Here is a 129,117-nt window from a genome sequence, read left to right as displayed (position 1 = left end):
ACTTCGGTCTTTACTATGTGCCCATCCCCATTTTTAAAAAAAAACCTGAAACTTTTTCTGTCATCCTTTCAGGTAAAAATTCATGAGATTAAAAAATATTCTCCTCTCTCTTGTCCCTGGCTTTTGTGTCACTCATTTTAAGTCTATATTCTCTGGTAAGCGACCCCTCTGCCTTTGTAAGTTTTTCCTCTACCTCACCACACAACTGAAGTATTGACTGAAAAGCTGCTACTCTTCCAGCTCCTCTTTCCTGTCACCACGAGTTGCAAAATCACTGTCAATTGTGGAAGTAGAATGACTCCAAGTGACTTCCGCAAACCTATTACTGGAAGAGGCAAAACCCTGACGTTCCCTGTAACATTAACCATGGAGGTGGACCCAGCTCTCAAGAGCCGGCTGTTGTATGGAAGGCAGAGGCCTGTGGATGCTCCCTGGTGGGGTTAGGTGTACGGGTGGGACCAGGGGTTGGTGAGGTGTGTGGCTAAAGCGAGGGATTAGGTACGCGGCTGGAGCCAGGCACCAGCGTGATAGGTGTCGGACAGAGCCCAGTATGTGGCAGAGCCTGGAGCTGGTGACTGGAGCGTAGTTGGGAATGTGGGTGAGGAGTGCAGGGAAAGAAAGTGTACATGGGCCTCCTGAGTCTCTGAGCGAGTGTGCACAGACCAGGCAGCATCTGTACCCACTTTATGTGTGAGCATTAATACCCCTGCAGCAGAGCCTGGTGTCCGGTTGCCTTGACCCCCTTGCCACTGGATTAAGACCCTGCTCTGTGAAGCCTGTGTAGTAGCTGGTGAGCAACAGCTACCCTTGTTAATGGAAAGCGCACTCGCGTGCGCGCGCACACACACACACATGCACGCACGCACGCACGCACGCACACACTTCCACTCCACACCCTGAAGTTCAGGACCCGAACATCATGGACAATCGCAAACGATAGATCCTGATGCTGTTCTGACATCATATCTCAGGGACTCAGGCACTTTGGTATCAACGTCATTGCACTGAGACACATTGGGCAGGGGGTGGCTGGTTTAAAGATCAAGATATTGGGCACCTTCTTGATGGGAAAAGTGGAAGAGGGACACTGTCATCACGGAGTGAACTTCGCCACCAAGAATGGGCTAGTCTGGCATCTCAATGACTCCCCCTGTGAAACTGGTGAACACTTTATGACCATTCAATTCACTCCAACACTATGGTCACTTGTGCAGATGCCCCAATCTTCGAAGCTTCAAACGAGGCCAAAGAGGGCTTCTAATCTGACCTTGAAAAGACCCTGGACCGCATCCCAAGGGGAGATCCTCCTGGACTTCAATGCCAGGATGGCAAGGGATGTAAACTGTCTGGGAGGGAGTGATCAGCAAGAATAGAGAAGGGTAGACTAACTCCATCGCAGTCCCTCTTTTGACAAAATGCTTGGAGCGAGGCTTTGTCACAATAAGAACTCTATTTCATCAAACAAACAAGCACACTATGTCATGTTTATCTTTATGAACGTACAAGAGTTTATTCTCTAAAAGCACTACAAAATGACAGCCAGTGTCAAAACTACAGCAACTGACGCAAGAAAGAAAAAACTACGCAGATTCTAACTACATAACTACAGCAAACAACGCTAACTAATGACCACAAAACATACTCGCACTACTTCGGATAAGAATCGCGTTCACACCGTCCACGACACACGTGATCCCCTGAGGGGCCCACCGATCGCGGAATTCACGCAAGGTGCCCACGTGCTCCCTCTCCAAAGACACTCGGCGCGGACGTAAACCCACACACGATGTCACGATAACACGCGCAGTCAAAGCACAGGCAGTTGCTAGATTATATCTTCATTGGAGCAAAGGACCATGAAGATGTCTACAGCACCCACACCATGAAAGGCACTGATGACTGATTGGCACAGTGGTGCAATGGTTAGGGTTGCTGCCTCACCTTGTGACCCCATGGATTTCCTCCCACACCTCAAAGGACACTGAGAGTGTGGGAGCACCAGAAGGACTGCGGCGACCCAAGAGGTTTGCTCAGCACCTCTTACTGACAGGCAACTGGGGACGGGCAGTAAATCCTGGTGTCGTCAGTAATGCCCAAGTCCTGAAAATGAATAGACAGAAGAAAAGGAAAAAAATTCTCTCTAATAAAACACTAAGACTGCCGTCCTCCAGCCTCTGCACTAGGCTAATTCCCATCCTCTGTAATCTTAGTCTCCCATCTCAATTCACCTTTCTCACTGTCCTCCAAGTCCTCAGACTTTCCCTCTGTTGAACCTCCCCAACCCCTACTGACGTCCCCCCATTGACCTTGCCATCTCCCACGGTCCCAATCACTGATCACTTTTCCCCTCCCAACCCCGTTCGCTTGTACGTTCCACCCTAGAAACAGATCTCTCCCAATTCATTTACATCTGTGTTTTCAAAACCTACGACTGTCTAACCTTTGACGCAATATTTCTGCTGCTACCAATCTGCCCAGTGGCCACTTTTGATGCCCTTGTTCCTCAGAACTATTATTCTTTCTCACCCTAGATTCCCCCCTGGTGTAGCCCTCACTTCCACTCCCTTAAGCTGTGGACTTGAACGGATAAGGTGGACAGCAGAGTTAGTCACTCGCCATCAGATTGGGAAGGACCACAAAAACATGATCGGGCCCTGCTCACCCTTCTGGACGCAAAGATAACCTTCAGGTTCTTCTCTGTAATACCAACCACATTCTTAAACCCCTTTCCCCTTTCTTCTCCACCTCAATGGACGTTGTCATTAAGATTGAAGCCATCAGTCTGGTCCCCGCCCTCCTTTCCCTGACCAACACCCTGGCCCCAAACCTGCTTCTTTCTTCACTCTCTCTCCTATCTCCTCTCATGTACTCTGCAAGCTCATCTTGTCCATTTTCCTTAATCATTACTGCCAGGGCATGTCTTCTGTCTCCTCTCAAACTTCCTTTCACAAATTGAAACAGAATATGCTGGTAATGCTCAGCAGATCAGACAGCACCTGCAGGGATAGAAACGGAAGTAAAATTTCAGGTCAATGGCCTTTTGTCCGTACAATCTTGCTTTCCATCTCCATCTTTCATGAGTGCCTTGTATCTTGGAATACTTGGGACCCAAATCCAACCCTGGTTTAAGACAGGCCTCTGTTACTGCCGCAACATATTTCCTTGCAATTTAGAGACCATTTGGCCCATTGAGTCCATGTCAGCTCCCATGCATTACCATCAGCCCTATTTGCCCATTTATTTTCCAATAACTTGTTCTCTTTCACATGCCCATCAACTCCACCCCTTGATTCCCCTGCGACCCATCTACACACTTGGGTCAATTTACAGCGACCAATTAACCTACCAGCAGTTTTTGGGATGTGGGAGGAAACTGGAGCACCCGGGGAAAACCCATAAGATCACAGGGAGAACATGCAAACTTCACATACACATCACCTGAGGTCAGAATTGAACCCGGTTCACTGGAGCTGTGAGGTAGCAGAACCACCTGCTGCACCACTCTGCCGAGCATAATCCCATGTGACTGGCTTGAGGCATGCTTGCCTTATTAGTCCAGGCATTGAGATCAAGGGTCAGGAAGTTACGTTGCAGCTTTATAAAACTGTGGTTAGGCTGCATCTGGAGTACTGCATTCAGTTCTGGTCACCCCATTATAGGAAGGATGTAGAGGCTTTGGAGACGTTGCAGAACAGGTTCACCAGGATGCTGCCTCGATTAGAGGGCATGTTGCTAGAAGGAGAGGTTGGACAAACTTGGGTTGCCTTCTCTGGAGCGGCAGAGGCCGAGGGGAGACCTGATAGAAGTTTATAAGATTATGAGAGGCATTGATAGAGTAGACAGCCAGTATCTTTTTCCCAGGGTTGAAATATCTAATATGAGAGGGCATGCATCTAAAGTGAGCGAGGCTAGGTTCAAAGAAGATTTATGGAGCAAGTTTTTTACACAGTGGTGGGTGCCCGGAATGTGCTGCCAGGGGTGGTGGTGGAGGTAAATACGATAGAAGTGTTTAAGAGGCTCTTAGATAGGCACATGAATGTGCAGAGAATGGAGGGATGTGGACATTGTGTAGGCAGAAGGGATTAGTTTAGTTAGGCATTTAATTACTAGTTTAATTAGTTCAGCACAACCTCGTGGGCTGAAGGGCCCCTTCCTGTGCTGTACTGTTCTATGTTGAAAACTGCAACATTCATCAACCTGTTATCTGCTGAGGCCTCGAGTATTTATTCTTCCGAATCTGATTCCATTTCCTATCAGGCCCCTTCTTCCCGTTACCCTTCCTCCCACTAGTGGGAGGATAACCAGCAATGTGCCCTGTGAAAGTGGGAGTCTCACCGCTGACACTCTCATTGAAAGAGGAAGTCTTGCCATCAAGATCCCCTTTTAAAGAGGGAAGTCCACTATCAAGATCCGCTATTGAAAAGGGAAGTCTCATCTTTGAAATACCCGTAAAAGAGGGAGTCAGATTAGGACTCACTATTGAAGGGAGTGTCACATTATCATTATCCTTATTTATGAAGGCCTGCCACGTGGATGTTTCGGCCAAGAAAGCTCACCAGGGCCTCTACCTCCTCGGAAAGCTAAGGAAATTCAGCATGTCCTCAGTGGCCCTCACCAATTTTTACCGATGCACCATAGAAAGCATCCTATCCAGATGCATCACGGCTTGGTACGACAATTGCTCTGCCCAAGACGACAAGAAACTGCAGAGGGTTGTGGACATAGCCCAGCCCATCACAAAAACCAGCCTCCCCTCCATGGACTCTGTCGACACTTCCTGCTGCCTTGGGAAAGCAGCCAGCGTAATCAAGGGGCTCTCCCAGCCCAGACGTTCTCTCTTCTCCACCACTCCCATAAGGCAGAAGATACAAAAGCTTGAGAACACATACCACCTGGCTCAAGGACAGCTTCTATCCTACTGTTATAAGACTCTTGAACAGTCTTTTTATATGATAAAGATGAACTCTTAATCTTTTAATCTACCTCATCGTGAGCCTTGTACTTTATTTGTCTACCTGCACTGCACCTTCTCTGTAACTGTAACACTGTATTCTGCATTCTGTTTTCTTTCCCTTTTGTACCATCTTGATTTACATACGTATGGAATGATCTGTCTGATGGCAAGCAAACAAAAGCCTTTCACTGTATCTTGGTACACATGACAATAATAAACCAATTACCCATTACAGTGCAGATTGTCTATAGAAGAAGTCTCATGTGTGGCACAGTTGACATTCTGGACACTTGTGTTCGGAAATATTGGATGATGTTCCAGGTTAGTGAGGGAGTGCTGCTCTGTTGGAAGTACTTCCTTCATTTAAACCTCTGGATGTAAAAGGTTCCATAGTATTATTTTGAAGAAGAGCAAACGATCTTCCTAAGAGAGCCATTTCCAATCCTTAGCTCACAAAGACTAACTGATTATTTGTTCATTATCAAATTGCCGTTTGTGGGAGCTTGCTGTGTGCAAATTGACTGCTGCATTCACTACATTACAAAGTGACCACATTTCAAGAGTGCATTATTGGCTGTAAAGCACTTTGGGATATCCTGAAGTCAGGAAAGGCACCACACAAAGTTGTTCTTATTCGAGAGCATCATATCATCCATGTTTGTAACTCATTAATGACATCTCCTATTCCAGAGTCTCACCATCAAGATCTTCCATTACAGAGTGAGTGTTTCAGAGGTCAGACTGTGGAACTCCTCTCTCCCCAGCCTGCTGTTCCTTCCACAGATGATCTGGGCCTTCAATCACTTTTGTCATGTAATCTTGTTTAAATATCTCCTCTCCACAAATCGGTCAGGGCATTGACTACAGCTTGGGATGTCATGTTACAACTGTACAAGTCATTGTACACTTGGAGTATGGTGTACAGTTCTGGTTGCCCAGCTATTAAGCTGGAAAGGGTGCAGTAAAGATTCACGAGGATGTTACCGGGACTGGAGGGTTTGAGTTATAAGGAGAGACTGGACTTTTTTTTCCTGGAAAAAAGGAGACTGAGGATTGACCTTATGGAGGTTTATGAAATCATGAGGGGCATAGGTAAGATGAATGGTCACAGTCTTTTCCCCAGGGTAGGAGAGTCTAAAACTAGAGGGCATAGGCTCAAGGTGAGAGGGGAAAGATTTAAAGGGGACCTGAGGGACAAGTTTTTCACGCAGAGGGTGGTGGGTATGTGGAACAAGCTACCAGAGGAAGCTGTTGAGGCGGGTACAATTACAATGTTTAAAAGGCATTTGGACAGGTACATGGATAGGGAAGGTTTCGAGGGATATCGGCCAAACACAGGCAAATGGGACTGGCTGTGGTTGACACCTTGGTTTAGGTTTAGGTTTAGGGCATGGACAAGTTGGGCCAAAGGATTGTTTCCATGCTACTTACTGTATGACTCCCTTAAAATTGGATAAACCAAAGTTCAGGGAAACAGTGAAGTCGTTACTGAAAAGGAAGATTCTGACTATTCAGGTTTATCAAATTCAGGAGTATTCAGGATGATTTTAATTTGCCCCGTGCCTTCTCTCTGTGGAGGATGGAGGCAGTTAGGAAGCTTCTTCAAGCAGCCAGCAACTGCTGCATGGAAACATACCCGCAACTTGGTAAAAATACTCTGGGTGCAGCAAAATTGGGCAGGTAGGTTCTGGATGGTTTTACTTTGCCCCGTGCCTTCTTTCTGCCTGTTCTCTGGATGTCGGGCTGCTGAAACAGTCGTGGAATCCCTGAATTGTGGAGTCCATTTTCCATTAGTGCTTCATGCCAGTGGCTACCCATTCAATCACCCGTGCCCAGACATAAACTAGTGATGCCTAGGGGCCATGGAAACACCTACTAACCATGTTGGATTTTGTCACTGGAAGCTAGCAGAAAGGCACAGAACTTCTTGTGCTTCCTGATATTTTATCTGGATGGGGTGATGACAAATCGCTTCCCCAGTCCTATCTCCTCACTTTCAATGGCACCCCTACCACTCTGTTATTAGATTGCTGCCTATCATCAAACAATGGATGTAATAAAACTTGTTATAACTGAAAATGAGAACACAAGGCACCTTATTCTTACACTAAAAATAAAAAAAACCCTCAGAGCCTGTAAATCTAAAAGAAAAACATGAAATACTAAGAGCTCTCATCTCTCAGTTGCTGCCTGACCTGCTGAGTGTTTCCAGTATTTTCTGTTTCCATTCTGTTCTCCCTGTGAAGCCCACACCCTGGTCCCTATTCCATCCTCCTCCCGGTTCAGGCTGAACCAGACCTAATTTGATCCAGAACTTAACTTCAAAGGTTGTGAGTTGTCTGGGCATAGAGGTCAGATCGGATTAGATACAGATCAAAGCTCCCCAATAGCACTGAGCTGAGAAATTGGTGGGAGGTACCAACAACAATATGTACCTCCCACCAATAGGTTGGGCTGCTGCAGCTCATGGAGGTTGGAGGTTGGAGGTTGGAGTTTGGAATTGGAGTTGGAGCCTTTCTGCAGAATTCTGTGGGAGGGGAAGAAGAGGATGCAAAAAACTGGGCTGCACTGGAACAGTCTTGCAGGTGGTGAGTGAATTGAAGGGAAGAAGTGAGGCGACCAGAACTGTACACAAGTGTACAATGACTTATACAGTTGTAACATGGTGTCCCAACTCCTGCCGTCAATGCACAGATCAAGGTGTGGCAGGAGAGGAGATATTCAAACAACTAATGCTATAGCCATTTAACCCTTCGGGCCTGTAATACAATCATGGCTGATCTATCTCAATACCATTTTCCTGCACCAGCCCGATATCCCTTTATATCCAGAAATCTATCAAGAAATGAACTCAATGTCTTAGTATCCGCAGTCCTCCTGACTAGAGAAATCCAAAGATTCGTCATTGCCTGACTGAAGAAATCATTCCTTATCAGCCTTAAACAGCCTGCCCCTCACTCTGAGACTGTGCCCCCGGTCCTAGGGTCCTCAGCCAGGGGAAACACCCTGGCTGCATCCAGTCTGTATCCCTGTGGGAAGTTTGTAAGTTTCACTGAGATCTCCTCTAATTCTTCTAAACTCTAGAGAATACGGGCCTCGTCTGCTCAATCTCTCCTCATGAGGCAAGCTTGCCATCCCTGGAACCAATCTAGTGAGTCTTTGCTGGACTCCTTCTATGCCAAGTACACCCTTTTAAGATAAGGAGACCAAAACTTTACACAATACTCCAGATGTGTGATCTCACCAACCCCTTTGTGTACATTAGACCATAAAGACTGAGTGCATCTCTCCCTTGCAAAAAAGGTTTTGCACAAATTCTAACAATCATTAAATGTCAACCTCGCATAATGAGAAGAGCTTTGACTCACCTTATTCTTGATATTTGGAGAGATAATTTTAATTGTTGCAAGAGAGAATCTTAAACATACTACATACTTCTGCACTGTTTACACACACCACACTCCCAACTAGATTCAAAATGTGCTGATTCATTTTGAGTTTGGCCTTTTACCACAGTCCATTAGGCTGGGAGAAATAAAAATAGAGAACGCTGGGGTTCCTCAGCAGGTCAGGCAGCGCCTATGGAGGGAGAAACAGACATAACATCTCAGGTTAACAACCTTTCAGCGGAATGGAGATAGGCGGGGACAAGTGGGGTTTAAGTCATGGAGAGGAGGGGTGCCTAGGATAAAGGCAAAAGCAAGAAGGGAAAGAGTGGTCATTGAGATTGGGCAGGGTAAAGGAGACAGGCAGAAGGGCAGTTGCAGAGAGGAACAGAGCTTCTTCAAGACAGGCAGTCCTGGAGAAGTGGTAATGTGATCACTGTCAAAAGGCTGGAATAAACATGCTGTAGATCCATGTACCCCGACTAAATTACATGGTCTGAATAATTTAAATGTGGAATGATAAGTGGTAGCAGTGAGCCAGGGCAAGACAATGAATTGGTCTAATAATCAGATCTTCCATATTCTATATTTTCTATATTTCCTTATGACATAGAAGGAGGCCATTTGGCCCTTTGAGTCCATGCTGATTCACAGAGCAATCCCAATCTTCCACTAATTTTCCTGGTAACCTATTCTCCCCCCTTTCCTATCAGTTCCACTACCCACACACTAGGAGCAATTTGCAGTGACCAATTAACCTACCAAGCAGCACGTCTTTGAGTTGTGGGAGGAAATCGGAGCACCCGGAGGAAACCCACGTGGTCACGGGGGGAACGTGCCGGACGACACCGGAGGTCAGGAGTGAACCCAGGTTGGTGGAGTGTGAGGCAACTGCTGTACCAGCTGTGCCATTGTGCCACCTACAAAATACCAGCTGGCCAAACACAGAAAAGCCTGATAATGGATTTTTACGGCAAGGGAAGGTATGTGAAAATAATTTCCTATGGACCATCTATTAATTTTGTAGTGCACAGTGGTCATCAAAATAGGGAAATGATAATCTCTCGGAAATATTGTCGATTAAAAGATATCTTGCGATCTGATCATCAAACAGTTTCTCCACATGTACGAGGTAATTTATCCTGCAGATAGTTAATGAAACCAATGCCTTTCCTGGTTGATGTGGAAAATGGGGTTCTTGTGTTGGAATTAGGGATTCACTGCAACAGAGATCAGCCAAAGGCAGGTACTGAATAATTATTGTGCTTCTCTGGGGCTACAGAGAATCTGGGTTACAGCTACCCTGGCACTCCACTGACCATGTATGACACAATCCCATCACAGTCCAACTTAACCTTCTCTGATCTCGAGCCCAGGAACAAGCCCCTGGTCTATGCCTGACGCCCTTGTAGCCCGGCTGCCAAACTAAATTAGATCAAGGACCCAAAACAGAGTGACTGATGTCTCTACCTCCAGAATGATTAACCTACCAGTGCCGTCCCTCACTTGACTGCCCGAGAATGAAGAGGGAATCTGCTCTTGATGAAGCTTCAGCTCCAATGTTCTGGGCTGTTGCTTTAAGTGAGATGAACAAACACAGGGGGGAGTCTGCCAGAATCAGGAAAGGTACAAAGTATTAAGAATTTATTCACCATTTCCCTTCAGAAATGTTACAGCAAATTTCTCAATTTAACTTATATTCTGCCAGTGCATAGATCCAATGTAGTGCTAATATTAACAAACAAAAATCACAATCCCCCATTGCAGGGAAAACTTCACATTAGTACCATTTGAGAGAGAAAAGAAGAGTTTATTTGGAGCTGGTGTAGCCATGATTGACAGGTGTCCATCAGGAGTGGCAGGAACTGGTTGGGTTCCGGGTTCTGCAGAGTGCCTTCTTCATTTCATTGTCATGGTGACAGTTCAAATGTGTCCTCTTTGAAATCTGCTCCATCCTGCTCCTGCATTTCCAGTTGCTCCAACTTGTCGGGCTTATGGATGATTTCCTCCGGAGTCTTCAGGAACCTTTTTAAAAGGTACAAAGGCCAGATCTGGTTAGGCACCACGGGTGTGGTATTTTAAAAAAGTGGTTCCTTCTACAATGAGAACGGAGACGCATGGGCTCCCAGGCATTCGCGTGATCGAGGGGAAAGGTTACTGTAGAAGCAGCTCTCCAACGTCAGATGCTTCAAGAGCGTAGCAAGGTCAACAGTCAGATACCTGATCAGTCCATCTCCTTCCACACCCAGTGCTCTACCCTCCCAGGGATTCTACCCTCCCAAGTAATCTTATATATCGATGTAGCAAGATACAGTTTTTTTCCCTGAACAGGTGGTATTGTGTTTGTTGGTTCCAGGAGAGACTTTTCTAAGTCTACTATTGTGTTTTCCCCTTAGAAATGCTGTATTGCCAGGTTGAACAGGATGTTCCTTGCGCTACTTGCTGCTAGGAAAGCTGCCAGTCAAAGCCAACAACGTTCTATTGTTCCCTCTGTCCCACCAAATTTTGGGCTGCTTCTTGGTTTAAGAGTGAAGTCGGGCTCCAGTGATCTGCCTGCTGTCTTAGGAGAGAGAAAGTAGGTGAACTGGCCAGTCTCATGCTGATTTTTATAGATCAAGAGGGCCTTAATTCAGTGCCCGGTTGGGATGAAGTGAGAGGTCTCAGCATCAAGGCTCAGGGTGCCCTGTGCAGTTGGTCACTTTCAAGTGCTCTTTGTTGAGCTGATAAGTGAGGTGCTGCTGGTTAGAAGGGCTTTCATGGCACGGCGCAACACACAAAGCACTGGAGGAACTCAGTGGGTCAGGCAGCATCTATAGTGGGAATGGACAGTCAACGTTTTGGGTCGAGACCCTTCATCGGGACTGGAAAGAAAGAGGGGAGGTGGCCAGTATAAAAAGATGTGGGGGGAGGGGGTGGAGCAAGAGCTGGCGGGTGATAGGTGGATCCAGGTGAGGGGCATGATGGGCAGGTGAGGGAGGGGAGGATGGGAATGATGTCGGTAGCTGGGAGGTGATAGGTGGAAGGGACAAAGGTGATGGAGTCTGATGGGGGAGGACGGGGGAGCACTTTGTGTGTTACTCCAGATTCCAACAGTCCCCTTGTGCCTCCATTTCATGACACAGTGTTTGTGTGTGACCCTGAACCCCCTCTGCAAAGATGCCCAGAGACGGAGGACACAAGCGCACCCACCTGAACAGCAGCTTCTGGCCGGGTTCCTTCTTGATAATGTTTAGTTTATAGTAGTGGCGCAAAGCTCTTGACATCTTCTCGTAAGTCATATTTGCTCGATTCTGTACGGGACAGAAAAGAAAACCACCTTCAAAAAGAGGACCTGTGACCCACTGTTCCCCACCCCCCCCCCCCCGAGCATAAACGTACAGCTCCAGTGACCGGGGTTCAATCCAGACCACTGCTGCTGTCTGTGCGGAGTTTGCACGTCCTCCCTGTGACCGCGTAGGTTTCCTCTGGATGCTCCGGTTTCCTCCAACATCCCACAGGTTAACTGCCCGCTGTGTGTAGGTGACTTGGGAGCTGATTGGCATTTGAGAGAGAAGGGGTCACAGGGAAATAAATGAGGGAGTGGGACAGATGGCATTGCTCTGAAAGCTGACATACGCTCAACGGGCTGAATGGCATCCTTCTACGTCATAGGCAAATATGAAATGAGGAACTCATCCTGTGAAAATAACAGCGGTCTTTCCAAGTGATGTTGTTAATATGGTGTCAAGCTGTGGCCAGTGTAGGAACATGTAAAATAGAACAGATAAGGTTGACATGGTTACAACTGTACAAGTCGTTGGTGAGACTGCACTTGGAGTATCGTGTGCAGTTCTGGATGCCCAGCTATAGGGAGGATGTCATTAAGCTGGAAAAGACTCACAAGGACATTACCAGGACTGGAGGGCTTGAGTTGTAAGGAGAGACTGGATAGGCTGAGGCTTTTTTCCCCTGGAGGGGTGACCCTTTAGAGGTTTATAAATTCATGAGGGGCATACATAAGGTGGATGGTCACAGCCTTCTTCCCAGGGTAAGGGGAGTCTAAAACGAGAGGGCACAGGTTGAAGGAGGGAAAGATTTAAAAGGGACCTGAGGGGCAACTTGTTCCACACAGAAGGTGTTGGGTAAATGGAACAAGCTGCCAGAGGAAGTGGTAGAGGTGGGTATAAAGAACATTTAACAGGTACATGGATAGGAAAGGTTTAGAGGGATATGGGCCAAACACAGGCAAATGGGACCAACTCAGGTCGACAACTTGATCGACATGGACGAGTTGGGCTGAAGGGCTGTATAACTCTATGGCTCCATGGTCTATATGGAAGGCGTTCAATAAGTTTCTACACAGGAGGTTGGTCAACAAGGTTAGAGCACATGGAATTGGGGGTAATATACTAACAAGGATTGAGAATTGTTATCAGACAGTAAGTGAAAAGTGGTAATAAGTAAGTAAGTAAAAGTAAGTAAGTAAAAGTAAAAAGGGCATGCATTTAAGGTGAGGGGGGTAGGTTCAGAATGGATGTGGGGGGTACGTTTTTTACACAGAGAGTGGTGGATGCCTGGAATGTGTTGCCTGATAGGGTGCTGGAGGCAAATTCATTGGGGGCTTTCAAGTGGGGCTTGGATGGGCACTATGTAGGCAGGAGGGAATAGTTATGTCGGCACAACATTCTGGGCCGAAGGGCCTGTTCTGTGCTGTACTGTTCTATGTTCTATGTTCTATGTTCCAAGATCTAATAAATGGATTGTTCTGAACTTGGCAGGCTCTGACTAGTAGGATACTGCAGGGATGGATGCTTGGGCCCCAGTTTTTTACCAACTGTGTCAACGAATTGGCTGAGAGGATCAAATGCCATATTTTCAAGTTTGCTCACAACACTAAACTAGGCACAATTTTGAGTACAGAGGAGGATGTAAGGAGGCTTCAGGGGATGTGGACAAGCTGACTGAGCGGGTGAAAACAACGTAGATGGAATATAATGTGGGAAAATGTGAGGTCATCCACTTTGGTGTATGTAACAGAAAAGCAGAGTATTTGTTAAATGGTGAGAGATTGAGCAGTGCTAAAGTTCAAAGGGGCCTGAGTGTGCTTGTAGACAAGTTACTGAAGGCCAATGTACAGGTGCAGCAAGAGATTAACAGGGCAAATGGTTTGTTGTCCTTCATTACAGGAGAATATGAATATAGGAGTAAGGAAGTCTTATTGCAATTGTACACAGCCTTGGTGCGACCACATCTGGAGTGTTCTGCACAGTTTTGGTCTCCTTACATATGAAGGAATGTTCCTGCCACAGAGGGCATGCGGTGAAGCTTCACTAGACTGGTTGTGGGGATGGTGGGTTTGCTGTATATGGAGAGATTATGTAGACTGGGAATGTACCCTCTAGAGTTCAGAAGAATGAAAGGAGGTCTCATCAAAATTCGGTACCTCAGACGGTTGTGGAAGTTCAGTCATCGAGTTCATTCAAGATCTAAATCAATAGATTTGAAAGCATTTTCAATGCTTGAGAGCAGGCACGGTAGTGTAGCGATTAGCGTAATGCTTTACAGCACTGGTAACCTGGGTTCAATTCCGGCCACTGCCTGTAAGGAGTTTGTACGTTCTCCCTGTGTCTGCATGGGTTTCCTCCGGGTGCTCCGGTTTCCTCCCACGTTCCAAAGAAGTACGGGTTAGGAAGTTGTGGGCATGTTACGTTGGTGCCGGCAGCGTGGCGACACTTGCAGGCTGCCCCCAGAATATTCCATGCAAAAATGAAGTATTTCACTGTGTGTTTCGATGTACATGTGACTAATAAAGATATCTTATCTTAATCGTCATCTTAATCATTATGGAAATCAAGGGATATGTGGATATTGTTGGAAAATAGATCAGCCCTGATCTTGATGACTGGCAGAGCAGGCTTAAAGGGTGGAGCCCACTCCTGTTTCTGTTTCTTCCTCATGTGTAGAGTCACTTTTGGAATGTGATTGAAATCAATCCCCTCTTCAAAGAGTTATTCACATGTGACATGTTACTACCATCAGGGAGGAAGTACAGGAGCCTGAAGACCCACACTCAACTTTTCAGGAACAGCTTCTTCCCCTCCGCCATCAGATTTCTGAACGGTCCATGAACCCATGAACACTACCTCATTATTCCTCTTTTGCACTATTTATTTATTTTTGTAACTTGTAGTAATTTTTATGTCTTGATGCCTTGCACTGTACTGCTGCCGCAAAACAACAAATTTCATGACATATATCAGTGATAATAAACCTGATTCTGATTCTGAATAAGAGTGGGCTTTTTAGACCTGTGAGACTGAGGATCAAAGGGTCATGAGTGATGTGAATTTTAACTCCACTTGGGCTGCCTCAGTTCTACATCCCTTGACGCCTTTGCTTCAAAAAGACCTGTCATTCTCAGCACTTGTATTGAACACCCTACTGTAGACTTTACCTTACAGATTAATTTTTCATCAGCTCCCTCAGCATTTTTACCTTACCCAAAAGTTCACTCAGTTGAAACATCCTAATCTGAAATTGATGGATTTTTGTTCTGTGAGGATATTAGAGTCTACAAAACCAAGGTGGATAGTTGGAGCTAAGACGCAGATCAGCTACGATATAATTGAATCGTAGAGCAGGTTCCATGAACTGGCAAAGTGCTTCCCAGGCCATTCAACTGACATACTGGCTCCAGTTCTACTGGACAACTTTGGTATTTGGTATTGGTATTGGTTTATTATTGTCACTTGTACCGAGGTACAGTGAAAAACTTGTCTTGCATACCGATTGTACAGGTCAATTCATTACACAGTGCAGTTACACTGGGTTAGTACAGAGTACATTGATGTAGTACAGGTAAACACAATAACAGTGCAGAGTAAAGTGTCACAGCTACAGAGAAAGTGCAGTGCAATAGGGTGCAAGGTCACAACAAGGTAGATCGTGATGTCATAGTCCATCTTTAACTAATTAAATGGCTGATTGGGGAATATATTCGTTGAAGGTGACAGAAGTGAGGTTTAACGTAAAAAAGTTGTAATTTTAAATTAAAACCAGTTTGAAAGCCCCTTTAATATGGAAGCCATGATCTTCTTGGAGATGGAACTGCCAATCAGAAATGTCAATCTGCTCACCTTGTGATTCCCCCAAAGACTTGCCAGTCCATTGGGATCCACCACACGGAAAACCTTGGATTCCTTATCTTCCCACCTGATGTATGTTTGGTATCGACTGTCGGAGAGCAGTTGATAAACATAATCCCAGAGCAGCCTGCAGTCTGCAAAAGAAACGTGGTCATTAGGAATTAGCACCAGCTGCAGGCAATCCTTCCAATAGGTTCCCTCCTTCCTCAAGCCTATTTGTTATTCCAACTCATTCTGATGGACATCTGAAGACAGGAATCTCTCTCTCTCTCTCTCTCTCTCTCACACACACACACACACACACACACACACACACACACACACACACACACACACACACACACAAAGGGTGAGTTAACATTAGTGCACTTTTATCTCTCTCTCTCACACACACACACACACACACAAACACACACACACACAAACACACACACACACACGTGTGTGCACACAAACTCACGCAGGTGAAGGTTCACATCGAGACACTGCAACACATTCAGAGTGAGGCAGGGAGTTTTTTCCCAGATCTGTTATGGGCACATTAGCCCACGATTATTTCGTATTTCCCAGGAGATGGGTGGGTGTAAGGACTTCACATTTGTGCTTCCATGGGACTGGTTGGATGGATGTAAGGGGTTTTACCTGTTCCTCATTGTTTGGAAATGTTGTGGTTTAAGAAGACATATTTGCATTTATATAGCACCTGTAATGCAGAAAGATGTCCCAAGGCACTCTGAAGAAACAAGGTTTGACACTGAGCCACGTGAGAAGATCTGAGGGCAGATAAGCAAGGTTTGGTCGACAAGCTAATAAATGTAATTGCACGAATGAAGTAGTCAGAAGATCATCTTGGGGTTCAATAAATTCAGCCTCAGGCAGTTGCCAAGGAGAGGCTTGGAGTCAGTGGCAATAATGGCATTAGTCATTAATATTTGATTGTCGTCACTGCCTTATCTCACATACAAAGTGGGCCAGTTCATATCTGTGTCCCTGACACAGGAGAAATGTGTGTTCTCATTATACAAGAGAAAAAGACTGAAAACATAAACTTAAATGTGAAAAACACAGAGAGGGACTGAGGGAAGAAAGATGAGGAAATGAAAGAGAAACAAAGGACTGCAGATGCTGGAATCTAGATGAAAACCACGACGATGCTGGAGGAGCTCAGCAGGACAGGCAGCATCCGTGGAGAAAAGCAGGCGGTCAACGTTTCGGGTCCGGACCCTTCCTCAGGACTGAAGATTGGAAAAGGGGAAGCCCGATACATAGGAGGGAAAAGCAGAGCAGTGATAGGTGGACAAAAGAGGGGAGGCGGGGTGGGCACAAGGTGGTGATAGGCAGACGCAGGTAAGAGACAGTGATGGGCAGGTGCGGGGGAGGAGGGGAGAGCAGATCCACCGGGGGATGGGTCAAAGGCAAGGAGAGAAAAAAAAGGTGGTAGAAAAAAGAGAGATAGGCTAGAAAAGGGAAGAAAAGAGGCATGGTGGGGGGGAGGTGTTGTGGGGTGGGAAGAAAGGGGTGTGGGGATTACTTAAAGTGGGAGAATTCAATGTTCATGCTGTTGGGCTGCAAGATTCCAAGACGGAAAATGAGGTGCTGTTCCTCCAGTTTGCGCTTGGAATTCTCCCGGCAGCAGAAGAGGCCGAGGACTGACATATCTGTGAGAGTGTGGGAGGGAGAGTTGAAGTGACTGGCAACGGGGAGATGCAGATCGTGGTCATGGACAGAGCGCAGGTGTTCTGCAAAATGGTCACCTAGTCTGCATTTGGTCTCACCAATGTAGAGGCCGCCACACTTGGAGCACCGAATGCAGTAGGTGGTATTAAAGGAGGTGCAGGTGAATCTCTGTCTCACCCGAAAGAACTGTTTGGGTCAAATGAAATGAAAGTTAGCTTGAGTAACATAAAGAAAACAAAAACTTGGCCTGTAACAACTCTGGTTACGGTGCTCCAGTGACACTAAAACAATAATCTTGCATTATACGTTGCTGTTCATGGTCTCAGGATGTCCCAAGATCAATGAAGGATCCCAAAGTGATTTCTGAAGTGTGGGAAGTGTGACAACCAATTTTTACACAACACAGTGCCGCACACAGTAATGTGATAAGGAAGCAATTGAACCATGTTATTGATGCGATTCGAAGATACGCCGGGAGAAGTCGCCTGCCTTTCTTCAAAGACTGCCAATGAAATTGAGGATTTGGTTTAATGGACAACATCTCCGACAGTGCAGCACTCCCTCAGCACTGCACGGAAGTGTCTGTCTAGATTATGTCTACATGGTAGACACATGAACCCTGGTCTTCGGACACAGAGATGAGAGGTTATCCATGGAGACACAGTTGACCCAGGAAAGGATGCCAGTCCCCAGTTACTGTACTGGCAAGCGGCTGAACAAGAAACACAGTTAATCACTTGAGTGGACCTTTCTCGGGGTGGAGTTGCTTTGGATGTCCTGAGAAAACCTGAGTCCAACTGCCAACTTCATGCTCCGTCCTGATTAATGTCAGATAACAAAGAAAGGTAGAGATTGAACCTGGGGCTTTCCTGCTCCTAACGGGCTGGTTTTTATGCTTTTTTTAAAATGGAAAGCCAAACTCTCTTGCAAACAGGATAAACAAGATTAGCAGAAGCATCAAACAATCCGCTGGACAAACTCAGTGGGTCGAGCAGTTTCGTGAGAGAGGAATTGTTGACATTTTGGGCCAAAACCCTGCATCAGGACTGACAGATGCTGCTCGACTCACTGACCTCCTCCAGCAGACCATTTGTTGCTCCAAGTTCCAGCATCTTGTGCCTCCGTTAACAGGACCCTGTTGGGCACTCTACTGATTTTGCCAACTTCAAGTCGCCCCCCCACCCCCCCACCGTTGTTAAAGCCCTCACCTGCAATTCTCCCGTTGGCGGACGCTTCTTGTGCAGGAGGTAATGAGCAAGCCACGGAATTCCTTGTGACCTCTGACCTGCTTGAGAGGTTCAGTGGCTCTTCCCAGTGGCTGCCCCTGCTCGGGTCGGCGTTGTTCAGCTTGCTGGGGGAGACCTGTGCCGGCGAGTACACCGCACTCAGTGGGTTCCGGCTCACCCCAGTGTTCACAGTTCGAGGCACCCTCCAGTCTAGAAGGAGAAGGAGAATGAATGAGAGTTCCTTACAGAGGCGGCGAGGCAGTACAGCCCTCACGAACCTTCCCAAACCTCCTACTCCATACTTCAGATGGCGGAGACGGGAATAAAGCAGGAGACCGACTGTTGTCACATCAGGTCATCCGGGTTCAGTGCAGTCCCTCATGGACGGGTAGTGATCACACTGGCCTGCTAATCCAGATCACATTCACATCACCAGTCCACTGTTGGATTTGACTGTTTCAGGTAGTTTTTTTAACACGTACAGTGTTTAACACACCTCAAGTGGCTGTACAAGGAATGGCCGCTTCCTAGCTTATTGGTTCGTCCATCAGGTGAATATGTGTTTTCTCATTGGTTGGTTTTGCCACAGGTATCTAATAGGTTTTCTGATTGGACTATTGTTAGCTAAGGAGGACCTCTAATCTCAGGTGTAAAAGGTGTCATTTTTTGTTAATCTCTCTCTTGCCTCTATCCCTCTCTTGCTCTCTTCCCCACCACCCCAGCTCATCTTTAGTTCCTTTGTCTCGGCTCATCTCCCAGTAGTAAAGCTAGTGCCATGTGCTCTGTCACTATTTCTTTGTTTTAAACTTTTCTAATAAAACTTTGTGAAGCACCAAGTTGTTTTCGACTCATTCTTGGACTCCTGAAAGAACCTGCAGATTCGGAAATAACTGGATCCGACACCACCCACAGCAAGTGTAAGGACCAGCTGAACAAGTGGTGCAATGGAAGTAAAGTGATCATTCAAAGCCTTGGTATTAGCAGCCTTCCTACACGAATATATCATAGTAATATATTTAATAAATATGTAATTAATGTCTTTTATATATATAAATATACAAATATATTGAAATATATCATAGAATCCCTTTCATCACTATATTAAATTGTGTGAAAAACTTGCCCCTCTGGTCCCCTTTGAATCTTTCCCCTCTCCCCTTAAACCCGTCCCCTCTAATTTTAGACTTCCCTATCCTGGGAAAAAAAACTGTGACCATCCACCCTACCTGTGCCCCTCACGATTTTATAAAAATCATGATGGGTCACCGTTCCCTGCGCACATTAGCTTTGTCCCACCAAGGGGGGATCATTCTTTTGACTGGTTGGGGGAAGCCACAGTCAGATTTGGACTGGAGGTGAAGAGAGAGGGAGAGGTGGTCATTAACAGGGATTTTCCTTTGCAGAGGGGTTTCAGCAGGTTGCTACAATTGCGCCTTGTTGTTCGCAGCCTCACCCCCGGCAGTCCCAAGGGCTGCTGTGTATCCTCCCTGTGGGCAGTGGCAGTGTGGAATCTACATTTGCCATTGGAGCAGATGGCAACGAGCCTCATTGCCCTGTTGTCTTCATCTTCAGCTGTCATAGAACATAGAACACTACAGCACAGTACAGACCCTTCGGCCCACAATGTTGTGCCGACATTTTATCCTGCTCTAAGATCTATCTAACCCTTCCCTCCCACATAGCCCCCTATTTCTCTATCATTCATATGTGAAAGAGTCTCTTAAGTGTCCCTAATGTATCTGCCCCCACAACCTCTGCAGGCAGTGTGTTCCACGCACCCACCACTCTCTGTGTAAAAAAAACTTACTCCTTATATCTTCTTCCAATCACCTTAAGATTATGCCCCCTCGTGTTAGCCATTGTCACCATGGGAAAAAGTCTCTGACTGTCCACTCGATCTATGCCTCTTATCATCTTGTACACCTCTATCAAGTCACCTCTCATCCTCCCTCTCTCCGAAGAGAAAAGCCCTAGCTCGCTCAACCTATCCTGATTTTGTCTGACATGAAGGGGGAACCTCACACTCAGGGCACGAGAAGGGAAACAAATTGATGATGCAGCACTGGTGGATCTTCTGCCATTGGAAAGGAGTGTTGCAGTGCAGACAGAGAGTGGAAGAGCTCTGCAGCTTGTAGCAAGGATTGGCAACGAGTGGTCCCAGTTCCGGCAAAATATCAACTGGATCCAGTTCTAAACTCCTCCTCTCTAATAATATTTCTCAGACTACCTGAACAACTTAACAAATCTTCACCATAACAATGGGTTTCATTTAACATAATTTGTCCCAAGTCAAAGATTTAATTTGCTACAATAACACTTGAACACATTCGGACTCTCTTTCAAACATTGGTCCACAAAAACGGTAAATGTAACAGTCTGTCGATGTTTCAGCTCAAGACCCTTCACCTGGACCTGAAACGTCGACTGTCCATTTCCCTCCACAGATGCTGCTCGACCCGCTGAGTTCCTCCAGCAGATTGTTTGCTGCTCCAGATTCCAACATCTGCGTTCTCCAAATGTAACAGTCTTTTTATTTGGGTTAATCAAAGGAGTCAGGTGAAATAAATCATTTATTTAAAATGGTGGATTAAACCTGACAAGAATCATTGGATGAAGAACCCGTGGGTTTCAGCTTCTCAAAGCAAGTGACTTTCGATTTACTGCATCCTCACCAGGAGAAGATTGACCAGCTTCTTAACAAAGTCAAAGTCAAAGTCCAATTTATTGTCATGTGTACAAGTACATGTATGAACAGGAGCAATGAAAAACTTACTTGCAGCAGCATCACAGGCACACAGCATCAGATACACAGCATTCACAAGAAAAACACAAATTAACAGCATAAGTCATACAAGAAAGAACACATGACAACTGGTATCCCCTGCAAAAGGTAATGATTCACTGTACTTCCTGCTGTACAAATTTTCACACAACAAAGGGTTCTTTAGGAACCTAACCCTCTCATTAACCAAGGGAAGAGCTGTGCAGAGTAACATGATGATTGCAGTAACTATAGGTTGTAGCATGAATCACAGTGAGGCCTACAGTTAGTTTCAGTTGTCTCAGTGTTTAGGTGATTGTTGACACAGCTCAGCACATCACAAAAAACCAGCCTTCCCTCCACAGACTCTGTCTACACATCTCGCTGCCTCAGTAAAGTGGCCAACATAATCAAAGACCCCTCACGCCCCAGACATTCTCTCTTCTCCCCATTCCTATCAGGTAGAAGATACAAAAGCCTAAAAGGACGTACCACCAAGCTCAAGGACAGCTTCTATCCCACTGTTATGACTATTGAATGGACCTCTTGTACGATAAGATGGACTCTTGACCTCACAATTTACCTCGTCATGGCCCTTGCACCTTATTGTCCGCCTCCACTGCACTTTCTCTGTAACTGTAACACTTTATTCTGCATTCTGTTATTGTTTCCCTTGTACTATCTCGATGTACTAATGTGATGAAAAGATCTGTATGGATGGCATGCAAAACAAAGTTTTTCACTGTACCTCGGTACGTGACAATAATAAACCAATTTACCAATTACCTTCGAGACATACCTGTGTGGAACTGGAACCTCTGAATTGGCGCTGTGTTGTTCTTCTCTCTGTCGTCCATGAAGAGGTTACTTGTGATTCCAACAGATGGCTGGACCGTTGAGGAGAGACAGTGGAATACACTGGAGCTACTGGATACATATCTGGATGATGGGGTCATTGGTGCAAGTTCTTGGATACCTAACGTAGCAAGTCCAGGGAATGGGACAGAGTTACAAATACAACAAAAAAGAAATGGGACTCACCTACAAGATCTTACTCTGCTAACATTAATCCTTCATTGAAGTGTTAAATAGAACCCCATGAACGACCAGTATAAGATATCTTTATTAGTCACAGGTACATTGAAACACACAGTGAAACGCATCTCTTGCGTAGAATGTTTTGGGGGCAGCCCGCAAGTGTCGCCACACTTCCGGCGCCAACATAGCACGCCCACAACTTCCAAACCTGCATGTTTTTGGAATGTGGGAGGAAACCGGAGCACCCGGAGGAAAACCACGCAGACACGGGGAGAACGTACAAACTCCTTACAGACAGCGGCGGGAATTGAACCTGGGTCGCTGACGCTGTAATAGTGTTATGCTAACTGCTACACTACCGTGCCTGTAATTGCTCTAACCCTAATCCTAACCCTAACTCTACGCATAACAATGTTGAAAGTTTGCAGCTAGGATCACTGAACTAAACCAAGGAGGCAGATTAAATTAGCAGAGCAATCAGTAAAATCAGACAGGATAAATAGTCCCTCTCTAAAACTATCAGGAGAGTGCCATCGGCATCAGAGAAAACATCCAGCCACCTTCTCAAGGCACAAGGGTACACAGGATAAATCACTCCTGCCAAAGTCATCCGCATTGTAAGAAAAAGCACTTTTAAAATTACAAGCATATTCTTGCTAAATAAATTTGTGGTTTTATTACATATTTTAGGATATAGTGACAGTGGTGCCACTTTACTGGATTAGTAATCTAAAGCACATGACTAATAGTCTGGAGATGTGCATTAAAATCCCACTGTGGTAGCTGGAGAAGTTAAATTCAGTTAATTAAATAAATCTGGAATAAGTAGTTATTGTCAATAATGGTGACGAGAAAGCTTGTGGATTATCATAAGAGCCCACCTGGTTTTATGAATGGTCTTTAGCGGAATAAAACAGACCCTCTCCAAATGCAAGTGCTTTCCTTAACCTTTTTGTTTGTTTAGCACGGCTGTTCCTGGAGATAAAAGAGATCGGAAGGACTATGTTCCTTTTACTAATTTTATTTACTCAGACTGAGGAAAGGTATCCCAGGTGATGAGGCTGTTTTTCTCAATAGTGACCCACTTTTCATTTTACCACATGGTCTAATGCAGCAGTAAGCACTTCCTCCGTTAGATTACTGATTATGACATAAAAGTAGGCCATCAGGTTCATGTTAACTCTGTAGGTCAATCCCATGAGTACCATACCCCTCTTATTTTCCTGTAACCCAGTAACTTATTCTCTCCCACATACTCATTAAGTCCCCTTTAGTTCTTTTGTCACTTACCTTCACTCAGGAATAATCCCGGGGCAAACCCACAGAGACAAAAAGAGAACATGCAATCTCCACACAGACAGTACCCGAGGCCAGAATTGAACCCAGGTTGCTAGAACGTTGAAGTAGCAGCACTAAATGCTGCACTATTGTGCGTGCAATTAAAGTGAACAATTTAGCCAGTGGAAATTCTTCTTTCACTTGGCAAAATGTGACTCGAGAAACAAAATTGCAAATGGGGCGGTAAAAATCTATGCGTGTGATGGGAGAAGATTTAGAAACTAGATTTTTCACTTGGGCTATAGTTTACACACAAGTAACTTGAAATGTTCTGCCTAACTGATCTAAAGTCTGTTTTCATGCATTTTTTCACCGAGGGGTTATTGGTGTAATTAATCGGAGCATCTGGTGGGGATTTGGAAATTGTGGATTTGGGTACAAGCTATGTCTATTTTAACAAGGGTTGCTGGTACCTCAAATAAAAACAGAAAGTGATGGAAATACTCAGCAGGTCAGACCATAGCTCTCTTCAACCTGAAATATTAACTCTGTTTCTCTTCCCACAGATGTGGCCTGACCTGTTGAGTTTTTCCAGCATTTTATTTTAGACTTCCAACATCCGCATTTTTTTTAGACTTTCATTTGCTGGTATCTCTTAGTTTGCAGTGCTAAGTGAGGCAGTCCCCTTGGCAGAGAAGAGAACATTTAGAAAGCCAGAACCGAAGAAAACATAGTCAACAGATTTTCGGAGACACGAGAGAGACTGCAGATGCGTTGCTCAACAAAGTTTCTGCTTCCAGGGTTGTTCCTCTGATCCAAAATCTGATCGCAAGTTAGATCTTCCGATGCTTAGTGTAAGGTGAGGCATTAACGCTCAAAGTTGCCCAGTCTAGATTGCTGAAGGAAGTGAGAATGGAAAAATACAATCTTCCTGTCCTCCTTAGATAGGGGACTGATGCCAGAGAACTGAGGGTCTCCTATGGTACACAACTGTTCAGGAAAGAGGCATGATCAAGTACAGTGCAGTCAGCAAGGAAACTGTTACAGCTAGTAATCTAGGACAAAAATTAATGCCACTTAGAAAAAATAGAGGCCAATATATGAAAGCAGCACAGTTTGTTGAAGGCAAATTATGTTTGACTAACCTGATCAAATTATTAGAATGAAGTACTAAGGATGGTTGACAAGCATAATGAATTTTCAAAAGGCATTTGATAAAAGTAATACATATTAGACTTGTTTCCAAAACTATAGCAGCAGAGATACCCCTACCCTGGGTATTAAGGCTGTGGTAATCCATTTTATCTATGCCCTTTATGATTTTCTAAATCTCTATAAGGTCTTCTTTTTGTATTCATTCATGTTTCAGGATCTGGGCATCACCAGCAAGTCAGTACTTACTGACCGTCCCCTAATTGCCTTTGAGAAGATGGTGTGAGTCACTTTCTGGAATCACGGCAGTCAATCTGAAGGTATTCCCAACGTACTGTTGCGTATAGGGAATTCCAGGAATCGGACCCAGCAATGATGAACAAACTGGGATATATTTCCAGGCAAGGACAGTGTGTGACTTAGAGGGGAACCTGCAGATAGTGGTGTTCACATCCACCAAAGCACATCAATCTTGGTGGTGGAAGTTTGGGGGTAAAGTGTGCAGATCCATAGCAAGATCAAACGTGCAGGTTTATGGAGAAGACTTCAGAATTCTCTGCTCCCAAGGGTGGTGGAGGCCAGATCGCTAGATGTATTTAAGGTGAAGATAGATAAATATTTGAATGATTGAAGAATTAAGGGTTATAGGGAACTGGCACAACAGTTGAGATCAGCATAGATCAACCACAGTCATATTGAACCAAAGGTCAGGCTCAAGGGAGCATGGTGGCTTACTGCTAATCATAATTCTGGTTTACGCCCTCTTCCCTTCCAGTACTGATGAAGGGTCTCGACCTGAAACGTCGACTGTTTATTTCCCTCTATAGATGCTGCCTGACCTGCTGAGTTCCTCCTGCATTTTGTGCATGTTGGCCTAATCCCCTGCCTATTTTCCTGTGAATGAGGTGCTAAAACATCCTCATTGGTCTCGACAGACTCCTGAGATCTTTCAGTTAATGAGCATGCAGGCTCAGAACAGGTTCTGCAAAAGGACAGGATGAAACTTACTCCATTCCCTTCCTGCATCTTTGTTTACTGAATGAGTCACCTTGACAACAATCTCGATTTCCTGGTAAGGGTGGAACTGTCAGTGTCACTGACAAATGCAGGGAAGGGCAGAACTGGTTGGGTCAGGAGTGGGGAGTTTGGATGGGGTGGGGGTATGAGGGGGGGGGGGAGAAGTCACTGTCAGGGAAATGCACTGGCTCATATAGTGAAGCAACATGAGATGCGGCGGCTCATTTATTTTCAGCTGGTTAAAAGGTCAGATAACTGCGCAGGAATTGTTAAAAAGCTACTGCCAAATAGCAGCAGTTTTCACCATTTGCTTCTCAGAAGTCCTTGTAAAGATTTCTGATACATTCCTGGGCTTGTGGTTTTTGCAAAACACGATAAGCAGTGCTGTATATCCTTCAGACCTGGCTGGCTACAACACTGTGTGCAGAAATGATAGAGACAGTGTTGGCTGCTAGCCTGGGGTGTGTTCCATTAACTGCTCCAGGTGGTAACCAGGGTTAGAGTCCATTTAGTATAATGACACAGGAAACTTTATAAAACTCCCTAATATCACACAGCCCCAGCTACATATTAGAGCATTGTTCCAACTGCTGCAGGCCGCACGTTTTCACATTTGTCCTGCTAAAGGCATCTGCTTACTCCCCTGAGGCCTGGCACGGTGCCTCTACATCCACGATCTGCGTACTGTCTGCTGGAGGAACTCGGTGGGTTGAGCGGCAACTATGGGGGGGAGAGGAATTGTTGACGTTTCAGGTTGAGACCCTCTTGATAGAACATAGAACATTACAGCACAGTAAAAGCCCTTCGGCCCACAATGTTGTGCCGACATTTTATCCTGCTCTATCTAATCCTTCCCTCCCACAGAGTCCCCCCATTTCTCTATCGTTCATGTGTCAATCTAAGAGTCTCTTAAATGTCCCTAATGTACCTGCCCCCCACAACGTCTGCAGGCAGTGCGTTCCACACACCCACCACTCTCTGTGTAAAAAAACTTACCCCTGACATCCCCCTTATACCTTCCTCCGATCACCTTAAAATTATATCCCCCTTGTGTTAGCCATTGTCACCCTGGGAAAAAGTCTCTGACTGTCCATTCAATCTATGCCTCTTATCATCTTGTACACCTCTATCAAGTCAATGCATAGAGGTGTAGGATCTTAGATGTAGGATCATAGATGTAAGACCTTAACCTGAAATGTCAACAATTCTTCCCCCCCCACCCCACCCACAGATGCTGCTCAACCCGCTTTGTTCCTCCAGCAGCTTGTTTGATGCTTCTGCTAATCTTGCTTATCCGGTTTACAAGAGAGTTTGGCTTTCCATTGAGAGAAAAATAACCTAAAAACCAGGCCATTAAGAGCCGGAAGGTACCAGGTTCAATCTCTACCTCGCTTTGTTGTCTGACTGTTTCTTGCTCCAGATTCCAACGTCTGCAGACTTTTATGTCTTCAGATGAACCACCCCAACAACATAACCCAGCCTAACATGTACCAAGACGTTATTGAAAAGCATCTGGGAATTAGATAGAGTCGTAGGGTCACCTGGCATGGAAACAGACCATTCGGCCCACCATGCCCACACCAACCCAGTGGGCACCATATGTATTGATCCCATTTTCCGGCACTTGGCCTGTTGCCTGGGTGATTCAAGTGCTCGTCTAGACACTTCCTAAACACTCCAATAGTTAACAAGCGGTAGGGCATGTGCCCCTGGTAGGATATTTCTTAAATGATCTGGTAGGCAAATAACTTTAGTTGGAATTCCCAACCTCCTGTGTATTTTGAAAAGGTATAGACACTGCAATCTGCTTTTGATCGGGCAATGAGACGATCTGCCAGAGCAGCATCATATTTCATAGTTCCTCATGACACAGAAGGTTATTTGGCCTTTCAAGTCTGTACTGGCACTCAGGGCAATCCCATCACCCCCCCTATTTCCCTGTAGCCTACTCTCTTACAAATGCCCATTGCCACCCCCCCCCACCCCCGCCCGATTCTGTTGGCACCCACGGGTGCAACTTACTGTAACCAATTAATCTACCCAAACCAGCGTGCCTAATGGACGTGAGAGGAAACCAGAAAACCCACATAGTCACGGAGAAAACATGCCAACAGGTCCCTGGAGCTGTGAGGTCGTCTGCCACTGTGTTATTTTATATTGAGAACATGTCGGATTAGAAACTACTGCAAGAGGTGGAGTCACTGGGCTGAATTTTGCATTGAGAGCTTCGCCGGAGGTTGCAGGACTCACGGCTTCCACACTCAGGAGGGGCAGGGACACGGTGAATGCGCACTGTCTTTTTCCCAGGGAGAGGGAATCAAAAACTACAGGGCATAGGTTTAAGGTGAGAGGGAAGAGATTTACAAGGGACCCGAGGGGCAACTTCTTCACGCAGAGAGCGGTGCATATCTGGAATGAGCTGCCAGAGGAAGTGGTTGAGGCAGGCACAATAACTACACTTAAAAGACATCAGGATGGGTACACGGATAGGAAAAGTTTTGAAGGATATGGGCCAAATGATACTAGCTTTAGACAGGTATTTTGGCAGCATGGACGAGTTGGGCCGAAGGGCCTGTTTCCATGCTGTATCACTCTATGACTTCAGTGCACTGCACAGGGTGTGAAGGGATGTGTGCAGGGGGCCATCAATGGCACCCATTGCTCTCAGCCCTATAAGCACCACCGGCTCAGGTTGTCCACACCTCATTGACTCTAACATATATGGAACGAGCTGCCAGCGGAAATGGTAGAGCAGGTACAATAACATTCAAGAGACATTTAGACAGGTAGATGGATAGGAAATGCAGGCAAATGGGACTGGCTCGGATTGGTTGGCATGGATGAGTTGGGCCGAAGGGCCTGTTTATGTGCTGTTTGGCTCAGCCACACACATTCTGGCAGGGCCATCGTCACAGATCATGAACAAACAGGAGCAGATGGTGAGAGAGGCAGGTGGCAGCAGTGCAGGACGGGAGAGGATGCGCAACTGGATGTGGATGTTGGATCCTAGGGGCTGTCGATGAGCAAGATATCTCTGCAGCAGAAGTGGCGCATGCTCTGGTCGCATTGTGGACTGGAGCAGCCTGCCTATTAAACACAAGGGGCACAAGGTTGCAGACCTTTGTGATGATGTCAAGGCCCATGAAAGTGTGGCCTGTGACATCCAAAGTGTGCACACACTTCCCTGCGGACAACGGAGTGCTTTACCCAGAGCTCCTACATTAGGAACGGCACTGTGATCAGGAGACAGATGACAGAAACCTGGGGCAACGCACAAAACGCTGGAGGAACTCAGCCGGTCAGGCAGCGTCTATGGAGGGAAATGGACAGTCGACGTTTCGGGGCGAGACCCTTCATCAGGACACAGGATGTACAAAAGGGCCACTTGGTTGTTCATCAGCTCACTTCTCGGGCAGGGCAGTACGGGGCGGCTGTGGGAGGGATAATAGAGAGAGGACATGGAAGTGAGAGCTCTGACCGGAGTGAGGTTCGATAGCACTGGCTGCCAGCTTGGGGCTTGCTCCATCCGCTGTCCTCCACTGCAACCATCTGTCCCGATCGTCGACTCTCCCCTTGCACAAGTACTGTGCAGCAGCCTTTGCCGTGACCCTCATGAGCTCAAATCCTGAAGACTTTTGCCAGAAACATCTCAGCTGTCTGAGTGCGTAGCTGGGCAGCAGCATCTGCCTCTGCTGAAGCCACTCTGCTTGTCGACAGAGGAGGACACTGCTCTCTGTACACCCTTGGTTACTGCCTGGCAAGTGGCCTTGTAACTCTGTGGCACTGCAAAAACTGAACTGACCCTGGGGAAGAGGCTGGTGGGGGAATCAAGGAAATGGGACGGCAGGGGGTGTCTGCGAGCAGGTCTGCCTGTTTGCTTTGGAGAAAGCAGTGGAGGGAGTGGGTTGGGCATCTAGCAGACTAACGGAGCCAAAGTGAAGCCTGCAATGATGACAGGAGATCAGCCAACAGTGCACACCTCTCCTGTTGCATCAGCTTCTCTACCCTCCTCAGTCGGCAGAGCTTCCTGTGCCCTGCACCTTCTGGAGGTCCGGCTTTTTGTGGTGCACGTTTGAAAGCACCTCCAGATCTGTCAAAGCACCTGAACTGCATCTTCAACGTGCTTTGTGAAGCTTCGGGTTAGCGGATGGCTTCGGCTCCATTGCTTCCGTGTCTCATCAGTTGTGTCCGTCGCTAGTGTCACCGGTCGCACGTTAAAGGGCAAGAAATAAATGGCTGGAAGAACTCAACAGGTCGGGTAGCGTCTGAGGGGGCAAAAGGATGGCTGATGTTTTGGGTCAAGATCCTGCAACTGGATTGGATGCTGATGCAGTCCTGGTGCAGGGTTTCGACGCGATACGTCGGCCATTCCTTTATCTCCTCAGATGCTGTTTGACCCACTGAGTTCTTCCAGCAGTTAATGCTTTGCTCCAGGTTCCAGCATCTGTAGTGTCTCGTGTCTGCACCTTAAGGGGCTATCCCTTGCCCCCGAACAGCCAGACATTAACCTGCTACCTGGTCAGGGGGCGTGGACCACACCAGAACAAAGGCACGGCATCTGCCCGTGAACTTGCACACATCTGTCCGTGAACCTTTCACACATCTGTCTGTGAACTTGCACACATCTGGCGTGAACTTGCACACATCTGTCCGTGAACTTGCACACATCTGTCAATGAACCCCTGTACACATCTGTCAATGAACCCCTGTATACATCTGTCAATGAACCCCTGTACACATCTGTCCATGAACCCTGCACATATCTGTCTGTGAACCTGCACACATCTGCCCGTGTGCACCTTCTCACACTGACTGATGTCACTGGTGGGAATGTTGACACTACTGCCACCTGCCAAATTGCCTCTGGGTGTCCCTGACTGCGAGATCCTCCACATGCCTCGGAAATCCCCCAAGGCAACAAAACTGAGGATGCCGGTGGCTTTGACACCCCCTGATAAAGAGTGGCCATCAGATCTCGCAGGCTCCATTATCAGTCACCATCTCCTGAGGCACTGCACTGTTGTTCGGAAGAAGCTCATCCTCTGCATCCCTGTACGGCTCCCTGCACCTCTCCAATTACTTCTCTGCCCTGCGCTCCTGGAGGTACCAGATCGCTGATGTTCGTTGTGTTCCACTGTGGGACAACACAAGTGGTATCCCTGCCGTACAACCCGAATATTTGCAACATCAATTCCCAAGTAAGCCCACACCAGCTGTGAAAGGAAATAAAAACAGACTGAAGGGTCTGAAACTTTCATTCTGTTTCTCTTTCCATAGATGCCGCCTGATCTGCTGTTTATTTTCAGTCATTTCTGTTTCTATTTCAGGTTTCCAGTGTCTGCAATTAATTATTTTGATTTTCATGTTCAGAGAAAGGAGACGTTCATCGTCACTCACGAAGAGCTGGGCCTCTGTTAGCTATTGAAAAATTTGCCTGTCAGATCGCCGGTTTCCTTCAGTGTTGTTGTCCCTTTATCTTGTTTTCACTGGAAGCACTTCCATGGAGCTTCGGAAAAGTGAGTGCTCTCAGTTCAAAGTTCTGGTGGGGATGGGTCTCTCACTCTATATCACTGGGATACAGTACAGATCAAAACGCCTGTTAATATTGTGCATCCTGAATAATAACCATTCTCACACTAGGAACCTGCCCCTGCTGAGGATATTGTTTTGCACAGAGCTTTGGTCATGCAAGTTAAGTGCAGGGGCCTGTGGTTGAAGGCAGGTCATTTACCCTCAAACCTTTTGCCAATCACAGGCTCCCAGGCATTAACGTTCAGCCCAATGTAGAAATGCAGAAGACAGTATCTTCTCTTAGACTTCAGACTGCCTCCATATTACAAACTGCGACAAAATGACCAAAATAAATTACAGGAAATGATCTAAAACTCAATGATCAGAATTTCTGAAAACAACCTGCTTGACATATGCTTTTCAAAGTCTTGCAGTAAGTGTGGCCAATATTGAGCTTGGAATATCAATAAGGGGCAAGGTCGAACAGTCAGTGGGGGCCAATAACCAGGTTGGACAGTCAATAGGGACCAATATCCAGGTCGGACGGTCAGTAGGGACCAATATCCAAGTCAGACGGTCAATGGGGGCCAATATCCAAGTCAGACAATCAGTGGGGACCAATATCCAGGTTGGACAGTCAGTGGGAGCCAATATCCAGGTTAGACAGTTGATAGGGGCCAATATCCAGGTCAGACAGTCAGTGGGGACCGATATCCAGGTCAGACGGTCAACGGGGACCAATATCCAGGTCGGACGGTCAGTAAGGCTAATATCAAAGCCTGACATTTATTCCAATTGGAAATATGATTTCTCTGTCAAGCACCTGGCTGAAGTAACTGTTGCCTTACAGCAGTGAATAATTATGAAAATTGGAAAAAGTCTCATGAGGTGAGTGTTGGGGGAGGATGGTTTTGCTAAAATTGTGCAGCAAATTTACTATGGGAGAAGAGGTACTGAGAGAGGGAAGTTCCTTAATGGAAATACAAACAAAATGTACCAAAACCTGCTCTGCATTTCTGGGACATACCAATGAAGACAATGTCTGTTCATTTCTGGCAGCATCAAATATTTGATGTTTTGAATTTCCACAGAAATTCCCTGAATGCAGATGGTTGAGTGAAACAGAAACTGGGTGTTCACCAGCAAAACAAAGTAAATAAAACATTGTAAATTGGCTGTGGGAAAGAAGAAGACTATATTATAATATAAAACTAAAATTAGGAAATTACCACATGCATAGTAAATAATTCAAGGGATTAAAAAAATGAAGCGAAATGCAAAGGACAGAATATCAACTTGATCATTATCAAATGGTAAAAGGAATGAGAAACAGAGGTGTGAGAGTAGAAGCAGCAGAAGAAAAGGTTGGTGCAATAGAAACTGGACAACATGGGAGTAAATCAATTATCTTGAATTTGTTATGTGAAGAGAGATTGAGGGAGGGAGGATGGGGTAACGTTATAGGGACGGACAATCCTTATGGCAACTGTGAAGGATAATCCTACCTGTAGATGCACCAGACAACTCTGGGTATCTGCACGTGTACAGGTCAGTAGGTCTGTGGATGTGCAGGTCAGTAGGTCTGTGGATATGCAGAGTGGTAGGACTGCGGATGCGCAGGTCAGTAGGTCTGCGGATGCGCAGGTCGGTAGGTCTGCGGATGCGCAGGTTGGTAGGTCTGTGGATGTGCAGGATAACTTCCAGTTTCTGCAAATATGCAGGTTAATGTGAGTTCTCACACGGGATAACATGGATCAGAAGGAAACTTGAAACAATATCTTGAAGGAAAGGAAGAGAAGCTGAAACAGTTTGGCTCTAGCAAAGTCAGACAGAGAACCAGGTGACACTAGGACCTCCCAGGACCACAGCAGCCTTGGTGAAAGTCCGTTCCGTAGCTCAGAGGATGCCCACTTCTCTGCTCTAGGCTTGGACTTTGCTGAACTGAGGAAGAGGTTTGAATCTTTGGCAGTGAGCATCATGAGAAAGAGGTACAAAGACAACTGTGAGGAAATGGAAAATACAGCAAATGTCTGTGTGCGGTGTAAATGGAAGTGCAACGTGGTTCAATCAGTCCAGGAAAGAAAATGTCATTGAGTAATCCAGTGCAGCATTGCCACAGCACTTGTACCAAGCTGGCACTTCATTCACATACTAACCTGTCATCACATTTTCAAACAGATAGCATCAGGAAGTAAACTACTTTAAAGTGGTGAATCAAAGCAAGTTCAGAATGTTGGTTGCCGTGGCATACCCTAGCCACTGAATATTTTTTCAATCTTGCACTGTTTGCAAGATTGAAAGAATATTCTGTCACCGTTCAGGAATCAACTAAGATCTTTAAGCGACGCCTTTAAAGTGGTGACATGGAACTGCACAGAAGTGTAATCAGCCAGGGTTTGACATCAGGCCAAAGGGGGAGACATGAGGATATGTGAGGAAAAGCTCAGCTAGAGAAGTAAGAGGCTTTTAGAGGAACAGAAGAAAACAGGAGCAGGAGGAGGCCACTCGACCCCTCAAGTCTGCCCCACCATTCAGTATGATCATGGCTGATCGATGTTGGCCTCAACTCCTCTTCTGTGCCGGCTCCCCATCACCCTCAATTCCTCGATCTTTCAAATATTTATCTATCTCCACCTTGAATACATCCAATGACCTGGTCTCCACAAGAGGTGGAGAAGGAACACCAGAGCTCGGGGCTAATGCAGGGGGGAGTTAAAGAAACTCACTTCTGGAAGAGAAGACAGAAATGGCCAGAGTCCTCTGAGTGACGTGAGGCTGGGGGAGATCGCAGAGAAATGGAGGGGGCAAGCCAGGGAAGGATTTGAACACAGGGGTGAGAACTTTGGTCATTGTTCATCGAGCGGCTATCGTGAGAGTGGACCAGTGTTTGAGTGGTAAGTAGAGAGGCTCTGGCTCACGAGGCTTCAGCAAGCAGAGGTGCAGGTAAGGTTCTTTGAATTACCTTTTTAGTTATAGAGCATTCAGGATAACAGTTGCATGCTCCTCCTGCAGGGAGTGGGAGATCAGGGAGACTTCCAGTGTCCCTGAGGACTACACCTGTGGGAAGCTCCTGACTGACTGTGTGAAGGAACCGGAGGCTCTCAGGATCATCCGAGATGCTGAGAGTTTCATAGATGGGAGTGTTAGCGAGATGGTCACATCCAAAAGTACAGGAAGAAAGTAGTTGGGTGACCACCAGGAAAGGAAAGGAAAAGGGAGAAGACAGAGAGTGCAGGATCCCCCTGTGGCCATTCCCCTGGAAGACAAGTATACCGTTTTGGATACCGTTGGGGGGATGACCATTCCGGAGAAGGCAGCAAAAGCCAGGTCTGTGGCACCAGGACTGGCTCTGAGGCTCAGCAGGGAAGAGTGAAGGCAGACAGAACTCTGGTGATAGGGGACTCACAATAGTTAGGGGGGTGGACGGAAGATTCTGTGGCTGAGGAAGGGACTCTGGAGTGGTGTGTTGCCTCCCTGGTGCCAGGGTCCAGGATGTCATGGAGCAGCTACAGAACATTCTCAAGGGGGAGGGTGAGCAACTAGAAGTCTTTGTGCACATTGGCACAAATGACGTAGGTAGAGAAAGGCATGAGGTCTTGCGGGGTGAATATAGGGAAGAAATTAAAAAGCAGGAACCTCGAGGGTGGTGATCTCTGGATTACATCCAGTGCTATGCGCTTGTGAGAGTAAGAACAGGAGGATCGGGCAAGCGAATTTCTGGCTGAAAAATAGGTGCAGGGGGCAGGGATTCAGATTTTGGGACCATTGGGATCTCTTCTGGGGCAGAGGAAACCTGTACAAGACGTATGGGTTATACCTGAACTGGAGGGGTCCAATATCCTGGCAGGCAGATTTGCTGGTGCTACTAGGGTGGGTTTAAACTAGATTGGCAGGAGGGGGGTGGGATCCCAAGCATCAGGGAGGCAAATGAGAGGCTGGAACGTGATGCAGAAGTCAGTGAATAGGTATGACGGGCAGCAGAGTGGCAGAGAGTGAGGAAGTCCTATTGGATTGAATTGCATTTATTTCAATGCAAGAGGTCTGACAGGTAAGGCGGATGAACTTGGATACTACGTGGGACTGGGGCATTATAGCCATTACAGAAACATGGCTAAGGGACGGACAGGACTGGCAGCTTAATGTTCCAGGGTACAGGTGCTTTAGGTGGGATAGAGGTAGAGGAAGGAGAGGAGGGGAGTTGCATTTTTTGATTAAAGGGAATGTCAGAGGTGAAATTACCGAAGGGTCATCCAGTGAGGCTTTATGAGTCGTGCTCAGAAATAAGGAGGGGGTGATCACATTGTTCGGATTGTATTATAGGCCCCCAAATAGTCAACGGGGATTAGAAGAATAAATATGCAGGGAGATTATGCAGAGTTGTAAGAATAGGGTTGTCATAGTAGGGGATTTTAACTTTCCTAACTCGACTAGGACCACCATACTGTTAAGGTTTTAGATGGGGTGGAATTTGTTAAGTGCGTGAGGAAACTTTCCTTGGGCAATAAATAGAGGGCCCTACTAGGGCGAGGGCAAAGTTCAACATAGTCTTGGGTAATAGGGCGGAGCAGGTAACTGAGGTGACAGTGGGGGAGCACTTTGGGACCAGTGACCATAGTTCTATTAGTTTTACAATAGTTGTGGAGAGGGACAGAACTGATCCACAGGTTCAAGTTCTAAATTGGGGCAAGGCAAATTTTGTAAGTATGAGACAGGAGCTTGCAAAGGTTGATTGGAGTAGGCTGTTGTAGGCCAAGAGACCACAGGCAAGTGGGAGGTGAGATGGTCAGAGCTCAAGGTCTGCATGCTCCTGTTAGAGTGAAGGGCAAGGCTGGTAGGAGTAGGGAACCCTGGATGATGAGGGATATTGAGGGTCTGGCCAGGAAAAAGGAGGCATGGGTCAGGTACAGGCAGCTGGAATCAAGCGAATCCCTGGAGGAGTCCAAGGGATTCAGGAGTGTACTCAAGAAGGAAATCAGGAGGGCAAAAAGGAGGCATGAATTAACTTTAACAGAGAAGATTGATGAAAATCCAAAGAAATTGTATGTATATTAAAGGAAAAAGAATAAGAACATACAAGGCATGGTTAGTAAGTTTGCAGATGACACTAAAATAGGTGGTATAGTGATCAATGAAGAAGTTTATCAAAAACTACAAGGGGATCTTGATCAGCTGGGTAAGTGGGCCAAGGAATGGCAAATGGAGTTTAATTCAGATAAGTGCGAGGTGTTGCATTTTGGAAAGTCAAATTGGAAAGTCTAAACGGTGAATGGCAGGGCCCTGGGGAGTGTTGTGGAACAGAGACACCTTGGAATACAAGTACATGGTTCATTGAAAGTAGAGACACAGGTAGGCAGGGTGGTGAAGAAGGCTTTTGGCACACTGGCCTTCATAAGTCAGGGCACTGAGTATAAAAGCTGGGAGGTCATGGTACGATTGTACAGGACACTGGTGAGGCCACGCTTGGAGCATTGTGTTCAGTTTTGGTTGCCCTGCTATAGAAAAGATGTTATTAACTGGAAAGAGTGCAGAAGAGATTTACGAGGATGTTGCCAGAACCTGAGGGACTGAGTTATAGGGAGAGGTTGGACAGGCTAGGACTTTATTCCTTCGAGTGTAGGAGACTAAGAGGTGATCTTATGGAGGTGTATAAAATCATGAGAGGCATAGACAGGGTGAATGCACTCAGTCTTTTTCCCAGGGTTGGGGAATCAAGAACTAGAGGGCAAAGCTTTAAGGTGAGAGGGGAAAGATTTAATAGGAACTTGAGGGGCAACTTTTTTTTACACAAAGGCTAGAATGAGCTGACAGAAGAAGTGGTTGAGGCAGGTACGATGACAACTCTTAAAATACATTTGGACAGGCTTAGAAGGTTATGGGCCAAGCACAGGCAAATGGGACTAGCTTGGACTAGCCAGCATGGACCAGTTGGGCTGAAGGGCCTGTTTCTGTGCTGTATAAACTCTGTGAACTCAGTGACTAATCCAGTAGCCAACGAAGCAAACATTAAAAGTGATGAGGGAATAAGGCTGCCTTTGCAGTGTCTCTCTTTCAATTTATTCATGGGACATGAGAATCACTAGCAAAGGCAATGCTTACTGCCCGTCCCTGATTGCTGTTGGGAAGGTGTGATGAGCTGCTTTCTTGAGGCGCAGCAGTCCTCGTGGTGGAGGTACTCCCACAGTGCTGTTTGGAAGGGAGTACCAGGATTTCAATGCAGCAGCAATGAAGGATCAGTGATATATCTTCAAGACAGCATGATATGTGACTTGGAGAGGAAATTAGAAGTGGTTTTATGCCAATCCTCTGCCGTCCTTATCCTTTGAAGTTTGTTGGTTTGGGAGGTGTGCTGGTTAGACATCTTACTCGGATAGAGGCAGAAGGGACCACAGGTGCTGGAATCTGGAGCAACAAACAATCTGCTGGAGGAGCTCAGAGGGTCAGGCAGCATCTATGGAGGGAAATGGACAGCTGACGGTTTGGGTCGAGACCCTTCACCTGGACTGAAGGGTAGAGGGGAGACGGCCGGTATGAAAAGCTGGAGTGAAGGGGTGGAGCAAGAGCTGGCAGGTGAAAGGTGGATCCTGGTTGGGGGGGGGGGGGGGGGGTGGGGGGGGTTATAGGCAGATGGGGGAGCGGAGACTGGGAATGGCATCAGAAGCTGGGAGGTGATAGGTGGAAGTGACCAAAGAGCTGAAGATGATGGAATCTGACAGGAGAGGAAGGTAGAGCATTGGGAGTAAGGGAGGGAGCTGGGGAGGGCAGTAATGGAGGGGGGGGAGGAATCAGTGGGAGGATTGTGGGGGTGATGATACTGATGATTCAGTCTGATAGTGCAGAACTTACTTGTAGTATCAGACTGAAGTATCACCTTGGATTATGTCCTTAAATCTTGGGAATGAAGCCTGAAGAAGCTTCTGATTTGGAAGTGAGAGGCTTTAGGTATTGATAAGAATAATACATATGGGATCAATTTCTTCAAGCTATCTTCCTCCTGTAGCAGCTATACCCCTTCAAAGTGAAAGCCATAGTTACTACGTTCCCTTGGGTGTGGGCATAATGTTATCCACATCAATTATCTGGTTTGGACTTTGATAATTAAAAGTGAAAGTCCCATCATTGTTTATGTTTTTAAAAGCCTCCAATTAAGTAATTTAATTAGCATCACTAGTGAGGAAAATGCATGAAGGAAGTGGAGTGAGAGAACTTGGAAGTAATGGTAGGACTGGACAGAGTCAACGTGGATGTATGAAAAGGAAATCATGTTCAAGTGATCTGTTAGAGGTGTTTGAGGTAGCAACCTGCAGAATAGATAAGAAGGAACCAGTTGATGTTGTGTCTTTGGATTTGCACAAAACCTTCAAAAAGATGAGATTTTTAAACAAAATTACAATGCATAGTATAGGGGGTAATATACTGGTATGGACCGAGTACCAGGTAATAGACAGAAAATAGAGTATGGAAAAGCACTAACTGTTGCAACAATTTCAAAGTCTATACATACTACATCAACCTTGTTTCCCTCATTGACCCTCTCTGTTCATATTACTAAATGATGAGAGGTTACAGAGGGATCAGGGTGTCCTTGTGCATGATTCACACAAGGTTAATACGCAGTTATAGTGGGTTGCTTTATGAGGAAGGGTTAGACAGGTTAGGGTTGTATCCACTGGAGCTTAGAAATATGAGAGGCAACTTGATTGAAACTTGTTAGATACTGAGGGATCTTGATAGAGTGGATGCCTCTCTTGTGGGAGAACTAGAGACCACTGTTTATAAATAGGAGGTTGCTCATATAAAACAGAGATGAGGTGATTTTTGTTTTATCTGAGGATTGCAAGTCTTTAGAACTCTCTTCCTCAAAGGGCAAAAGTCTTTGAATTTGTTCAGGCAGAAGCAGATAGATTTTTGATAAGCAAGGAAGTGAAAAGTTACTATGAGTATTTCTCATGTTTTCTCTTAATGTAGAGAGAGGCCATTTGGCCCATTAATTTAATGCCAGATCACAGAGCATTCCCATTATCCCACTTATTTGTCTGCAACCAAATCTCTCTCTCACTCCCAACAATCGCCCCGATCCTCCTGCTTCCCACCTATACTAGGGGTAGCTACAGTGGTCAATCAACCCATCAGCACGTCTTTTGGACGTGGGAGGAAACCGGAGCACTCAGGGGAAACCCACACGGTCACAGAGAGAATGTTTAAACTGCAGGCGGACAGCACCCGAGGTCAGAATCGAACTCTGGTCACTGGAGCTGTGCAGCAGCAGCACTGCTCTGGTCTAGCAGGGTAGATGGGAGTATGGAGGTGAAGTTATGATCAGCTCTGAAGGTTCCTCAGCAATACTGTGACAGCGGTACCATCAGAAGGACTGCAGTGCTCAGGAAAGTGGCTCATGGATTATGAGGGATGGGAAGTAAATCATTGCCCTGCCAGTAACATTCACATTGTGCAAATGAATAAAAAGTCCAACCTATTTTTAAACAAGTAGAAGCCAACCCTCCAAATTCTAAGTTCAGTTTCCTACAGTCCAACCAGTATTTGTCCCTAACCCTATCCCATTTCCCTGTGTAGTCCCCTGCATTGTACCTCATCACAGGCTTTCTGAAGTCATATTCATAACATCCACTGCATTTCCCATCAAATATGTCGTTGAATTTGTTCAGCATTAATCTTTCTTTCTAAAATCCTACTTATTTTTCCTTCATCGTATTTAATCATTTTCCCTGCACTATGTTTTGTTTGTAACTAAAGACTCAAAAATATCCTGGCTGTTGGATTTGAACTAAAGGGCCAGTGATTTACCTTTTTGGAACATGGTTATAATACTGGTCATTCTCCTACCCTCCAGCACACATCCCCTTTCATGGAACAGATCCAAGCCCTCCACTTTTCCTATCCTTTGGATTTGTGGAAGTATATTGTTAGATGCCTCTTTTCCCATCTGTAATAGGGACAGTGAACCGTGCACTAGGCTGACACAGATCGAAAAGATTCTGTGCATTTTCATTTTCTCCATGCTGCAATGATATTTGGAATGATGACATTGACCATACCTTCGAAGGTGCTGTGTAGGGTCATGTGAGGGGTGCGCATCGCCTGTCCTGCAGGCGGATTCATGAAGGGATTCCTCTGTGCAAAGCTCCTTTTGTGATTAAACTGCTGAAGTATTTCATATAGCACATCTCCTAAAGATAGAAAAGAAACCAACGCTTTTTATTTAACAATTTTTGGAATTTTTCCCAATTTTATAAGTACAAATTGCATTTTTGTTGCAGCTTGACAATGGAAATATAAAAGAAAACAGTCCATTCTTGTGAACCCACAAATTAAAAGTTGAGCCAAGCATAGAAGGTGCATATTAATCAAAGACCCCACCCTCCCAGGACATCCTCTCTTCTCTCCTCTTCCATCGGGTAGAAGATACAGGAGCCTGAGGGCACGTACCACCAGGCTCAAGGACAGCTTCTACCCCACTGTGATAAGACACTTGAACGGTTCCCTTATACAATGAGATGGACTATGACCTCACGATCTACCTTGTTGTGACCTTACACCTTATTGCACTGCACTTTCTCTGTAGCTGTGACACTTTACTCTGCACTGTTATTGTTTTTACCTGTACTACCTCAATGCGCTCTGTACTAACTAGATGTATCTGCACTGTGTAATGAATTGACCTGTACGATCGGTATGCAAGACAAGTTTTTCACTGTACCTCGGTACAAGTGACAATAATAAACCAATACCAATATCAATACGTTATATCCTCTTAACTTACTTTCTGAGCCAGCACTGCATATTGGCACATCAATCCTCATGTAAAGATTGGACAAAACATCACAGACACCAAAGAACACCAGGAGTAGCAGGTATTTATCTCCTTCCACTGACACACTTCCAGGTGTTTGGGCAATAACAGCATGGTTAATTCTGGCATGATGTAAAGAAGCTGTCCTTTCTTCCTCCTCCGCTTCTCCCTCCCCTCCCCTGTTACCGGGGTAACCGAACAGACAGGGCTGCTCCTGCATGTCTCCCAAAACTGCTCTCCACCCATCCCTGGGAATAATCAGAGCAAACCCTGCAGGTCACTGGCATTGGACGTTCAGGGCTCATCTTATCGAAAGACTGAAGCTAGCTCCCCGCGTGATGTGGCGCTGCAGGTAGTGCAGCTGCCTCACAGCTCCGACATCCCCGGTTCGATTCTGACCTCTGGTGCCACACAACGCCGAGATCCACGTGCGGAGTTTGCAAATTCTCCATGTGGCCACGTGGCGGTCCGCTTTCCTTCCACATCCCAAAGATGTGCTGATTGTTTATTGGCTGCTGTCAATTGTGTAGGTGAGTGGTAGGGGAACCATGCGCATGTGAGAAAGAATAGTTTACCGAGAAGTAGTTGGGGGAGTGGGGTTGGTTGGGTTGCACTGAGAGCCAGCATTAAGTTGATAGGACAAATGTTCCCGCGCTATGTGGGGACCCATAATTCCACCTGACCCCAATTGGGTTAACAGTGCTTAGTTTTATTTATTAACAGTCAGTGTACTCTGGATTCAAGTGAAAGTAACTAATAACGAACCAAATATCAGGCTAAATTCAATACCAGGGCAGGCACAGTAGTGTAGCGGTTAGCATAATGCTTTACAGTGCCAGAGACCCAGGTTCAATTCTGGCCACCGTCTGTAAGGAGCTTGTACGTTCTCCCTGTGTCTGCATGGGTTTCCTCTGGGTGCTCCGGTTTCCTCCCATATTCCAAAGATGTACAGGTTAGGAAGTTGTGGGCATGCTATGTTGGCATCAGAAGCGTGGCGACACTTGCAGGCTGCCCCCAGAACACTCTACGCAAAAGATGCATTTCATTGTGTGTTTCGATGTACGCGTGACGAATAAAGAAATCTTGTCTTATCTTAATCAGGATTGACCTTGGCAAAGGTGCCTTGACTAAATCCAGCCAAAACTTGCCTCTCTTCAGAGCTCCAGCCAACACTTATTCCCCCTCTTGAAGGCCCCAGATTGTAACTTGATTCCCAACAACCAAATTTATATTTCTATTGTAAATTTAAACTCAATTTCATCCTGAGTATTGGTGGCACGGTAGTGTAGTGGTTAGTGTGACCTTATTACATTGCCAGCGACCTGGGTTCAATTCCCGCCGCTGTCTGTAAGGAGTTTGTACGTTCTCCCCGTGTGTTTGCGTGGGTTTCCTCCGGGTGCTCCAGTTTCCTCCCACATTCCAAAGACGTACAGGTTAGGAGTTGTGGGCATGCTATGTTGGTGCCAGAAGAATGGCGACACTTGCAGGCTGCCCCTAGCACATTCTCAGTAACACAAAAAGATTCATTTCATTGTGTGTTTTGATGTACATGTGACTAATAAATAAATATCTTATCTTATCCAATAAGCAAAAAGCCTGTTGTTTATTCCCCTCAGGCTGATCAGATGGATCTGCCTGCACCATTAATAATCTCAGCCTTTTTCTATAAAGTTATGTGCTTTGAAATGCAAACATATATGGCAGTGATGCTTCACTCCGTGATGAGCTCAATGCTTTTTATAAACGCTTTGAAAGGGAGAATAACCCTACACCTGTGCAAATCCCCACAGCATCTGGAACCCTGTGATCTCTGTCTCGGAGGCTGACGTCAGAACATCCTTCAAGAGGGTGAACCCTCGCAAGGCGTCAGGCCCCGCCGGTGTACTTGGCAGGGTACTGAAAATCTGTGCTGACCAACTGGCTGGAGTGTTCAAGGACATCTTCAACCTCTCACTGCTGCAGACAGAGGTTCCCACCTGCTTCAAAAGGGCATCAATCACACCAGTGCTCAAGAAGAGCAGGGTGAGCTGCCTCAAAGACTATCGCCCAGGAGCACTCGCATCTACTGTGATGAAGTGCTTTGAGAGGTTGGTCGTGGCTAGAATTAACTCCTGCCTGAGCAAGGACCTGGACCCACTGCAATTTGCCCACCACCACAACAGGTCTGCAGCGGATGCAATCTCACTGGCTCTTCACTCAGCTCTGGAGCACCAATACATACATCAGGCTGCTGTTTATCGATTACAGCTCGGCGTTCAACACCATCATCCCCTCAGTACTAATCGACAAGCTTCAAAATCTGTGCCTCTGTACCTCCGTCTGCAACTGGATCCTTGACTTCCTTATCGGGAGACCACAATCAGTGCGGATCGGTAACAATGTCTCCTCCTCGCTGACAATCAACACAGGCGCACCTCAAGGATGCGTGCTTAGCCCACTGCCCTACTCTCACTCCACTCATGACTGTGTGGCTAGGTACAGCTCAAACACCATCTATAAATTCACTGATGACACCATTGTTGTTGGCAGAATCTCAGATGGTGATGAGGAGGCGTAAAGGAGTGAGGTAGATCGGCTGGTTGAGTGGTATTGCAACAACAACCTCACACTTAATGTCAGCAAGACCAAGGAATTCATTGTGGACTTCAGGAAGGGGAAGGCAGGAGAACACACACTAGTCCTCATTGAAGAGTCAGCAGTAGAAAGGGTGAGCAGCTTCAAGTTCCTAGGCGTCAACATCTCAGAGGATCTGTCTTGGGATCAACACATTGATGCAATCACGAAGAAGGCACGCCAGTGGCTCTACTTCATTAGGAGTTTGAGGAGATTTGGTACGTCACCAAAGACTCTTGCAAATTTTTACAGATGTACGGTGGAGAGAATTCTGACTGGTTACATCACCGCCTGGTATGGAGGTTCCAACGTGCAGGATTGAAAGAAGCTGCACAGGGTTGTAGACTCAGCCAACTCCATCATGGGCACAACCCTGCCCTCCACTGAGGACATCTCCAGGAGGCGGTGCCTCGAGAAGGCAGCATCCAGCATTAAGGATCCTCACCACCCGGGACATGCCCTCTTCACATTACTACCAGCAGGGAGGAGGTACAGGAGCCTGAAGACCCACACTCAACTTTTCAGGAACAGCTTCTTTCCCTCTGCCATCAGATTTCTGAACGGTCCATGAACCCATGAACACTACCTCGTTATTCCTCTTTTACACTATTTATTTATTCTTGTAACTGCAGAGACTTGTGGACACAGCCCAGCACATCATGGAAACAAGCCTTCCCTTCTTGGACTCTTGTCTTTACCTCCCGCTGGCCTGATGAAGCAGCCAGCATAATCAAAGACCCCACCCACCTGGGTCATTCTCTCTTCTCTCCTCTCCCATCAGGCAGAAGATACAGGAGCCTGAGGGCACGCACCACCAGGCTCAAGGACAGCTTCTATCCCACCGTGATAAGACTATTGAACAGTTCCCTTACACGATGAGATGGACTCTGACCTCACGATCTACCTTGTTGTGACCTTGCACCTTATTGCACTGCACTTTCTCTGTAGCTGTGACACTTTATTCTGTGCTGTTATTGTTTTTACCTGTACTACCTCAATGCACTCCGTACTAACCCAATGTAACTGCACTGTGTAATGAATTGACCTGTACGATCAGTACGCAAGACCAGTTTTTCACTGTACCTCAGTACAAGTGACAATAATAAACCAATACCAATACATGAAGAAGCAGAGAATGGAGGGATATGGGTCATGTCAGGCAGAATATGGTTAGCTTACTGGCATTGTGCTCAGCTCAGACATCGTGGGTTGAAGGGCCTATTCCTGTGCTGTACTGTTCTATGTTCTACATTCTTAACTCCCCCCAGATCCTACTGCTCACCTACACACACGGCAAATTTAGAGTGGGGGAAATAACCTTCCAACCTGCACATCTCTGGCATGTGGGAGGAAACAGGAGCACCCGGGGGGAACCCATGTGGCCACAGGGAGAACGTGCAAACTCCACACAGACAGCACCCAAGGTTAGGATTGTTTTTTATTTCAGATTTACTGTGTCCACAAACATTGCTTTTGTACCACAGAACGGTTATCCCCACATTCCTGAGAGATCCTGGACTAGCAAAACAATGCTGCTTACACATTTACAGGATTTATCCAAGGGTTTATGTGGTTGCCATCCTCCCAATGAAGTGCCGCGTTATTCATACCTGCGCTGGGAGAGCGGTATCGGAAGTCATCCTTGGTGAGCAGACAAAGTGCCTTTCCGTTCATTTCGAACTTGGTTTCTTCGATAGAGTGCAGTGAATACTCTCTCTCTGCCCACTTCAGCCAGTGTGCAACATCGGTCTTGCTCCAGAGAGATGGCTGGGTTTCTGTCACAGATCAACAGTACAATCAACGTTAAAGAATCCAGTCACCAGCTAAAACTCAAGTGCATTTACACAGCAAAAACACCCTTGCAAATGTAGCATCCAGGGCAGGAAAGGAATCCATGTTACAAAGACTCCAAATCGTGACACAACTGGAATAAAACAACTAACAACACTTCACCTAACAGGATACCCTACGTAATTTTTACTTTCTGGCCAATTTCCTCTCTTTGAGTCTCTTCACTTGGGTATAAGCTGGTTCCAGTCGACTTCCGGTACCTTGGCCAATTCCACAAGGGAGTTCAGACAGACTTGCCCCTGGTTCCAATGGGATGAGTTGGACAGTAATCAGGAGGGGCAATTTACCCCCATAAGTCAGTAGTCCTGCTCCGCTGAGTTCACACAGCAGGTTTTGGCCCTGAGCCGTCCTAGGTTGTGTAACGCAACTACCCACATACTAAGGTTTTGGCGGTAAAGCATGGATAGAGTCGTACAGCACAGAAACAGGCCCTTCGGCCCACCGTATCCATGCTAACCTTTCTCCCCATCTACACTAATCCTATTTTCCTGCACTGGGACTGTATCCTTCTATGCCTTGCTTATTTACATATCTGTCTAAATGCCTCTTAAATACAGTGATTATACCTGTCTCCACCACCTCCTCTGGCAGAGCATTCCAGACATCAATCACTTTCTGGATAAAAAAAATTTCCCCTCAGATTCCCTTTAAAACTCCTTTATCTCACCTTATATCTATGCCTGCAGATTTTTTGGGAAGAAGATTCTGACTACCTATCCTACCTGATGTTACCTGTGAATCTCCAAGCCTCCCACAACCTCATATACCTCTATCAGGTCATCCCCTCAGCCTCCTTCGCTCCAGGGAAAACAAGCCGATCCAATCTCTCCTGTAACTAAAGTCCTCCAATCTAGGCAGCATCCTGGTGAACCTCCTCTGCATTCTCCCTAGCACAATGGCTTGGAAAGTGATATTTACCCAAATAATCTATAGTGTGGTTGTGTGGATAAGCGAGTTGAAATCAGCCTAGTCCTCCCTGTAATTTGACCTTCAGTCTAAGTAATTCTGCTTTGGTTTGGTGTCCAATGGATAGGGTCTGTTGTGATGACTCTAACTTGCCTTTGTCAATGATTTAGTTATGTGGACTCTCTCTGCTGCTGTTCACTTTGATTCTGATTTCTATTTGTCTGTGCACTGGATTTCTCGGCCTTGCACGAAGTGTGCTGGTTGGCTTGACAGGAACACCAATCTTTTCCTGCTCCTTCCGCACCCTAGTGATGCAACGTTCTTACCTACCCAAGTGGACGTCGGTGACTGGCGTACATCCAGCCTGCTCAGTCACCCACTGACTGCTGGGAACATCCGGTCCCCGGGCTCAGTCCATCTACTCCTCACAGAACAGAAAAGGGGACAGAAGGGTAGAGTGCGAGGGAAGGGAAAAGCCAGCAGGGTGCTGGGAAGCAGCGAGGCTGTGAGCGGAGGGTGAAGGTGAGGAAAGGGCGGGTGTGGGAACAAAGAGTGAGATAAAGGTGAGAGCAGAGTGCGAGTAAAACACGAGGGTGAGGTTGGACAGTGAGAAAGGTGCGAGGGTGAGAACAGAGAGTGAGAATGAGTCTGGGTGAGAGTGGGAAAGTGTAAAGATTGCAAAGGGACGTCACAGTACAAGCGGAAATGGGGGAGTTACAGTTAAATATTTAATTTAGGCTGTATATAACTACATCTGGATTGAGCAATTAATTAACCAAATGCTAAATTGATGAAATATAGTCTTAAAAATTAAGTCAACAAAGTAAGCTATAGACAGACTTTCTGTGGTTTGTTGGAATCAACCAATGTCAGCCCCACAATGTTCTTGATCCGAGCCAGTGTTGTCTAACAGATGTGGAGTTAAACCAAGGCATATCTACCCTCGCAGGTGAACAGGAGAGTAATTTATTTTATTTTAAGTAAGAGCATATGGTTTGCCCCTGGGTTCCAGCCCAGTATTTATCCCTCAAACAACATCAGAAAACCAGATTATCTGGGTGTTATCACAGTGTTGTTTGCCCTGGACAAATTAAATGTGGCACTTCCTTTATTACAACACAATTCAGACGTACTTCATTGGCTGTATACAACTTGGCTTGTCCTGCTCAGGATGTGACTGATGCTATATAAATGCATCCCTCTTTTCCAATCTGCAATTAACAATAGGAGGCTGTGTCTGTGGTGGGCTATGCAGGGCGACCTGAGTTCCAGAAGTGGTGGGGTCTTGCCCTTTACCCTTCTACTGTTGGTACAACTTGTGTGAATGAGAGCAAAGTCTACAGGGAGGCTGAACAAACTGCCCCTGGCACCATGGCACAGGAAGCCATTGTAGTGTGGGGGAGTGACCTCGAAGGTGGTGGTTGGAGGCCACAGACACCAGACCAGTAATCCTGGATGAACAATACAGAGGGTTCAAGTCCCACTATGACAGCAGTGGAACTTCAATTCAGTTAATCATCTGGGACTTTTAAGAAGCCAATCGTAATTAATGATGACAACAAATCTACCAGATTGTCATAAACACCCATCTGGTTCTGGGGAAGGAAATCTGCCACCTTACCTGCACTGGCTTATATGTGACTCCAGACCCACTCTTAAATGCCCACAGATTTGGTGGAGCAAGCTGCCCCGTTACAGTCGTCGAGTCAGATAGATTCACCTTCAAGTCACGTGTTTTCCTGGCCTGGAAACATATGGCCGTTCCTTCATCGTCAGTGGATCTAAACCTTGAAACGCTCTGCTCAACAGCACTGTGGGAGCATCTTCACCACAATGACTGCAGTGGTTCAGGAAGGTGGCTCACCACCACTTTCTCAGCAACAACTAGGGATGGGCAATAAACTGCCAAACTGACAAAATGTAAAGCTGTGTGCCTCTGCTAGCTTGCACTTTTCTTCTCCTGACACACCCTTTCCCCACACCCACACATTGCACTTAGGTGAGTATTTTAGTTGATTAACTTGTTATCCTACCTTTCTCCTCAACTTCCTTTTAAATGCTGGACCCAAATCTCTAAATCTCGTGCCCTTTAAGCTAAAGGCCATCCTCCTTTTCTTGCTGACCCCCACAAGCCAACATTCAAACTTAAGTCCAGTGTGAGTGTTAAGCAGATGGGTAGTGGATGTCCAAAGGATTTGACATGACTAACCAACAGATGTTGACCCTGTGCCATCATTGTAATGTTCCTAGTGCAGAATGCACTCCCTACTTGGTGTCTTGCCAATATGAGGGCAGCAAATCAAGTGGGGTGGCTGAATTTGAAGTCTCCATTCCCATCCTAAAGGGTTTGGGGTGTTCCTCATCAGGAATAGGCAGAAGAAGCTCTTTGGAATAACTTCCATAATGCACAGTGCACCATATTTAGAAGTATTTTAGTGCACAAACGCCACAACTGACAGCAAAGCTTCATCCAGCCATTGTCCATTTACACAGCCTCTCTTGATGTACTACACGTGGCTAGGAGTGGGAAACGCTGGTAGTTAGATGAAAGTGGTGCTCATTTTCAGGCAGATCCAGAATCCAGAAGGAAGTCAATGCAGCAATTAAGTCTTGTACATATCACTTCAAAGTTGCCAAACTAAAATCCAAATCTAAAGCCATTCTAAATGGCTCCTCTCCTCAGAAACTGGCCCAACTCCCATTCAACCACTGATTCTTAGAATCACACCTCAAAATCCCTACACAGCTCCAAAAACTAGCATCAGATCACCAACCCTTTCTTTCCAGAATCCTTAACAATAGTCTTCAGCAACCATTGATCTGGTTTCAATTTCACCCATAAGTTTCCTGCCCCATCCTTTGCGATCAGCAGGTCAGTACCTTTCCACATCTGGTTAGCTCAAAGTCACTTAAATAAGTGGAAAATGAAAGTGGTTCCAGTACAACCTCATTCTCTTTAATCCCATATTTGGTGGTTCAGTTGATAACACTCATCTTGATGTCAGAAGGTTGTGGGTTAATGTCCCACTCCAAAGATTTAAACTCAAAAATCTAAGTTGCAACATTGAGGGGGTGTTCTCATGTCAGTAGTGCTGTCTTTCTCTCTAAGATGGACCCAAGTGATCCCTTGATATTATCTTGAAGGAGAACACAGAAACTGGCCCAGGCGTCATGAGGGATATTTATCCCTTAACTGACATCCAGTTATTATGGTGGCACAGTGGTACAGCTAATAGAACTGCTGCCTCACAGCTCCAGTGACCTGGGTTCAATCCTGACCTTGGGTGCTCGCTGTGTGCAGCTTGCATATTCTCCCTGTGACTGCATGGGTTTCCTCCGGGTTCCACCCACATCCCAAAGGTGTGCAGATAGGTAGATTAACCGGCCGCTGTAAGTGGTCCGGACTGTGGAGGTAGAATCTGGGGGAGTTGATGGGAATGAGGGGAGTATAAAATGGGATTAGCGTCCATGAATACTTGATGGTTAGCTTCAACTCAGTGGACCAAATGACCAGCTGTATAACTCTACTAGGTTCCAGAAGTCTGCAATTTGGAAATTAGCTGCCACGTTTCAGAAATTTCAGCAGTGATGACACCTCGTAACTAGATACTTCACGGCTTTAGTACCCTTCAAGACGTCCTGAGGTTAGGAAAACCATTATATAAATTCTTTTAAGATAATTAGGTAAGATAAGGTATCTTAATTAGTCACATGTACATCGAAACACACAGTGAAATGCATCTTTTGCGTAGAGTGTTCTGGGGGCAGCCCGCAAGTGTCGCCACGCTCCTGGCACCAACATAGCATGCCCACAACTTCCTAACCCATACGTCTTTGGAATGTGAGAGGAAACCGGAGCACCCGGAGGAAACCCACGCAGACACGGGAAGAACGTACAAACTCCTTACAGGCAGCGGCGGGAATTGAACCCGGGCCACTGGCGCTGTAAAGCGTTACGCTAACCGCTACACTACCGTGCCTGCCCAAACATACTTCCCTGACTGGGAATCAAACCCGGCCCACAGTGGTGAAACACCCCCATTGGAACTTAGTGAAATATTGACTGAAAATGTATATTTACAGCAACTACTCACTCTATGGCAGCACAACCAGTAAGTAATTCATGAACAAGTGTAATCAGTATTGGGAAGTACCAGCAGTTCCTCTGCAAATCCATGTTGATTGCCATCTGAGATTTTGTTAATCATTTATTTAGCAAGAACTCAACAAGTGCATTGGTCTACTCATTTGCTGAGCTGTGGAGGGAGTTGGAGGCAATCAGCCACTCACGGGGGAAGTAATCTCGGAATTAGATGTGCCTGCTGCAAATCTGGGATGAGCTCTGCGTCAAATCTCATACAGAGGCCAAAGGTGGAGCCTGATCACACTGGGATTCTGTCACATTATGTTGGGACATTCACCTCCGTGAGTCTATTCCAAGTGTAGGCTCAAAGTCCTCGTTCACTTAATTGGGGATTCCCAGCAAAATTATGTAGTAAATACAAGTACTGTTATTTAATCTTATTTTAATGTTTAGATTACTTATTACTGTTTAATTTTTTTCCTAATCTTTTAACAGTTTTTTTAAAATTAACTAATGCAATTTAAACAGTTTTTGTATGTCTCTTCACATTAGACAAAAGAGGGTTCCTTCTATCAAGGGCCATCAGACCATTCTGGGGGCAGTGCCTTGGTGCTAAACTGGTTGAGGCCTGAGTGTGCCTTCCTCCTGACCCCAAGTTTGGGCCCAAGGATGATGCATCCATATCAGATTGGTACGTCTATGGAGAAAGGACAAGGAGGGACAGGTCTGGGTGGCAGGGCCAATCAAACGCACTTCAGTTGATTGTCTGTATCTCAGACCCAGCCAGTAGAAACCAGAACTCCAGGAGGAAACCCACAAGGAGAATATGCAAACTCCACACAGACAGCACCTGAGGTCAGGATTGAACCCGGGTCTTTGGAGCTGTGAGGCAACAGCTCAACCTGCTGCGCCACTGTGCTGCCATAACCAGATGTCCATTAAGAGATAAATATCCCTCATGACTCCTGGACCAATTCCCCTGCTCTCCTTCCAAATAACGTCAAGGGATCATTTGGGTCCATCTTAGAGAGAAAGACAGCACTTCTGACAGGACACCAACCCCTCACTATTGCGCTGGAGAGTCAACTTAAATTTTTGGATTTAAATCTTTGAAGTAGGGATATTAAACCACAACTTTCTGACATCAAGGTGAGCATGATCAACTGAGCCACAGCTGCTACCAAGGAAGGCTGGCAAGGCAACCCCCCAGTGGTGAAAAAATGGCTGCTTTTGGTCCAAGGCCTATTCTAAGGCTATTAAACAGGAGCTGCTGTTGGCTTGGAAACTCAAACACATTAGGATGATGAATGAAGTTGGTCATTGGCCGCTGTAAATTGCCTCTGGTGTAAAATGGGAGTTGAGGGAACATGGAATTGGTGTAGAAGGGTGCATGACATGATGGGCTGAAGGGCCTGCCTGTTCTGTGCCATATGATTCTACAACACTCTTTGATGCTATGACTTCCCATCTCTTCCCCATGACTATTCTTCACATGAAGACTTGACATTTTTCAACAGGAGTTACTAAGCTAGATTTAGGAGAATGTTACTTGGCCGATTTTCTGCTCCCCAACTGATGTGAGGTCCTGTCTCATTCTCCCTAGATACCAATCATGGGTAGTTTTATCATCATCACTCTGCAGGCAAGACAAATAAGCATCGAGAGTCCAGATGAAGGGTCTCAACCCAAAATGTTGACTGTCCATTTCCCTCCACAGATGCTGCCTGACCCGCTAGAGTTCCTCCAGCATTTTGTGTGTTGCTCCAGATTTCCAGCATCTGCAGTCTCTCTTGTGTCTCCATAAAGAGTTCATTCTTTGTGAGATAACTGACCACAGAGACAGGGGAAAAAATATGTAAAGCAGTACAGAACTACAGGTACACAAGAGATTCTGCAGACGCTGGAATCTGGAGCAACACACACAAAATGCTGGAGGAACTCAGCAAGTCAGGCAGCATCTGTAGAGGGAAATAAACAGTCGACGTTTCAGGTTGGGAGATGAAGGGTCTCAACCCGAAAGGTTGACTGTTTATTTCTCTCCATAGATGCTGCCTGACCTGCTGAGTTCCTCCTGTATCTTGTGTGCAGAGCTACAGGTAGGAAGCTTTGTACTATAAAAACAACCAGACAAGATCCAGACTGGCAGATGATCAGAAAAATCGGACATGACCACTGACAATGGGACAATGGAAGAAAGTATGTTTTATGTTAACTGGATGAGTGGGATACGGGACCAATGTTGGCCAGGTGATGTTGGAAATACTGTTGCAATGTTTCCTGTGAACTTCATGAAAGATGGGGTGACGAGAGAGTAATAACAAGCAGTCCATTCAGGGGTGATGTTGCAGGTCTGACCTCTGACTGTGGTGTTTCTTCCGCTGAAGTTGCAGTAGAATTCCTGACACCCTCTCCACACCTGTCTGACTTTTACAGCAGTGACTGGAGTCAGAGAGTGGCCTGATTTCCTAGCAGCTTAGGTTCATGTTGAACTCCTCCACCTCTAGTGTACACACAGCATGAGTACACTCAGCACATATTGCAACACATCTGGGCAGTGCAAGACCTCAGCAATACCCAAAGCAATTTGCAGCCAATTAAGAACTTTTGAAATGAAGAAAAACTGGTCACAGAAGCATGACACTTATTACTGAACAGGGGGTGTAAATTAAAGCCATTGAACTCATCAAACTCTCAGCAAGGGCAATCCAGTCAATCCCATTCCACTAAGCCCTGCTCCAACTTTCAGGCAGTGAATTCCAGACCATTTGCTGGGTGGAGATACATTTTCCTGGTGTCTTCTTTCTAGGCAGGTCCCTCAGGATCGAGGCATGACTTGATTCCACTGTAGTCTTGTGAGTTGATGCAGCCAAATGAGGCCACAGACTTTGCGACAGATGGCCAATTAGTCCCCCCACCAATCTGAGTGATATTGGGATCAGAGATTCCAAGAGTCAGTGGGGTTGCTGCTTTTCAAACCCCTGGTTCTCTGGCTAATCATCTCCGGTTCTTGATCTCTCCGTATGGAAATAGTTCATCTTTATTCACAGTCCTCGTTCTTGGGATTGTTCTAGTAAACCTTCTGTGCACCTCCCTCGCATCCTTCTTGACACTTGTTTTCTCACTTCCCCAGTTCTAGCAAAGGATCTTCAACCAGAAAAGTTAACCTTGTTTCTCCTTCCACTGATGCTGCCTGACCTGCTGAGTGTTTCCAGCATTTTATTTCAGATTCCACCCAGAATTGAGCACGGCACTCTGGTTGTGACAGAACCAATGTTTTGTTAGTAGTTAGCAGAACTTCCTTGCCTTCCTGGACAGCTTTTTAAATGCCTTCTGAACCTGTCCTGCTATGAGGATATGGAGTGACTTGTAGAATGGGCAGCTTGTAGCATGTAAAATTCAATGCAGAGAAATGTGAAGTGATACAATTTTGGAGCAAGAGCACAGAGAGACAGTATGACTTAAAGGGCACAATTCTGAAGGTTCAGAGAAAGGGAAACTTGTGCACAAGTATTTGAAAGTGGCAGGGCAGGTTGAGAAAATGATTAAACAATACATAGGCTTAAACACAATGTATTGGGCTCATGCACTCAGAACAGTGAATGGGCTTTCTGGCTGTATAAATAAATGCATAATGTACAAAACTAAGAAGGTTATGTTGAAACTCTATAAAATGGTGATTCATCACCAAATAGCTATCGCATCAGTCACTGAATATCTCCCTTTAGGACACTTAGCTCACTTCATTCCCTGGAACCAGATGGCAAGGCACCCAGTACTGGCAGGCAAGTTCTCCTAAATATATGTCAGAAATTCTTTTCTTCCTTTCCTTTTACACCAATACTATCACGTCATCTTAAGGTAATAGAAGCTCCATTGTCACAACTCAATTTGCTACACTCCTTCCTTATTACCTTACAATATAGAAGCCTTTCTTTCATACCTTATCTTTCTCAAACTCCTACAGCACAGAAGTACTTAGTGCCCAGTCTTATCATTTTTGGAGCCAGGTCTCCGTTATCACCACAAGATCATCATTCAACATGCACCTTCCATTCACCGATCCACCAGCCCTATTCATCGCACTGTTACAATTAGACAAATGCACAGTGAAGTTCTGCTGCCTTTCCTCTTCATCTGATCCCATCCATTACTGTCATACTGCTGTCTGTCTAATCCAATTCTTTCTGCACATTGCTTATCCTTTCTAATGTTACAAATATTACAAATACCGGTCCGTGTTAAATTATAAACTTCACCCACAGCCACCCCACCCCCCCACCCCAGCTACAAGTGAAGCCCTCTGGGAGAACATCCATCATGTCTGTACAGCTCCCACCCAATGGCCCTGGGATCTAAAGCCCTCCCTCCTGCACCATCTCACCATCTGGAAGTTCATCTGTACCATCGTCCTATTCCTATTCACTAGCAATGGTAGGAAGCCAGAGATTCCCATCTTTCAGGTCATGTCTGTAAATTATTTTCCCAGCTCCTTAAATCCTGCTGCAGACTTTATACCCCTTCCTGCTTACGTCATTGGGGTCAACAACTAACTCCCTCGGAATTTCTTGTAGCCACTTACCACTTTCACCTTGGCAGCAAGGAGGCAACGTACTAACTACACAATCACATTGACATTAACCCCCTCCCCCTCAAACTACCAAGTCGTCATTCACTGGATCTTCCTCCTCCCAGCATCCGACGTTTAAGCCACCCAGAGTGTCCTACTTGGCTCTGAATGCACTCCCCCAAGGAACCATCCTTTCCCCGAGTTTAGAGCTGAATTCTGAGTGGAGATGTGACAAACGTCCGAGCCTTCGGATTCATCTATTGATCATTATCTCCCCTCTTTGCCTCTGCACTTTTAAGCTGTGGTGTTATCCACCTTCCGAAATGTGCCATCCATGTAGTCCTCAACCTGATGCAGATGATATCCGAGTTCCAGAACCTGGAGCGGTTCCGCCGAACAATATTTTCTTTATGTGCGTGTGCAGGAGTTGAGGAAACTCCTGGAGTTCCCAAGTGGTGCATGTAATCAGACTGCCGTGCCCCTACAGCAAAGATTTGCATACAATAACATGCGCTCAGCATACAGATTGCACCATGTAGAGGGAAGTGCACTCCAGTTGACATAGAATGACACACAGCAATAACAACTTGCTTCCTGCATAGTACCATTAATATAGTAAAATTCCGTAAAGCACTTCAAACAAGTTTTATTAAATAAAATTTGACACAACCATATAACCAATTTTTATAGATACAATATAGAAAATTGGAATTGGTTTATTATTGTCACTTGTACCGAGGTACAGTGAAAAACTTCGTACAGATCAATTCATTACACAGTGCATTGAGGTAGTACAGGGTAAAACAACAGGATGCATCACGGCTTGCTATGACAACTGCTCTGCTCAAGACCACAAGAAAGTACAGAGAGTTGTGGACACAGCTCAGTCCTTCACGGAAACCAGCCTCCCCTCCATTGACTCTGAATGCACTTCTCACTGCCTTGGTAAAGCAGTCAACATAATCAAAGACCCCACCCACCCTGGAGATTCTTTCTTCTCCTGCCTCCCATTGGGCAGAAGATGCCAAAGCCTGAAAACAGGTACCATCAGGCTCAAGGACAGCTTCTATCCCGCTGTTATAAGACTATTGAATGGTCCCCTAGTACGATGAGATGGACTCTTGACCTCACAATCTACCTCATTAAGGACTTGCACCTTATTGTCTGCCTGCACTGCACTTTCTCTGTAACTGTAACACTTTATTCTGCATTCTGTTATTGTTTTCCCTTGTACTACCTCAATGCACTGATGTGATGAAATGATCTGAATGGATGGCAAGCAAAACAAAGTTCTTCCACTGTACCTCGGTACATGTGACAATAATAAACCAATTTACCAATTTAAGGAGATAGGGGTGGTATTGGTTTTAAGGTGTGTTCTAAAAGAGAAAACAGAGGTAGAGACTTGGCGAGGCAGGGAGGTTTAGGTAGGAGCTTCTTTGTGTGGTTTCAATCCCTCTGTCCTATCTTCTGCCTGTTTCTTTTTCCTTATTCACCCACAGTGGTTTCTGTTTCTTTGCCCTATTCATCTCTTGCCCGCCTTAAAACTTAACACTAACTTGTCTTCTCTCTTTCCCAGTTCTGAGGTAGGGTCTTCAACCTGAAACATTAACTCTGGCCTGTCTCCACAGATGCTGCCAGATTGGCCGAGTATTTTCAGCAGTTTCTGCTTTTGTTTCAGGTTTTCAGCATCTGCAGTTCCTTTTATTTTCATTCAGTGTCGAATTCGCTGCCATTTCTCTTCCAGGAATGCGAACCCTGAAGAGGTTCTCCCCTGTCCTCTGCCAGGATTTCCGTCTGCCTCTTTTGCCCTGTCCACCCTCAGTGGTTTCTGATCCTTTCTCCTACCCAACCCTCTCCGCACTGAACTGGTTTTGTCTCTTTCCCGGGTCTTCAACTTGAAACATCAAACCCTGTTTCTCTCTCCACAGATGCTGCCTGACCTGCTGAGTGTTTCTAGCATTTTCTGCTTTTGTTTCAGATTTTCAGCATCTGCGGGTTTCTGATTTTCACGTCCAGAGACTAGCGCCGTCGTCTGCTATTAGGAGTGGAGGAGTTAAGTGTGGCGCTGAACAAAAGGCCAGAGTTAGAGCAGGACAAACATCACGAAAAAGTGGCAGCTTGAGGCAGTGGCAGCAAAAGGGAAGACCATGCAAGGACTTCAAAGTACGGATGAGAAAAACTGAGATCAAGCTGTTGTTTGACAGGAAAGCAAAGTTGGTCATTGGACGCCGAGCAGTGCGTCAACAGGATGAGGTAAGATACAGGGAGCAGAGCTTTAGATGATCTCAGGTTTACGGGTGGGAGGCTGGCTTAAAATGCATTAGTCAGATCTAAAGGTATCAAAGGCGTGATGAGCTGAGGCAGATAGATGATGGTGTGGAGGTGGATATAAATGAATTAGTGAGGCCATGGATATAGTTGGAAATTCAATGATGTCAAAGTTGTGAGCAGTCATCTTTGGACTCCTGCCGGGGTTTCAGATCATGTCAGTGCCAAGAGAATGTGGCAGAGACATAGACATTGCCTCTGGTCTTCTCAGCAACTGTTTGGGATGCGTACATTCCAGTGTACACATTACAACACCCAGGGACTGTATACTACTGTGTACACATCACAGGGAATACACAAAAAGCATGTAGCCTGGTTAATTATTGCTTCATCAGTCTGCTCTGATCCATCAGCAAAGTACCGAAAGGAGTCAACAACAAGAGGGGCTTACTGGCCAATAATCTGCTCACCAGTGCTCAGCTTGGATTTCGCTGGGACCGTTTAGCTCCACCCTGACCACACCCGTGGTCCGAGCATGGTGAAAGTGCAGGGGGTGGGGGGGGGGGGGGTTGCGGGGGGAACGTCACCGCTCTTGACTCCATTTGATGGAGTCCCGGTGAGGCTGGCAAATTTACTGGGTTATTTACTAATGATTATACACAACCTTCAATTCCATTTGCAACTCCTCAGATATGCAGCAAGGCCAGGAGATGGGCTTATTAAATGGCAAGTAACATTCACATCACAGATTGACAGTCTTCAACAGAAGTCAGCCTGACGACCTCGACATTCAATGGCATTCCCATCACAGAGTCTTCCAGCATCAATGTCCTTGGGGGTTATCACTGCACAGAAGGTTACACAGGCCGACTATATATTACGGCTACAAGAGCAGCTCAGAGGCCGAGTATCCTGTGTTAGGACTCGTCCTTTGATCTTCCGGGCCCTCATCACCATCTACAAGTCAGGAGTGTAATGGAATACTCCTCACTTGCCTGCAGCTCAGGAACTCAACACCAGGCAGGTCAAAGTAGCCCACTTGATTGGCATCTAGTCCTCCACCCTAGATATTCACTCTCTCTGTCACTGGTGCAGTGCGCACCCTCTACAAATTGGAATGCATTTACTTGCCAACGTTGCCCCAAAAGCACCTGGTAAACCCATGACCTGCAGCACTAAGAAAGGCGGCAGATGCACAGGAACATCAGCAACTGCAAGCTCCCCTCTGGCTCACACACCCGTAGAGTCTGTCTTCATCCTCACTGAGTGTAAGTCTCAGAACTCCCTAAACCATGCTAGTATCTTCACACCTGAACTGCAGCAGTTCAAGAAGGCAGCTCCGCTCCACCTACTCCAGGTCTATTAGCACTGGGAAATAAATGCTGGTGTTGTCAGTGGTGAAGGAATAAAAAAACGAACAGTGCATAATGCAGAGAGAATATTGGATGCAATATGGTCATGCCTTGAGTATCAGTACAGAGCGTAAGAATACACTCGTCAGCTCTAAGAGAGACACATGGCAAGGATTCTATCTGCAAGTCCTACACAATGGTACTCACTCAGTTTGTTGGGCAAATGGCAGGGATAGTCCCGAGGACAGCTGTAGACTGCAGTGGCGGGTCTGGACTGAACTGGAGTGGATATCCTTATCGAGCTGTGGGGAGGCATGGTGCATTCTTGCTCCTGCTGGCAAAACAAAGATCCAAATTTGATGAAGGCATCTGCAGCTCAATAAAACACACAAACGCATCTTAAGAGAACCCACCTTTACAATATTAACACACAGTGGTGCAGCTGGTCGAGCTGCCGCTTCATACTGCCCAGAGATCTGGGGCAGTATGCAGCGGAGTTTGGACGCTCTCTCTGTGACCACGTGGGTCTCCTCCAGGCACTCTGGTTTCCTCCCACATCCCAAGGACATGTGGGTTGGTGGGTTAATTGCCCCTAAATTGCCCCTCATGGGCAGGTGAGTGGTAGAATCTGGGGGGAGTTGATGAGAATGTGAGGAGAAAAAGTGGGATTAATGTAGGATTAGTGCAGGTTGATAGCATGGACTGAAGTGCTGAAGGGCCTGTATGACTATATTTATATCCTGAGTGTTTCCAGTAAGGATGCTGCTGAGTCATCTGCCTGCTCAGGAAAGCAAGCACCCATGAGCAATAAATCACTGGTGCTGTCTGGACAGTGTTCTCTACCTTACATCTTTATTCTCATCCTTTAGAAATAAGCCATTCATTTGTGCTTGAGACTATCACCTGTCAATCAAACTGCCAGGGTTTCTTCAGGTCAAGCCAGTCAACGAAGCCAGGAAGGGGAAGGAGGGCGAACATGCACCAGTCTACACTGGGGGATCGGCGGTGGAGAGGGTCAGCAGCTTTATATTCCTGGTGTTAACATACTGGATGACCTGTCCTGGGCCCAGCACGTAGAAGCAATCACAAGGAAGGCACACCAGCGTCTTTACTTCCTTAGGAGGTTAAGGAGGTTCGGCTTGTCACCGAACACTCTGACGAACTTCTACAGATGTACTGTTGAAAGTGTCCTGACTGGTTGCATCATGGTCTGGTATGGCAATTCGAATGCGCAGGAATGTAAGAAGTTGCAGAGAGTAGTGGACTCAGTCCAATACATCACGGGCACATCTGTCCCCACCATCGGTAGTATCTACAAAAGGTGCTGCCTCAAGAAGGCAACATCCATCATCAAAGTTCTTCACCATCCAGGCCATGCCATCTTCTTACAGCTACCATCGGGCAGGAGGTACAGAAGCCTGAAGTCCCACACCACCAGGTTCAAGAACAGCTACTTCCCTTCAACCATTCGGTCCTTGAACCAACCGGCAAAACCCTAATCACTACAGTTTAGCAGCACTATGACCACTTTGATCACTTTGCACTAAAATGGACTTTTGTTTTGTTCTAATTATGTTCTTTCTTGTAAAAATTGTGTATAATTTATGTTTAATTTATGTTTTTCTTGTGAATGTTCATTATATGTGCCTGTGATGCTGCTGCAGGTAAGTTTTTCATTGCACCTGTGCATACATGTACTTGTGCGTATGAGAATAAACTCAACTTTGACTTTGACATAAGTCAAAGGATATGAACTCAGTTCCCACCACGGCAGTCTGAAAATATGAATTCAGTTTAAAAAGTTTGCAATCATACAACTGAGCATGAAGCTATTGTGGTTCATTAACGTGCTTTTGGGAAACTTCCCAACTTTGTGTATGTGACTCTAATCCCATACAAACAGAGATGACCCTTAACTGCCCTCTGAAGCTATGAAACATTTAGCTGAACATCCCCCTGAGACAACCTGGGACAGGCATTAATGGTTGGTTTGCCAATAATATTCACATTCCAGGAATAGTTTGAAAAAAGTTACTGGACCGCTGGTAATTTTTAGAAAGTGCAGTCCCCTTATTTTCACCCTGTCTTGGTCTTGTTAAGGTCTATGGTAGCCTGATTAATACCAGATGACAGTCCATTGACCAAACCAGGTGGTGGATGACTGACTGGACAGCTTAGAATTCCAAAGGTGCTGGAAACTCTTTAAACAGGGTTTCTCAGCTGAAGGATAATCATGGTAATGTGACATGAAATCTCACTTATGCGTATTTCAATGTGATAATCTTTCAGAAAGATATTGCTGAACATTTGTATTGTGCAAACATGGCACTGCAAATGTACTTGTGCAGAGGGCTTTTCATATTCCTAAGATTGCCCAAGTCTGTACACAGCCAACAAACCAGTTTCAAGCAGTTTTCCCTCAATGAATATCAATCATGCTTTCCACATTACAAGATCCCTGTGATAGGGCAGTGAGGTGATGGGGTTTGCCTTGTGGTTAGATTAAACAGGCAGAGCTCATTGTTACTATAGTTTAGAAAGATCAGATGCAATCTCGTTGAAATACAGGACCTTCTCATGGAGCTTGAAAGGGCAGATGCAGGGATGATGTTTCTGTTAGTTGGAGTATCTAGAACCAGGAGCCGCAGTCTCAAAATAAATGGTTGGGTACTCTGGATGGAGATGAGAAAAAAATGTCTTTCCTCGGAGAATAGTGAATCTTTAGAGTTCTCAACCCAAGGGAGCTGTGAAGGCTCAGTCACTATTACATCATCTTGTCATATTTCATTGTTTCCCTTATGACTTTAGAAGGAAGCCACTCAGCCCATCGAGTCTGTCAGGTTCCAGAGCGTTTCTGTCAATCTCCACATTTCCCTGTAAACCAATTTCCTCTCACGTGCCCATTAACTGCCTTTTACCCTCCTTTCACCTACCCTCCATTTGGGGAATTTACAGCAGCCAGTAACCCTGAGAACCGTCACATCTTCGGGATGTGGGAGGAAACCTGGCCGACCAGCGGAAACCCACTTGGTCACGGGGAGAACATGCAAACTCCAGGATCAAACTTGGCCTGCTGGAGCTGTGAGGCAGCAGCACTACCTGCCACGTCGCCGTACCTTCAAGACAAAGCTCGACAGATTTTGGGATGTTAAGGAAATCAAGGAATGTGGAGCCAGTGTAGGAACATGGCACCGAGGTAAAAGATCAGTCATAATCCTATTGGATGGAAGAGCAGGCACATGGAGCCACATGGCCTGCTTCTGATTCAATTATCATTTTCCCCTTCACTATTTGCCACATTTTAAAGTTTTGTATCATCTGCTCGGTTTCATTATTCACCCATCAAGTGGTGTACAAGAGCACTCACAAACAGTGGGCACTCAGCAGTACTTCCCACAGGTAGGGAGTCACATTAATCCCACTTCTTATTCTCCGCACATTCTCACCATCTTCCACCCCCCAGATCCTACCACTCACCTACTCACAAGGGGCACTTTACAGTAGGGGCAATTAACCCTCCAACCCACATGTCTCTGAGATGTGGGAGGAAACCCATGTGGTCACAGAGAAAACATGCAAACTCCACACAGACAGCACCGGAGATCAGGATTGAACCTGGGTCTTTGGCGCTGTGAAGCAATAACCCCTCTTTTTAATTGTGAATGAGTGACATCAAAGAGGAAGAAAGTCAAGGAGACACGAGACTGCAGATGCTGGAACCTGGAGCAACACACAAAGCTACGAGAGGAACCCAGTGGGTCAGGCAGCATCTGTGGAGTCAAAGGGATGGTCGACGTTTCGGGTCAAGACCCTGCATCAGGACTGAGAGTGTAGAGGAAGGACAGCCAGTATAAAGAGGTGAGAGGGAGGGGGTGAGACAGGGGCTGGTAGGTGATAGGTGGAACCGGTGAGGTGGGGGGGGGTGATGGGTAGGGGGAGGCAGGGGGGGAGGGGAGGGTGAAGGTAGAGACAGAGGCTGGATGGTGATGTGGAACCAGATAAGGGAGGGATGATGGGCAGATGGAGGGGGGGGAGGTGGTAGGAAGGGTAGGGCAAGGGAGAAGAAACCCAGGTGGCTGGGTGTGTGGGTGATGGGCAGATAGAGCCATTGGGGGAGGGTAATGGCTCGAGGTAATTGGGAGGAGGTTGGAAAAGGTGAACAGAGTGAGAGAGAGCCTGGGTGGACCAGTGGGAGTGGGAACAGAACACAGAGAGTGCGGGTTACCTGAAATCGGAAAATTCAATGTTCCTGCCATTAAGCTGTAGGATACCCGAATGGAATATGAGGTGCTGTTCTTCTAGTTTGTGTTTGGCCTCACCGTGGCGGTGGGGGAGGCTGAGGATGGCCAAGGAATGGGAAGGGGAGTTGATATTACTTGTAGCCAGGAGCCCCAGATGGCCCTTGTGGTCAGAGTGCAGGCTCTCCACAAACAGTCGCCTAGTCTATGTTTGGTCTCACTGATGTAGAGGAGGCCACATTGAAAGCATGGAATGCAATGGACCAGGATGGAGGAAATGCACGTGAATCTCTGCCTCACCTGGAGGGGCTGTTTAGTTCCCTGGATGTCGGTGAGGGAGGTGGTGAAGGGACAGGTGTTGCAGCTCCTGTGGTTGCAGAGGAAAGTGCTGGGGGATGGGGAAAGAGAGGGGGGAGAGGGAGGGGGAGAGGGAGGGGGGAGAGGGAGGGGGGAGAGGGAGGGAGGGGGAGAGAGAGGGGGAGAGAGAGGGGCAGAGAGAGTGGGGGAGAGAGAGAGGGGGAAAGAGAGAGGGGGATAGAGAGAGGGGGATAGAGAGAGGGGGATAGAGGGAGGGAGAGAGAGAGAGGGAGAGAGAGGGGGGAGAGAGAGAGGGAGAGAGAGAGGGGGAGAGAGAGGGGGGAGAGAGAGGGGGGAGAGAGAGGGGGGAGAGAGAGGGGGGACAGAGAGAGGGGAGAGGGAGGTGGAGAGGGAAGGGGAGAGGTGGAGAGAGGAGGGGAGAGGGGAGAGAAGGGGAGAGAGAGGGGGAGAGAGAAGGGGGAGAGAGAAGGGGGAGAGAGAAGGGGGAGAGAGAAGGGGGAGAGAGACAGGGAGAGGGGAGAAAGAGGGGGGAGAAAGAGGGGAGAGAGAGAGAAAAATGCTCCAGTTTCCTCCAACATCCCAATAACGCGCAGATCAGTAGGCTAATTGGAAACTGTAAATTGCTCTTGGTGTTAGGTAGAATCTGGGGGGGAGTTGATGGGGATGTGGGGAGAATAAAATGGGGTGAGTATAAATGGGTGCTTGAGGGCCTGACTCTGCAGCACTGAAAATGCAAGGAGGTTTGAGAGGAGCATAAAGCTAGCATGGACTGGTTGGGCCTAATGGTCTGTTTCTGTGCTGTATATCAACGTAATCCCGCAGACGGGGAGTGAGGGGAAGATGTGAATGGTGGTGGAATCACATTGGAGGTGGCGGAAGTGGCAAAGGGTGATGTACTGGATGTGGGGGCCACTAGGGTTAGAAGTGAAGAACCAGGGGACTCTCTGTTCCGTCTGGGAGGAGGTGGGTGAGAGCAGACGTGCAGAAAATGGAGGAGATACAAGTGAGGTCTCCATCGACTGCAGCGCAGGGGAAGCCCCATTTCCTGACAAAGGGCACTTCAGGGTTCCTGGAACGGAAAGCCTCATTTTGAGAACAGTTGTGGCGGAGACAGAGAAACTGGGAGAAGAGGATGGTGTCCTTACAGGAGACAGGGTGGGGTGGGGGGTGGTGTAGTCCAGGTAGTTGTGGGAGTCAGCGGATTGATAGTAGACATCGGTGGATAGTCTGTCTCCTGAGATGGAGACAGGGAGGTCCAGAGGAGGAAGAGGAGTGTCAGAAATGGTGAATTTGAGGGCATGGTGCGGAGGTTATTGGTATTGGTTTATTATTGTCACTTGTACCGAGGTCCAGTGAGAAACTTGTCTTGCAAACCGATTGTACAGGTCAATTCATTACACAGTGCAGTTACATTGAGTTAGTACGGAGTGCATTGATGTAGTACAGGTAAAAACAATAACAGTACAGAGTAAAGTTTCACAGCTACAGAGAAAGTGCAGTGCAATAAGGTGCAAGGTCACAACAAGGTAGATCGTGAGGTCATAGACCATCCCATCGTGTAAGGGAAACGTAGCAAAGATGATCAGGTTGACCAGGTCCCAACGAGTGCAGGAAGCAGCATCGGTGTAGTGGAGAAATGAGTTGGGCAGAGGTGGCAGAGCTGGTTTGGAACATGGATTGTTCCACGTCGCCAGCAATACGACAGACATAGTTGGGCCCACGCCAGTGCCCAGGGCTACACCTTTGGTTTGTAGGAAGTGCGAGGAATGGAAAGAGAAGTTCTTGAGGGAAGGTCCAGGAGTGTTTACAGGGTGTTTGCACTGATGGGTTCGGCTCCTCCCCCCGGAAAATATCCATGCAAGTGCAAAGTGGCTCCAAACCGCACAGAAAGTCTGGTAAAAAAAAAATCCCCCGTCAGCCTCACACCCCGGTTTTATGTTGTTGTGGTTGTATCTGCCAACGTCTCCTGTGGTGCGGGTGAATGGATGAGCAGTTTTGAGGCAGCCTTCCCCCCCCCCCCCCACCACCACCACCACCACCACCACTGCAGGGAAGGTGACCATCCGACTCCCCGCGGACAAGTCCTCGCCAAAGGAGGTGTTAACGGGACGGGGAACCGCGACCTCAGCTGCCCCCACCCCCCTGGGGGCTGGCAGTCGGATCGGAAGTGGCGAGTTACTTGGAGCAGGAACTCGGCGCCTGCCACTCCTCCCTCCCTTCCCCTCCCTTCCCCTCCCCGCCGCCTTGTCTAACCGGGGCTGAGCTGAGACTGGCCCGGGCGGGATCTCCCGCCTGCGCCACCTCCCCCCGGGTTAAAACCGGGGCGCAGCGGGGGTGTTGGGGGGGGGGGCGACGGGGTGAAACATCCTCCGCGGCGTGAAACTGACACAGCCCCCTCCCTCCCTCCTCCATTCGGGACACATTCAAGCACTTCACCCGAAGTCAGGCACCGGGGGAAAGCGGGAGATCCCGGGGCTTGGGAACAGGAGACCGGGGATAAACTCCAGGGATGCGGCCGGGAACCTGGCAAGGGGCGGGTGGAAGGGGTTTAGACAGGAGTCCCGGAGGGGCTGTTGGGGAGGGGGACGGCAGACTGCCTAGAGACCCAGGGTCAAGGTGTCCTGGGACACGGTGTAAGTGGGGAGGGAGGGGGTCCCGGACACAGAGACTGGCGGGCGGGGTAGTGTGTGTCGGGGCTGGTCTTCGGATGGATCGAGACAGGACTGTTCTCGGGGGGAGGGGGTGGGTTCACCACTTACCTTGAGCCGGGGAGCTTGCTCACACTCTGTCATGGCCCTCCCACCACTCCAAAGCAGCCAAAACAAAATTAAAGTTGTCTGGTCGGCTTCCCACGGTCTCCCCAATAACCCGGGGGGTGGGGGGCACGTTCAGGTCACAGGGAGAAAGAGCGAAGCCCCGGCTCCGGACAGTCACATCGCCCGCAGCTCAATTCTTCCGGGAAACAAAATCGAAAGCACCGGATCTGGCCGAGAGGCGTGCGAAAGAGCGACACTTCCTTAGGGAACGGCGCTGAACCGTTCGACACAGGTAGAGCAGGGTCAAGCCAAGGGCCAATCACCTGAGCGAGTGGAACTAGTTACCCAGGGCTGGAGGTGATCAAACAGCACAGCTTGGAGCAGGTAAAGAACTAGCCACTTGCAATCATTGCAGAGCAGGTAATGATTACTGTGTTATATACACGTACACACATATAATAATCTTAAATAATAACATATAGTACTTTCAAAAATAGAAGGTTAACTGTGGGGAAAAATAGATCGTTGAGGAACTGGAAAGAGGTGGAAGCAAGAAAGCTTCACTCATTTGCGAAGCGAAACCAGAAGTTGCTGGGAATACTCCAGACAGACTTGAAGATGCGGACTTTTCCCCACAGCGGCGCACTTGGTAGATCTGCTGCCTCACAGTTCCGGCGGCGCGGGTTCGATCCTGACCTTGGGTGCTCTGTGTGTGTGTGTGTGTGTGTGTGTGTGTGTGTGTGTGTGTGTGTGTGTGTGTGTGTGTGTGTGTGTGTGTGTGTGTGCACCTTCTCCTCCCACATCCCACAGATTTGGGGTTGGTTGGGGCCACTGTAAGTCTCCCGTTGTGTGCAGGTACATAGGTGAATGTTGGGAACAATAGAAAAAACGGGGAGTCGGTGGGCTAGAGGGCAGTTTCTGCACTGTGCAGCTATCTCTCCATGACCGAAAACGGGGAAATCCTCAGAGATAAGATTTGCGTAGCAGAGAGAGGAGTGTGTGTGTGTTAGGAGGGAGGGGTACCTCGCTGAGAGCAGAGAGAATACAAGGCAAGTGGTAATACAAGGGCCCCTACTGCTGGTAACTAACAAAAGGCGTGTCGGGGGAGCTACAGGTAGAAGGAGGGGAAATACATTTCTTTCATGAAGATGCAACAGGACAAATGTCCCCTTCGTGGATTACAGGAGAAATCAAAGAAAGTATTAAATCTAAGGGAAAGGCTTTTAAAGTGGCCAGCAAAACAAAACAATCCTAGGTATTGGGTGTGTTTTAGAATTCTTCAAAGGTCAAGCAAGAAGTTGATAAAGAAAGGGGAAAAAAGGAATGTGAGAGAAACGACAGTAAAACTCCGAGAGTCCTGCAGCCTTGGGACTTTGATAGTGCCGGACCGGCAGATCTTCTGGACCATTGGATGTTACTGCTATTAAAACCCAAACACATTTTTATTTCACTTTTTTTTTTACATGTTGCACAGTGCTGTAACACATTTCCACTGAGTTTAAAGGGAGCGGGAAATAAACAATCACTGTGGACCCACTGTGTACTCAAACCTACTTGTGTTCCTGATCCCTGGTCAGTCCCCAACTCTGGCTCCGGCCACACACCCACCCCACAGTTCAGACCCCAGACCCTGCCACACTCTGTAACACCGCCCCCCCCCCAGCTCACATTCCACACTAATAAGTGAGCCAGATGCTGGACCTTCAGAATTTGTAAACATTCAAATGCCGGATTATTGGAGTTTTACGTGGTATTGGTATTGGTTTATTATTGTCACTTGTACCGAGGTACAGTGAAAAACTTGTCTTACAACCCGATCGTACAGGTCAATTCATTACACGGTGCAGTTACATTGAGTTAGTACAGAGTGCATTGAGGTAGTACAGGTAAAACAATAACAGTACAGAGTAAAGTGTCACAGCTGCAGAGAAAGTGCACTGCAATAAGGTGCAAGGTCACAACAAGGTAGATCGTGAGGTCAGAGTCCATCTCATTGTATAAGGGAACTGTTCAATAGTCTTATCACAGCGGGGTAGAAGCTGTCCTTGAGCCTGGTGGTACGTGCCCTCAGGCTCCTGTATCTTCTACCTGATGGAAGAGGAGAGGAGAGAGAATGAATGAACACAAAAACAGATTGAAGTGTTTCTGTAAGTGAAAAGGAAAAGTGTAGCAATGAGAAATGTTGGTCCCTCACCGATATAGACCAGAAAAGTTTCAATGGAGAATAAGGAATTAAAGAAGTATTTTGAGTGGGTCTTCACTCACTTGAAGGTGACCTCTAGTATTGGCCATTACTGCCCTGGGGAAAAGCTGCCAGCTGTCCACTCTGTCTATGCCTCTCATAACCTTATACACCTCTATCAAATCTCCTCTCATCCTCAGTTGCTCCAAAGAGAAAAGCCCTCACTCACTCAACCTCTCTTCATAAGACATGCGCTCCAATTCAGGCGGCATCCTTGTAAATCTCCTCTGCACCCTCTCCAAAGCTTCCACATCCTTCCTATAATGTGGCGAGCAGAACTGAACACAATATTCCAACTGTGGTCTAACCAGAGTCTTATAGAGCTGCAGCATTACGTCTCGACTCTTGAACTCAATCCCCCGGCTAATGAAGCCCAGCACACCATAAACCTTCTTAGCAACCCTATCAATTTGCGCGGCAACTTTGAGGGATCTATGGACTTGGACCCCAAGATCTCTCTGTTCCTCCACACTGCTAAGAATCCTGCCATTAACCATGTACTCTGCATTAAAGTTCAATCTTCCAAAGTGTATCACTTCAAACTTCTCCAGATTGAACTCCATTTGCCACTTCTCCACCCAGCTCTGCATCCTGTCCAAACCCTGTTGCAACCTACGACAACCTTCTGCATTACTACACCACCAATCTTCATGTCATCTGCAGACTTACCAACCCATCCCTCCATTTCTTCATCTTTTATCAAAATCACGAAGAGCAGGGGTCCCAGAACAGATCCCTGCGGAACATCACTAGTCACTGACCTCCAGGTCGAATACTCCCCTTCTACAACCAACCTCTGCCTTCTGTGGGCAAGCCAATTTCTGATCCACACAGCCAATTTTCCATGGATCCCATACCTCATGGTATATTGGAGTCCTTTGTGTAGAACCACTGAATATGGTCTGTCATTCATAGAACATAGAACAGCATGGCACAGGAACTGGACCTTTGGCCCACAATGTTGTGCTGAACTAACTAAACTAGTAATTAAACGCCTAACTAAACTAATCCCTTCTGCCTACACAGTGTCCATATCCCTCTGTTCTCTGCACATTCACGTGCCTATCTGAGAGCCTCTTGCAGGCTTAGAAGGCAATACAGATAACAAATGGTTTGTTAGCCATTATTGCAGGAGTAAAGATGTTTTATTACAATTATATAGGGCCTTGGTGAGACTGCACCTGGAATAGTGGGTAAAATTTTGATCTCCTTAACTAAAGAGTAACCTGCTGTAGAGGCAGTGCAGTCTCTACAGTAGGTTATAGTCTGTATAGATTCACCAGACTGGTCCAAGGGATGGAGGATCTGTCATTGGAGGAGAGACTAAGTTTGCAAGGCCTCTAATCTCTAGTTTAGAAGAATGAGATGTGATCTCACTGAAGCATATCAAATTTTTTGAGGACTTAACAGGATAGATATGGGGAGGATGTTTCCCCTGGCTAAAGAAATTAGAACCAGTGGTCAGGGTCTCAGAATAAGGTATGGACCATTTAGAACAGAAATGAGATAAAATATTTGGAATATTTTACTGTGGAGGGCTATGGAGGTGCAGTCATTGATTGCATTCAAAACAGGGCTTGATAGATTTTTGGACACTGGAGGAATAAAGGATTGAAGGAACAAGTGGCCTTCTCCTGCCTTTCATTCGTATGTTAAATCTGAAATGTTCAGAAGTGAGGAAAATAATCTGAGTGCTGGAAATATGAGCTACAAGTCTGATTATCTTTACCACATCAGCTCTGGGCCCAGTTGATCTCCTCCTACTAGTTTGTCTATTCGTATCTGAAATTGTTGAATTCATTGTTGATTGCATTCTGAAGGGACCATTCCCTGTGGAATACCGGTGCTCCAGACCTGCCTACACCCTCAACCTAGCCGTTCCAGTACAGTTCCAATGTTCTAGTACCTGTCAATGTGGAAGATTGCCCACGTGTGTCCTGTTCATAAAAAGCAGGATAGATTGAATCTGGCTGATCCCTGCCCAATCAGTCCACTCTCAATCATCAGCAGAGTGATGGAAGGTGTCCTTAACAGTGCCATCAAGCAGCACTTACTCACCAATAACTCCGCTCACAGATACCCTGTTTGGATTTCCCCATGGCTACTTGGCTTCAGACCTCATCACAGCCATAGTCCAAACCTGGATCAAAGAGCGAAGGACCAGAGGTAAGGTCAGAGTGGCAGGGCATCAAGGCAGTCACTCTAACCTTACCTTGTGATATTTAGCTCTTTGATCCATGTTTGGACTATGACAGTCACGTGTGATACCAAAGAGCCTCAGCAAAACTGTAGTCAATGGACATCAAGAGGAAAACACTCCAATGGTTGGAGTCATACCTTGCACCAAAGAGGATGGTTGTTGTTGTTGGAGGTCAATCATCCCAGTCCCAGGATATCACCAGTGCAGTCCCTCAAGCCAGTGTCCTAGATCCAACTGCTTCAGCTGCTTCATCAATGACCTTCCTTCTATCATAAGGTCAGACGTTCACTGATGATTGCACTCCATTCAATTCCATTTGCAATTTCTTAACAAATGAAGCACTCTATGCCTGCATGCAGCAAGACCTAGACAACATTTGTGCTTGGCTAATACATGGAATTGGAGTGGAATTGGTTTACTATTGTCACTTGCACCAAGGTATAATGAGAAACTTGTCATGTATACCATTCATACAGATCAATTCATTACACAGTGCATTGAGGTAGTACAAGGTAAAACAATAACAGAATGCAGAATAAAGTGTAACAGTTACAAAGAAAGTGCAGTGCAGGTAAACAATAAGGTGCAGGGTCATAACGAGATAGATTGTGAGATCAACCGTCCACCTTATTGTACTAGGGAACCATTCAATAGTCTTATAACAGCAGGATAGTAGCTGTCCTTGAGCCTGGTGGTACGTGCTTTCAGACTTTTGTATCTTCTCCCTGATGGGAGAGGGGAGAAGAGAGAATACCATGTGGGTGGTGTCTTTGATTATGCAAGTAATATTAGCATCACAATAGTACCAGGCAATGACCATCTCCAATAAAAGAGAATCTAATCACCTACCCTTGAGGTTCAACGGCACTATCATTACCGGGTACCCCCACCATCAACCTCCTGCGGTCACCACTGACCAGAAACTCAACTGTATAAGCCACATGAAAACCTTAGGGACAAGAGCAGCTCAGAGGCTGAGTACCCAAGAGACTGCAGATGGGTATCCTACAATGAGTGATCACATCCTGACACCGCAAAGACTTTCCACTATCTACGAGGCACATTCAGGAGTGAGATGGAATATTATCCACTTGCTTGAGGGGGAGGTCTCCAACAACCTTCAAGAAGCTCGCTGCCTACAAGGACAATGCAGCCTGCTTGATTGGCACTGTGATCAGCCTAGTTATTCATTCCCTCCACCACTGGCTGCAGTATGTCCCACCAACAGATTGCACTGAAGTTACTCTCCCAGGTTACTCCAATGCACCTCCCTAACCTGTGACCTATACCTCCAAGAAACTTGAGGGCAGCAGGTACATGGGGTCACTGCCACCTGCAGGTTTCCCCTCCAAGTCACACACCATCCTGACTTGGAAATATTTTGCTTGTCCTTCATCGTCGCCGGATCTAAATCTGGAATTCTTGGCCTAACAGTGCTGTGGGAGTACCTTCTCCAGGACTGCAGTGATTCGATTGCTCATCACCACCACCTCCAGGACAAACAGGGAAGGGCAATAGCTGCTGGCCTTGCCAACAATGATCCTGAAAAAAAGTCAAGGCAGCTTGAACTTTCATTGAGCTTCATTGGAATAGTATAGTTTACGAGGCCAAAGACAGAGAGGTATTAATAGGGTGGAGAATTGAAGTGACCAGCAAATATAAGTTAAGGTCACCCAATCTGCATTGGGCGGTGCATTATATTGGAAGGTGTTTGAGCAAGTCTCTGCTTCATCTGCAAAGGGTAAGTGGGGCCCTGGTTGACGGGAAGAGAGCAGATTAAAGGGCAGCTGTTGCGTCTCCTGTGGTCACATGGCAAGGTGCCTTAAGAAGTGAAGTGGTTGCTGGAGGAGATGAAACAGTACAGCAGAGAATGGTCGTAGAGAATGGTCCCTCAGAAAGCTTTTAGGTGAGAAGCTGCGTCAAATGGTGTCTTTTTCTGGCTGGCAAGAGGGCTGAGGGCTCAACTTTTTACAATGTATGTACATGACATGGATGAAAACATCAGCGTTATGGTTGCTAAAGTTGCTGATGGATAGGAAGAGGGTATAAGAAGGTTTCAAAGGGATATAGATAGGTGAGTGTACAGAGGTATGACCAATGGAGTATAATGTGGAAAAATGTGAAAAAGAAGCATATTTCCTAAACAGTGAGAGATTGCAGATTTCTGAGATGCAGAGGGATCTGGATGTCCCAATGCATGATTACAACAGGCTAGGGTGCAAGTACAGCATGTCATTTAGAAAACAACTGGAATATTATAATTTATTGCTAAGGGAATTGGATATAAAAATAAGAAGGTTATGCTTCAGTTATATGGGGCATTGGTGAGACCACACCTGGAGTACTGTGTGTGGTATTGGTCTGCTTATTTAAGGGATCATGCTGATGCTTTGGAAACATTCAGAGAAGGTTTGCTGTACTAATACCAAAGTGGCTTGTCTGTTTTGAGGAAAGGTTGGGCAGGCTGGGCTTGTATCTGCTGGAGCTTAGAAGAGTGAGAAACAACTTGGAATAAACAGATTAGATCCTGTGGGGTCTTAACGGTTGCTTGTGGAGAGCATATTCCCTCTTGTCGGAGAACCTAGTATGAGGTTAAAAATAAGGCATTGCCCATTTAACATAGAGATGTGGTGGAATATTTCTCTGAGAGGTTCATGGATTTTTGGAACTTTCTTCAAAGGGTGGTGGACCAGTCTTTGAATAACTTAAGAAAGCTGAGATAGATTTTGATAAGCCGGGATTGAATGTTACTGCGAGTAGATAGAAGTGTGTAGCGGCCATGATCTTATTGAATGGTGGTGCAAGCTTGAGGGGCAGAATGGCTTTCTCCTGCTCTAATTCATATGTTTGTTTTGTTCTTAAGTCTAATCTTTAACCTCAGCACCACTTTCCTGCACAAATCCTGTGGTCTATTTTATTCCCCTAATGTATAAAGAAACTATTTATTACTACCTTGATATATTCACTGACTGAACCTCCATATCTGCCTTGAGTACAGAATTCCAAAGATTCACTGCATGCTGGGTGCAGGAGTTTCTAGACACCCCACTTAGGGAAACATCATCCCGGCATCTGTCATGTCAAATGGTGTGAGACCTTTGTACATTTCAATGAGATCACCTCTCATTCTTCTAAACTCAAGAAAGTAAAAGCCCATTTTGCTTAAAATCTCCTCATACGACAAAGCCGAACATTCCAGGAATCAATCTGATGAGACTTTGCCGCACTCCCGCTATTACAAACATATCCTTCCTTAAGTAGGGAAACCAGACCTGTGCACAATTTTCCAAGTGTGGAAAATTGGATTTAGATTTCTCTTCTCCCTGTACTCAAATTCCATGATAAAGCCATATTTTGCAAACCTAATTCCTTGTAGGGTAGGCACGGTAGTGTAGCGGTTAGTGTAACGCTATTACAGTGCCAGCGACCCGGGTTCAATTCCCACCGCTGTCTGTAAGGAGTCTGTACGTTTTCCCCGTGTCTGCGTGGGTTTCCTCCGGGTGCTCCGGTTTCCTCCCACATTCCAAAGACATACGGGTTAGGAAGTTGCGGTCATGCTGTGTTGGCGCCAGAAGCATGGAGACACTTGCGGGCTGCCCCCAGAACACTCTACGCAAAAGATGCATTTCACTGTGTGTTCAATGTACATGTGACTAATAAAGATATCTAATCTTATCTTCTCCTGTACTCAAATTCCACAATAAAGCCATATTTTCCAAGCCTAATTCCTTGCTGTACTTGATTTGTGTATCAGGATACCTGGATCCCTCTGAACACCAACACCTTTCAATCCCTCACCAGTTAAAATACACTCTGCCCTTCTACCCATCCCTGTGGAGGTCTGTAGACAATTCCCACCATCATTTCTGCTCTTTACTGTTTGTTGAACTCCTTGATCTTCCAAGCTATGATCTTTCCTGTCTGCTGCCTTATCCCATTCCTTGCTACCACGCCTTACCTCTCCTCCTTTTCTGTTTTGCTTACTTCCTTTAGTAGTTGTGTATCCTGGAATATTAATTCCAGCTCTGGTCACTTTACCCACCATGTCTCAGTAAAGGCTCTTAAAATCATATCCATTTATTTATATTGGTACCTTTACTTCATCCATCTTATTATGAAGGCTGTGTGTACGCAGATAAAGAACACTCAACTTTGTATTTTTACCATTTTTTTCCCAGCCCTGACTCTAATTGCAGGAATACTCTTCCCTTCCCAACATACTCACTTTGTGCAGTCACTTTTACCTTATTCTTTAACCTTCCCAATTTTCCTTCACCAAAGGTGGGTAGGCAGGAAGCTGCCTTGCACCTCCCCTTTTGTTCTTTCTGCCCCTCCCTCCCACCTAACTTCACAACTTCTACACGCCAGTTACAGTGGCCAATTGAGCGATCAAACCACCTGGAAGGAAAGCAGAGTACCCGGGGGAAAGCCTTGCAATCAAAGGGAGAACGTGCAAACTCCACACAGATAGTACCCGAGGTCGGGATTGAACCCTGGTCACTGGAGCTGTGAGGCAGTACTGTGCCACTGTGCCACCCCCATTTCCAGCAAATGGTTCCACCTGGGCCTTAGCTACTCACATGCTGGGCTCAGCTATTGTTAAGGATGGGGATTTAATTGGAGCCACCTCCCCCTTCTGTTAGCCATTTGGACATACACCATGAATAGATGTGGCAGGAGTGCAGAGCATTGATCTGATCCATTGTAATGGAATTGCTTAGCTCTGTCTATTCTACACTGAGATGTTGGAATGTGTACCATCTCAAAGCCTAGTTGTAGATGAGCCAAGCACACTCCTTATGGAAAGTCGACTCTTGAAACCATTATTTATAAATAAGCGCCAGCATATGACACAGAACAAATGCCGTAGGTGAAAGGCGTCAAACAGGCCTATTCAACTAAAACAGTGTCAATGGACTGGGTTAGTTTAGAGACTGAGGAGCCATGTAACCGGAAGGGCAAATTCTGCATCAGGCAATAGCTGAATTATCTAAATATAAACAGAAAATGCTGGATACACTCAGCAAATCAGACAGCATCAGCGAAAGGGAAACGCAGTTAATGTTTTAGATCAAAGACCCTTTTTCATAACTGGGAAAGAGAGAAGAACAAGTATGTTTGAAGTTGCAGAGAAGGTCTGGGGGGAGGGCTGGATCGGACAAAGGAAGTATATGGAGGAAAGAAGCATCTCCTACTGAGTGTTTTCAGCATTTTCTGATTTAGAGCCATACAGCACGGAAACAGGCCCTTCGGCCCAGCTGGTCCATGCCGACCAAGATGCCCCATCCAAGCTAGTCCCATTTGCCAGCATTTGGCCCATAACCTTCTAGACCTTTCCAATTCATGTAGCTGTCCAACTGTCTTTTAAAAGTTGTTATTGTACCTGCCTCAACCACTTCTTCTGGCAGCTCGTTCCACATAGATACCGCCCTTTGTGTAAAAAAGTTGCCCCTTAAGTTCCTATTGAATCTTTCCCCCCTCACCAACTCTGGGGAAAAAGGCTGAGTGCACTCACCCTCTATCTGCCCCTCATGATTTTATATACCTCTATAATGTTCAGGTTTGCGATTTTTTATTTCCATTAACAGCTGAAAAACCTAAACCGACACTAAAATGTAACTACAGAAGATGAATATTTAAGGAAAACACAAGACTTTAGATGGGCATCCCAGTCAGCATGGACAAGTTGGGCCACTGTTTCTGTACTGTATGACCTGTGGAAAATATAAATTGATTTGATCCACTGATCAGTGGGTAAGTTAAGGTAGTGTGGTAGTTCTGTAACTGGGCTAGTGATCCAGAGTGTTGATGCAGGGACACTATCACAAGGGTGGACGGGCACAAGCAGTGCAAAAACTGGGAGCAGCAAGTCCCTGGCACTTTGCTACTGCAGTGAAAACCTAAGCTTCCTTTACCACCTCCTGTACTCTTTGCAAACTCAGTGAGTTTCCTGCACCGTACAAAGGTGACATTTACAGGTCTGGTTATTTTCCCTTTGTGAATGAAAATAGGAGGAAGAGCCTAATTATAGTTTCAGAGCCAGGAGACTGATTTTTTTTTCCCTTCATCTTTTACATGCAATAGTTTAATATATTTCTCCCACAACCATACAACCATATACTGCCCAAGATCTAATCAATGTTGGGATATGATGCTAAACGCATCAACTCCAGCCTCCCAGACAATCTCGACCCACTGCAATTTGCCTATCACCGGAACAGGTCTACAGCGGACACCATCTCCCTGGCCCTACACTCCGCTCTGGAGCATCTGGACAGTAAAGACACTTACGTTAGACTATTGTTTATTGACTACAGCTCTGCCTTCAATACAATAATCCCAAGCAAACATGCCACCAGACTCCGAGACCTAGGACTCAACATCTCCCTCTGTAACTGGATCCTTGACTTTCTAACCGACAGACCGCAATCAGTGAGGACAGGCAGCAATACCTCTGGCACGATTATTCTCAACACTGGTGCCCCACAAGGCTGCGTCAGCCCTCTAATCTACTCCCTATACACTCATGACTGTGTGGCCAGATTCTGCTCTAACTCCATCTACAAGTTTGCAGATGATACCACCGTTGTAGGTCGTATCTCAAACAGCGATGAGTTGGAGTACAGGAAGGAGATAGAGAGCTTAGTGGCATTGTGTCATGACAACAACCTTTCCCTCAATGTCAACAAAACAAAAGAGCTGGTCATTAACTTCAGGAAAGGGGGCGGTGTACACGCACCTGTCTACATCAATGGTGCTGTGGTCACAAGATCACAAGACAAGAGAGCAGAAGTAGGCCATTTGGCCCATCGAGTCTGCTCCAAGGAAAAGGGAAAAAAGAAAAAGAAATGAGAAATTGGTGGGGGGGGGGGTGGGGGGGAAACAAAAAAAAACACACACTATTCTAACCCCAATTTCCGGCCTTATTCCCATATCCCTTGATACCCCAACTATTTAGAGATCTATCTATCTCTTCCTTAAATGGTCAAGAGGGTTGAGAGCTTCAAGTTCCTCAGAGTGAACATCACCAACAGCCTGTCCTGATCAAATCACATAGAAGCCACGGCCAAGAAAACTCACCAGTACCTCTACTTCCTCAGGAGGCTAAAGAAATTTGGATTGTCCCATTTGACACTCACCAACTTTTATTGATGCACCATAGAAAGCATCCTATCTGGATGCATCACGGCTTGGTACGGCAACTGCTCTTCCCAGAACTGGAAGAAACTGCAGAGAGTTGTGGACACAGCCCAGTGCATCACAGACACCAGCCTCCCCTCCTTGGACTCTGTCTTTACCTCTTGCTGTCTTGGTGAAGCAGCCAGCATAATCAAAGACCCCACCCACCCAGGTCATTCTCTCTTCTCTCCTTTTCCATCAGGTAGAAGATACAGGAGCCTGAGGGCACGTACCACCAGGCTCAAGGACAGCTTCTACCCTACTGTGATAAGACTATTGAACGGTTCCCTTATATGATGAGATGGACTCTGACCTCACAATCTACCTTGATGTGACCTTGCACCTTATTACACTGCACTTTCTCTGTAGCTGTGACACTTTACTTTGTACTGTTATTGTTTTTACCTGTACTACATCAATGAACTCTGTACTAACCCAATGTAACAGCACTGTGTAATGAATTGACCTGTACGATCGGTGTGCAAGACAAATTTTTCACTGTACCTCGGTACAAGTGACAATAATAAACCAATACCAATACCAATGTTCCAAACTACAATTCTAATGTGGATCAGCAGAACATTCAGCTGTATTTGGCTTTGTTGCCTATCCTAAACCTGTCCAAAACTGTGGGATGTTGAGGGAATCACCATATAGGAATCAGAAATGTGAATATTAGCTGATCCTTTTTCCCCAATCCACAACACTGAGCACAATTTCTGCATCAGGGATCCCTCATTGTCTGAAGTTGGTTAAACTGATGCCTGGTTCGAGGTCTCAGAATCAGAATCAGATCTATTTATCGCAGTGACTTAAATGATGTGAAATTTATTGTTTTCGGGCAGCAGTACAGTGGAAAGACATAAAATTACCATAAATTACAAAAGTAAATAAATAGTGCAAAAAAGAAGGAATAACGAGGTAGTGTTCATGGGCTCATGGACTGTTCAGTAACCTGATGGCGGAGGGGAAGAAGCTGTTTCTGAATCGTTGAGTGTGAGTCTTCAGGCTCCTGTACCTTCTCCCTGAAGGTAGTAATGGGAAGAGGGCATGTCCTGGGTGGTGAAGGTCCTTACTGATGGATGCTGCCTTCTTGAGGCACCCACCTCTTGAAGATGGTGGGGAGGGTTGTGTCAGTGATGGAGCTGGCTGAGTCTACGACCCTCTGCAGCCTCTTGCAATCCTGTGCATTGGACTCTCCACACCAGTTTTATCGCAAAGAATTAATAAATAACATGATAATAACAGTGCAACTGTATTCTTTCACCTCTTTTCTCCTGTTTCTTTTACAGTAATGCACTAGAAGGAGAACGGTTCCTTTATTGGATTGTGACAAATGACAGCAATCTGTAAACAACAGCGGCACTCAGAGGATTATCAAGAAAGTGCAGCCAAAATAAAGCCATAAAAATTGTCACTTGTACTGAGATACAGTGGAAGAACCAGAATGCAGAATATAGTGTTACAGTTACAGAGAAAGTGCAGTGGCAGGGCAGAAAATAAAGTGCAAGGGCCATGATAAGGTAGACTGTGAGGTCAAGAGTTCATCTTTATCGTACAAGATATCTCTTCAAGAATCTTATAAAAGGCTGGACAGAAGCTGTCCTTGAGCCTGGTGATGCGTATTTTCAGGCTTTTGTATCTTCTGCCCAATGAAAATGAGGAGAATAACCGGGTGGGAAGGGTCTTTTGGTTATGTTTGGCTGCTTTCCCGAGGCAGTGGAAGAGTAGACCAGTCTTGGGCAGAGCAGTTTTCCATGTGATGCATCTGGATAGGATACTTTCAATGGCGTATCCATAAAAATTGGTGAGGGTCAATGGGGACATGCTGAATGTCCTTAGCCTTCTGAGGAAATAGAAGCGCTGATGAGTTTTCTTGGCCGTAGTGTCTACATGGTTGGCTAGGACAACCTATTGGTGATATTTACACCTAGGAACTTGAAGCTCTCAACCATCTCCACCTCAGTACCATTGGTGCATAGAGGGGCCTGTGCTCCACCCTGCTTCCTGAAGTCAACGACCAGCTCCTTTGTTTTGCTGACACTGAGGGAAAGGTTGTTGTTTTGACATCATGCCAGTAGGCTCCATTCTTCCTCCTGTACTCCGTCTTGATGTTATTTGAGATCTGGCCCACTACAGTGAAGTAACCTGTGAACTTATAGATGGAGCTAGAGCAGAATCTGGCCACACGGTCGTGACTGTATAGGGAGTAAAGTAAGGGCCTGAGGACACAACCTTGCGGGGCACTGGTGTTGAAGATGATCATGGTGTAGGTGTTGCTGCCTATCCTTACTGATTGCGGTCTGTTAGGAAATCAAGGATCCAGTTGCAGACGGAGGTGCTGAGTCCTAGGCCTAGGAGTTTGTTTGGAATTATGGTTATGAAGCGGAGCTGTAGTTGATAAATAGGAATCTGATGCAGATGCCTTTGTTGTCCAGATGCTTCAGACATTAGTGTAGGCCCAGGGAGATGGTGTCCGCTGTGGACCTGTTTTGGCAGTAGGTGAATTGCAGTGGGTTGAATTGGTCTGGGAGGCTGGAGTTGACATGTGCCATGACCAGCCTTTCAAAGCACTTCATGATGGTGGCTGTCAGAGCCACTGGGCGGTTGTCATTAAGGCACGTTACCTTATTCCTCTTTGGCATTGGGATGATAGTAGTCTTCTTAAAGCAGGTGGGAACCCTAGAATGAAGCAGGGAGAGGTTAAAAATATCTGCAAATACCCCCAGCAGCTGATCTGCACAGGATCTGAGGACACGGCCAGGAACTTCATCCGGACCAGATGTTTTCTGCGGGTTCACTCTCCGGAAGACTGATCTGATGTCTGCAATGGTGACCGTGAGTACAGGTGCATCACAGGCTGTCGGGGTAGGTGGTGCCGTTTCATTGCCCTTCTGTTCGAAACATGCATGGAATGCAGTGAGCTCATTGGGAAGGGATGCGCTGTTGTCAACGATGTTGCCCATCTTCATTTTGTAGCCCATTATAACATGTAAGCCCTGCAACAACCAATGGCTGGTCTGGGACTCGGTTTTGGACTGGTATTGTCTCTTGGCATCCCTGATAGCTTTATGAAGGTTGTATCTCAATTTCCTGTAAGGTTCAGGGTTACCTGATTTGAACGCTACAGACCTGGACTTCAGTAGGGAATGGATCTCTCGGTTCATCCATGGTTTCCAGTTTGGGAACACCCGGATTGACCTCGTTGCTACACATTCCTCTACACACTTGCTGATGAAGTCTGTGACAACGGTGGCGTAATCATTTAGATTGGCCAATGAGTCCTTGCATATGGACCCAGTCTACCAACTCAAAGCAGTCACGCAGAAGCTCATCTGTTTCCTCAGACCAGCACTGTATGACTTTCTGTACTGGATCCTCATAGTTCTGTTTCTGTTAGTACACAAGGAGAAGGAGCACAGCCTGGTGGTCTGATTTACCAAAGTGTGGGTGGGGGATGGATCGGTAGGCGTGTTTAATGGTTGTACAGCAATGGTCGAGGGTGTTTGGGACAGGAGATGTCCTGATATTATTTTGGTCGCACATTCTTGAAGTTAGCCTGCGAGGCACTTCACCTTTAAATAGTCCAAGTCTGGTGAGCAGGAACTCACCAGGACAGTCATGTCCGAGCACCATGAGGAGTTGATTAGGAAGCAGAGCCCTCCGTCTATTGCTTTGCCCGAGGACACCGTACAGTCCATCCAGTGAATTGAGAAGCGCTCGGGTTTTCTGGCACAGTCAGTTGAAGCAGGTGTGAGCCAAGTCTCAGTCAGACAGAGCACACAGCAGTCCCTTAGTTCCCTCTGATAGGTGAATCCAGCTTTAAGTTTATTTTCAATGGCCTGGACATTTGCTGAGTGGGAAGGACTTGAAGGTAAGTGGAGGTGTCCAGTGGGGCCTTGGCCTCAGGCACACCTGAGAGTCGGGCCTTCACCTCAGTCAGGCCTCAGCATAGGGTCCGGGAGTTGGGACTCGGCACTGGGGGCTCCGTAGGGTCCAGGAGTCAGGATTCGGCACTGGGGGCTCCGTAGGGGCCGGAAGACAAGTCTTGGCACTGGGGGATCCGTCCGATCCGGGAGTCAGGTCTCGGCATTGGGGGCTCTGTAGGGTCCGGGAGTCGGGTCTTGGCATTGGGGGCTCCGTAGGGTCCGGGAGTCAGGACTCGGCATTGGGGGCTCCGTAGGGTCGGGCATTCAATCTGGTCAGGCCTCCACTTGGATGGAACCATGGAGACAGTAGATCAGTCACTCCAGGAAGCTCAGCAGACCTTATGTAGATATCAAGGAACATTGTTAGTAATTCTTACAGTCATAGAATTTAGGTTTAAAAGAGGAGAACGATTATGAGATGTAATGAATAGATTTGCTAGGAGCAGCTTGCAAAGAGTCACTGAAAGTCACAGGTTGACAATAAATAATCTCAGCACTTTCAACAGGATGCCTGATCAGAACATAGCAAACTGAATCTTTTTTGAGATTAGTTTTGCCTATTTAAAATTTAATGAGCTTATATCATTAATTAAATCCTTTAGTTTATTTTTAGCTTTAGTGGTAACCTTTCAGGATTGTTCAGGAACATTCTGAGCCAAAATATTCCAAAAAGAGCAAGGTGAGCTGGTGTTCAGAACCTGAGGCACCATAGCCCATGTTAATGGACGAGAGAGAAGAAAGGTTTGCAACTGGGAGCTCAGTATATGCCAGGGAGCCTGTGGTGGGGAGAATAAAAGGAGGATTAGTGTGGAACTAGTGTAACTGGGTGCTTGATGATGTCATAGAGAGATAACTTGGTAAATTGGTTTATTATTGTCACAGGTACCAAGGTACAGTGAAAAACTTTGTTTTGCATGCCATCCAGACAGATCATTTCAACAGTGCATTGAGGTAGTCCAAGGGAAAACAACAACAGAATAAAGTGTTACAGCTACAGGGAAAGCGCAGTGCAGGCAGACAATAAGGTGCAAGGCCATAATGAGGTAGGCCTCCCCCACCCTCTCCCCAACAGCCTCTGACTCTCCCCCCAACCCTCTCCTCCAACTCCCCATCCTCTCCCCCAACTCCTCCCACCCTCTCCCCCTCACACCATCCCACCCCCTCCTCCACCCTCCCTCACCATCTTACCCCTCCCCAATGCATTCCCTCCCCTTCCCCTTTACCTACTCCTCTCCCTCCCCCTCCCTCCCCCTCCCTATCCCCTCTCTCCTCCCTCTCAACCCCTCCCCCACTCTCCCTCCCCACCCTCTCCCACTCTCCTCCTTCTCTCCCCCCTCCCTCCCTCCCTCCCCCTCCTCCCTCCCCCACACCTTCCCTCCCCCACCCTCTCCCCCACTTCCCCTCCCCACCCTCCCTCCCCTCCCCACCCTCTCTCCCCATCTCCCCCTCCCTCCTCCCCCTCCCCCCCCCCTCCATAACTATCCCCTCCCCCCACATCTCCCCTCACACCCTCTCCCTCTCCCCCTCTCCTCCCCCCACTCTCCACCCTCCCCCCCTCCCCCTCTCCCCCACTCTCCTCCCCCTCTCCCCCACCTCTCCTCCTCTCCCCTCCCCCCCCCCTCCCCTCTCCCCCACCCCCTCCACTCCCTCCACACCACCCTGCCCCCTTTCTTCCCCCCCACACCCCCTCACTACCCTCTCCCATCTGTCCCCACACCCCTCTCCCCCACCCCCACCCTCTCCCCCTCCCCCACCCTCTCCCCCCCCTCTCTCTCCCCCACCCTCTCCTCCCCCACCTCTCTCCTCCCCCCCCCGCCCTCTCCTCCCCGCCCTCATCCCCCACCCTCTCCCCCACTCCCCCACCCTCTCCCCTTTCCTTTCACCCTCTATTTCCTTCTCCCTCTTCTATCCTCCTTTCTCTTCCTTCTCTCCCCTCCCTCCGCACCCCCCCCCCCCAATTCCCGCTGCCCCCTTTCCCCTGTGCACTGTTTCTCTGCCTCCTCACTGTGAACTCTCTTTCTTTTCAATTTTTTTTATTAGTTTTCAAATTAATACAGATGAATATATACATCAGTGTTTGTACATGTAATACAAAGAGATCGGAGAACAATCATGGCATAGATATCATAAAGAGGCAATAAGTATAAAAAAATCTGTAAGATCCAACGATCTCTTAGTGAATGAATATAATATAAAAGAAAGGAAAGAAAAAGATTTATTATATAAATATAAAAGAAAGAAAAAAAATCCCCAAAACAATAAGAAAAAATTATAAACAATATATCAAACCAAACTAAGCTAAACAAAAAAAAAAATCAAAATAAAACAAACAGAAAAAAAAGACTGGACTAAAATTTCTCAGTAGAAACAGTGCAATGTTATGTTGTTAACTCCGTTCCTAAAAGTTGAAAGGTTATTACAGGAATCTATATCATGTGAAAGTATTGAATAAATGGACTCCAAATATCCTTCAATTTAAGCGAAGGATCAACAGTATCACTCCTAATTTTTTCCAAGTTTAAACATGATATAGTTTGAGGGAACCATTGAAAAGTAGTAGGGGGGTATTGGATCCTTCCATTTAAGCAAAATGGATCGTTTGGCCATTAATGTGACAAAGGCAATCATACGGTTAGCGAAGCAGATAAATGGCCAGACTCTATCCTTGTAATCCAAAGATTGCAGTGATAGGGTGAGGTTGTAAATCAATCTTCAATACATTTGAAATAATGTTAAAAAATATCTTTCCAATATTTTTCCAATAGAGGACAGGACCAAAACATATGTGTCAAAGAAGCCACATTCGATTACATCTGTCACATATAGGATTTATATGGTGATAAAAACGAGCTCGCTTATCTTTTGACATATGGGTCCTGTGAACTACCTTAAACTGTATCAAAGAGTGTCTGGCACACATTGAAGATGTATTAACTAAATGAAGAATTTTCTTCCACGTCTCTGTAGGTAAAGATGTCTGGAGTTCCCTTTCCCATTCATTCTTAATTTTGTCCAGTGATTCTGGATGAATTTTCATAATTAGATCATAGATTATTGCTATCAAGCCTTTCTGACAAGGATTGAAACCAAAAATTTTTTCTGTAATTTCAGTTTTGTAAGGTGTCGGAAAAGAGGGTATAGTAGCTTTTAAAAAATTTCTCATCTGCAAATATCGAACAAAGTGTGATCTAGGCAAATTGTATTTGTTAGACAATTGTTCAAAGGATGAAAAACAGTTATCAATGAATAAATCACGAAAACACACTATACCCTTCCTTTTCCAAATGGAAAAAGCTGAGTCAACTCTGGATGGATGAAAGAAAAAATTAGATTGAATGGGACTTGATAGATTAAATTTATTCAATCCAAAAAATTTATGAAATTGAAACCATATTCGTATTGTATGTTTAACTATTGGGTTAATCATATGTTTACTTAATTTGGTAAATGCAAAAGGAAGTGGAGCTCCTAAAATAGAAACTAATGAAAATTCAAGTACTGATTGGGACTCAAGGTATACCCATTTGGGGCGTTGAATTACATCTGAGTCTTATATCCAAAAAAATTAAATATCTAATATTGATTGCTCAATAATATAATCTAAAGTTAGGCAAGCCCATACCACATCCCTTTTTAGTTTTTGTAAATATTTCTTACTTAACCTTGGGTTTTTATTCTGCCAAATACATGAAAGAGTTTTAGAATCAATAGTGTCAAAAAAAAGATTTCGGAACAAAAGTTGGAATCACTTGAAATAAATATAAAAATTTTGGAAAATATTCATCTTAACTGCATTAATTCGGCCTACCAATGATAGAGACAGTGGGGACCATTTAAGTAAATAATTGTTTAACATGGTCAATTAAAGGTAGTAGATTAGCTTTAAATAAGTCCTTACGTCTCTTGGTAATTTTAACACCTAAATACATAAAAATAGTCAGTTACCAATCTAAAAGGTAATTGGCTATAATTGGGGTTTGCATATTTAATGGAAAAATGTTCGCTCTTATTAAGATTTAATCTATAGCCAGAAAAAACACTAAACTGATCTAATAGTGATAGTACTGCGGGGATAGATTCCTCCAGATTAGAAATATAAAGTAACAGGTCATCTGCGTAAAGAGATATCTTATGAATCTTCTGTCCACGAGTAATGCCACATATATTTGAAGAATCCCGAAGTGCAATAGCCAAGGGTTCTAAAGCAATATCAAATAATAAAGGGCTTAACGGGCAGCCTTGTCTAGTACCTCGAAAAAGCCTAAACAGAGAGATCTTTGATTATTAGTAAGTATTGAAGGCCATAGGTGCATAATAAATCATTTTAATCCCAGATATAAATTTAGGGCTAACATTAAATTTTTGAAGGTACTGAATAGATATTCCCATTCGACTCTGTCAAACACCTTTTCAGCATCTAGTGAAACAACACATTCTGGAATTTGGGATGAAGGGGTATATATAATAATCATTAATCTCCTAATATTACAATGTAGAGAACGATTCTGAATAAATCCTGTCCTGGTCTTCAGAGATAATTTGTGGAAGAAACCTTTCCAATCTAAAGGCCATATTTTGGAGAATATTTTGGAATCTACATTTAATAAAGAAATAGGTCTATAAGATGCACAATCAGTGGGATCTTTATCCTTTTTAATAATTAAAGAAATAGTTGCTTCATAGAAAGATTGTGGTTGTTTACCCACTGATAGGGCATCTTTTAAAAAATTGTCTAACCAAGGAACAAGAATATCAAAAAGGACTTAAAAAATTCAGCTGTATATCCATCAGGGCTGGGTGCTTTGACCCGAGTTCATTGAAATATTACTTTCTTTATTCTTCCTGCGAAATGGGAGCATCTAATGTAGAGTGTTCATTTAAAGATAATTGGGGAGTCTTCAAATCTCTTAAAAATTCATGTATTAATGTAGGATCCTCAGGGGATCCTGACTGGTATAAAGAAGAATAAAATTCTTGAAAGGATTTGTTAAATTGAACTTGATCTATTGTGTAGGTACCATCTGGTTTATGAATTTTATTAATCTGACGTTTAGATATAGTAGCTTTCAATTGGTAGGCCAATAATTTACCAGATTTGTCACCATGTGTATAAAATTGACTTTTGTTTTAAGTAGTAGATTTTCAATTGAAGATGTTAATAATGAACTATGTTGTAGTTGCAGTTCTGTTCTCTTTTAAAAAGCTCCAGATTAGGAGTAACAGAATATGTTTTATCGATTTCTTTAATCTTGTCAGCTAATATACGTATTTCGTTATTAGTTCGTTTTTTCAATCCAGCTGAATATGAAAACAATTTGACCACGGATGTATGCTTTAAAAACATATCCCATATTATCCCACTGGAGATTTCTTCAGTAAAATTAGTTAAAAAGAAAAAATAAAATCTGTTCTTAATAAATTGGACGAAATCTAAGTCTTGTAATAGCGAAGGGTTAAATCGCCATTGTCTGACATCAAAGGATGCATCTGGTAATTTAATTGATAATCTCAATGGTGCATGATCAGAAATGGCAATTGCATCGTATTTGCAGTCCGTAGTAAGTGGAGCTAATCTAACATCAATAAAAAAATAATCAATCCTTCGAGTAATTATGGTAGACATGAGAAAAGATGAAAATTCTTTATCAAACGGGTCTAGAAATCTCCAAACATCTAAAATTCCAGATTCAACTAAAAAGGAATTAATAAAGACAGCGGATTTGTTTGGAAGTGTAGGATTTGACACAGATCTAGCATTCAAGGGTTTAGACAGCAGTTAAAATCTCCACCCATAATCACAGTGTATTCATTTAAGTTAGGAAATAATGCAAACAAATGTTTAAAAAATTCAGGGTTATCTACATTGGGTGCGGTAAACATTAACTACAACAACTTTTTATTATTGGAGTAGACCAGTAATTAATAAAAATCTACCATTTGGGTCTGATATCGTCTCATGAATGGACAAACGAAATTGAGGAGTCCTATAAAAATAGAAACTCCTTTCGCCTTTGCTTGTGAATTCGAATGGAACTGTTGACCCCTCCAAAATCTAAAAAAATGTTGATTATGTTCTTCCTGATGTGAGCCTCCTGAACAAAAATGATTTCAGCATTTAATCTATGAAAAACTTTAAAGATCTTCTTGAGCTTAAGCAAAATTGTTTAAGCCATTAACATTCCATGAAATAAAATTAATTGTCTTATTCCATTTTAACAGATTAAAAACATATGGTATGTAAAGGGTTGCTGTGAACTCTCGGTTTAACAAGGCGCAGTCCTGTGGTGGAAATGTTCGCTGAACGGCTCACTCAGCAGCTGGGGAAACCCACCCAGGGTCGTGGGGTGTGGATGGTTAAACAGTTTTGGAGACAAACGGGTTGCTGGAGGCGAGTGCTGTGAAGCTGTGTGATATACAGCCCGGGAATGTGGCCCTGGAACTGGGCTTTGGACCGGGCCTGGGGTTGCAGGAAGCTGCCCGACGCCTGACACACCCCCCGGGCAAGCTGTACGGCCCGGATATCTCGGAATACGTGTATAATGTGGCCAGCGAGAGGATGCAGGGGGAGATTCAGACGGGGAAGGTGAATCTGTTCCTGGGCAGCGTGGAGCAGATCCCTCTGGAGGGTGGTGTGGTGGACAGGGTTTACCACTGCAACTGTTACTACTTCTGGCCTGACCTGCGAGCTGGGAGCCGGGAGATCCGTAGAGTAATGAAACCAGGTACACTGCTGGGGCTGTTTGTTTCCGTAGTACAAGGGAAATCAATAACAGAATGCAGATTATTGCATTACGGTTACAGAGAAGTGCAGTGCGGTAGACAATAAGGTGCCAGGGCCGTGGTGGGGGTAGATTGTGAGGTCAAGAGTTCATCTTCATGGTACAAGATGTCCGTTCAAGAGTCTTATAACAGTGGGATAGAAGCTGTCCTTGAGCCTAGTGGTACATGTTTTCAGGCTTTTGTATCTTCTGCCCATCAGTATTCCAAATGTGGCCAAAGGATGCTCAACTGAACCTGTAGTTAACACCAGGAGTTGATGGGTTATTTGACGATAGAACAGAAGTGGCTGGGGCTGATGCTGTTCTCACTTGGAATACACCCCTGCATTTGGGGAAGGAGAGCATGGGTTTAAATTCTGCTGCACTGCATTTATTTGTCACAGAAACTCCCCCATCTGGGGAATAAGCAAGTGCTGGCTTTGCGTGCGACATTACGTGTGTTGTTTTCTGGCTGGAATGCCTCATGGGCACCATACAAAAGTCTGAAGTGCTGCGATTTAAAAAAAACGAAATGACTGGGGGTGTGTGGAAGGTGTGATAGTTAAGTCATTGTGTAGTAATAATGCTCTTAACTTTTATTTAAAATGAAATTATTTTTGTATACTGTGCAGTCTTTGTTTTCCACTTTGTTAAATTATACGGTAGTGTGGTTAGCGATGTGTTTGTTTACTAGTTTCTATGGCTCTTGTATTCGAGGGGTTTGTTTTGTCAATGGGGTCAGACATGGGGAAATGTTGAAGGTCATTGCTGGTGGAAGAGCTCTTGGGTTTGAGGTGCACGGGGTAAAAGGGACTTCGGTGAGTTGTTGCACTTTATTTTGTAGATAGCAGGCACTGCATCTATGGTGCACCTATGCTGGAAGGAGTGAGTGTTTCATTTGGTGGATGGGATGCCATTCGAGTGGTCTGCTTTATACTGAATGGAGCTATTAAAATGCTGTTGAAACTGTACTCATCCAAGCACTGGAGGGTTATATGTCACACTCCTGACTTGTGCCTTTTATAGATGGTGGAAAGGCTTTGGTGAATCATTCACTGCAGAATACCCAGCTTTTGACCAGCTCTTGTATCCACAGTATTGATGCAGCTGGGGTTGTTCAGTATCCGATCAATGGTGGAGACTGTGGTAATAATGCTGTCGGTTGTTGGTGATTAGACCCTCTCTTGTCAAGGTGTAAATTGCCTGGCACTTTGTGACCTAAATATTAATTGCCACATATTAGTCCATGCATAAACGTTGACTAGGTCTTGCTGTGTGCAGGCATGGTTTGCTTCAGTGGTTTGAGAAGTAGCAAATGGAACTGAAGGTTGGATGGTCAGTGATAAAACTGCTGAAGGTGGATGGACTGAGGACACATCCCTGAGGAATTCCTTTGATGTCTGGGGCTGGGATGATTAAATTCCAATAACCACAACCATGTTGTTCTGTGTGAGGTGTGACTCCAGCCTTTGAAGTGTTTTTCCAGAGCTCCTTGATGCCATACTTGGTCAATGCAGCCTTCGTATCAAGGGCAATGCACCTTGCCTTTGGAATGTAGCTTTTGCACCTATTTAGCTTTTAGACCAAGGCTGTAATGAGTTCTGTAACCAAGTGGTCCTGGTGAAACGCAAAGTGAGTATCTGTGAGCAGGTCTTCTGAGAGCTCGATCCTGTAATATTGTGGGGAAATGGGTATAATTTGTTGCCCCTGTCATTTCCCTCACTGGAGATAATTCCTAGTACTTTATAGTAGCTAGTTGTATACTACTTTCATGTAACAATTTAACTGACACCCCACAGCGCCACATAGCACTGAAGGAGCATCTCCCCTTTACAGGCCAGCCGCATCTCTTTAGTAACTGCTGTTGGCCCAGATCACTTATAAATGGCTCGGCTTGAGGTTTCAACCTCTTTGTTTTCCATGCACAATGAACATGTTTTAGTGAAGGGACAGGACAATGGATAGAAAATCCAGCCAAGCTCTCGGCCCACCTCAATATAGACCAGGGCTGTGTACAATTGTGGTTGTCCTTGCATATTGGAATTGGTTTATTTTTGTCACCGTGGAAAAACCTGGTTTGCATGCTATCCGTACAGATCATTTCAAAACATCGGTGCATCAAGTTAGTACAAAGGGAAAAGCAATAACAGAATGCAGAATATAGTGTTACAGTTACAGAGAAATTGCAGGTAGACAATAAGGTGCAAGGGCCATGATGAGGTAGATTGTGAGGTCAAGAGTTCCTCTTTTTCCAGGAGGTTGGAAGATTGCCAGACCTATAAACAGATTTAGTAGAAGACCTGGTCCATCATGCTTCAGGCTCTACAATATATTTTTCCCCCTCTGGTGTTGTTGCTTCCTTATTTAAAAGCTCTTGACATTGAACTCTCTTCAAAGACTTCCAATAAATCCTGAGTATTTACTACTTCAATTTGACAGGGGCTCTGATGGTCACTGTCTTGCATCTGGAGTTCCTGCAGAAGATGATTGCCGCTGGTCTGCTGAAGGGGACGAAGTGGCGACCTGAGCCCTACATGGAGGCTCTCCGTGAGACAGGATTTGTTGATGTGCGAATGGAAGACCAGCAAATTGACGGGAAATCGTTTCAGGCCATCTTTGCTGCAGCCAAGAAGGAATGAATATGCTGATCCTTGAGCCATTATATCACAGTAATCTGATGCTCTCGGCTGATCCTTTACCAATGTAAATGCACTGCGGAACATCACCTACACCAATAATATTTGCATCACAATTGCCTTAAAATTTTAATATGTGCAGAGGAATTTTACATTAGGCTGAGATGCTGCTTTTGTGAAGAACGGTACTATTCTTTACCCCCAACAGCTGGCAGTAAATAAGTATGTATCCCAGTACAATTTGCTCCCTCTCTGAACCCACTGATCAGATTGTATGGGCACGCTACACCAGGCAGTCCCTAGCAACATCATCACAAAAAATTGCGGTCCTAAGACCGTTAAGGTTTCCTGTATTTATTTATCACAGCATCCAGGTTGATCCCAGCAAGCTGGAAATGCAGCAACAGACAAATCATAGGAGGAATTCAGCAGGTCAAGCAGCATCTATGGAGGGAAATGGACAGTTGACGTTTTGGGTCATCTGGACTGGTTCAGATAGATGCTGCCTGACTGCTGAGTTCCTCCAGTGTTTTGTCTGTTACTCCAGATTCCAGCATCTGCAGTCTTGTGTCTCCAACTGGAAACTCAGACCCACTAGGTTATCATCGGCTTTCTGAAAGCCCATATATTTCACAGTAATAGAGTGGACTCTGAGTTTCCAGTGTGGGAATCGCCAGGCCACCATCCCTAATCCTAGAATATAAAATCCCTTGTTAATACACCCAGGAAAATATAAATAAAATTCTGAATAATTTCACCCAGCTTAATTAAAATATTTTTTGAGGCCTCATTTAAAACTGGTGAGTAGTTAAAACAGGATGAAGTTCAGCTTTCTGGGTTGATTTAAGCCTTGCCTTGGAAAGATTCCTACCGCATCCCTCAAGTTTACCAACTGTCAGATCCGGTTATTTCCAAATCCGCAGGTTCTTTCAGGAGTCCAAGAATGAGTTGAAAACAACTTGGTGCTTCACAAAGTTTTATTGGAAAAGTTTAAAACAAAGAAACAGCCACAGAGCACGTGGCATTAGCTTTACTACTGGGAGATGAGCCGAGACAAAAGGAACTAAAGATGAGCTCGGGCCGGGGGCGGGGGGTGGGCGGGGGGGAGGGGGAAGAGAGCAAGAGAGAGATTAACAAAAAATGACACCTTTTACACCTGAGGTAAGAGGTCCTCCTTAGCTAACAATAGTCCAATCAGAAAACTTATTAGATACCTGTGGCAAAACCAACCAGTGAGAAAACATGTAAGCTAGGAAGCGGCCATTCCTTGTGCAGCCACTTGAGGTGTATTAAACACTATACATGTTTTAAAAAAACTACTTAAAACAGTTGAATCCAACCCACCCACAGAGCTCCCAATCCATGGGTTGATCCTGGTGCCTAAGTATTTCTCCCATTCACCTAGTGAACATAATAAAATGTCAGTAATGATGCTGAATAAAATGGGGGAAAATGAGTCACCCTGGTTAAGCTAACCCCCCTCCCCCCTTATGGTAGGAATGGGTCCAGTTTTAGCTTTGCCATTTTAATATAAGTAATCAGGTTAGGATAGAGATCCGATAAGAGATTCATAAAATAGGCATCAACTCCACCTCCTCCCCCCCCCCCCCTTCCCAAATCCTTCCCAAAGTAAAAATAAGCCTGTGACTTATGGAGTCAAAAGCCTTTGCTAAACCAATAAAAACAACGACCAGGTCTTTGTTATTCCTCTTGACCCCTGTCATTAATAATGTTTTGGGAACCGCTAGGGTTGGCTGCAGCAAAGCCTTTCTGTCGGGTGTTGAGGGTGATTACCTCTGCCAGACTTTTTGCCAGTATCTTGGTAACCACTCAATAATATAGACCAAATGGTAATGGGTCACAAATGATCAATTTGCTGTATTTTACTTGCATCATCTAACTTGAGAATTAGGACTGTTTGGTTGATCTTAGTATCAGATGGTATTTTTTTCCACATTTAACCCAAGAGGAGAACATCCTGACTCAAACATTGATGCCAATTTTGCAAACCTCGCTCAGAGTCAGGCCATCTGGGCTGGCTGCAGTGTCATTTTTTGTTTAAAACCATCGATTGCATTTAAAACCTGGGTTGCATAAAAATCTTTTAGAAGAAGTGAATTATTAGCCCATGATAAACTCGGACTGAATTTGCTAATATCTGCCTTATTATAAACAGCAAATTAGGATTTTAAATGCAGCTAAGTTTTCTATGCTGATTGGTCAGCCCACCTTAGCGTGAGCTGCCTGGCTAATCCCTTTCTATCTTTGCCCTATCTAGTTGGACTTACCTGAGTGGCAGAAGTCAGGCAGTGATCAGACATGTGCTTCTGGGGATGAGAGGACACTCAAGAGACCACACATACCCTGATTTCACTTACCCACACGATCAGAGTGCAACGTCACACAGTACAGATGGAACATCCTGTTTGCTTGACCAACGATGAATGAGATCAGGATTAAAGTATAACGTTTCATAATTAGAAGTGAATTGATTAAAAAGAAAGCATTTATTCGCCAGGTATCAAATGTGCTTTCATTCAATGTAAACCACAAAAGGAATTGGAAGAGATTTGGATTAAAGACTTTGGAAAGAAAGGAGTAAAGATTGGAGAGCCCTATGCAGACATAATTATCTTCACAGATTTCAGGAGTCACCTGCCCTTTTCTGCTGTTATATGTACGATGGAATTAAAATGGTTGTAATATGTTGTAAATGGGCTTTAGAGAATCTGTCCTTGATCCATATTAATCTCGTTATTGACTGTACTGTTCTGAGATCTCCTACAGCTGGTTTGAACAAATTGAAAGATAAAATTAAAGCTTATCAAGGGCTCTGATCAACCGTATGGAGCTTGGTGTGAAGGATGATGGCACTTCAGAAGTTTTGTGCTCCATTTTCTAAGGAAAATTCCCTATATTTTTTCTCCCCCTTTTTAAGAAGGACTGCTACATCTTAAATTTTTCAGTGTGATGGAACTATTTCAGAATTTGGCGAGCCATGGAAGCTAGTGACTAATTCATCTGGTATATTTGCTGCCACCTTTTCTAGAACTCTGGAATGAGGGCTCAGCTTTGGAGGACTTGTTGAGGTTTAGTTGTTGGTTCCTATGTGGATTGGGACAACTGGATCAGCCCACCTCCCACTCTGCTTTCCAGAGTTTTTGGGAGTCCCATTCACATCTGCAGTGGCTAGTGTCTCTCCCCTGACTGCACCGATCCTTGCTGCCTCATTCCTTTTCCTTCCATCTACTCCTGCCATCCAACAGTGCTGTGGGCAGATTCTCATCCTCCCTCCAGTCTTCCTCCACATCTGGTACTTGTGAGGATGGGAAGAAGAACCTTGAATCCACTGGACAAAGTCAAAGGCTGAGGTTTCTGTGTGTGAATATATCCAGGGTCCACCTATCTTCATTTGATATCAAGGAGGAGGAGGTGTTGGGTCTCTTGAAGAACATTAAGGTGGATTACTCCCTAGGGCCTGATGTGATCCATCACAGGTCATTGAGGGAGGCAAGAGAGGAGATTGCTAGGGGCTTAACTGAGATCTTTGTATCCTCATTAGCCACAGGTGAGGTCCATCAACACTGGAGAAATAACCAATGTTGTTCCTTTGCTTAAGAAAGGCAATAGGGGCAAACCAGCAAATTATAGACTGGTTAGCTTTATGGGTGGTAGGGACATAATTGGAGAAGGTTCTTAGGGATAGGATCTACTTGCATCTGGAAAAGCAAAGACTTATTAGGAATGGTCAACATGGCTTTGTACAGGGGAGGTCATTGTCTTACAAACACTGAGTTTTTTGAGGAGGTGATGAAGATAATTGATGAGGGTAGGGCAGCAGATGTTGTATACATGGACTGTAGTAAAGCATTCAACCAAGTCCCCCATAGTAGGCTGGTCCAAAAGATTAAGGCACATGGTAGCTATGGTGACTTAGTGGATTGGATTCAAAATTGGCTTGGCCAAGAAAGACAGAGGGTAGTGGTGGAGGGGTGTGACCAGTGGTGTTCCACAGGGATAAGTGCTGGGCCCTCTGTTCGTGAGTTGTATAAATGATTTGGACACAAATGTAGGTGGGCTGGTTAATAAGTTTGCAGACAGCACAAAAATTGGCAGAGTTGTGGACAGTGAGAAAGGTTATCAAAGGATACAGCAGGATATAGACCAGTTGCAAATGTGGGCAGTGAAATGGCAGATGGAATTTAATCCGGACAAGTGAGGTGTTGCCCTTCTGGGAGGTCAAATGTAAGAGGGAAGTGTACAGTAAATGGCAGGGCCCTTAGGAACCTTGACGTACAGAGGGATCCTGGGGTGCAAGTTCATAGCTCTCTGAAAGTAGCAACACAAGTAGATAGGGTGGTAAAGAAGACATACTTTTTTACTTGCCTTTATCGGTTGGTGGACCGAGTATAAAAGTAGGGAAGTCATGTTGCAGCTGTATAAAATGTTGGTTAGGACACATTTGGAGCATTGTGTGTCGTTCTGGTTGCTGCATTATAGGAAGGATGTGGAAGCTTTGGAGACAGTGCAGGAGAAGTATACCAGGATGTTGCTTGGATTAAGAGAGTATTAGCTATTATAAGGAGAGGTTGGATAAACTTTAATTGCTTTCTCTGGAGTGTCAGAGACCGAGGGACAACCTGATAGAAGTTTATAAAATCACGAGAGGCGTAAACAGGGTGGACAGCCCGTCTTTTTCCCAGCGTGGAAATGATAAATACTAGAGGGCATAGGTTTAAGGTGAAAAGGGGAAAGTTTAAAGGAGATTTATGAGGCACATTTTGTTTTTACATAGAAGATGGCAGGTGCCTGGAATACACTGCCAGGGGAGGTGGCGGAAGCAGATAGGATAACTATGTTTAAGAGGCTTTTAGACAGGCTCACGAACAGCAGGGAATGAGGGGATATAGACCATTTGCAGGCAGATGGGATTAATTTAAATTGGCATCATGGTTAGCACAGACATGGTGGGCCGAAGGGCCTGTTCCTATGCTGTACTGTTTTGCGTTTTATCCAGTCACCTTCTCCCCCTGACTCCTGCCCAGCTCCAGCACACAGAGGTGTTGCTGCTTCCCGTATGATACTGTCTCGGCAAATCTCCTCTTCCCACACTCTCCATTAGACGCAGCTAGAATAAACTCAGGAATTGTAACTGACTCTTTTAAAAAGATACAGCAGATGTGGTTGTCAGGAATCTCCGTATGCTCCAGAAACTCCCACGTTCTGCAGTTTTAACTGATCACAGACATTGGCATCAGATTTTGTTTAATGTATTCATTCACTTCAGATTTCTATTCATTTGATAGTTTTTTTTAAACTAATTAGTTTACCGGAAGTAAAACAGCCCACAATACTTCTATCAATCTTCCAGTCTGTTGTAAATCGTTTGAAAGTAACGATCTAACGTGTACCAAGCAATGGACAAACATTTAAATCTCTCCCGCCTGAAACTGACAGAATTCACGTATTTAAGGCGCATTATAACAAAGATGCCCCTCTTTCCCCTTCTCACACTTTCCCCCCATCTCCCTTCCCTCCCCCCTTCCCTCCCCCCCTCCCCCCTTCCCTCCCCCCCTCCCTCCCCCTCCCTCTCCCCCCTCCCTCCCTCTCCCCCTCCCTCCCCTCCCTCTCCCTCTCCCCCTCCCTCTCCCCCTCCCCCCCGCCTTCCCTCTCCCCCCCGCCTTCCCTCTTCCCCCCTTCCCTCTCCCCCCGCCCTCCCTCTTCCCCCCTTCCCTCTCCCCCCCGCCTTCCCTCTCCCCCCCCGCCCTCCCTCTCTCCCCCCCCGCCTTCCCTCTCCCTCTCCCCGCCCCCCCCGCCTTCCCTCTCCCCCTCCCCGCCCCCCCCGCCTTCCCTCTCCCCCCCCCGCCTTCCCTCTCCCCCCCCGCCTTCCCTCCCCCCCCCCGCCTTCCCTCTCTCCCCCCCCCCGCCTTCCCTCTCCCCCCCCGCCTTCCCTCTCCCCCCCCCCGCCTTCCCTCTCCCCCCCCCCGCCTTCCCTCTCCCCCCCCGCCTTCCCTCTCCCCCTCCCCCCCGCCTTCCCTCTCCCCCTCCCCCCCTCCCCCCCGCCTTCCCTCCCCCCCTCCCCCCCGCCTTCCCTCCCCCCCTCCCTCCCCCCCTCCCCCCCGCCTTCCCTCTCCCCCTCCCCCCCGCCTTCCCTCTCCCCTCCCCTCTCCCCTCCCCCCCGCCTTCCCTCTCCCCCTCCCCCCCGCCTTCCCTCTCCCCCTCCCCTCCCCCCCGCCTTCCCTCTCCCCCTCCCCCCCGCCTTCCCTCTCCCCCTCCCCCCCGCCTTCCCTCTCCCCCTCCCCCCCGCCTTCCCTCTCCCCCTCCCCCCCGCCTTCCCTCTCCCCCTCCCCCCCGCCTTCCCTCTCCCCCTCCCCCCCGCCTTCCCTCTCCCCCTCCCCCCCGCCTTCCCTCTCCCCCTCCCCCCCGCCTTCCCTCTCCCCCTCCCCCCCGCCTTCCCTCTCCCCCTCCCCCCCGCCTTCCCTCTCCCCCACCCCCCCGCCTTCCCTCTCCCCCTCCCCCCCGCCTTCCCTCTCCCCCTCCCCCTCGCCTTCCCTCTCCCCCTCGCCTTCCCTCTCCCCCTCCCCCTCGCCTTCCCTCTCCCCCTCCCCCTCGCCTTCCCTCTCCCCCCCCCCCTCGCCTTCCCTCTCCCCCTCCCCCTCGCCTTCCCTCTCCCCCTCCCCCTCGCCTTCCCTCTCCCCCTGTTCGTGTGCTGTGTTTCTCTGACTTCACTCGCTGTGAACTCTTGGTGTAACTTTAGTGACAAGCCGCCCACCAGCTGATTGGTTGATGTACCGCATGTACATTGCCTTTGGACGCTCCCTCGCTTCGGTATAGTCGGTAAAGCCGTCAATCATCCAGCAAGGGTGGGTGCCTTGTTGTGCAATTGCAACCGGAGCGATTTCGGCGTTGTGGAAATGTTTGCCGAGCGGATCACTCAGCAGCTGGGGAAACCCACCCAAAACCTGTGGGGGTGGATGGCGAAAAAGTTTTTTGAGAAGCATAACAGGTTGCTGGAGGCGAGTGCTGTGAAGCTGTGTGATATACAGCCCGGGAATGTGGTCCTGGAACTGGGCTTTGGACCGGGCCTGGGGTTGCAGGAAGCTGCCCGACGCCTGACACACCCCCCGGGCAAGCTGTACGGCCTGGATATCTCGGAATACATGTATAATGTGGCCAGCGAGAGGATGCAGGCGGAGATTCAGACGGGGAAGGTGAATCTGTTCCTGGGCAGCGTGGAGCAGATCCCTCTGGAGGGTGGTGTGGTGGACAGGGTTTACCACTGCAACTGTTACTACTTCTGGCCTGACCTGCGAGCTGGGAGCCGGGAGATCCGTAGAGTAATGAAACCAGGTACACTGCTGGGGCTGTTTAATCACTGTGGTCACTGGGCCACACGGCACAGAAACAGGCACAACGAAAACTTGCCGGTGGAAAACTTGGCGGGTCGGGCAGCATCTGAGGAGGCAGCTCACTTCAAGGTCCAGATGCAGGGTGAACCATCTCTTTGCCTCCAGATGCTGCTGGACTCACTGAATTCCTCCAGCTTCAGGTTCCAGCACCAGCAGTCTCCTGTGTCGACATGTTGTGATGAATACATTGTGATTCTGCAACGGGGTAGAGATAGATTGAGGGGGCGGAAGCCTGGCAAAGCCTTGAGGTTAATGTGGGGGGGGGGGGAAGGGGGAGTGTGAGGTCATGCACTTCCAGCAAGTGGAATCAAAGGGCGGGTTATTACTTAAATGGAGAGGCGCTACAAATGAGTAAAGTTTGGTGTTCCAGTGCATGAATCACGAAAAGTTAGCAGGCAAGTCCAACAAGGAGATAAGGAGGTAAACGGCATATTGGCCTTTAATATGAAGGAGTTTACAAATAGGGCAGTGTTATTATAGTTGTGCAGCCTGCTGGTGAGACCACGCCTGGAACACTACACACAGCTTTGGTCCTCTTACCTAAAGATAGCTTTGGAGCCAGTCCAAAGGGAATTCACCAGGTTAATTCCTGGGATGAGAGGGTTTCCCTATCAAGAGAGGCTGGACAGTTTGGGTCAGTATTCCATGGAGTTCAGAAGAATGAGGGGTGATCTTATTCACACAAACAAGATCCTAAGAGGGCTTGACCAGGTAGATGTTGAGATGTTTTCAGGAGCGGGAGAGTCACAAACAAGGGGACGTAACTACAAAATAAGGGGCCGGTCATTTAAAACCAAGGTGCATAGAAATTTCTTCTCTCGGAGGGTGGTGAGTCTCTGGAATTCTCTGCCCCAGAGGGTGATGGGAGGCCGAATCATCGGATATATAATGGTGAGAGCGAGGAATTGGGGGGGTTATGAGGAACTGGCACAGAAGAGGAGCTGAGGCCAGCACAGATCAGCCATGATCTTGTGGAATGGCGGGGCCAGGCTTGAGGGGCCAAGTGGCCTGCTCCTATTTTCTTGTGGTCTTCGACCCACCGAGTAGCCGTTTCCACATCCCACTTACTGGGACTTGGTGCATAGCTGCCCTTGCCTCAGTGACTCAAGTGCTCATCCAGATACCACCAGTGCAGGACAAGGTCATATGTCAAATGAGAGACAATGCCTGCGGAGGATAAGGCCATAAGAACACACAACAATAGAAGCAGGAGTAGGCCATTCGGCCCCTTTCGCCTGTTCTGCTATTCACTAAGGTCACGGGTGACCATTTACTTTGGTGCCACTTTCCTGCACTGACCCCATATATCTCGATTCCCTTAATACCCAAAATCCGTCGCTCTCTGACTTGGCAAGTGCCTCCGCAGCCCTCCTGAGTAGAGAATTCAAAAGATTCAATACCCTCCGTGTGAAGAAATTTCTTCTCATCTTTGTCCTGAGCGGCTGACCCTGGATTTTGTGACTATGATCCCTGGTTCTAGACACCCCCCCACCCCCACCCCCAGCCAGGGGAAACATCATCCCTGCATGCACCCTGCCATGCTACATGGGCCAGGACTGTCCACAGAAGACCAGGTGCTTAGAGTCTAAGGTTCTGCAATGTCATTATTGCTCTGGTGTTTTTACTTCCTTATTATAAGATCTTGAGATTGAAGTTGCTTCAAATACCTTCCAAAAAAACCCCAAGTATTTACATCTTTTATTTGACAGGAGGTCTGATGGTCACCACCTTGCACCTGGAGGATCTAAAGAGGTTGGTTGCTTCTGGAGTGTTGAAGGATACAAAATGGCAACCTGAGCCTTACATGGAGGTTCTGAGTGAGACGGGATTTGTTGATGTGCATTTGGAAGAGCAGCAACTCAATGGAAGGTCCTTACATGCTATTTTTGCTACAGCAAACGAGGCCTGAATGTGCCGTTATTGCAGCCTTTGTATCATGAATAGTTTGATACCAGTATAGCAATGATCCTCTGTCAATGCAAAAGTATACTGGAACACAGTCACTTACAGTTGTCCCAGATGGGTTGAGAAACCAGTTACGTTGAAGTATTTCAATATGGAATTCCGTGCTGATTTGTGAAGCTCTGCATTCATTTAATGCACCATATTCTACTTTCAAGCTGATTTCAATAAGATGTGTTGGGAACTTATCTCCACTGGTGAAACAATCTGAGCTGATGTCCAAAATGAGCTACTGAACAATAAGATGTGCTGGCCCATACTATGCTGGTGGACTTCCTGATCTGAATGCCAGGAAGGACAGGGAGGGACAGAGATCTGGCACTTGTCCTCTGGGATGTGAGGAGACTGTAGAGGCCCCACACACCCTGATTTCACTCGTTCACTAGCAGTCAGTACACAGTGTCACAAAGTACAGGAGGAAAGTTAGAAGTTTAATATTTGATACGGTAAAGCTTCACTAATCTGGCAAGTTTATGACCTTGGTGGTGCCATGTGAGTGGACTTTTAGGTATTGCGCAGCAGAATCATAAATTCTCCAGTGAACCTGATAGATTGCATGGGAGCGTGGGAAAGAAAGCCGAGTTAGTTTCAGAAGAGTGGTGGAACTGGGTGAGTTGAAAGGTAGTGAGGGAATCGGAGCTCAGTGAGTTTAAAGGTAGTAGACTCAGTAAGTGGAAGGGGAATTTGGGAACCTTGGCCCTGATGAGTGGGAATGCAGGGCAGGAACTGGAACTCCGGAGAGAGTGCAGGAACCTGGGACCCTGTGAGTGGAAAGGAAGTGTGTGAACTAGGTCCCAGGTGATTTTTTTCTTGAAATCATTATTTAAAACCAGCCTTTTCAATGGTACTTCAGCAAAAAAACTTCCCAAGATGCATATGTACAACACTAACTGGATTATCTTCATCAATCCCCTATGATACATAGAACATAGAATATTCCAGCATAGTACAGGCCCTTCAGCCCACGATGTTGTGCCAACATTTTATCCTGCTCTAATATCTATCTAACCTTTCCCTCCCACATCGCCGTCCATTTCTCTATCATTCATGTGACTATCTAGGAGTCTCTTAAATGCCCCTAAAGTATCTGCCCCCACAACCTCTGCGGGCAGTGCGTTCCACACACCCACCACTCTCTGTGTAAAAAACTTACCCCTGACATCCCCCTTATACTTTCCTCCAATCACCTTAAAATTATGCCCCATTGTGTTAGCCATTGTCGCCCTGGGAAAAAGTCTCTGACTGTCCACTTGACCTCTGCCTCTTATCATCTTGTTCACCTCTATCAAGTCACCTCTCATCCTCCTTCTCTCCAAAGAGAAAAGCCCTCGCTCACTCAACCTATCCTCATAAGACACAAGTTACCCTGTTAAAAAACTCAATCAGGTTAACCAATCGTGATGTACTGAGTTCCGAAGCATCAATGATTCATTGACTGAAGGGTAGAAGAGAATGGATCTTACCCTAAACATCTACACAACAAAGGTCCAGGACCTAACTGCCCCTGCCACACAACACTATGGAGAAGATGGACCCCTTCCCATTTCTCAGGAGCCACTCCTAAGGAAGGCAGACATCGATGTTGAAATTCACCATTGTCTTTAGGGGCTAGCAGAGCCTTTTTCTGTTTGAGGAAAAGAGTGTTTGAAGATCAAGAAGTCAAACCCGGCACTAAGGTCATAGCCTACTTAGCGGCAGTGTCCCTGCCACCCTTTGGAGCTCCGTGTCGGCAGGAGATTACGAGCTAGACAAAAAAAGAACAATTCAAGGATGTGTTCAAAGCTTTCTTGAAGAAGTATAACGTCCCTGGCGTTGACCATTCAGACTGAAGCAGGAGTATTGAGGTGGCACTGAGGTCCTCAAGTACCTTCATGGGGAGCACCCAGGGAGGAATGCACCATCTTCCAAACTGCTCGCCCACCAACCCACACACATGTTAAGCCTTTTCTGTGCCATGTGACACATTCTCGAGGATGCCTGAAGTTCCCACATGGCACAGAAATTGTACGTTTCACCTGCTTCACTATTATTTATGTTTAAAATATATCCTTACATTTCTCATCAATTTCCTTTAGATACTTTTATTATTCTGTTATCCTGGTTATACTGCTCTTGTCAATGTTTTCTACTTGATGTAGAAGCTAAAAGTTAAAATGATTTGCCATGTATATACCTCCCAGTCTGTTGTAATCTTTCTTTTAAAAATCCCACAACTTGCATTAAATAGTGGACAAAGTTTTAAAAGTGCTTGAAGCTTACCTGAACCACCACAAAGCAGCCTTCTGCCAAGGCACCGAATTCCCACCTGAACGAATTCCTGATTTTAGGACTCACTTTGTTCAAGTTCATTCCGTGTGGCCTCTGCACAGAGGAAAGGAGTGACGGCAAATTAGGGCTATCGACAGAGGGGAAGAGAGCAAAGGTTCCAGCGCTGGCGAGGTTGGCTGACAAGTCAAAACTTTCTGCAACTCAACCTCAGCAGTGTTGTGGTTTGGATGAAATGCAGGGTGTGATGGAACTGGATGGGACTGAGGGTTGGATACTTTTGCGGAGATAGAGAATCAGATGTCCCCAAACCCATGTCAGGTATTACCAAGAAACTACATGAAGATGAGATCAAGTTCAAGTTATACCTTATTGTCACTCACCCAGATGCTATAAAAACACATGGAGGAACGAAATGTCGTTTCCCCGAGACTCACGTAACAGAGGACATACATAGAACAGAGGACATACAATTGTGCAAGCACAAATAGTGCAAAAAATGGTATATACAGAATACAAAATGAGTGCAGGGTTAGTGCAAAACCGAATTGGACGAAGAAAATACCGAACTCAGTGTGTTGCACTAAATGTATAAACATGTTCAGCAGCAGCCAACGTTCTTATACGCCATTGTGCAAACCAGGGCTTTTAACGTGGCATTTGCCTGAAACAGCCTCCAGGGTATTCAGGAGCCTGACAGGCATGTATACTTGGGCAAGGTAAAGGAACAGAAGACTTGCCTTTCTACAGCACTTTCCATTGAACTCAGGGCTGATCAAGTAGCTTTTGAAGGTGTAGTCACTATCACATTGTGGAAACCCAGACAGCCAATTTGTGCAGAGCAGGGTCACACAAAAAATGTTAGATAACTGCCAGATAAACTTTGATGGTGCTGTTGATAAAGGGGAAAATTGCCCAGACCCCCTGGAAAGAAGATAACTTTGAAGACTTGAATGTCAGTTGCAATGACAGATTAATATCACACCTGTAATATAACATTGAACATAGAACAGTACAGCACAGGAACAGGCCCTTCGGCCCACAATATTGTGCCAAACCAATTACATTAGTAATAAAATGCCCAACTAAACTAATCCCTTCTGCCTACACAGTGTCCATATCCTACCATTTCCCTCACATTTATGAGTCTGTCTAAGAGCTTCTTGAATGCCCCAGTCGTACTTGCCTCCACCCACACCCCAGGCAGCACATTCCACTCTCTATGTATAAAACTTGCCCCACACATCTCCTTTGAACTTATCCCCTATCACCTTAAATGCATGCCCTCTGGTATTAGACATTTCAACCCTGGGGAAAAGATACTGGCTGTCTACTCTCTGTATGCTTCTCATAATCTTATAAACCTCTATCAGATCTCCCCTCAGCCTCCACTGCTCCAGAGAGAACAACCCAAGTCTGTCCAACCTCTCCTCATAGCACATGCCCTCTAATCCAGGCAGCATCTTGGTAAACCTCTGCTGCACCCTCTCCAAAGCCTTGACATCCTTCCTATAATGGGGCAACCAGAACTGAATGCAGTACTCCAGATGAGGCCTAACTAAAGTTTTATAAAGCTGTAATGGAAGAAATAAAGATGTATTTAGAAGAAACACATTAGTTGTGAAAGTAAAACCGTCATTTATGGTTATATCCAAGATGCAGGAAGTGTAATTTGGTGGTTATGTAGTTTGGAGTCATGAGTACAAGGGAAAGGGTGATCAGAGAGGGATAGATGAACAGACACAATGAGAAGGGAATATCTTGGAGCCACTCTTCTTTCATAACTGAAAACCCAAGCGTGATGGTATCTGATCATTGCCTCTTAATCTCACCCTCTACTACCCTTTGTAACCTGAATGATTATCCTGCATAGACCAGATGAATCTGCAAATGTGAAATGGGAACATTGAGTTATATTCAGTTTGTGGCTGAAGAGTTTACATTCAAGTCTGCCTTGTGACTTTTCCCTGGTTTTTCTAGACAATTCCAAATTTTTGATAGCTTTCTCAACATTTCCAACACACCACCCAGTCACCCGTGGTCAAAAAACTACTTTACCTATGATTCCATATACAGTACCAAGTATCCATTGTGCATGTGGAAATCCTGTGTATGTCTATTCAACTGCGTGAGGCAGCACAGCCTACCCTAACCCTGTCTGAAACTGGATTTTTTGCAGCAGGAAATCAGTGAATAACAATCAGGAGATTGAACATTTTCTCAATCCCCAACACAAAACCCAGTTGCACAATGGTCCCTTCTGTGCTCTCTGAATTCAACTCAGATTGGGGATTAATGGTATGGAATTGTTTTATTTTCATGTGCAATGAGATACATTGAAAAGCTTTTGTTTGCATGCCATCCAGGCAGATCATGCCACGCATAGGTACATTGAGGTAGTAAAAAGAAAACAGGATGCAGAATATAGTGTTTCGCCTGCAGAGAAAGTGCAGAGCAGTAAACAAATAAAGTGCAAGGGCCACAAAGGAGCAGATTGGGAGATCAAGAATTCACTTTTAGGGCATGGTCTGCCCTACTTTACAGTCTGATAACAGTAGGATAGAAACTTTAAGTCTTGTGGTACGTGCTTTCAAGCTTTTGTATCTTCTGTTTAGGGGAGAAGAGAGATTGACCAGGGTGGGAGGGGTCCTTGATTATGTTGGCTGCTTTCCCGCTGTAGCGGGAAGTGTAGACAGAGTTCATGGAAGGGAGGGTGGTTTGCACAATGGACTGTTCACAACTCTTTGGTTCAGTTACTCATCAGCTAAATCATGTGATGCATTGGGAAAATCAATAATACTATATAGGAGTACACATTAATATATTGGATTTTCTGCTGTATGTTTATAACTAAACCATTGGAAAGGAGATTATTCGTTTATTTAATTCACCAATAGGGCCAAATCTGTGAATGGCAGCACCACCCAGAGGATTATCAGGGAAGTGCAAGCAAGGTACTGCCTTGTGTCTGCTCGGCATTACAATGCCAGTTTTAGGCAATGTTAAGAAAATATATCCTGGAATTCTTATAGCTGAGAAAGAGTTAATTTGGCCCATTGAACCTGTTGTGTTTTTGAAAGAGAAATCAATCACATTCCAATTCAACAGCCCTTTCTTGGCAGTCCTGTACATTTTTTTTCTATTTAGCACTTAAAAAGCCACCACTGAACCTGCTTCCACCATCCTCTCAGATCATGCATGCCCATCATAACAACTGGTTGTCAGATAAAGCTTTTTTTCCCATATATTCTTTGGTTCTTTTGCCAGTCCCTTAAATGTATGTTGACTGGCTCTTGGTGCATTTGTCAACGTAGTTTTGTTTTATTTACATAATCTAGACTTTACATGATCTTGTACACTTTCACCATATCACCTCTCACACTTCTCTGGCCGAAGGGAAGAACCCTAGCTTCTCAAATTTATCCTCAGCTGAAGAATGTCATCTCCAGGATCATTTAAAATCTTTTGTACAGCCTCTTTAATGTGTGCTTCCCAGAGCTGAACACAATAATCTAGTTTGGGCCAGTTACATAGATTTAAGATTATTTTGCTGCTTTTGTACATAATCCCATTATAAAGATCTGACGGCCTTATGCTGTTCTTAAACTGCATTCTCAACCTTTCTTGCCTTCAGACTCATGAATATGTCTCCTCTCCTTGCATTCCCTTTAGAATTGTTCTCTTATTATTCATGATGCCTCTTCTTGTTCTTTATTTTTACCAAAATGTATCGCTCTGCACTTCTCTTCATCAAGTTTTGCCAGCTAAGTCTTTTTGAATTCTATCACTTCTCTGCATTTACAAAACTTTTAAATTTTTTGTCAAATGGAAACTTTGAGATTATCCCTTATACAGCAAAATCCAAGTTATTAATGTGTTTAGGAAAACTAGTGGCCCTAGTCCCAATCCCTGTATTCCTTGTTCAGGTTGGGAAACAAAAACATTCAGCACTGTTCCTTGTTTCCCGCTCTAAGCCAATGTTGTATCCATTGCTCTTCATGGTCTCTGACATATAACGTGTGGCAAATTCCATTTTGCATTTCTATATATATATATAAAACAAATTGCATTGCACTTATTAATGCTCACAATTACCTTATCAAAAGTCCCAATCAAGTTAATTAAAAATGAGGCGTTGCTAACATGTCCGTTCTAACTTTTATTTATTATTCCACATTTCAATTAACTATTAATGTGTTCCACGAACTTTGTTCCTACCATTGAGGTCAAACAGATGGTCTGTGGTTTCCTAACAACTTTTTTTAAATACGGGTGTAATGTTTGCAAATTTCTGTTCCTATATCACTACCCCTGTACCTAAGGAGGATTTGAGTTACCTATGCAACTTCCATTACTGCATCCCATCCAAACCCTTTTCTAAGTACAGCTAATCTTTCAAGTGGACACTCTTTATTAATAGTGAGAATGGTGCCTTAGTTTAGCTGTGGTTCTGGTTCTAACTCAGATAACCAGAGGGTGAGGACATTGTGGGTAGAATTTTTGTAATAAAAGGATTTAAGACTCCAGTGGGAGTTTTGTATCAGCCCCGTGGTGCCAACTATGCAATATCAGAATTTGTATCTAATATTGGATAAAATGTAGCAAAATCAGTGTAGTTTCAATGAAGGATTTTAACTTTAATGTGGATTAGGATAACCAGACCAGCTCACGAGTGAAAGCTCGTTAATTTCTTGATAGGTTTTCTTTATGATAATGTGATCCAGTACTGGAAAATGTTACATTCAGTATTGAGTAATGTGCCAGATTTAGTTAACAGAGCTGCAGTACGTGAATATATATATCATCAAGATCATAATCTTATTGAGTTGAATGTAGTGATTGAAAGAGAAATGCAAAACAACACTTATATGTAGGTAAGACTAACACCCATCAGATGTGATAATGACAATGTATACCATTAATCTGTTAAAAGCTAAAATGACAGTAGGTTAGCGGAAAGTATTTAGAAAAGAATTTGATGAGACACAAAGTCCATTTGTAGTTTGAAAGGACAAGAGCTCTAGTTGCCAAAAAAAACAAATGGGGTAAAGAACAACATGGGAAAAAACACACAAACAGAAAGCTGGAAGCTCGAAGCTGAGGAAGAACTATAAAGGGTGACAAAATAGCCAGGGGAAGCTAAAAAAAAACAGAAGTATGAAATGAAGTGTAACAGATATGAAGAACAACATAAAAGTTTTTTGCAATTACATTAAAAAAAAAGTGGAAGGGGCCTGGTGCAACGTGGTCTTGAAAATGGTGACATTGTAAAAGAAAATAGGGAAACAATGGAAATATTAAGTAATTACTCTGCATAAGTATTGACAACTGAGGAAAAGAATGGTGTGCCCACTATCCTGATGAAACAACTTGGGGACTCACCAGAAATAACACATACATAATAACAGTAATCAAGAAAATAATGGTATCAAAATGTGTCAAATCCCCATAATCTCATGCATTCCATCACAGTGTTTTAAAGGAAGCTGGTGCCCTAAATGCAACTTTCAGAAGTTCCTTTGATTTGGAATGGTCCCTTTAGTTTAGAAATCTGCTCATGCCACTCATCTATTTAAGGATACTAAGAGAAGGAAATAATGGAACAATGGACTGGTTTTCCTTGCATGTATTGGGAAATTACATTTACATAGTAATTTGGCCTTGGTCAGTAGCACTAAAAAAAGGATAAGTGAATTCTACTGTTTTTAACAGATTAACAATAGTTCCGTTGAAGTCAGTAGCCATGTAAACCACACCCTCAGCTATCTTGACTACACTTCCTCCACCCGGCTTCCTGCAAGGAAACCCTTCTCCTAGTTTCTCCCCTTCGGTCACACCTGATACGATGACACCATACTCCAAATCAGTGCTTCCAATCTGTCTTCCTTTTCCCTCAGCCCTAGCTTCCCCGCTACCATAATTGACAGGGCCCTTTATTATGTCTGTTCTATTCACACACTGCTGGTCTCAGCCCTTCTCCATCCTCCCAGAACAAGGATGGGATTCCCCTTGTCCTCACCTTCCACACACCAGCCTCTTAGCTCAATGGATCACCCTCTGCAATTTGCAGAGACCACCAAAGTGATGCTGCCAACAGACACTTCTGCCTTCTCTTTAAGCATTCTGTAGGGATCATTCCTTTCAGCATGTTTGTATTTGCTGCATCGTGTGCACTATTCCCACTCCCTTTCTGTGAGGAGGAAATGCCATAACGTCATGGAGTTGTACAGAATGGAAGCAGGCCCTTCAACCCACCCTGTTTATGCCAACCATCAAGAACCCATCTATACCAATCCCAAGTACTAGCACTTAGTCACTAGCCTTCTATACCTTGGCGATTCAAGTCCTCGTCCGGATACTTGTTAAGTGTTGTGAGAGTTTCTGCCTCTAACACCCTCTCAGGCAGTGCATTCCGAACTCTAACCATCTTCTAGATGAAAAATTCTTCTTTATATCCCCATTCAAACCTCTTACTTATTACCTTAAATCTACTCCCTCTGGTTATAGACACCTCTGTGGGGAAAAATTTACTATTATCTACCCTATTTATGCCCCTCATAATGGCATACACCTCTATCAGGTCCCCCCTCAGCCTTCTCTGCTCCAAGGAAAACAAACCCAGCTTATCTATTCTCTCCTCATAACTGAGACACTCCATTTCAGGCAACATCCTGGTGACTCTCCTCTCCAGAGCAACACATCCTTTCTAATACAGAGGTAACCTAAACTGTATGCAATATTCCAGATGTGGCTTCATCAATCTTTTATAAAGCTTTTCCACAACTTTTCTGTTCTTATGTTCTGTGCCCCAGCTAATGAAGGCTGACATCCCACATGCCTTCTTTACCTGAACTACTTGAGCTGCCACCTTCAAGAGTCTTTGGACTTGTTACACCAAGGTCTCTCCATTCCTCAACACTCCCTAGAGCTCTACCATTCATTGTCTATGCCCTACCTTTATTTGAACTCCAAAGATACACTACACATCATCATTAAATTTCACCTGCTGCTGCTCTGCCCAATTCTGTAGCTTGAGTCTAATCTCCCCACTATCCACAAGACCATCAGATTTTGTGCCATGTGTTAATTCACCCCTAATTACTCCTCCTACACTGACAGCTAAGTCATGACTGTATATAACAAACAATAAGGATCCCAGAACTGATCCTGTGGTACACCATTGGTCACAGGCTTCCAGTCACAAAAGCAACCCTCCACCATCACCCTCAAGCCAACTTTGGATCCAATTTGCCTAGCATCCCATGTGCACTCACATGTGGTGAGAATAAAATGGGGCTAGAACTTAGAATAGACCTGAATGCTGTACAATCAGCCTACAGCAGGAGGGGCTAAAACAAAACACAGCTCCTATAATGCTCCAATTTAAATTTCCGTACTTTTAATGTGCAGTGTTACATGAAGAACTATGAGGTAGAAATTAATCTTGTACACTATTCATTTTGACCAGAATGTGTTACATTCCTTACCTGGAGCTGTATTCTTCCCTGTTTTCCTATAACACAAAAATAGCACATTTGGCTCTATCTACAGGTCCCAGAGAAACTACTTCGTGAAAATTTTTATAAACGTTTGAGAAACCTAACATATACAGTTATGTTGTCATGCAATATATATCTGGTTCTCTCCCTGGTAATTCTACTAGTTTCTCTGAATGTCACTACCAGCATTTGAAATACTTAACTGTCTCATGTTTTGATCTGAAAATAAATTTGTTGTATACATTTCTTTCTGCTCACTCTTGTTTTTTCTATGTATCTACTCTGCTCCCCATAATGAAGACGTAACACATAGTTTAACTTTCATCAGCGCCTGTATTAACCTGGTTTTATGAGAGTCTAGTTTTTATATCCTTATATGTAGAGCAGTAGTGAAGAGATGCCCAGTCTTAATGGGCCCCTGTTGGCTTGAAAGTGAATTGAGATCTTTTGATAGTTACATCTAACATTGTCCCAATGGTTTATTCAATGGCATACGTATAGTGCAACTACATATGTTCATACCTGGTGTGTAGCAGTGAATCAATACTTTGTTTTCATCACCATTACTGTAGTTTACATGGATGTGCCTTGTGCTCAACTTGGCAATAAGCCAATTGACGTAAGAATTTGTGTCCTTGAACCTTTCAACCTTTCCCAGTAGAAACAAAAAAGTTATGTAAATTTCTGATGCGAATATCTGAAATTGGTGTTGTCACATTTTCTATTGAAGTAGGAAAATTGGAAGATATAAGGTGTGTAGGGAATTAATGCATTAACACAGAGCATTAACTCCATGTGTCTGAGGAGAAAGCAGCTGTATATACCTGCTGCCTCTATTTAATCATGAAGGGATGGTGACTTTACATTTATCATTTGAACCTGCTGCAGTGGCAATTCTGCGGCTTAAGGGAACAGACTTGCTGGTACTCTTTAAGGGATGATACATATGCATTCCACAACAATCATAAGGACGGTAGGTCTGAGACATCACAATTCTGCACAGGATCATAATGTATCAGCTAGGGCTCTTGCAAACAACCAGGGGGCTACAGCACCCCAGCTACAGCCGAGGGTTACCCAAACCGTGATACCACCAGGCCAAGGATGGAATAGCAGCCCTCTTGAGAATAGTGTTATAAAACACCTCATACAACAAACAATAGATATGCCAGATTCAAGACCTCACCCATGAGTTGGATATGTAAAATAGCATGAGTAACAGAGCAAACAGACAAACAATTAGCTGGAATGTCCTTCACCAGAGGCACTTTCATCACAATGAGAAGATACCAGATTAAACTTTCCCTGTGTTAATGCATATAGAGGTAATAGGGCTAATTCCATGTAATCAATGGCCTAGTTAAAGTTGCAACGTATGTAAGTGATGAGACCTGGTCATGTGGACACCAGTCTACAAGGTTCTTCAGGGGACTGATCATGCAGGATTGACGATATCAGAGATGAATAAACATGACTGGCTTTGTGCCCATAACTGAATGTCTATATATTGGGTGAAGATGCTGTGCCTTATCTCCAAAAGTGTATAAAAATGTATGATCGGAGCGAGTATGTGATTCACACCTTGTAAGCTGGATGGGCCCCTCTCCCTCCTACAGGTGTAAGACTGATCAAAATAAATGTGCTTCTGATTGACCTGAGAAAGGATAGTGTGATTCTTTGCTCCATAACACTTTATAGGCTATCTCTTTCGTGTAGGTGCAGTGCTTCAGTACATGTGAAGTTTGTTGCAGGGCCACTCAAGCCTACCTGAAATTATCTGTTTGTGTGGCCCTGCTTGAACAGCAAGAACAATTGCTAGGAATCTTGGTATTTGTGCTAAGGATGGACAGTAGACAACTACTCTTTGGTGGTAAATGGAAGTTTAAAAAAAATGCAGATGCTGGAAATTTGAAACAGAAAAAGATAAGGCTGGAAACACAACAGTGCCTGTGGAAAGAGAAACAGAATTAACATTTCAGGTCTAGAAATGTTAACTCACTTTCTCTTTCCACAGATATTACCTGAACTGACGAGGGTTTTCAGCGTTTCCTATTTTTGTAATCTTCTGGTGGTTCTGGGCAACTGCAGTGTGATCCCAAGATTTTTCAGTGGCAAGGATAATAATCACGTCAGTCAAGGAGAAGGGAGTAGCTGATAATTCCGCTGCACACACTGGTGGGGTGTTCATATGACCAGCCATAGCAGCAGGAGTATCAGATCAGCACTGTGACTGGGTAATTATAAACAGATGGAGCAAGAAAAAGAATTGTAACTTGAAGTGGCAAAGGGAGTATTTACTATCACCAAGAATGTAACTTGAAGCTCATTGTTTTATTGTCAAGTAACTGGAGACCAGCAACAGTCTAAGGAACATCAGAACAAGGTCAGTAATGCAGGTGAGAGCAGTGTCTTGTGAAGTATGAAATCTTCATTTGCTACTTGGTTCATATTGAATGTAATACTGTGTTTTTTCTATACCTGAAGAAAAAGTTTTGAGGGCAACTATTTTTGCTAAAGTTTGATATTAATATGCTGTATTACTATGGTAGGAGAACACTTATTCAAAAATTCAGCAATTATTAAGCTGTAGTTTTCAATTCCTTGTTTGCTTACTTCTCCAGCCTACAGAGGTTATCACTCTATGAAGCAATCTATTTGTTAAACTTCCTCAGCTCTGTTGCACTCTTACATTCTTCATCAGTTTGGTTTATCATATGCCACAATGATATTACAAATCGATACTGGGACTCTTTGTAAAGCATCATTACGTCAAAGCATAAATCTTCTATCCAAAAATTCTAATTGTCTGCTGAGGAAAAGAAATATCTCCTGATATTATTCTTTGATGTGATTTTTTTCAGCTGGCACAATCTTGTACTTCATTTTCTAGGGCTTGCAGCCATGGTTTCACAACATTCTCAACCGAGAGAATACTTGCTTAATTGGAGGCAGGTATTGGTGCCTCTTTATTAACTTGGGTGCTAAAGCAATGTGAACTGAATGTCCCTTGCTCACCTCATAATAATCAATATTAGTTCATGTATTGATATAAGCTTAATTACTAGGGACCATGTTTGACAACCTCAGTTGCTTCTATATGGTGTATCAGGAGAAATAATGAACCAGAAAATTGTTCCAATTTGAAGGTTTCAGTATTTTAATAGAATACTTTGAAAACATTCTACTCAACATAAATGTGAGAAAAACTATGGTATAACAAAGCAAATATTCTCTTGAATTTTCAAGATAGCTCTGCTTCTGGAATCTAATTCAAGAATGTTAAACAGAATAAACTATTTAAGTTTTGTGCTGATGGCATTTCGATCCCTTTATAAGGTAGATTCCCACTCCTCAAATTTAAAAAAAATTGATGTAAAGCAGACATCTGATTGAAACTAAAATATATTACACATCCTCTAATCCTCGAAATACCATCTGGTCAAAACGTTAATTGAAATTAACTTCTCAAATAATTTTTGAAATTAACTTTCCAAATAATTTCCCTCTTTACTTTGTTCCCTTTGATTACTGTCCCATTCCTATACAGTCCCAGGAACTGAGCAAACCATATGCTCATTTATAGTGAGCAAACCATTAAGGTTCAACCAGAAATTTAATACAAACCTTTTGGAAATTAATGTAATCATACAAAAGGTAGAATATTTGCAAGAGAAAATTGTAAATAACTGTAGAATCCCAGTCAATTAGTCTTTAAATATAAGGGAACTCTACAACTTTTGTGCTGTAGATGAGATAGATTGCCTTACACACAGTATATAATTAGGCAGGAAAGTCACAGTGATAAATCAGCCAGAATACAATTGCAATTTCACAAGAATTCCATGTTAATCTATTTGATTTCTAACATTATAATTTGTTAACCACAGGGCACAATTATTCTTAACAGTTGGATTGAGAAATGGACTCTGATGTTACTAACCTATCGTTGCTTTTTGTTAAACTATACTTGCAGTGCCTCTGCAATAGCAGATAAATCATACAGCAAAAAGATAATCCAATCTGCTCCTGCTGGCCCTACTGAACGGTACACAATGGAAACTCCAGTAAATCCACATCAACAAAGGAAATACTGACAGGCCAGCTAGGTGTCACTTATTGCAGCATCACATATCAGTATAATAATAAGGCCAATACTGGCACACCCAACTTCAACAAAAAGTGCAGAAACTGCAACGAATATACAATCATTACTAGGTTTACTGCCCTTAAATGTCATGTAACTTTTCCAGGATTTTCACAGGTTGGTATCAAGCTTGAGTAACTAACTGCAAATTAATTACAAACTAACAATTAACCTGAAATGTTTTACTCATAAGTGTTCATTTCACTTTTCAGGTACATGCTTGGTGAATTTAGTGATACCAGAGAGTTGTAACTGTCCTATGTATAAAGCAACTCTTCCAGAAGCATGATCCCCACTCTGATCACCAACCTCCAAACTGACAGGGATCTCTGTGGTTGAATTCGAACAGCTGGGAGTCCAGTCACTGCAAGCAGATTCCTTATCATATTGCCAATAAATATGGCATTTTCTGGCTGAATCTGTCACAATACAAGGATACGTGGAAAGTCAGTATATTAAATTGACTTCAATTCCACCAAATGAATACAATTTTACTAAATAAGTACAAGCTTCAATGTCCTTAGACTCTGCAGAAACATTGTCATATACAAAGGCCCACCATCAACTTTTCAACACATGCCAAGGTTTCCCTAGAAAAATCATTTTCCACTGTTACTGAAGACTGGAAGGTAAAAGTGCAGGTTGTCAGATTCAATTGATTCAGTTGAGAGGAGAATTGAAGACTGACAAACAAGTTCTTTATTTTTTCCCCGTATTTATGGTGTGCCTTTGTTTTAGGCAGAGAAGTTTTAAGATGAACTGATGGTTTTCGAGAATCATGATTAGATATACAATTTAGTGTTTCCCCTAAGTTTATAGCTTTTAAACATCTTCTGATTGTCTGTCAAACAACTTTCTACAACTTTCCCAGCTGCTGACATAGAAAAACTGCACCTGGTCTTGAAGACAGTCAATGTTTTTATTTAAGATGAATACTATATGCTGGAAATGCTCTCTGATGTGAATAACTAGTTACATTGAGCAATCCTGCCTTAACAATTATGAACCTGTCAGGGTTTAGCAATACCATGTGGATTAGAAATGGCAGTGAACTTTACTTAATAAATATTATAATATTAAAAGGAAACTTAACAGATGTGCATTATTTATTATTAAACATCTCTATGCCTGAACTTTGTGACTGCACCGAGGTGTTGAATAATAAATATTGTATGTAAGTTTCCTTTTGATATTATATGTCTACTTTCATATTGAATTAACTTTTTCACTTTTATTTAAAGGTAACAAGACGAAATTCATAGAGTTGTACAGCCATGGAAACAGGCCTTTTGGCCCAACTCGTTCATACTGATCAAGATGCCCATGTACACTAATCCCATTTGCCTGCGTTTGGCCCATACCCCTCTAAACCTTTCCTATCCATGTACCTGTCCATGTGTCTTTTAAACATTGTCATTGTATCGTCCTCTACTACCTCCTCTGGCAGCTCGTTCCATATGCCCACCACCCAGTGTGTGAAAAACTTGTCCCTCAGATCCCCTTTAAATCTTTCCCCTCTAAATCTTTCCCCTCTCACCTAAACCTTTGCCCTCTCATTTTAGACTCCTATGCCCTGGGGAAAATTCTGTAACTATCTACCCTACCTATGCCCCTCATAACTTTATAAGCCTCTATAAAGTCACCTCTCATTCTCCTTCACTCCAGGGAAAACAGTCTCAGCCTATCCAAACATTCCTCATAACTCAAGCCCTCCAGTCCAGGCACCATTCCTGTGAATCTTTTCTCCACCCTCTCTGGCTTAATCACATCCTTCCTATAGTGTGGCAATCAAAACAGCACGCAATACTCCAATTGTGGCCTAACCAACTATTTGTACAACTGCAACACAATACCTCAACTCCTATACTCAATGGCTCAGCTGATGAAGGCAAGCATACCATACGCCTTCTTCACCACTCTGTCTACCTGTTTTACCACTTTCAGGGAACTATGTACTTGTACCTCAAGGTCTCTTTGTTCAGTAACACTCCCCAGGGCCCTGCCATTCATGGTGTATTTCCTACCCTGGTTTAACTTCCCAAAATTCATCCCCTATCTGAGTTAAATTCCATCTGCCATTCCCTTGCCTACTTCCCCAGTTGATCTAGATCCTGCTGTAACCTTAGGCCACCTTCACCACTGTCCACTGTACCACCAACTTTGGTGTCACCTGAAACTTACTAATCACGCCACCTACATTCTCTTCCAAATCACTAATATATATGACAAACAATAAAAGACCCAGCACTGAGCCCTGTGGCACACCACTGGCTACAGGTCTCCAATCCGAAAAGCTCTCCACTATGGTGGGTCGAAGGGCCTGTATTGTGTTGTGCTGTATTATACCAGTGTTCCAGTCCACGTTAACCCATTTTCGATTGCAAAATACTGTGAAAGCTGGCACTATGCAATCTGATCTCTAGGCATGGGCATTTTAGCCAGCCCCAAACTGGAGGAAGTAAGTCAGATCCATCTCAATTGTATAAAATTCAGTAATCCACCCTCACCCAGTGGAAAAATAAACCCTAACTAGTTAAGTAGGCCAATGTTGGCCAGAAACATGTTTAACAATGACTGAAGTTTCTTTCTCAAGAGATAAATACTAATTTAAATGAAAATGGAAGAAAACATTACAGGAATCGGCATGTGTCAAGAAAAGTCCACCTCTACTTTTATCTTCAAAAACACTTACTTAATGTAAAAACATAAAATACAGGGAAAAAATCATCAGGTCAAGCAGCACTTGTGGAAATAGAAACTGTTAACACTTCAGGTCTGAGACCCTTCATCAGAATTCTGGCTATCAGCATATTGGGGGTAATTTATTGGCCTAGATTGAGGATTGGTTAACAGACAGAAAACAGAGAGTAGAAATTAACTGATCATTTCCAGCTTGGGAGGCAGTGACCAGTGGGGTGTCACAGGAATTGGTGTGATTAAGAAGGTTTATTAAAGATTCACCAGGTTGATTCCTGGATTGGTGGGTTGAGGAGAGATTAAGCAGTCATCATTCTTCTAAAGTCACTTGAGTTTAGAAGAATGAGGGGTAATCTCTTTGAAGCATACAAAATTTTTAAGGGGCTTAACAGAATGTAAGCAGAGGTGATGCTCTTCTTGGCTCACTTGTCTAAAACCAAGGGTCCAAGTCTCAAAATGTCATTAGGGACTGAGATGAGAAGGAATTTCTTCACCCAATGAATGATGAATCTTTGGAATTTGCTACTCAAGAGAGCTGTGGAAGCTCAGTTGCTGAGTATATTCAAGACACAAGTCGATAGATTTTTAGATATTAGTGGAGTCGAGGGATATGATGTTAGTGCAGGAAAGCAGTACTGAAGTTAAAGATCACTCATGAGCTTGTTGAATGGTGGAGCAAGCAGGAGGGGCTGAATTATCTATTCCTGCTCCTGTTTCTTATGGGCAGATTTACACACATTTACTGTAAGTCAGGATGTAATGGGTGACAGATTCTGGAGCATCTGTCACTCTACTCTGTCTATCATTTCCACATGGAGTCTGATCATGCTGGGATTGCCCAGTATTAGACCAGGAAAATTGCTTCTCTTATTCCTTGGCCATCAGAGACCCCATTGATTTCAATGGGAATTGTTGGTTTAGGGAACAGAGAAGATAAGAGTTTTTTTAAATGATCTTACTTCAGGATCTATACTTACAAAGGTCCATCTATTCCTCCCAATTCTCCATATCCTACCATTTATTATGCATTTCCATGTCCTGTTTCCCTCTCCAAACACATATCTCATACCCTTGTGGATTGAATTCCTGAACTATCTATTAATTACTCTCCTGCAATTAAGTGTTTTTCCTTTGAACCAGCCATTTGGCCAATCTTTTATTTCATCTGAAAACACCTTTATCATACCTAGTCTAGATCATTGCTATACACCAGAAAAGAATGGAACTTGGAACCGAACACTGTGGAGCCACATTGAAAGCAGTGTCACTAAAATATACTATAGTAAATGGTGGAAATCAGACTCAGTAGATCGCCACTCCCATGTTACAGTAAAGCCATCTTCCCTTTAACGCTAACTTTTTCCATTTGTTTCCAACAATTTACCATTTAGCCTATTGTGAGAAAAATGACAAGTGGTACCAATGGGAGAAAAAAAGCCATCTGAAGTGATTAAAACTATAGGTGCTTTTGGTAACTGTAGTATGAGAGCACATGGCTGTCACGTGACCGTAAAAACACTGACCCCGCTGGTCGGAGGACAGCATTGCTCCTTGGATTGGAAATGACACCACTGTCAATCAAGGTGTGGCTCCATCCCACCCATCAGGTGTGGGCATAGGGATTGGCTTTGGAGAGGCACCTTTGTTCCTGAACCTGCCTGACCATTGTCCTTGACTTCCAAACCATTGGCCTGTCTAAGTCACCTGGCCAGGCTCCACCCAGCCTCCCAGCACTATAAAGAGTATTGCAATCCCCTGGTCTCTCTCTTTCGACTGCCCCAGGAATAGTGAGACAATGCTGCAGAGACCAGTGGTGTGCACCACCACATGGTTTGGGAGTGTCTTAGTCAGATTCCAGGGAGTGTTAGGGCCAATGCTTGTTTGGGTCAAGGTACTCAGGCATTGAAGTGTTTATCCCTTGATAAGCTGTACCTTGTTTATTGTGTGTTTGTGAGTGTGTGTGTATCTCATCCTCATTGCAATTCCCCCCTCACGATCGCTGTCTCCTGCATGTGTGTGGGTGTGCATCTGTTCCTATTCATTATGTCCCCGCGTTTGCCTTTGTGGTTAAACTACGTTTAGAATCCAAAGCCTGTGTCCAGAGTCCTCCATCTTTAAGATTCCAAAAGAACCTTTTCACACAACAGTGACATTGGCACATTTTATATGAATCATGCAAGTCATAAGAATGCCTGCATAAATAAATATTATTTCACTTTGCTTAATTTTCCCCCGTTACTCCCTTTGCTTCATTTTGCTCCTTTGCAAAACAAATTGAACAGTCCTGGAAGTTATTATAAGATCCTCTCAATTACATTAAGTCATCAAACTTCCTGGAAAAGGTCAACAATCTACTTGTTTCTCTATCTCCATTGATTCCATGTAGAATTCTTCCACTGATTAATCACCAGATTGATTGGATTAGTGTTTGAAATACAATAGAATAATCTGTAGAGACACCAACAGAGTTTTAGCAGAGCTTCAAAGTTTCAAACTTACAAATTCATTGACGGCAAGAAGAGCACGTGGGATGAAATGCACATTATGGTCGTAATCGTTGTTTAGCTGATCGCCGATCACTTGGAGTCTCCTGACTACAATTGCGATGCTATCATCACCTGAAGAAATATGAATCTGTTAGACCACAAAAAAATTAATGGCTATTTCTCACATATTTCCACCCTATATTCAATCCCACAGATCTTGTTAGGAAGGAATTCAGCTGGTAAAAATACAAAAATGTGTGCAACAGAGGTGTTGACAAGTTTTCACAGTTTCCCTTTCATTATATAATTAAATTTTTGTAAGTTCACAGTTCCATGAGAGTTGAACAATATTAATAACAGGAAATATTAGGCCATTCAACCCCTCATGCTTAGGTGGAGGCCTCAAGATCATGACCCATCTTTTACCTCAGCACCACTTTTCAGTATTAATCTCACATCTCTTAATTCCCTTAACAAGCAAAAAATTATCAATCTCAGTCTTAAAAGTACTCAGCTATTGAAACTCCATAGACTACTTTGGCAGGGAATTCCAAAGATTCTTTATTCTCTGGGTGAAGAAATTTTGTCTTATCTCTGTCTTGAATAGCCAACCACTTTTCTGACACTGTGACTCCTAGTTCTGATGAGCCCATCCAGGCAAACACCAATGTTGCATTTACCCTATAGAGCCCTGCAAATATTTAGTTTGTTTCAATGATGTTACCTCTCAACTCTTCTAAACTTTGGAGAGTATAGGCCCAGTCTACTTAATCTCTCCTCATAGGACCCCCATCCCAGGAATCAATCTGGTGAACTTTCATTGCACTGCCTCTTTCGTGATCATATCCCTCCTTAAGTATGCAAACCAGACCTCTACTCCAGATGTATTGAACAAAGTCCCTATATAACTGAAGCAAGTCTTTGTTACTCTTCAACTCAAATCCTCTTGCCTTCCTAATTGCTTGTAGTACCTCTCCGTCAACCTTCAGTGATTCACTTATAAGGAGAATCAGGTGACTCTGAGCACTAACACCTTTCAATTTCTCACCACTTAAAATAAACTCCACTTTTCTAGTTTTTCTACGAATATAGATGATAATTTTACCACATCACATTCCATCTACTGTGTCCTCACCATTCATTTAGCCTGTCTTTCATCCCCTTGAAGGCTCTCTGCATCTTCCTCATAATCCACAGTTGTATTGCACTTGGTTCCCTCAAAGTCACAGATTGTGAACATATTGGTCCCAGCACTGATTCCTACAGCATCTCAGAAGTTACAGCCTCCCAACCCGAAAATGACACACTTATTCCTGTTCTCTTGTCATTGACTAATCCTTAATCCACACCAATACATTACCTTTAACCTCACGTGCTCTTATTGTGTTCATTAACTTCTTATGTGCATCCGATCAAAAGCTTTTTGAAAGTCAAAACACGTTCCATATATTGGGACCCCTTTTCTATTATGGTAGTTAGAACCTAAAAAGAACTTTAACGTCTGTCAAATTCACGTTGACTCTGCCCAGTTCTTTACTTATGTGCCCTGTTATCAGTTACTTTGTAATAGATTCCAGTAACTTTACTACCATCAGGCTAAATTGTCTGTAGTTCACTATTTTCTTTCTTCCCCCTTTCTTAAATCATGAGATTATATTTGCTCCCTTCCACTCTAGAATCTGTGGAAGATGACAATCAGTGCATTTACTATCTCCATTGCTAATTCTTTCAAAACCCTATTATGTAGAGGTCATCAGGTCCTGCAGATTTATCAGTTTTCCATCCCATTAATTTCTCCAATGCTAATTTCTTTGTCTCCTCATTCACTCTACATCTGTTGTTCTTCACTTTTTATGGGAGGTTCTCAATCTTTTCTTCCCTGAAGAAAGACACAAAACATATTTAATTTCTCTGCCATTTTCTTATTCCTCAATATTACTTCTCCTGTCTCAGTCCCCAAGGGAACTACATTAACTTCAGCTAATACCTGTAAAAGATTTTACAGTTTGTTTATGCTTCTCACTCGTCAACTCTCATATTCTACTTTCCCTTCTTCACCTTTGCCTTGGTCCTTCTCTGCTGAATACTGAGACTTTCCCTAATCCTCAGGGTTAGTGGTTTTTCCTTGCCAATGTTATAAACCTTTTCAAGTGATCTATTACTAGCTTTAACTTCTTTTGATAGTCACAGGTGGACCACTTTTCTGCATTTTTTTGGCCTTTAAAGAATACATATTATTTATAAACTCTGCATTAACTTTTTAATTGTTACCCACCCTTCTCTACTCTCATACTTTGTCTGAGTTTCCAATCTCCATAGTCAAGTGAGGCCTCATGCTTGCGTTTTTTGCTTGATTGAGGTTTAAAACTGATTTTAAATTGAAGTAAATCACTTCCCATCCAACCTATTATAATCAGTTTTCCCTACTTGCCCTTTAACTATCAGATCATCAATTTACCATAGTTCATAGAACAATACAGATCAGGAACAGGCCCTTCAGCCCACCATGTCTGGACCAACCATGATGCCAATCTAACTAATCCCATCTGCCTGCACACGGTTGGTATCCCTCTGTTCCTTGCTTGTTCATGTACCTGTCTAAATGTATCTTAAATGTTGCCATTGTATGTTTCCACCACCTCCCCTGGCAGCATATTCCAGGCACCTGCGATTCTCATGGGTAAAAACAAAACTCACCTTATAAATCTCCTTTAAACTTTCTCCCTCTCATCTTAAACATATTTCCTCTGGTATTTCACATTTTCACACTGGAAAAAAAGACTCTGGCTATCTACCCTATCTATCAGCTCGCCCTTCAGCCTCCAACAGCCTAGAGAAAACACTCCAAATTTGTCCAACCTCTCCTTATACCTAATACTCTCCAATGCAGGCAATATTCTGGTGACTTAAGTTGACTTGAAACTTTTCTGCACCCTCTCCAAAGCCTCCAAATCCTTCCTGTAGTATGGCAACCAGAACTCCACGCAATACTTCAAATGTAGCCTAACTTAAGTTTTAGGCAGCTGGAACATGACTTCCTGACTTTTATACTTAATACCCCGACTGATCAAGGCAAGCATGCTACCCTATCCACTTGTGTTGCCACTTTCAGGGAGCTATGGACTTGTACCCCAAGATTCCTCTGTACATCAATGTTCCTAAGGGTCCTGCCATTTATTATTATCCTTTCCTCTTGCATTTGACCTCCCAAAATGTAACACCTCACACTTGTCATTAAACTCCATCTGCCATTTCTCCACACAAATTTCCCACTTATATCCTGCTGCATCCTTTGACAACCTTCCTCACTATCCACAACTTCACCAATTTCTTACCAGTCACCTACATTTTCATCCATATCATTTTATATATGCAGCGCCAGTCAGAGAAACTATTTTCCCATTATTTAATACCAGTTGTAAAATAACATTCAAACATCTGCCCTTCAATCAAGGGGCACAACCTTCTTTACTCTGCTCCTCTTCAACTGCACAACAAGCACGTACAATATAACAGGGCATGACACAGCTCTTAACATGGTAACAACTGAAAGACAAACAGGTCTATGGTCTCAGCCCATCGGGAACCCTGCATCTGAGAGAAGAGCTTGGCACTCAGTGAGTTCCTCCAGCAGTTTGTCTTTTTTTGCTGCAGATTCCAGCATCCGCAGTCTCTTGTATCTCCCGTTAAGAGGCAGTGCTGGATTTAATTCTGGATTATGAAATGGGGAAAACTGGAAGTAAGGATGGGTGACAATTCAGAAACAGGAATAGTGGGTGCAACCTGTCAAAGGTATTTAACTGAGGAAATAAGTATGATACAATGGGGTGGTTAAGGTACAGATTTGAAACACTGCCACAAGATTGCAACAAAAATGACATCCCTCCACTAATAAAGAAACAATTTTATTTTGGAAAACAGGCAGATGAAAAATCAAGGCAACCATGTGGGGAAGCGGAGCAATTGGCAGACCCACAGACAGGGAGCAGGTACTGAAAAAAGTGGTGGAATCAAATCAGGTTCGGGGGGACGGACACAGATGAATTTCTTTCTTTTCTAAGGCGGAAGATTTCGCGTGTTTAAAAGAGAAAAGCCGGCACATTACTCGACGAAGTTCACCTCACACTCTCCCGCCCAACGGTCCGGTCCCGCTGCCCCGGGGCTGAACGTTAGGCCATATGCGCATGCGTATTCCGCACCGTCGCCCCTTGTGAGGCGCATGCGTGCTTCCCTTGGCGCCATTTGGAGCGGGATGGGACGCGTTGGAGGGAGCAGCCGGTTAAGGCAATGGATTCAGGCAAACGGATTCGGAGCGGTACGATGGTCCTAATCTCAAACAGTGCCAGTAATAGCCAATCTAGAAACATGCTGGGCAGGAAAAGAGAGCGATATCGAAAAAGTTATTAAAAAAATGAAGGTGTTGGAAATCAGAGAATGCTGGAAGCACTCAGCAGGTCAGGCAGCATCTGAGGAAAAAGAAACGGTTGTTTCTCACTCAGCTTCCCTGTTTCAATCTCCACGGATGCCTTGTGACCTGCTGAGTGTTTTCTGTGTTGTTGGACCAGCCATAGTATAGAACATTTGCACTGGGAAGAGTTTATCATTGAAATTATAAGCAATGCACAATGAATGTCTATTCATTGCAGAAGTTAGGTGCACGAGTGCTGCAAGACCCTAAGAAGCCGCTGAGCCTGCTCCACCATTCAATAGGAACATGGCTGATCGGACATCCCTCAAGTCCATTTTTCTGTCCTTCCTCCATATAACATGATTCCCTTTCACATTGGAAATCGTATCTATCTCAGCCTTAAATAAACACGAGAACTGTGCCCTTGCAGCTTTCTATGCCAAGGAGTTCTAAAGATTCACAACTTGGAGAGAAAAAAAGCCTTCCCCATTTCAGCCTCAGATGGGCATCCCTTATTCTGAGACTATGCCGTCTGGTGCTAGACTCTCTCATGAAAGGAAATAGTATTTCAGTATTATATAATCTCTTAAGAATCTTATATTTCAATAAAATCACCTTTCATTCTAACCTTTCCTTGTAGGATGATCCCTCCACACCCTAGATCATCCAAGTGAACTGTCTTGGAACTGCCTCCAATGAAATAATATCATTTCTTAAATGAAGGGGTATTGGTTTATTATTGTCACTTGTACCGAGGTACAGTGAAAAGCTTGTCTTACAAACCAATTTACAGTTGCAGTTAGACTTTGCTAATTTGCCAGTGAACACATTGTGGCCTTTGCAGAGCATAAAGCCTATATGAGGTTGTATTCAGAAAGATGAAATTGAAATAGTTTCAGTTTAAAACCCCAGTAACAGAACATGCCAATTTCACCAAAGTAATCTTCAAAACAATAATTTTTCCTGGTTATCCTGGGTTAGTGAGATTCAAGAATGAAAGACAGGAATCACCTTAAATATCAGTATTGAAATGTAGCAGGTGGACAACAGCCCTTTTGTGCATTGCCACATAGGCCAATAATCTTACATCCTCTGTGTCAGAGTGCTGAACCTTTTTATCTGCCCCACTGAAATGAGGCAGAAACTCCTAAGTGATATTTTGAATTAATACAGTTCTGAGATTGCCAGATAACACTTGCTATATCAACACATGAAAATAAATTCCTCAGAGTGCTGAACCACGCTGGAGAATTTCTCTGATAATTTTGCTACTTGTCAAGCACAATTTATTAAAAGGTTGTAAAATTGCAAGTGCATCTTCCTGAATCTGTTTATGGCATTGATATATTTTAAAGCCCTGATGAAATTATTTTTGTGTGTTGATATAGCAAATATTGTCTGGCAATCTTAGAGTTCTATTAATTCGTTTTACATCTTAGAGATGAAGGGATCAACAAAACTAAACACTTATTATAGTGTGGTAGATAAAATGAGGAAGCTGCTCTTAAATATTAATAATAGTAATTATAATTGATCAGCTGTTATTTTCAAATGTGTCTTCAGTGCTAACTACAATTCAGTGTAATTGTTTTTTTCTTGATGACTAGTGGTCACCATTACCAATATGATTTTTTCATAGATACAAATCAAACTATTTGAAGCAGTTTTCAATATTCATAATTAGATTTTCCATTCTTATATTTCATGAAATAGCTATCAAATTGGGATGAATCAAATAACACATTTTGTTGCTCACCTGTGGCCATAGTCTTGTTTGGTTACTTGGGGCTCAGGTACTGGGCAAATCGTTTTTTTTCTCAGGCTTCCAAGACAGGAATCTCCTATAGTGTTTGATACACCTTTTGATCTTGGGTGCCTATCCTGTAATTTTCCTTTGGTTTTGTTTCTAATGGCTTTAAACAAGAAACTTCAAAATACTCAAATTTAAAGCATGTTTTTGACAAGCTGGAACATGCCTGAGAATGAGTTAGGAGGGATCCTGTGTTATTTAATTGATTGCAATCTAATGGATACAAAATTTGTTACAATCAGTGAATTCTCATCATGGGCAGTTTCCATTTCTGATGTGGTTTCCCTTCCAGTTTAAGGATTGATAAATAACAAGTTTTCAGTATTAGGTTATGAAAGTGCAACTCTCTTTTGGGAATTTAAAACCAAAACCTGATAAGTTGCAACTCACATTTAGGAAAGTCAGTGAGATTGTCTAATCAAAGCGTCAACTGATAGGTTTTTACTCTTAAATAAGCTGGTATGTTTTCAATCATGAATGATTTTTTTCTGCTTTATTTCATGCATTTACATGCTCTTGATTTTTCCCTGTGCAGAAGTGCACAGAGGTGCCCACCACTTGTGTCTAACCTTGTCAACTGGTCACTGAGGCACACTAACACATTTTGTCTTCATTTTCCATTTCAATCTACTTTGGGTTGCATAACTTCTTTGGGTTGCAGAACATTACTTCTCTCCTCAGCAGTGAATTGGTGGTTTAGATAGTCTTATATTCTGTATATTTGTATTAGAAATTTTTAAAATAGAGAAAATCTGAAATAATGGAAATCCTTTCATTAGAGTTGGAAGTTTCTCTGGACTATGATTAGACATAAAAGCATTGTGATTAAGTTGCTGGACCAGCAGAGGCATGGATTTGTATCTCATCAAAGCTGATAATTAATTAAATCTACAATTTTAAAAAGTCATATTTCAATTATGCTAACTATGAAACTGCCAGATTGTCATTAAAAACTCCTATCTTTCACTAATGTCATTCATGGAAAGAAACTTGCTATTCTTTTCTGGTTTGGGCCAAATGTGATTCCAGAGCCACCAAAGTGGGTATATGACTCTTCAGGACAGAGGCAATTTTGGATGGCGAGTAAATACCAGTGAACTCCATATACAGTGGAAAAAATAAATAATAAAATCTCAGCCTTCCTGTGGCATTGCTAATTGTCCAAAGCATTGCTGTTACTAAGGGAAAGTGCATGGGACATATCAAAGAAGTTTTTGGGAGGTAAGCTATGAAATAATAATCTTACTGAGTCTATTTTTTCTTACAGTTATGTAAATTGTGTGTGTAATATAAGAGAAATGGAGCAGAATCAGTTATTTGCATAAACTACTTGTTCAGAAGGGGAGGTAGCTGAAATAATAGTTTTAATTAATGATTAGCTTTAGTAAGAGGCCAAGAGAATTCAAACTAGTTTTTTATATTAGACTTCTCGTTCTTCAGAGAGTGAGAACATTTTGTTTGGTGGGTAGATCTCAGAGTATTTTTGGAACAGTAGTTGTTCATATCATTTTCCTGTTAATGTCACAGAAGAAGTTGAAAACATTCAGGTCGAATGTTGCTATGTTTTTGTTATTTGACAGAACATGGTCTGTGTAAGTACAATTCCATCCTTTTTTAACTGTGTTGTCAACATTGTTGGGCAGGAGGAAGATGATTCTCGGCAGTTAGTTTAGAGTGTTCTGTGAATGGCTGGTCTTGCTGCTAATTGCATGTGCTGGGAATGTTAATGCAGGTAGATTTTGGGACATAGTGTCATCCATATTGCATATTCCTTCATGATCTTTGAAGTCAAATGCTAAGCTTCTTATGAAACAATATTTTTCAATGAATACTATTTCTTGCCACTATTTAACTACACAAAAATCTCTGAAAAGGTAATTTTAACAATGTTCTCTTAAGTTTTCATCTTTTTTATATGTTAGAAACTGAGTTTCTGCATGGTGAAAATTAAACCTGACAAATAAATGATTTTCAGAGAGACCTTGGGGTGCGAGTACATAGTTTCCTGGAAGTGACAACACAGGTAGACAGGATAGCGAAGAAGGCATATGGCATGCTTGCCTTAATTGGCCAAGGCATTGAATACCACAGTTAGGACATCAGATTACAGTTGTACATGACATTGGTTAGGTCGCACTTGGAGTATTATGTACAGTTCTGTTCACGACACTACAGGAAAGATGTGATTAAGATTAACAAGGATGTTGCCTGGATTGGAGGGATGAATTATAAGGAGAGGCTGGATAGGCTGAGACTGTTTTCTCTGGAGCAAAGGAGGCTGAGGTGACCTTATAGAGGTTTATAAAATCATGAGGGGCATAGATAAGATGGATTGACATAGTATTTCTCTCAGGGTAGGGGAATCTAAAACTGGAGGGCATATATTTAAGGTGAGGGGATCGAAGGGGTAAATTTTTCACATGAAGAGTAGTTAGTATTTGGAATGGCTGCTAGAGAAATTGGTTGAGTCAGGAACAGTTACAACATTTAAGAGGCACCTGGACAGGTACTTGAATAAGCAAGACACAGACGGATTAGTGTAGATAAACATGACGGTCAGCATGGACATGGTGGGCTGAAGGGCCTGATTCTATGCTGTACAACTCTATGACTATACTTCAACAGCTCAGTTTTTCTGTTTTCCTACTCTCCTGCCAGTGTCCCAACTTTCACATTTCTTATGAGATTTGTTTGAACCTTCTCAAGGACAGCTACTTCCCTTCAATCATTCGGCTCTTGAACCAACCTGCACAACCCTAATGACTAACTCAGTGTAGTAACATTTTGACCACTTTGCACTGTAATGGACTTTGTTTTTTTTTTGTTCTATTTGTGTTCTTTCTTGTAAAAATTGCGTATAATTTATGTTTAATTTATGATTTTTCTTGTGAATGTTGTGTATCTGCTGCTATGTGCCAGTGATGCTGCTGCAAATTCGTTTCTCATTGCACCTGTGCATACATGTATCTGTGCATATGACAATAAACTCGACTTTGACTTCGAACAATTAATAAGATTCCCTGAATTGCGATATTGTGGAATCTGTAAAATCAGGCTGCTGTTACAACTTGCTACTGATCCCACTCCTTTGGCCACCAGCTTTCCTTTCAATGCGGGGCCTCACATTTCTTCAGCAACTGCAGACCCCAGATCGACCTGTTTCCGCAGCAGATCCTGTGAATTAAACCCATCACTTAATAAAAAACAGAAAATGCTGGAAACACTCAGCATGTTGGGCAGCATCTGTGGAAAATGAAACAGAGTTAAAATGCACATATCTTGCCTAGTCAATTAATTGCTTCCAATATTTTTTGTTTTTTTAAGATTTCCAGCAACTACAGTTTTTGATTTTCAAACCAATCATGTTCCTGGATTAGAACTGTGCACCAGGGATGCATATTGAGATTAAAAAACAGTAGTAACAATCTGAATCAGTTAATCATTTAATTAGGACCATGCAGTCAACAGCTTTTTAGCAATTTTGAAAATTGCAATGCATTGCTTCACCAGGTAGTTGTTATACATTGTAGTTGCAATCTATTCTGTTTACCCTGTTTAGGGCTTTCATAATTTTATAAACCTCAGTCAAATCACCCTTTAATCTC

General features: G+C 44.7%; 2 protein-coding genes and 1 long non-coding RNA gene across 5 annotated transcripts; 1 reads left to right on the top strand and 2 right to left on the bottom strand.

The window, feature by feature from the left end:
- Window positions 1-9,962: 9,962 nt before the first annotated feature.
- etv7 (ETS variant transcription factor 7) lies at window positions 9,963-66,135 on the bottom strand. Of its 3 annotated transcripts, none has more exons than XM_052034559.1 (9): window positions 65,892-66,135; window positions 58,784-58,910; window positions 45,156-45,320; window positions 40,178-40,309; window positions 21,928-22,104; window positions 18,350-18,577; window positions 15,456-15,598; window positions 11,530-11,630; window positions 9,963-10,365 (listed from the first exon to the last, which is right to left on the bottom strand). In XM_052034559.1, the coding sequence occupies exons 1-9, from the start codon at window positions 65,922-65,924 to the stop codon at window positions 10,251-10,253; spliced, it is 1,221 nt and encodes a 406-aa protein (XP_051890519.1). In that variant the 5' UTR covers window positions 65,925-66,135; the 3' UTR covers window positions 9,963-10,250. The 3 variants fall into 3 exon arrangements, with proteins under 3 accessions (XP_051890519.1, XP_051890520.1, XP_051890521.1); XM_052034560.1 differs by having other exon boundaries at window positions 58,784-58,907; XM_052034561.1 differs by lacking the exons at window positions 58,784-58,910; window positions 65,892-66,135 and adding an exon at window positions 50,397-50,459.
- Window positions 66,136-97,699: 31,564 nt separating this feature from the next.
- LOC127580746 (arsenite methyltransferase-like) lies at window positions 97,700-110,177 on the top strand. Its single transcript, XM_052034562.1, has 2 exons — window positions 97,700-98,182; window positions 99,951-110,177. The coding sequence occupies exons 1-2, from the start codon at window positions 97,747-97,749 to the stop codon at window positions 100,148-100,150; spliced, it is 636 nt and encodes a 211-aa protein (XP_051890522.1). The 5' UTR covers window positions 97,700-97,746; the 3' UTR covers window positions 100,151-110,177.
- A 3,193-nt stretch (window positions 110,178-113,370) lies between these two features.
- On the bottom strand, window positions 113,371-123,483 carry LOC127580964 (uncharacterized). Its single transcript, XR_007957912.1, has 3 exons — window positions 123,414-123,483; window positions 119,308-119,426; window positions 113,371-114,530 (listed from the first exon to the last, which is right to left on the bottom strand). It is a non-coding gene; the product is annotated as an uncharacterized LOC127580964 (long non-coding RNA).
- Between the last annotated feature and the right edge of the window lie 5,634 nt (window positions 123,484-129,117).

This window comes from Pristis pectinata, chromosome 20 (genome assembly GCF_009764475.1).
Source record: "Pristis pectinata isolate sPriPec2 chromosome 20, sPriPec2.1.pri, whole genome shotgun sequence".
NCBI lineage: Eukaryota > Metazoa > Chordata > Chondrichthyes > Rhinopristiformes > Pristidae > Pristis > Pristis pectinata.
This window is presented reverse-complemented; position numbering and strand designations above follow the sequence as displayed.

Coding starts and splice junctions, on each gene's coding strand:
- etv7 (XM_052034559.1), bottom strand. CDS start 65,924: ATGACAGAGTGTGAGCAAGCTCCCCGGCTCAAG. Junction 40,310..45,155: donor ATACCGCTCTCCCAGCGCAG/GTATGAATAACG, acceptor TTCTATCTTTAG/GAGATGTGCTATATGAAATA. Junction 15,599..18,349: donor CGCCAACGGGAGAATTGCAG/GTGAGGGCTTTA, acceptor TTTCTTTTGCAG/ACTGCAGGCTGCTCTGGGAT.
- LOC127580746 (XM_052034562.1), top strand. CDS start 97,747: ATGTTTGCCGAGCGGATCACTCAGCAGCTGGGGAAACCCACCCAAAAC. Junction 98,183..99,950: donor CCGTAGAGTAATGAAACCAG/GTACACTGCTGG, acceptor TTTATTTGACAG/GAGGTCTGATGGTCACCACC.